Below are 143031 nucleotides of genomic sequence, written 5' to 3' on the forward strand. Positions count from 1 at the left end.
CAGTGGCACTGTGAGTTGTCAGGACAGGTGTTATCATACACATTTTATAGACTGAGGACCTCAAGAGCCAGAATAGTCACATGACTTGTCCAAAGTATATACTACTTGAGGACAGAAGAAGAGGGTGACAGAGGATGAAGTGGTTGGATGGCATCATCAACTCAATGGACATGAGTTTGAGTAAGCTCCAGGAGATAGTGAAGGACAGGGAAGCCTGGCGTGCTACAGTCCACGGGGTTGCAAAGGGTTAGACACGACTGAGGGTCTGAACAACAACTGGGACAGAGCTCACTTTCAGGTCAGCTCTCAGGTTGGCAGTGTCTCCTCTACACCATCCCATCTACCCCAGCAGCTCACACTAGATGAGGCACAGGATTAAGTGAGCAGAAAATGCATTTTAATTTTACTATAAATCCGCCTAATTTATTCTTTAAGCCCCTGCTCTCTCTTGGAAGGTGTCAGCAATGAGTCCAATCATTTTACTATCTCTCCGTCTTTGAAGGTGTGTCTAGGTTTGGGTTGGGACGTGGCAGGGTGCAGGGGTTAGTGCCAAGGTACTGGGGGATCTATTTGTTCCTCAAGTCAGCTCTTGGAGGAGGCGTCAATCCAGATGACTACAGTTCCTGCTAGTCTCCCTACTAATAAAGATGCATCTGCACCTCCTTCCTGTCCACACAGCCCATGCATGCCCAGCAGCTCCCTGCTACTTTGGGGTCACTCCAGGGTCTGGCAAGCTTTGTAAGCCCACGCCCCATAGCTGATATCTCCCCAGGCTTGTGCCTTTCTGAGGAAAGCGGGGAAGGGAGGAGGGATGGATCCACCAGGCCTTTGCTGTCTCACTTTTCATTCATCTCTCCTCCCACCCAGTGAAGGGAAGTATTTCTCATCTTCCAGAGAAACCCCAATCTCCCCAGGCCTTTTTCTTCTGAATCACTTTGGCTGCACGCCTGGTCCTCTCCAGTCCTCTGAGGCCTTTTATAACACAAAACATAACTCAGAGAAGATTTTCATTCTTATTTTTCTTTTTATGTTGTCACATCATTCTCTTACCTTGAGGCAATGAAACAAAGGGCCTGCTGTCCAAGGCATGGAGATGGGGACAGGGGAATACCAAGAAAGAAACCACTTCACTATCACATGTGTATCACGTGTAACTTCACCAGGTCCTTGTGAGGTGAAGTTCTGTGTCATTTTCCTGAAACTAACAGTGAGGGGAAGAGGCACTGATGAAAGTTGTTATATTTGGGAACTAGCAGGTTAAACCCCTTCCTGCCTGACTGGTCTTTAAATGTACCATTTCCCTTCCTCTACCTCATCCCCTATGAATCCACCCTCAAAAGATTGATCCAGCGATCTTGGTGATCAAGTCTTCACTTAAGAATTGAGGACCTGGTCTTCTCAGAGTAAGACCCACAGCTGGGTTGTCTATAGATGATTCTTTAGCCTTCTAAATGTGGCAAAGGTGATGTGTTTCTCTGTGTGTTTAAATGTTTATCATTTCACTTCCCCTACCTCAGTTATGAGCACGCACCCTAGAGTAAATCTGGCCTCCTCCCGGGAGGACATGTCATTGTACAGTATGTCCACAATGAGGAAGCTAAAGGAAGCATGAAGATGACCTAAGTGCAAGGATCACTTGTAAGAGCTGCAGAAGTCAGATCAACTGACAGGCAAAGAAATGCTGCCTGAAAGCAAAGCATCATTTAAAAAAAAAAAATCTGACTTGTACCAAATCTTATTTGCAAAGTGGATTTTAAAATCATTTCAAAACACACTAGGCTTTCAGAAGATGTTTGTTTTAGAGTACACTTGGCTTGTGGTCAAAAGCTGGAGTTTCGGTGATACATAGTAGCAATTGTAGTATAATTACTGGCTACAGAATACCAGGTGCCCAACCAAGCCTTTTCTACCCACTTAAGAGAGCCACGCCAAGTAAAAATGCCCTGCCAAGCCATACCCAGAAGTTCCAGAGCTCAGCCTTTGTCACGAAGAAACAATTAATTCACAGAGCAAAGCCATTATTGGGCACAACCAGGCGTTCTATTGTGAACACCTTTTGTTAATACATGTTGAGAATTTGAACTTTCTCACAGTTAAGAGGCCTGCTTGAGAGAGAATTTAAACCAAGCCAGGCACAAGGTTGTTTTCTTTTTTAGATTTGTGATTTTTGTGTCTATGGGATCAAGACAGTAGGGAAATGCTGGCTTTGGAGGCCAAAGTCTCCTCTAGCTGTGATTTGACCTCAGGATTAGTAATGTTCTCTATTCTTGTGTGAAGAGATTGCTTTAAGTCAAGAGAATGAACTCAAAAAAAAAAAAAAAAACAGATAAAACACAGGAGTGGTATAGGGAAGGAACATATTAAGAGGCCTAGGGATGCACTTCCTCATTATATGTAAGGAAGCTATTTCCTAGGTTCCTGAAGCTATAAAAAGCCAAGTGAATTTGCTTAAGTTAATAAATTTTATTTAATTATGATGATAATACCACAGCAAAATGTTTTATGTTTCCTCTCTTTTTATTGCTTCCTGTTAGTTATTGAGAGAAGAAATTCAGTGTAACTTTTTTTGTACTCTGATAATGATAAGACTATTTCATTTGTTTAGCATACACTTCCCAATGTCCACGTTTGTGTGCGCATATAACTAAATTGAATAGGTGGCTGCCTTATGTGGTTGCTACAAACACAGATGTAAGGCTAAAGGTGGGGCCCAGTTTTATTACAGCAAAACCCCATCATTGAAGCCCTTTGCTAGGCTTTGGAACTGATCGTTCTGTAGTGAGAGAAAAAGCAAAACCTTCAGTTCTCGGAATGACCTGAAAAACCTGTGGTATGAACCTTATTCTTCTTTCTGAACCCTGGGATGAGAATGAAGTTTTACATTCAGCTAAAGTGATCAGTCTGCTTTGGTTTGTTGGTGTCAGGTGTCCTGGAAGCAGGCTGGGTCTCCCGGGGTTCAGCTGACGGGCCTTGCATGCTTTTTCACCAGTAGTGGCAGAGGTGGAGATGGTGGAGCCATAGAGTGGACATCACTAGGAAGGGGGTGTGAGCCAGGGGCTGTCTGAACACCTCCCTGTCTTCTCTCTGCAATCCCTCAAGGTTGGTGCCTCTGCATTTCACACACAAGGAAACCAAGAAAAAGAGATAGTAAGTTATTACCTGAACCACATGGAATCCCTGTTTTTGCAGATCAAAAAAGGTCTACTATCAGCAACTTCATAAGATTCAGCCTAATACTTGCCTAGTTAGTAGGCTGTGATCCCAGAGTTTGAACTCCTACCTACCCCCCAAATTACAGCTGCATATCTGTATTTCAGATGGCAGAACGGGGCTCTGAGCAGATGCATTCAAAAATAGTCTATCAGTAGACTATCTCCTTTCTTCTCTGGTCTGTGGTCTCAACTACTGACTGTATTCTTGTCGTAGTGTGAAAGTTAACTGGAGACAGACAAGACAGGCCTGCCTGTGGCTATTGTTCTTACTGTGAAGCTGAAATCAGCCTGTCAGGCCAACTCTGTCAGGCCGGCGCCTCCAAACTACCTGCCTAAATATATCTTCCTCTCAGGATGGCACAGAGCCGGATATCCCATTTCCCAAGCTGAACTCCCACCATTAGAACCTCTCAGCTCTGACCATATGCCTTCCTCCTACAGCCATTGTCAGACTCTGCTCAACCTCTCCTGTTAACACACTAATGACTAGTTTATCTTCAGATTACATGAACTCAGGGCTTGGATCAAGTAACTTTTGTTTGGAACTGATGGGTAAGGTCAGGAGCCTGAGGGTGAATCATGGACTATTAGATGCAATGGAAACATTAGAAGCTGTATTGGCCAACCCCAGCCTTTTACAGCCATGGTAACTGATATACAGGTACCCACGCTTTGGTGGTCTTGATTGCAGAATGACCACATTTTGCCTCAGACTGAGGGGTTTCCTGGAGCGTGAGACTTGCTGTGCTTAAACAGGGCAAGTCCTGGACAAACCATGATGAGATGGGCCACTCTACTCACTTGGAAGCCCCAAACTCTTCAGCTTCTCTGGGCAAGTCAGATGTGCACAGGGCCTTACAGTGAGGGTCCCACAGTTGCCTGGTCCAGCTCAAAACCCCTGGGGTGGGGGGTAATGACAGCCAACACAAACTCACAGGACACAGTTTAGCCCAGGCTGGCTCCCCTGAATAGTCAGTGTCCTGCCTCCATGAGCTTGGACACCACATGGAAACAGTCCTGTGAGGTAAGGTGGTGTCTGCCTCATGACTGACTGAACTCTTAACCTCCTGGACCACTGCATTTGGGAAGTCCGGTCGGGTTGAGTCAGTCTCAGAAAATAAGGCTGCGGTCCAGTTTATCGACTTCATAGCGAGCGCCTCTGGGTCAGCCGCAGCCTCGCGGGGCACAGTGCGTGCAGGGAGAGGGCCACTAGGTTTCGTCTCTGCTCTGTGTGCTGGCTGGAGAGGGGGATGCAGAAGTGCTCGGGGACGGGAGACGGGTCAGCAGGGTGCCCCGTGCTGCCGCCACTTCCTCTTTCAGAAGTTTTGTCACTCAGAGGTTTTGAATCCTGCAATAAGCAGTTATTCTTGGCTAACTTTGGACTTTTTCCTTAAATGTCAAGCCCCTAATTTTTAAATATTTCTTGGTTTTACTTCTCCCGGCCTATTTTGCCCCCAGCCCTTGGTTGCTTGCTAGCTCTTTCCTTTACCAGGTCTCCTGCTTTCTATTCTGCTGGCACACAGCTCATGCCCTGCACCTGAGGATGTGAGTGAAAGTCGCTCAGTCCTGTCCGACGTTTTGTGACCCCATGTACTGTAGCCTGCCAGGCTCCTCAATCCATGGGATTCTCCAGGCAAGAATACTGGAGTGGGGTGCCATGACCTCCTCCAGGGGATCTTTCCCGCCCAGGGATCGAACCTGGACCTCCCACATTGCAGGCAGATTCTTTACTGTCAGAGCACCTTGCGGTGAGTGCATGTTAGACAAAGAGGAGAAGGAAAGGGGGACCCAAGGAAGGAGTAAGGCACAGATCCAAGTCAGGCAAAATTGTCAGATGGTCCAAGTTAGCGTCAACATTCTCTGTCCTGCAGGCGTTCCTTTAAGTTACTCCTGGATACCCACCTCCCCCCGATTCCTACAGACACCTGCTGAGATCTACTTTTTTTATGCCCCACTCTTGTTCTCCACTGCCACTAAAATGTCTTTCTTGGTGGCAAAGAACAGATTTACCGATGGGAAAAACTAGTCACTGTTAATGGAAGTTGAAGTCAGAGGCCAAGGCCACAAAAGTGACTCTTAACTATGACCTGTATAGTAAATACCCCTTTTGAGTTGTCTTAACACTCTTTAGTGTTAAGCCTTCCTCTTAATAAAGCATATTTAGAAAGCATATTTAGAAATATGCTTTGAGTGATTCTCAAAGCTTAGTGCTAGACCAGCAGCATTGACATCACTTGGGGACTGGTTATGCAAATTCTCAGGTCCACCCCAGCCATGTTAAAGTGAATTCTAGAAGTGGGGCTCAACAAACTGTGTTCAAGAGCTCTCAGGTGATTCCCGTGCAGGCTCAAGCTTAACAATCCCTGATAATGGTAAGGCCTTTTCCCAAATAAACAGGCAAAGTCCAGTTTAAAGTGGCCATGGGTCAATTCTGTGTGTGAAACACTCATTTATCCTTTTCTTTAAAATTCTGGGGCCTTTAGGCTGTTCCCAAGTAGATAGCCTGTTCCGCACACTCTCCTGGACTGGGCCTAAGCCGTGCCAGATGAGGGACAGACGTTCTTGGCAAGTGGGGCCACTCTTCTCTTTCTGTCCGTGGGCCTCTTGCCTGTCTTAAAAAATATTTGGCTTCCCGAGTGGCCCAGTTTGGAGAAGGCAATAGCACCCCACTCCAGTACTCTTGCCTGGAAAAATCCCATGGATGGAGGAGCCTGGTAGGCTGCAGTCCATGGGGTCGCTGAGAGTCGGACACGACTGAGTGACTTCACTTTCACTTTTCACTTTCATGCATTGGAGAAGGAAATGGCAACCCACTCCAGTGTTCTTGCCTGGAGAATCCCAGGGACAGGGGAGCCTGGTGGGCTGCCGTCTCTGGGGTCACACAGAGTCAGACACGACTGAAGCGACTTAGCAGCAGCAGCAGCAGCAGCAACACTTTAGTGAACTTGATGCCAGTGGAGGGATTTTGAAATTGGGGGAGAGGATGGGAAGCATTGTTGTTGCTTTTGTTGCTCAGTCGTGTCCGACTCTTTGCGACTCCATGGACTGTGGCCCACCCAGGCTCCTCTGTCATGGGATTCTCCAGGCAAGAATACTAGAGGAGGAGGGGACGCACAAGTGGAGGATTAGCTGTGATGAGAGTTGCCAGATTTAGTAGAGCAAAATACAGGGTGCCCAGCTGAGTCTGAATTTCACATAAACAGAGAATAATTTTTCAGTATAAGGACGTCCCTTGTGATATTTATGATATACTAAAAATTATTCACTGTTTATCTGAAATTCAAATTTAACTGGGTGCCTTGTCTAGTATCTGGCAACCATCTGAGCCACGAAGTCTCCTGAACATGCAGCCTGTGCAGTAGGAGGCCAGGATTGCTGCAGAGTTTGGGACAGTTTCCAAACGTCTGGCAGAAGGGAAGCAGCCTGTCAGAGAGGGCATCATGTGGCACAGTCAGGTGAGATTGCTGCCCCCAGTGCCAGGCCTGCTGATGTGTGGGGCATCTGAGGTAGGCCTGAACGGAATAGCCCTGGAGACTGGCCAAGGTGCCGGTAAAAAAAGGGCGTGTTCTGCTGGGTCCTTCCCAGAAGATACAGTGTCTGGTTCCGGTGCTGACAACTGACCCATCTGATCTCCATCACACTAGAATATTATTTTTAGAGCTGGGGAAGGAGTGACAAGGTTTTAAAAATAAGGTACTAGATATAGGGGGAAACTGTATTCAAGAAGCTCAATCCTAAAACTGAATGTGGAAAAAAAAAAAAAAGAGAGAGAAGCTCAATCAGTCCTGACGATGAAATGCAGACCCTGGGCTTGCTAACGTTAGATCTAGAAAAGGTTAGTACCAGCAGCTTTCCACGTAAAATTGCCTAAGACTGAGACCCCCACCCTTTTTGTTTTAGGCTGTGCCATGTGGCATGTGGGATCTTAGTTCCCTGACCAGGGATCAAACCCAGGCCCCCTCCATTGGGAGCTCAGAGTTTAACCACTGGTCCACCAGGGAAGTCCCCTTTAACTTTTTTTAATAAGCAAAGGTGATGCTACTAGCGTCCAGAAAATGGCTTTAGCCACCTAAAAACATCTTCAGTTAATGAAGAGAGAGGCTGTTTTGTTATCCACTGTTGGTTTCTGTACAGGATATACACTGTCTGATCTTCCAGACCTAACCTCAATCCTTCTCTACCCTGCTCTGTGGTCTCGGAGGCTGACCCTGAGGACTCCCTCCCCTTCTGTCTTCTTTTAGGACCAGCCAAGGGGAAGACATCAGCAGGAGATTGGAGGTTGAAGGATAGATGGTCAGAAGAATAGCTTTTTTGTAGTTAGGGTTTATTAAAATGCTCATGATTTCAACCACTTGATAAAAAGCACTTGAAATAAGAAGAGATGAATATTTCTTTAATATGATAGACTATATCTATGTCATTCCCAAGATAAGCATTCTGCTTTATAGGGAAATGGTAGAGGTAGGAATAAGACAGAAGTGCTTGCTACAACCATTATTAGTTAAAATTTTCCATAAGATACTGGCAATCATAGACAAAGTAAAGACTTCAAATATAAAAAACTGGGAAAGAAAAAAAAAATACTCGCTATGTGCAGATGATAAGATTTTATCTTGATAAGCCCAATAAAAACTATTATAAATAATAAGATAATTCAGTAAATTAGAAGGATGCAAAATTAATATATAAAAACCAACTGATCTCACATATACAAACAATAACCTATTAGAAGATAGAAGGATAAAGGACATTATTTAAAGTAGCAACAAAAAAGAGAAAATACCTAGAAATAAATTTAACAAATATGCACAAGACCTATATGTAGAAAACTTAAAAGGAAAAAAAGGGAGGGGGGACTCCAAAAAAAAGATTTGAACAAGTAGAAGATATAACTGGATAGGAAAATAAAAAATTGTTAAAGTGTTATTTACCTCAGAGCTACTTTAAAATTTTAACACAAGTCCACTAAAATGCCATTTTTTTTTTCTTTTTGAAGTTGACAAAATAATCTTCAAATTTATATTGGAGACAGGGGTAGAATAACCAGGAAAATTCTGAAAAGAAGAGAAATATGTACATCTGTGTGTGAGAAAAGGTCAGATATTAAAACACATTATAAAGCCTCAGTAATTAAAACACTGTGGGACTAGTCCATAAATGAATATACAGATGAGTGGAAAAGATGAGAGTGTTCGGCATGCATGCGTGCTAAGTTGCTTCAGTAGTGTCCGACCCTGTATGATGCTATGGACTGTAGCCCACCAGGCTCCTCTGTCCATGGGGATGGTCTAGGCAAGTATACTGGAGTGGGTTGCCATGACCTCCTCCAGTGGATCTTCCTGATCCAAAGATCAAATCCACGTCTCTTATGTCTCCTGCCTTGATAGGCGGGTTCTTTACCACTACTGCCACCTGGGAAGCCCCAAGAGTGTTCCAATACAGACCCAGACAGATAAAGGAATTAGCATATGATAAATCACCAGGAAAAAGAGCAACTGTTCAATAAACGGTATTGGTATAACTGAATAGTCATCTGTCATCAATAAAACTAGATCCACACTTCACACTGTACAATATAATACAAAGAAATCATATATTTCAGTGTAAAAAAAAATCATACTAAAATTACTAAAAGAAAACTATAAAAGAATTTCTTTATAACCTTGGAAGGTCTTTATAAATGTGACTCAAAATCCAGAAGCCATTTAAAAATTTATAAACTCAATTATGTAAAAATTTTTTAAAAATTCTGTGTGGATATATATATATATAGCACCATAATTAAACCAGGAAAAAGTATTTTCAAGTCATATTACAAAATACTAATATCCCTTATATACAGAGCACTACTAGAAATAAATAAGAACAAAAAAATTGACAACCTAATAGAAACATGGGGAATGGAAATCAATAAATAACTAAAGAGTTCTGGTACCAATTCCTCTGTGTGTGTGTGTGTGTCTGGTACCAATTCCTGTGTGTGTGTGTGTGTAGCGGGCAGATTCTTATATCAACAAACTGACTGTCCTACAATTCAGCTCACTTCTGACACTACCTGCCCAGAGGTAACATTAGATCCAGCTGGTTAAGGGTTTAATCCAAGATGGTCCATTTTCCACTTCAGAGATCAGTAGCAAGTCCAAGTTTTCACTTGTGCTTCAAAACCAGGGCTATAGATTGGAATTTCCAATGCTCCCCTCTTTGGATTTGATTCATTTGGTAGAGTAGCTTACAGAGTTCAGATAAATTGGATTACTTATTGGATTACTGGTTCACTGTAAAAGAAGATAACCCAGGAACAGCCAGATAGAAGAGATGCATAATGTAAAGTATGGGGAAAGATTGAGGAGCTTCCAAGCCCTCTCTAGGCTCACTACTCTCCCTAAATCTCCATGTATCACCAATCCCAAAAGATCTCTGAATCTCTTCTTTTTGTTTTGTACAGAGGGTTCATTACATGGACATGATTGACTAAATTATTTTCCATTGGAGATTGAACTCAATCTCCAGCCCCTTTCCCCTCCCAGGACATGGAGAAACAAGTTCCAGCCCTCTAATCACATCATTGGCTCCCCTGTCAACCAGCCCTCAATCTTACGTGCTTTCTAAAAGTTGTCTTGTTAACATAACATGATACACATTTACTGCTATCACCACTTAGAGTATTCCAAGGGTTTTAGGAGCTCTGTGCCAGAAAAACAAATATATATTTCTTATTATAAATCACAATACCATAACTCATAGAGAAATTCATAAATATATGAAAAGATATTCAAATTCTTACACAAGATAAATGCAAATTAAAGCTATGCTGATATATAATTTTTCACATATCAGATTTTCAAAAATCTAAGTCTGATTGTCTTTGTATGATTATAAATTGTAACAAGTCCATGGAGGTTAATTTGGCAAGATCAACCAGTCTTACAAGCACATATACCCTTTGACTCAACAATCCCTTCTAATCAAATATATTCTATGAATAGATTTGACACCTAAAATGATGTAGGTACAGGTTATTAATTGAAGCATTACTTGTAATATCAAGATTAGAAACAGTCCAATGACCATCAATACAATACCTGTTAAATAAATCATGATGCATTCATATCTTGAGTTGGCAAAAAATTTTGCTCAGTTTTCTTTCCATAAGATGTTATAGGAAAATCTGAATGAACTTTTTGACCACCCAGTATAAGGGCTTTCCAGGTGGTGCTAGTGGTAAAGAGCCCACCTGCCAATATAGGAGACTCAAGTTCAATCCCTGGGTCAGGAAGTTCTCCTGGAGAAGGAAATGGCAACCCACTCCAATATTTTTGCCTGGGAAATCCCATAGACAGAAGAGCCTGGCAGGCTACAATCTATGGGATCATAAACAGTCACTTAGTACTCAGTATACTAAGTGACTTCCTGGTAGTAGCTGGTAAAGAATCCACCTGCAATGTGGGAGACCCCGGTTCAGTTTCTGGGTCGGGAAGATCTCCTGGAGAAGGGATAGGCTACCTGCTCCAGTCTTCTTGGGCTTCCTTGGTGGTTCAGATGGTAAATAATCCACCTGCAATGTGGTAGACCTGGGTTCTATCTCTGGTTTGGGAAGATCCCCTGGAGGAGGGCATGGCCACTCACTCCAGAATTTTTGCCTGGAGAATCCCCATGGGCAGAGGAGCCTAGTGGGCTACAGTCCATGGGGTCACAAAGAGTTGGATACGACTGAGTGATTAAGCACACCATATTAATGGAAAATTATACAGCTATAAAAAGATAGAAATAAAAAAGAAAGATAATGAGGATGTGCTCTATATTGTACAGATACAGAAAAACCTCCAAGATATATTTAAGAAAAAATGCAAGATACAGAGCAGTATGCACGATCTGCTACATTTTGTGTGATAAAAAGAAAAAAATGCATTCAAGTATATGCTTATATATACATAAGCTACTGTGAAATAATATCCAAGAGACCAGTAACAGTAGATTGGGAGGAGAAAAGGGGAGGAGATCTAATGAATGGGAGATAGGAAAGGAAGAGACTTTCACATTTATGGTTTTTAAATATTTTAATTATGAGTATATATTACTTATTCAAATATTAATATGTAAATAAGCCTTTCCTGTGGTGACGCAGTGGTAAAAAACTTGCCTGCCAATGCAGGAGACACAAAAGACGTGGGTTTGATCCCTGGGTTGGGAAGATCCCCTGGAGGAGGGCATGGCAACCACTCCAGTTTTCTTGCCTGGGAAATCCCATGGACAGAGGAGCCTGGCTGGCTACTGTCCATGGTGTCACAGAGAGTCGGACATGACTAAAGCAACTGAGCATGCAGTGCTTGCTTAAAAATATCAAGCAATTCAGAAATACACAAGGTAGGAAGTAAACATTCCCCTACTCCTACACCTACCACTCAGAGAAAAACCAGTGCCAACAATTTAGTCATTGAGAAACAGGTAGGAAAGTTTTTTTAAAAGCATGTATTAAGCAAGGAAAGCATTATTGTTTGAGTCCCTGAAATCATGTAGTTGTGACAGTCTGGCTCTGCTTATAGCAAATATAAGTAGCTAAGATCAATACTCATCTCCTTTTCAGGCTCGTAGTGAGCCACTGGCCTTACATAGCGTATTCAATCCCATATGTAGAATTGAGGTTGGAAAATATTTCTGAATTAAGGGCAATGTAAAAGTGAATGGTAGAGATCATTAGCTATTGGACCAAGTGTTATGTGGTTTTGAAATTAAGACATTAATATTTCAGCAAATGAAAATGTTTATGCAGTCTTCAAATTCTTGGCAGTAGTAACAGAATTGAGCCAGCAAGGACTCCTAAGTTACAAACATAAAGAGTTGCAAAGAACACTAAGAATTATTCCTTATTTTCCACTGTCATTATTAAAAATTATTTATAATATTTTCTAACTGGAATCTGACATTCCCTTATAATAAAGCAAAGCTCATGTTACAGAGTCTCCTTCAAGGTCATGTTCGTTTGACTCAGAAAATTCCATGATGAGTAGAAAATGAATGTTACAAGTATGTAACAAAAAAATGTACAAAAATACAGCCTCCCTATGTCAACATAAATACCAAGGTCTTAGCCAAACCAGCAGCTGATATTTTTAATTCATGTGTTCCAATACAACACAACAAAATATTTTCTACAAAATACTCTTGTACAATGTACTCTCTTTCCTGTCATCTTCCTATAAAAGCAGTGCTTTGATGTTGGAATAAAATTTAGAAATCAATAAATCTATTCATGCAATCATTCATTCATTTAACAAATATTTATGAAGAGTCTCCCATATCAAGTGAAATAAAATACACTAGGGTTAACCAAAATAGCAAAGTCTCTAGCCCTTGAAGAGCTTAAGTCTAAGCCAACTCCTTTAGAAGAATCTCTAGGTCTTCCAAGTTTAGACCAGTTCTTTTTTATTATGCCCAAATATCAAACATTTATGAAAAGAACTTAATAGTTTATGTTTATAAATTGGCAGTGATCTATTATTACTTCAGTGTTTTTCACATCCTAATTTTTTGGTTTAGGGTTATCATTTCATCTTCACAAGTAACTTTAAATATATACATTATGCCAGTTAACTTCACAACAACCTTCATTTCACAGATGAGAAAAACGGATTCAGTAAGATAAATCAGCTTTCCCAGAATCACACAGCAAGTTAAGTAAGTGAACCCAGATCTATCTGTGCTTATATTGCCTCTGTCACAGTACCCAGGAGAATTTTTTAAATTCTAGAGAAAGCATTACAAGTACTAATGCTTTCAGAGCATATGACTGTTAAAACTCAACATTCATAAAACCAAGATATTGCATACAGTCCCATCACTTCATGGCAAATAGATGGAGAAACAATGGAAACAGTGACAGGCTATTTTCTTGGACTTTAAAACCACTGGGGATGTTGACTACAGCCATGAAATTAAAAGACACTTGCTCCTTGGAAGAAAAGCTATGATGAACCTAGACAGATTTAAAACAACAGAAACATCACTTTGCCTACAAATGTCCATATAGTCAAAGCTATGGTTTTTCCAGTCATGTATGGATGTGAAAATTGGACCATAAAGAAGGCTGAGCACTGAAGAATTGATGCTTTCGAGCTCGGGTGTTGGAGAAGACTCTTGAGAGTCACTTGGACAGCAAGGAGATCCAACCAGTCCATCCTAAAGGAGATCAGTCCCGGGTGTTCATTGGAAGGACTGATGCTGAAGCTGAAACTCCAGCACTTTGGCCACCTGATGTGAAGAGCTGACTCATTTGAAAAGACCCTGATGCTGGGAAAGACTGAGGGCAGGAGGAGAAGGGTGTAACAGAGGATGAGATGGTTGAATGGTATCACCAACTCAATGGACATGAGTTTGAGCAAAGTTCAGGAGATAATAAAGGACAGGGAATCCTGGTGTGCTGCTGTCCATGGGGTGGCAAAGAGTAAGCAACTGAACAACTAGAAATATATATATTAAATACACACACACACACATATACATATACCCACAATGGAATACTACTCAGCCACAAAAAAGAATGAAAATTTTGTCATTTGCAGCAACATGGATGGACTTGGATGGTATTATGCTAAGTGAAATAAGTCAGAGAAAGACAAATACTATATGCTATCACTAATATGTATAATCTGAGACATACAACAAACTAGTGAATATAACAAAAAAGGAAGCAGACTCACAGATATAGAGAACAAACTATGAGTTATCATTAGGGACAGGGAATGTGGAGGGGCTAAATAGGGGTAAGGGATTAGGTACAAACTGTTATGTAGAAAATAAGCTTCAAGGTATATTGTACAACACTATGGATATAGTCAATATTTTATAACTGTAATAGCTATATTTATGGACTGGTGCCTCAAAGGGCAAAGAATCTGCCTGCAATGCAGGAGACCCAGGTTCAATCCCTGGGTCAGGAAGATCCTCTGGAGAAGGGAATGGTGACCCACTCCAGTATTCTTACCTGGAGAATTCCATGGACAGAGGAGCCTGGAGGGCTACAGTCCATGGGGTTGCAAAGAGTTGGACAAACTGAATAACTAACAAACTCTTTCACTTATAGACTATAACCTTTAAAAATTGAGAATCACTATATTGTATACCTGTAACATATAATATTGTACATCAACTATACTTCAATTTTTTTAAAAAAAGTACACAATGTTACTTGATTTTTAAATTCTCTGATGCTTTATATATAATTTCTTGAGAAAAAGTACTCTATAATGATAAACACAATGTACTTCTGAGCGTCTGAGGACCATAAAATTACCCTGCATCATTGTTAGTTTTAGTTGTTATAATACTCAGCATTAAAATGATCAATGTTTAAATAAAGTTAGTCCTTTCCTATTATATTCCTTTACCTTGTTTTTGTTTGCTTGTTTGTTTGGCTGCACTGGGTCTTTGTTGTGATGTTCAGGCTTAGTTGTCCCACAACATATGGAATCTTAGTTCCCCCACCAGGGATTGAACTCACATGCCCTGCATCGGAAGGATTCTTAACCACTGGACCACTAGGGATATCTTCATATCCTTTTACCTTTTAATCCTTGAACTTTCCTATAACTTTATCTTTCATTTATTTGAACTGCTCTTCTCTCCATCTTATGAATGCCCATATGAAATATACTATGTCCTTAACGATCTTAAAATATTTTTATATTATATTATTATCACTACGAACAAAGCTAGTGAGGTGATAGAATTCCAGTTGAGCTATTCCAAATCCTGAAAAATGATGCTGTGAAAGTGCTGCACTCAATATGCCAGCAAATTTGGAAAACTCAGCAGTGGCCACAGGACTGGAAAAGGTCAGTTTTCATTCCAATCCCAAAGAAAGGCAATGCCAAAGAATGCTCAAACTACCGCACAATTGCACTCATCTCACACACTAGTAAAGTAATGCTCAAAATTCTCCAAGCCAGGCTTCAGCAATATGTGAACCGTAAACTTCCTGATGTTCAAGCTGGTTTTAGAAAAGGCAGAGGAACCAGAGATCAAATTGCCAACATCCGCTGGATCATGGAAAAAGCAAGAGAGTTCCAGAAAAACATCTATTTCTGGTTTATTGACTATGCCAAAGCCTTTGTCTGTATGGATCACAAGAAACTGTGGAAAATTCTGAAAGAGATGGGAATACCAGACCACCTGATCTGCCTCTTGAGAAATTTGTATGCAGGTCAGGAAGCAACAGTTAGAACTGGACATGGAACAACAGACTGGTTCCAAATAGGAAAAGGAGTACGTCAAGGCTGTATATTGTCACCCTGCTTATTTAACTTATAGGCAGAGTACATCATGAGAAACGCTGGGCTGGAAGAAGCACAATCCAGAATCAAGATTGCCGGGAGAAATATGAATAACCTCAGATATGCAGATGACACCACCCTTATGGCAGAAAGTGAAGAGGAACTAAAAAGCCTCTTGATGAAAGTGAAAGTGGAGAGTGAAAAAATTGGCTTAAAGCTCAACATTCAGAAAACGAAGATCATGGCATCCGGTCCCATCACTTCATGGGAAATAGATGGGGAAACAGTGGAAACAGTATTAGACTTTATTTTTCTGGGCTCCCAAATCACTGCAGATGGTGATTGCAGCCATGAAATTAAAAGATGCTTACTCCTTGGAAGGAAAGTTATGACCAACCTAGATAGCATATTCAAAAGCAGAGACATTCCTTTGCCAACAAAGGTTCGTCTAGTCAAGGCTATGGTTTTTCCTGTGGTCATGTATGGATGTGAGGGTTGGACTGTGAAGAAGGCTGAGCACCGAAGAATTGATGCTTTTGAACTGTGATGTTGGAGATGGCTCTTGAGAGTCCCTTGGACTGCAAGGAGATCCCACCAGTCCATTCTGAAGGAGATCAGCCCTGGGATTTCTTTGGAAGGAATGATGCTAAAGCTGAAACTCCAGTACTTTGGCTACCTCATGCGAAGAGTTGACTCATTGGAAAAGACTCTGATGCTGGGAGGGATTTGGGGCAGGAGGAGAAGGGGATGACAGAGGATGAGATGGCTGGATGGCATCACTGACTCAATGGACATGAGTCTGAGTGAACTCCGGGAGTTGGTGATGGACAGGGAGGCCTGGAGTGCTGCGATTCATGGGGTTGCAAAGAGTCAGACACGACTGAGCGACTGACCTGATCTGATCTGATTATTACATTTATTAAGAGGTATCTGACTTTTCTTCTGTTAGCCATGTTGATGTCAATCTCTTCATCATACCTACTCTCCTCAAATTAAGCTTTCTAAGAGATAACAGATTCACACTATAGTAAATGATTAATGCATAACTCACTCAGAACAGGGTATAGACTGTTGAAATCATAAAGCTGATCTGTAGGAAAAATGATAATTTTGATAAAGTCCAGTGATCAAATCTGACATTGATTGGCAGTTTGCTTTGAAGATCTTGGGCCATGAAATCTGAATTGTATTCCTTAGAGTAATATTCTTCAAATTCACCTATGAGCCACTAACAATCAAATACAGGTTTCTAGGGGCCCTTATAATTTCTTTTTTATATATTTATAGATTTAGATCAATAGTAGAGGGTTGATAAACAACAATCAAGAAAGAAAAACAAATACGTGGAAAATATTAAATTGAATTTCAATGTGAAAATTATGGCTAGGCTTTAATATATCCCAATAGCATAAAATTATGGTTCACCCTTCAAAGTTAAATGAGGTGCATGGCAAAAATTATAGGATAGCTCAGAGTTCCTATATTGTTAATTATTCACAAAGAATTGGTTGGTGTCTTGGGACTAGCTTGGCTTAGTGAAAAAAACAAAGGTTTTAGAATGAATTAAACCTAGGATTTCAGGGAATCCCCTGATAGGCCAGTGGTTAGGATTCCATGCTTCCAGTGCAGGAGACAGGGCTTCGATCCCTGATTGGGAAGCTAAGGTCCCTCACGCCTTGTGGAGTGGCCAAAAAAAAACAAACCAAAACAAACAAAAAAACTCCTAGGATTTCACCTGAACTCTGGTGTGGAACCTTAGCCAAGTTACTGAACTGTGTGTCTGGGCCAAGTTACTATACTAGATTGTGCTCAGATTTATCCCCTGTAAAATGGTTGTTGTAAAGATTAGAAATAAAACATGTGAGGTGTCTGGAAGCAGAGCCTCATACATAGTATGTGCTCAGTCAAGTCTCACATGGCGCACCTTGAACAGTACAGCCAATGATTTTTTTTATTAAATTGAATAGACTATTAGGAGATTAAATGTTGGTATTATATGACCTTCTTCCTGGAGTGGACAATTGAAATTGAAAGGACCTATTTTTTGCTGCTGACTGTACAGTAATTACTTCCCCAAGATACTAGAATGGGCACACTTTAACAAGAAATGTCTCTGTAATGTTCCTTTATGGAGAATTCTATAGTGTGCAGAAAAAACTTCCTCTATTTTATAAATCAGTATTTTCACAAAAAATCTATTTACTTGGTGTTTAGGACCCCATTTAAAAAAACAATAAAATTGCAGTGCCTTTTCTGAAGAGTAGTTAATAGATAATTTTAACCAATTTGATTAAAATTGTACCTGGTAACAACTAGGGTTTCAAAAGGAGAGGAAAAAAAGAGATAGATAATACTTGTTGCTTCTCAGTATGGTGCAGGAACCACAAGTGGGTCCATCAATGCATGGTGAGTGGAAGAAATTCAGAGGCACCAGCTGAAAGTAAAATCTTAGTATTCTGTAGTTTTTTTTTTTTAATAACCCAAATTTGCACTAAGGTGCATATTTTATATTTTCTGGATTTTATATGTCATGTAAATCAACAGTCAAGATATTTCTTTACCATAGCTCTTTGATTTACCTAACAGTAAAGTTTCTGATAATGAAGTATATTGTAGGGATACATCCCTTCCTTTCAGTCAACATATAAAAAACATTATATTACACATTAACATTGCTGTGCCATGAAAAGATAGTCATCATCTTTAGTCATTGGGAGATGTGAATTCAATGAAAAGTATATACATATGCACATATTTATTAATAATTACATGTGTCACATATACATGTGTGCATATATAAATACACTATATATTAAATATTAATTATAATATATATTAATAATATCAAGTAATCTTGGAAGGGATATGAAGGAACTAAAATTCTTATTAGGTTGCCAGTGGAAATGTAAAATGGTATAAACACTTAGGAAAAGGTCTAGTGTTTCTTATAAAAGTTAATCATGCTCCTACCATATGACCCAGCTATTCTACTCCTAAGTATCTACCCAAAAGAAATGAAATGTATATCTATACAAAGACTTACACATGCATGTTTCACAAGTTTAAAAATGCAAACAACCCAATATATTATCAACATGTGAGTGGATAAGCAAACAGAAGTATATCCTCACAATGAATATTACTCTACAATAAAAAGGAACTAGCTATGGATACATGCAACAACATATATGAACCTCAATTATGCAGAGCAAAGTAAGCTAGATTTAAAAAGAGTACATATTGGACAAGCCCACTGATAATATTCTAGAACATGCAAACTAATTAATAGATGCAGAAAGTAGATGACTGGTTGCCTACAGATGGGATGGGGGAACAGAGAGAAGCAGGAATTAAAGGAGACATGAGCAAATTTGGGGGGATAATACTTACATTCATTATTTTAATTGTGTTGATGGCTTCATATATATATATATATATATATATATCAAAACTTATCAAGTTGTATACTTGAAATTTATGCCACTTACATGTTGATTATACCTCAATAAAACTGTCTTACAAAAAAATCATTGTGTTGATTTTTCTTTTTTTTTTTTTTGCATTTCATCATTTATTTAATGTTTAAGCTCTTGCACTAGATTTTTACAAGCTGGTGAACACTGACAAATTATTTCTTCACAGTACTATTACCACATGTTCCTGGACAATATAAATAAATAGTTGAGCTAATGTTAATACACATCACCATTTTATCAATTACATAATAAAACAAATTGTAAAGTATCCAAATATTAAGTTACACAGCTCAAAAGGTATATAAAATATTAAATGTCTGTTTAATTCTTTAGCAGAAACCCACTTTTTTTTTGCAAGAGAGGCTGGGAATCACACTTCAAACAAAACCAAGTTGGTAAACAACTTCAGGTAAGTATGGAAAAAATTACAAGAATTTCAGAAATTTTGACTAAGAATTGTTTTAGTTACAATAACAAAGTATTTGTACCTTTTAAGAAATACTTACTAAATTAAAGTGCATATTCTACATGTTCTGCACAAGACAAAGGCAATGTTTTACTAAAAATACTTAATAGCCCCCTCCCATTCTGTTTTCAGGCCCTCCCTGGAAGCTGCACCCCAAAGTACAAACATTAAAATGAACTGTAAGGCTTTTGTCTGGAGACATTAAAGACATGTGCTTCTGTACAATGTAGATTTTCAAAATGGAGGCCTTCTACAACACAAAATGAGATTTATAGAAAGATATTAAATCATCACTGTAAGACTTGGTTAATTAAAAAGGGAGCAAATCTGATGTATACTGGTATGAGTATGGGAGATGTAAACATACTGTGAGCAAACCTCATAGGCCCTACTTTCTGTGTTTGAAATGATGCAAGGAATAAACCACTCAAGGTCCAGAGTGCTCATAGTTCCTGGGATTTGTTCTATATGATACTAAAAATATACAAGTATTGTGCTGGGTATTTTGGCACCTAGTCTTTCTAAATTTCTTACATATTGATAAGATTCTGGCATGGAAACAGATTTAAAGATATGACTCAATACTGCATGATTTCAGGAAGGGTCAACTGGTACAAATTATAAGCACATTTTAAATGCTGAACAGCATGAATTCTTTACTCGTATCCAGATAGGTTGATCATAACCTGAACAGAGTCTGCAATTCTGCCAGGCTTGTGGCCTGGTAAAACTGCTCTTCAACACTCCTATGGAAGCTTCATTATACTTATTCACCAAGCCAACAGGCTCTCTACTATATACAACAAATTCCATCCTGTCTCAGGTTCCACTTCTAAGCAATGGCATCACACACCCTGGTTTCACTGAATGCAACAGTTGTTTCTATGCCCAATGGAGTCTTTGAAGTGCAGCCGCATTTTAGGATGATACTTCTCCAAATTCAAAAGTTGCTTGCTGTTAAAAGCTCCTCGCCACTTTTGTCTTATGAACTGTACTGCATCTTCATATTTCATTCCACCTTCAGTTAGTGCTAGGGTGACTGGAGCTCTGCCAAGGCCTGCAACACAATGAACAGCAATACAACAACCACGGTCTTCACGAAACTTAGTTTTCACAGGACGTAACCAATCATCAACAATCTGGTTAGATGGTGGTGCGCCATCATCCAAAGGCCACCTGAGCACACGGATGCCTTCTTTCTCCACAAGGAGTAGTGGCACAAGTTGCTTCACATACTCTTACTATAGTGGAACTTCTTAAGTTCCTCTATAAATTTGTTTAAGGTCGCATTAGTTGGGTTATGTGTAAGAAGAAATCTCATGTGTATGTAACTTCTACAGGAGCTGGGAGTTCATTCGAGCCAAGTTAATTTAGTTAACTCAATAGGGATGTGAAACAATTTAAAAAATTGAATACAGAAATGATGCGAAGAAACTGAGTCACCTTCGATATACTCCACTGGAAATTCTCAGTGCTTTTGAGTATGAAATTGGGAGTAATGAATGAATGAACCTCTTAACAAGAAGCAGCAGTTCTTCAATCCAGTAATACTGAGCCAATAGAAAGGAAGAGTACTGAAGTCTACCCCATCCAGGTCAAAACTCTTGTAAAAAATGCTCTGTGGATTTCAACTCAACACTTCTGTGTCCAGGTTAACCAGTCTTCTGGGGGCTTCGTGGTGGAGCAGTAATGAATTTCTGCAGTTCACCTGTCTGCACAGAGGTCATGCTGTGCCTGGCAGTTATCTCCACTGCCCTTCAGAAACTTCATAAATGTGTGACCGAGAACACCACAGAACTGAGGAATATATCTGCTCATTGAAAACTGAGGCCTAATCATACAGCCGGTCCCGAGGCTGCGGCGGTGGCAGGGCAGGCACAGCAGGGCAGGGGTGGCGGCGGTCACCGAAGGGCAGCAGCGGAAGCACCTAAGTCCTGATTTTTCTTAAAAAGGAAGAATCAACCGTGACCTCTGCCATTAAGTTGGATAGACTACCCTTTTGTGGCATTCACCACTTACTGGCTATGGTCAATTGTAAAGTTTTATTACTGGACTATAAGGACTTTGAGAGTAGAATCCAAGTTTAACTCATCTTGGTCTTCCCTCTAACCCACAGCATGGTGCCCTTCATCAACTGTTATTTTTTAAATGAATGAATTATCTGGATAATGTTTGGCAAAACATCTCAGAAAACATTTTTTCCTGAGTTCCCTAATTAACCCTTGCCATTCTTTTAAACATCCATCAGACAGCAAATCTGCATGCTTAAAAACTTTAGAGCCAGAGTGACCTGCTCAGCTACTTGCTAACTGTTTGACCATAAATAAAATTAGCTAGCCTCACTAAGCCTCATTTTCCTCATTTCTAAAGAGGGTAGTAATATACCTATGGGCTTCTCAGGTGGCTCAGTGGTAAAGAATCCACCTGCGAATGCAGGAGATACACGTTGGATCCCTGGGTACAGAAGATCCTCTGGAGGAGGAAATGACAACCCACTTCAGTATTCTTGCTTGTAAAAGCCTGTGGACAAAGGAGCCTGGTGGGCTATAGTCCATGGGATTGAAGAGTCGGATAGGACTGAGCATGAGCACAATAATGCACCTATGTCATTGGTTTTCTGAAAGGATTAAATGAAACAATCCATATAAAGTGCATGGCCCACAGTGTAAATTCAAAAAGGCAAGTGAATTCATACATTTGCCATCATAGACTTTTGAAAGTTTATAAACTCCAAATTCTGAAATAATTTATTTTTCATCAGAAGAAAGAAAATGTAATGAACTAGTACCTGAATCTTTTGAGGAGAGATAGCTCTAAACTGACATTAAAGTTACCTGCATGTTAGGCTTTTTAAGAAGCATACAGCCAGAGAAATTTAATTTGTTGGACGAAGTAGAAGGGTACAATAGCTTGCAGTCTTGTCAGTACATTTTATACCTTGTTCTTAGACCTTTTCATTAAAACAGAAAAATTAAAACCTTGTCATTACACAGAGAAGATGAAGTTCCAAATAGCCCATTTAGTTTCTTCTTACACTTCACTTTGAGGTTCTTACATGTGGAAAGCCTGTTATCATATTTGTTTGCAAGCTTTCTCTCTAGTGAAAAATACTTTATCATTCAGCCTATGGGGAATTAATTAAACGAAATGTGGAAAAATGTAATCTTCAGGGACCTCTGCTGTGGGTACTCTCAGTAAATACAGCACAGCTAAGGGACTCTGCAGAGATCTGACCTAGAGTGGACGGAGTTCTGGGCTTTAGGTCCAGCCGGTTTGAAATAAAATAATTTTCTTGAGCCTTGAGCAATTCATTTCATTGTTTTGCAGTCTTTTGATTTATAATATGGGGACTAATCATATAGTCATGATTTATAGGGAATGTTTATAAAATATATGGAATAATTATTATTAATAAACTAGGTTATTAACCTCTTCCAAAAATAAGGTGCTGACATGTAAATAACATTTGTATCTGAGGCTTTAGTTCTGGTCCAGTGCTAGATATGCCTTCAGAAGTCCAAATCAATTCATCTTGGTGGAAGAACATAAATGTTCTTCTACTCCTGGCTCTGCCAAAAGCTAGTTCTGTGCTCACTGGTAAACACTTCACCCCCTCAATTTCTTCAAATGTAAAAGTAGAGAGCTGGATTAGATCAGGGAGGAAAAACACATGACATATACTGACATTCCTATCTGTCTGTGCCCCTGGCAGACATTGTTAGTCGATCACTGAAATTTTTCTACCCGAATTAGGAAGCTGCTTCTGAATTCCTCTCAGCAAAACATCCTAGGTAGTCACTACCCATCATTTAGAGTTAGCAACCAAAGTAAAACATACTTGCCATCTTTGAGACAGAGTATCTCTAAGGGTTCTTTTAATTCCAATATTACTCAAAGGTCAAAATGAGAGTCTGCACCAGAAAGAAGTATGTTGGCAAATCTTACTTCCCTTTTTCACATTCCAGCCTCTGAGTGTTAAAGACTTTACAAGGCCTGTCCATGAGGATATTCTGCTCTTACATTATTGCATTTTGCCTTTTATTTGTCCAAAATGAAAACAGGTTAGTGGATTTCCCCCAAATTCTGAAAATACATACTGTAAATCTTTAAACAATCCAGAACAGTACAAGGATGAAAGTGAGAAGTATCTGATATTCAAAATCCATTATTAATATTTGGTAACCAGTCTTGCAGTCATAGCTCTAGGCGTGTTTTCCTGTACTCTAATTTCCCCGTACAGCAACATTATGTATGAACAACTTTGCACATCACTTGGATCCTGCACTTCTCTATGTACTTTTAACATGCCATCTTTATCTGGGGGCTCCTATTCTGCAGAGCGAAACTTTGCAAATATAGCAGCAGATTGAAAGAGCAAAAGATCTTTAGACCCTTACTACAACTACACTTAAAGATGTGGTCAAATTCTCCAGGCTCCTCTCTAGTAAACACAGAATGGAAATATTTGTAAATCTTGTGGTTAAAATTCAATTTGAAATGAAATGGACCCAGTGTCTTGGGAGAAAAGCAAGGGTTCCTCCTTTACCTCTGTACCCCAACACAACTTTTTTTCCTGCTTATTACTATAAAAGTAATATATTTTTTAAGGAAAATGCAGGCAGGTGAAAATGAGAAAAAATAAAAAGCATTTGTAACCTAATCAGAATAATTGTGGTTAACATTTTGGAATGTGTATGTTTGTCTTTTTTTTCCTATGCATATATTTTTATGTTGGTATCAACATACATAATTCAAAAGCACTCTTTTAAACTTCCAGGTTTTTCTCTTCACACACTGCACTGCAGTTCCTGTAGGGTACTCATTCTATTATGAGCAGGAAACTACAAGAGTTAAAACTGGCTTTGGTAATATACAACTCTTTGTGTTAGTAGCTTGCACAGTGAGGTGTGCGCTCACCAAGGAACCAATGTTATGGGTGTGTTTTTAAACTAATACGCCTATTATTTTGAACACTACTGTACTGGAGTTTAGTTTATCCACTGGGCATGATGCTCCTGAAGTTCAAATTCCCTCAGCAGATACCCAGCAAGGATGTTACATAACTGGGATAAATGAGGTCATGTTAGGGCCAAAATCTCTGTATGCATTTATACCTCAATCTACTTAACGGATGGAATATGTGTTCCTTAAGTGTATTTGCATAAAGAGACTATCTCACCATCATCTGTCTAATGGTGTGATACTGATACATACTGTGATGAGGTGATTTACTTTGTATGCAGCAGTGAAGAGGGTGTAACATAGGAAAAATACCTTCTTCATTCACAGGGTTGTCAATTGCTCCTGAGGGTTTGAGACTCTTGTTAAACTGCAAAGTACCATCCCTATATGTGACGCCAATAATTGTTAACAAACAAAAAGCAGCCAGGAGAAAACTTGTCTTTGATATTCAATATATGCTGTTTGGTTATCTATTGCTGTGAAACAGACCCAAAATGTAGTGGCTAAAAACAATTTATTATAATCTCTCACAATTCTCTGGGCTGACTGGGCTCACCCAGGCAGTCTTCTGCTGGTCTTGCTTGGAGTCTCTCATATACGGTTGCAGTCAGATAGCAGCTGGGGCTGAGGTCTCCTGGGGTTCAACTGGGCGGCTAAATGAGCTAGTCTGGTTTCTTTACTCATATGTCTGGTGCCTTGGTTCACATAGCTGCTTCTTTCCACTTGAAGTCTCACCCCCCAGGGCTTTTCCCCACAGCCTCTCTTCCCACAAAGATAGTCAGACTTCTTACATGATGGCTGACTTCTAAGACTAAAATTCAAAGCTGTCAGGCCCTTTTAAAGCTTAGTGGAGACTTGGCATAGCGTCACTTCCGGCCTCCCGTAAGTTACAGCAAGTCTCCGGGCCAGCCTTGGTGCAATGTGGGGGACTACACAGGCACAGCAACGCGCGAGGAGGGGCAGTTCACTCAGTGCCATCTGGGCAAACTAGCTACTGGATCTGCTCCCACTGGAGGCTGTACAAATTTAGAATTTTAACAATAATGCCAAGGGAGTTTGGATACTTTCTTGGTGAAACATGGAGTACAATGAAAAGGAATAAGCAGAGGGAAGAAGCCTCAAGGTGATGGAGGACTTTGAAAACAGTAGGTACTTTCTTGGGTCTTGCAAATTTGGCAGATTAGATCACGGAGAAGGTGAAATAAATGGGTCATTGCATCACTGTTATCCAAACTTTGCATACTTGGAAGGCTTACCTGATGATGCTTGTTTTTTATGACAGTTCCGGAACTAAGTATTAAAACTTGGTCACGCATCTCAAGCGTACCTGGAGGGTTCTCTTTCTAAGGATGGCAAAGAATTCAGATATAAACAGAAACATACACAGGTTAGTAGAATGTGAGGCCAATTGAGGGGGAAAATAAAATAGCAAGGAGAGCTGATGGTAAAATAACTCCCATGGCAACAGGACAGGAGAGAAAAACTAGCATCCTGGAACTCCTCGGTGCACAGTATCTGTGCCTTCATGGCACTACATTTAAGTTTAGAGGGCAAGGCCTCGTTTCTCACATGGATATATCTTGCATCAGAGTTCTGCAAAGACCAGGAACCTCCTTGATGTAGGTGGTCCGAGACTGAGGTTTCCTCCTCTTGTGCTGAATCCCCATTTAATGCCAAACAGCTTTGTTTCCTTAATTTTTCTTAAACATGTTCAGACTCTTATCCTATTGTCCTCCTCCCTTTGAAAATATGTACTCTGCAGGTGCCTGAAATAATATACTCCCAGTAATTGCAGTTTTGCAAAAGTAAAGTTTATTTTATTCAGTCTAAACTCAACGGAAATTTGTTGCCCAACAAGGAAATACCAAATTTTATAAGCCGCTGGACAGCAGCCATCATGTCGTATATGACTTTGTTATCGCCTGCCTCCTGGGCTCTCTGTCTACCTTCTCCATGTACTAATTTTAATAAGTAACTTGAATTGTTAGCAATATACTCTGGTGCCATTCTTTGACGCAGAAATGTCATTTCATAATGTCTCTGCATATTCCATATCAGGTTCACTGTAAATCACTTCTCCTGAACTTTTTGTTAGTGCACAGATCATTTTGCGGGCTTCTCACTTAACAGCTGAAAGTTTAATTCAAATTGAAGAAACTTACTTCAGTTACAAGCAATTAATTTAGGCTTCACTTACCTTAAGAAATATTCGAACATATAAATCAACAGGTAAGTCCTGGGAGTGTCAAATTATGCAACCGAGAGAAAGTAAGTTCTTTGCAGCTTTGGGGGCGTTGGTCTGCTGTAGTCAGGCTTTTATGGTTTTCTTTCTCTTTTTTTGGCGTCAGGTTTTTGAATGAAATAGTAAAACCAGTGCCAGACACTGTCTACTCCACCTGGTTTTGCATAATTCGAAGAAGTCAGAAACTGAAAACCAGGTTTGTTAAAGAGCTAGAAAGAGTGCTGTTGCATAAGAGAAAACAAAACTAAATCATTTCTCTATTCTTTTTTAAATCATAAGATTTCACAATATTCCTGTTTTCAAGTACTTGAAGTTTGCTCTGGGCACTGACTACTTTTTAAATAACTGTTTTTAATGTGCAGTGAATAATACACATTCATTGTAGATTTAAAACATACTTAAAGTAACAAAGAGAAAAATAAAAATCATTCAAGGTCCTGCAACTATTAATATTACTAGTAATATTTTGAAGAACTTTTTTTTTTCCTATGTACACACTTTCACAGAACGGGTCCACACTACACAGTTTTATAACTTGTGTGTTTTTTTTTTTTTTTTTTTTTTGCGTTTTTGTTTTTAAAATCGTATCTTGAGTACATGAAAACTTCTAGAGGTTATGACACGTTTGTAATATCGAACGGGGTTAAAAATCGCCGTCTATGGTGTGGCGTGTGCACTCTGGTGGGAAGAGAATGCTCCGGGTGGGCAACATCGACCACTCTTCGATCCAAAGAGACTTCTCCGTTTGCCCTCGGCGACTGAAGCCTGGCGAGAGTGCAAGGCGTGGGAGTAAGTGGAGGGCGATCAGGGTGACTGGGAGCACGAGCTCCCCGCGCGGTCCACTTTTCCCCCAGGCCAGTCTCACTGGCTGAACCGGAGCGAAAGGGCAGCTCGCGGGGCGCTGGGCCCAGGTCCCGGCTTCCGGCCCCCACCCCCGGGGCTGGCGCCACTCTCGGGCGGTGGGGAGAGATAAAGCCGGGCAAGGTTCTGCAAATCCAAAGCAGGGAGGCGCAGCTCCGATACCATCGCCTTTGCCGAGTCTCCAAGCGTGTTTGTTTCAACTGTTTAAACTGTTTCAAAGCACCCGAACCCCAGCGACCTTCGGCAAACAACTCTTAATCCCGCGGGCGGGGAGCGATGGCTGCATTCGCCGGAAGGGCAAACTGAGAGTGGAGCCCGGGGAGCTACGGGGGCCCTCCTCCAGGCACTCTGCCAGCCCGCAGCCGCCCCTGAGACCCCCGCCCGCAACTCTTTCCCGACCCAGGACGGCCAGCTTCTTGCGTCAGCCCCGGCGAGGGTGGGGGATTTTCGGAAGCTCGGCCCGCGCGGCCGGCTGGGGAAGGAAGGGCCTGGGCTCTTGCCCCGCCCTCGGGGGGCGGGAGGCGGAGCGGGGCAAGAGCCCGGTCGGCGACTCCGGCCAAGTCAGGGAGAAGCGAGTTCCTAGGATCCCCCAGGAGCCGCCGCCGCCACCAGTACCGCCGTGTCCGCTCCAAGCCTCGGCAGCCGGAACAGGGCCGTCGTCGGGGAGCCTCAAAGCACCGTCCTCAGCTCAGCATGATGGACTTGGAGCTGCCGCCGCCGGGACTGCCGTCCCAGCAGGTGGTGCCAGGACGGGAGCAGGGGCGCGAGGGATCCGCGGCCCGGGAGGGACAGCCGCATCGGCCTCTTTCCCCGTCTGTGGCCGGAGCTCGGACTGCAGCGGCCGCGCGCGCACCAGAGCCGCCGCGCTTGAGCTGCGGCCGGGGGAGGGGAGTGGCGACCCCAAGGGTGGCGAGGGGTATGGGGGGCGCGGCCGAATGATGTGACTGACAACGCGCCCGCAGCCCCCGAGGGCTATAGGGTTGGGGGTGGGGGGCTACGCCAGAGCGCGTGGGGGCGAAGGGCGTCTCTAACCGCGTCCCGGGTCGCCGGAGCCGAGACGCTGGAGCCGCGGCCGGCCCCCTTTCCGAGTTTGAGCGGCAGGGAGGCAACCGGGTAGGAGAGGGCGGACGCTGGCGGTCTGAGCCGGCGCGGCCCGGCCCTTCCGGGGCTGCGCCGCTCCCCCGCCTCGGAGCCGGCAAAAATGTGCCTAGTCACGGGGCCGCTCTCGGGGGAACTGAGGTCTCCGGGCTGGGACCTGGAACCCCTCGTCTGCCGCTGCCCCTCTGCCCAAGACCTCCGAGGGCGCGATCCGCGGCGCTGTTACCCTGCTGAGGGTTCTCCTAGGCAGAGTGATCAATCAGTCCAGCCTTGCGATCGCCCTTAGGTCACTTGGCGAAAATGCCCAGCTCCCAGGGTGGGGGCAGGCGGAGGTCACCAAGCGCCCAGCGTATTCGGTTTCCCCGACGTACCGCGATCTAACCCTGCCCTGCGCGCTGCCTCGCCCGGAGGGAAAGGTTCGGACTCGTAGAACTCTGAGTCGGCCCCTAGCAATACGCCGGCAAGGGCGGGCGGGGCGGTGGACTCTGAAGTCCGACGCGGCTTCGCTCCCCCCACCTCCCCCCAGCTCCCCGCGGCTTCTCAATCCCGGAGCTGTGTCTCCCGGTGGCGCACGCCGCGAGCGTGGTCCCGGCGCCGTGACAGTGGCCGGTTGGCTGTCACGGCAGCCCTCAGTGGGCCCTTTCCTGCTTTGTAGCGTGCAAACCTTGCCGCGCCGAGGCCAAGGGACAAGTTGGAGCTGTTGATCTGTTGCGCAATTGTTATTTTCCCCAGGGCGGCTTTGTCTTTGGATTTAGCGTTTCGGAATTACAATTCCAAAATGTGTAAGGCAGGATATTCTGTTCTTTGCTGTCAAGGGTAAGAATTTCGAGTGTAGATTAGCATTTCTGTTGTTTTTAGGCTGTTACTAAATTTTGTGCTTTCATACATTGTTTCTCTTTTGCGTGCTTTATGTAGTTTTCCCTTTCTGTTTGAGAATTTGCCTCAATTGCTTTCCTAGTATGTTACTTCTTTTGAGAGGGCAGAGGGTGGGACAGCTGTGTCTCATAAAGCTTTGCTAACAAGTTCTGTAAATATCGCAAATGTGGAAACAAGTTTCTGTATATATTTTGTAGGGACTTTTTAAAGGAGATAATTTCCAATTTGTGTGTGTGAATGCGTTCTTTGGAAAAATATTTAGTTCAAGGAAATGTGTAACCTAATAGGAACGGTAAATATATTTAAGCTCTTAAACATCAAGCTTTAGACTAATCCTGAAGTAAGGTTTTGAGTTATTGACAATGTACTGATTGTGCCTTTTTTTCCCTTTGAAGCTGTTTGTCTTGAACTTTCCCCCAGTAATGAGTAAGATTGTATTCCTTCCTCCCCACGATATGAAGAAGTAAATTGTGCTTTCCGATTTAGCTGCTGTTCAATCCCTATAGCCATTTCTTTAATAATCTGTATGACCAAAGGATATATGATGCTAATAGACTTTAGTTTTCCTAGATTCAGGAATGTAGCCTAGAGTGTTATATTACTGAAGTTTTTTTTCTTTCTTAACTATATAATTTAACATTCTGTATACAAAGGTGGGTAAAACATCTTTACTGCTTTTTCTTTTAAATGTGTACTTTCCAATTATGTTTGTTAAGGTAACTCCCTTTCCACCCTTTGTAATCAGACCTCAGTTTGCATATGTGAAGACTATAAAAGAAAATGGAATAAAAGTTAGAGTTAATGTCGTGTCTGTAACTAAGATTCGTATTAAATCTTTGTAGTCCAGGAAGATTTGGACAGAGTCTTAAGTGGATTCTAACCTTTTGTCAAAGAAACACCAGGTGCGAGGTGGTACAGGGGTAAAAGTTCTCCCCCCTTTGTGCAGAGGAGGTGTTGATGAAGAGCAGTAGAGTTTTACATTCTGAATTTCCATTAGCTTCTGGAAGGAATCATCCATTACCCTTTTCAAAGCTGTCTTGGAGAAAGTATTTTTGCATATGAGGAATGAAGTTGATCTTGGACTAGATAAGGTAACTTTTAAAGAAAAATAGGGCATCCCTCTCATCTCCAGAAGGTTGAGCAAAGAACAACTTGACTTTTTAGATATTTGGAAAAAAACCTCTTGAGAGATTGTGAAAGATCGTAGGAGGATAAAAATGTAACTGAGTCTTCCTGCATTAAAAGTAGCTTGGGTCATTTTGGACTCTTTCTTGTCAACTTGGGTTTTTATAAACAGTGCTGGGAGGGGAAGCCCCAAAATCTAACTTTCTTTAGGATAACCGGGAAGAATTGAAAGCCAAATACATTATTTATTTTTATTTTTATTCAGGACGAATTATACTTACAGAGCTGCATGAGAAAAAGAAACCTTTGTGGGCTAGAAGCACTTTTTTTTCCCCTGGGAATTTCCTCTCTATTGGTGAAACACATTTAAAGGGGGGTTTGCGTAAATAATATTTCTTCTTTGATTTTTCCTTCATCTGGGGTTAACTTGTCAGTGCAAAATCTCGGATTCAGGAGGAGTTTGGCACTAAAATAATCGTAGATGAGTTATTGGACACTTGTGTGCCAGGCAGTATGATAATTGCTTCACATGTATAATTTCACAGTCACCCTGTAGGAAATACTGTCTCCAGTTTCTAGGTGAGGAAAGAGGCATAAAGCAGCCAGGGGCCTGGGTCCTGGTTAAAGTGACTTAACTATTGAGTGGCAGAGGTGGGATTCAAACCCTGGTAGAAGGACCCCACTTCCGAAGTGGACCAAGACTAGTTAACTTTAAACAGAAGGAAACTCTTACACTTGAAAAAATGGACAAATCAAGAAAAACTACAAGAAGGACAGGTAGGAATTTAAAAGATTAATCTTTGCAGCTTTTCCAGTTACCAAGAAATTGAATAACTGTTTGTGAGGGGTGAGGTCGACCTTGAATACAGTGAAAGTAAATACAACCAGTCATTGGACCTACCGCATGGGAAACTTTTAAAGAAGACTAAGAGGCCTACCGGGGTTTGATTTAGAGAGGCAGGACCATTTCTTAATTTAATAATAGTTTTTAAAATTTCTGATATTTCAGCAGTATCTGAGATTCTGCCTTACATTTTTCAGGGACCGTTTTTCACATCTCTTAGCTCCTGGTGGCTTTAATTTTATTTGCCTTGTCAGTTGGTACATTCTCCTGTTCCATTGTCTCTTTTTATTTGGAAATATTGGTTAAAAATAAGTTTGGTAATGAAGATGTTTGGTAGTGAGTATGGTGAAGAGTGGGACAGACAGGGTTAATCCTGGTTGAAGGAAAGTGGAGAGAATGGGGAGAATTTGAGTTGAACACAACTAGTGGAAACCTGTTGGTTCAAATTAAACACTCATCTCCTGTTTCGGCATTTCTGAATTGAAGCAGGCATAAGGGCTCAAACTGAAGCCTTCTTGGGGTTTTGTGACTAGTACATTTCAAAATTAAATACTTTATTTCTTAGTCCTTATCTTTAAACAGATTGTTCTCAGAATTATTATTGTCTTATTTGTCTGAATTAAGGATGCTGCAGGGTTTTTAGGATTCCGTGGATAATTTGCCTAAAAATTAATCTGACAACTCCCAGCACATTTAAAAGCCTGGCCCAGCCACTTCTGAAAGTTTGCTGGAATCTGTTGTTGCACAGCAGGGTTGTCGTTCTTTAGTTGCTAAGTTGTGTCCGACTTTGCGACCCCATGGACTGTAGCCCCGCGGGGTCCTCTCTCCATGGGATTTCCCAGGCAAGAATACTGAACTGGGTTGCCGTTTCCTTCTCCAGGGGATCTTCTTGAGTCAGGGATCGAACCCCTGTCTCTTGCATTGGCAGGTACATTCTTTACCACTGAGCCACCGGGGAAGCCCACATAGCAGGGTATAGGAGGATAAATGTACTAAAGGCAATATTCAACGAGCTTCCTTCACCAATGGCTATATGTTTAAGTTTACTGTAGAATGGAGAATAGAGTTTATGTTCTGATAATAAGATATCTGTGAGTTTTAAAAATGTAATTACCAGCTGCTTTTAAATATGCTCTAACAAACATTTATTAAAAGGGCTCTAAGATACAGACCAAGGCATCTTTCATTGATAATGGTATGTTTTCTGGAAATGAGAGCAAAAAATACATTCAAGTGTATAACATTCCCAAAAAGTATTAGAAAAATACAAGTGTTCTTATACTAACTTTCCTCCCCAAGACAAAGCAAGATTGCTAAACAAAATCGTATCTTGCCTAAAGTTGGGGTTTTCTCTGTGTCAGCCCCTGCCACAGTAAACACTTTTTAACTATCATTATGAAGAATTTTAGGAACATCGAGGATTGGAAGCACTTTTTAAAAACTGGAGTATAATTGCCTTACAGTGTTGTGTTAGTTTCTGCTGAACAGCAGTGCGAACCGGCTCTAAGTATACATACGTCCCCTCCCCCTGGGACCTCCCTCCCATCTCACCCCTAGGTCATCACAGAGCACCAGGCTGAGCGTCCTGGCATATGTCCTGGCATATAACACCTTCAGAGCCTTATACAATCTTTCTCTGCGTGTGAGCATCTAAGTTTATTTGGCCCAAACTGCAGTAGAAGTGAAGACAAAGCCAGGACATAAGAGATACTTAGAGTACCAAATCCATCCTTCAAAGACCTTATTGATTATGGAAAGTCACTATCATTCATCAGCAGCCTGTATTTTGCTTTTGCTGTTGTTATTGTCGTTTGGGTGTTTTGGAGCTCTGGATGGCTTGCAGGGATCTTCCCTGACCAGAGACTGAACCCAGGCCAGCAGCGAAAGCCCTGAATCCTAACCACTCAGGCCACCAGGGAATTCCCAACAGCCTGTATCCTGAAGGATTAAAAAAAATGCCCTGGCAGTGTTAATCAGTCATTCTTTTTCTCACAAACGTGGATAATTGAGACTCCCAGCCCTGTGAGATCGACAGCATACTGATGAGATCCAGCCTCTCCGTTGCTTTTCTTCAAATCAGAGAAGAAGAATTGGGTAAGAAAAGAAAACTGTCAGGTGATTTTGGCTTTGAAGCCTTCTTCCAAACTTAAGAGTTTATTTTCTGCATTAGGCAGTTCTCCTCAATCACTTTTTAAAATCTCCGATACCTGTCTTATACATGTATCTGTTCTTAACAGTTCGATTATAAGTTCCTTGAGAGCTGGGCAGAGAATTTACATTTGTCTCTTCTTTAAATAGATTTAGGAGATGTAAGCCGCATACAGCCCACCATTTAAAGTGGGCAGTGCGGTGACCGGGTGTATTCAGAGTGTCCCGCCATCAGCACAGTGAGTTTTAGAACATTCTCATCACTCCAGGGGGAAACCCCAGACCCGTCAGCAGCCACCCCCATTTCCCTTCAGCTCTCTTAGTTCCTAGTAACCACTCATTATACTCTTATCTCTATGGATTTGTCTCCTGGATATTTCATATAAATGGAATCATAGCCTGGGTGGTTCTGTGTGGCTGGCTTCTTTAACTTAACATGTTTACATAGTTTGACCATATTGTATCATATATCAGGACTTTGTACATTTTATTGCTGAATACTATTCCATTATATGGATACACTGCGTATTATTTGTCCCCTCCTCAGTTCATGGCCATTTGGGTTGTTTCTACTTGATAGATATTTTTGCTCCTGTTAGCAGTGGTTCTTAAAATGTGCTGTGTGTTAGAGTCGCCACCCATATTTCAAATACTGATGCCCAGGCCACATGACTCGTTAAATTAAAATCTCTGTGGGTGGGGCATCAGTATCTTTTTCAAACCTCTGAAGGAATTCCATCATGCAAGTAGATTGAGAACCAGTGTTCTGGAGGAGTTGGCACGGTGCTTGGTACCCGTGGAAGGTATGTCTGTAGGGATTTAGAAAATCTGGTTAGGATGTTGCTTAATTCATGAAAGGAAGTGTTTTTATGTTTGATCACTGACCTTCACAGCCTTGAGATTAATAACCTACATCTGAGAACTGCGTTTAAGGCACCTGGTGAATGTTTGAAATTCAGTAAATATAACTTGCGCTCTGTAATCCCTCATGGAGATTTGGGTGATAATTTTAGTAGAATTCCTCTGTTTGGTCAGGAGTGTGGTGACTGATAACCTGCAGTGTAGATTATTTGGGAGTCATGTAGAGAAGGCAGTGAGGACCAGTGCGAGGCTCTGGGGAGGATGGAGAGCCTGGAAGCTGGGGTGCGATACTGCCTCCCCCCACGAAGCTCCGAGCTCTGCATCCCTGGGCCTCCTTATCTTCCTCCAGTAAAAAACAAAACCTTCAATCTGGGACTCCCCTGGCAGTCCAGGGGCAAAGGCTCCAAGCTCCCAGTGCAGGGGGCCTGGGCTTAGTCCTCGGTCAGGGAGCTAGAGCTCACCTGCCACAACTAAGAACCTGCGTGGTACAGCTAGAAGATTCCTCTGTTTCAGAACTAAGACCCAGCGTGGCCCAATAAATATTTAAAAACAAAAACTTCAATCTACAAGGCCACTTTTAGCAACTCAGCTTTTTGATTCTCTGTATATGCTTTGTAAAGTCAACTTTATATTCTGACCCCAGTGGCTACCATTTGTACTTACCTGGATGGTTTCCGGTTTACACATTTGGAAACTAGGGCTAATTTCTGAATTGTTTGCGAGTTTGTGTGTGTGTGTGTGTGTTGTGCATCACACTCGAAGGTATGGTTCAGGACCTTCTGGAACTGTCTCAGCCCTGCCTTGTGGCAGCGTGGGAACAGGCCCAGCAGGGAGTGGGTGCTCCAAGCCGGCACCCATTTCTTTCAGACTTTAGGCTCCTCTTGTGTGCAGCCCAGATCCAGTCTTCCCCGGGCCATCACCCACTGGAGGGGTACATTTAGTCTTCCTTCGAGAGCTGTCTGCTTTTCTAACTCTAGTCATCAGTAGTTTGAAATTCTTTTAATATGTCCCTCTTATTATTGCTTTATGATTTAAAAAGCAGTACTATTCTTATTTTGTGCTGAATGATATACATATGTGTTTAAAGTATTGATACCTTAAAACAGAAGAATTTTGGCGTTAACACTTAGGCTATATGCAGTGCAGACTTGTATTTCAGTGAGTGATCCTTCCTATTAAATGCCCTTTCCCCCCTTTGCAGGACAGAGCCGATGTTCAGGGTGGGTAATGCCACTCCACCCCTCGTGTTTGTGTGGGAGGCATGGGCACTGTTGAGTGTGTATGGAGTGGCCTGCTGATAAACAGTATAGACATTTGCTTTACTTAAGATTTGACGGCCTTTTGTCTGCTTGGCTTCAGCACAGAATTGTAGTATCACCCCTGGAGGCAGAGCCCAGCCTATCCCCAGGGAATTCTGGATTGCAGAATTCCTGCAGAACTGCAGGGAGCAAGGGTAGATCCGGTTCTGTGGCCTCCTGTGAACAGAATAGGAAGAGGTGTGTCCCAGTGTCGGAGGGTCAGCTTAGGAACAGGTGCGTTTTGCTGCTTGGTTTTACAGTCCTAAAGCAAGGGAGTCTTGCTACTGTGGTTAGAGAGTACTGAAGAACCCTGAATGTTTTTGACCTAGCCCTCCCAAAATTATTTTAATCATTACAATCCTGGTAATGAAAACCACCAAAAATGAAAACTGTCATTTTTTTTTCTTGCACTAGGAAAAACTGTCGGTTTTTGAAGACGTCATTTTGTTCTTGGGGCTTATCAATGAGACATGATTAAAATGTCCATTGAGAAACCAGCTCCAGAGGACAAGAGCCGGGACAGTGAATTTCGTGCTAGCTGGGCTCCTCTCCCACCCCCAGCTTCTGTATTCTTCCTCCTTTGGCTCCCAAGCTGAGCCCAGGCCGAGAGTAAGAACCAAACTGTGGGATCAGGTTCTTTCTTTTCCTGCAGAGACAAAGGTTCACCGTGTGCTAGAAACTTCTTTACCAGGCTGCATGTTTGGGAGGATCCTTAGGGCAGTGGAGATCCCAGGTTACTTTTCACTTGGAAAAAAGGTTCTGGAAGTAAAGGGGAGAGGTTGGGAGGAAAATTGGTTTAAAAGATTCCTTGTAATGAACCCAGGAGGGATACGGCTCTTTGGTCTCTTCTGAAGCTCTTTGATTTGCTCTTCAGCGTGCACCTTGTGCTTGGGTCCCTCGTGAGAAAAGGGAAAAGCATTTGGGGTATTTACTTGTTCTGTGTTTACGCTCACTGTCTTTAGTTCTTTAAACAACCCTGTTGAGGTAGGTTTGTCGTTATTGAGAAAATTCTTTGGAGAGGCTAAGCAGCAGTCCAGAGCTTGGTTTAAGAACTAGAAAGCACAAATATTTCAAACAGAAGATTTTATATAAGAAATTAATTATATAGGTGAGCCAAGAAACCAGACAGCCAGCCTCAGGAAGCCACCTGCCAGTCCTGGGGCTGGAGGGGCAGAGAGAACAGGCGGAATTCAAGGAGCTGGGACCCTGGAGAGAGGGGCTATGCCTCCCATCCTCAGCTTCTCTCCTTCTCCCAGAGCCTTGGTGGATTGTAGCTGGGAAGGGAGCCTGGGGACGGAGCAGGGGCGGGATGGGGAAGGGATCTGGAGAGTGTTAGTCGGTCAGTCATGTCCAACTCTTTGTGACCCCATGGATCGTAGCCCAGCAGGCTCTTCTGTCCATGGAATTCTCCAGGCAAGAATACTGGAGTGGGTTGCCATTAGGCAAATGACCAAAGCAATCACATAGCTGGTAAGAATTGGAGCCAGGATGGGAACATTCTTTGCCATCAAAGTCCTTGGACTTCTCTCCAAATCATCTAGTGCTTTGCCTTTGGGGCACTTGTCATACCTGCTTAGGGGCAAGTGGCATGGGCATCCCATAGACCGCAGTGCCTTCTGTATTCTGACTTCCATAGCGCATTTGTGCTGTGTATTCCTTCTGGTGAGTGGAGCGCACCACGTGTGACCACAGAGTAACTAAAAAAAATGGAATTTTAGGAACTCCTCTCAAGAGCACACAGATGGAGGCTCCAGTCGGGAGTTCCCAGACTTGACAAGCATCCCACCGTTGCTGTTTCTGTGCCCCTCCCGCCATGAGGTGCCTCCAAGATGCCACAGTGGGATTGATTATATATACAAGTTTTTGGTGTTGCTGAAAGACTTGGGCCTCTGGGTCTTGAACTTGGGGGGAGGAGGTTCAGCAAAGAGGGAAAGTATCTAAGAACAGAGGGAACCTCGCATCTCTTCCTTTGCTCGGGATAAATGAAGCCTTTTCTCCCCAGAGAGGTGTGGGTGGATGTGGTCCCCTTTCCTCTGCCCTGTGGGACTCTGGGAAGCCTGCGGCCCACAGGGCGTGGCGCTTGCCCTGTGCTGGGGCTTCCAGAGTTCACTTGATAACCACATGTTGTGCCTTCAAGCCGCAGTGACGGTGTGGGTGCTGGCCAAGATGATAATGGAGACTGAGGGGACAGTCTTTGACCCTTCAAGTGACAATGCACTTGCAACGTTGTCAAGAGAACCCGCCTTTAGATGTTTGAAGACATTGGAATATAGGCAACTGGCAATTTCAGGAGGAAGAAAAGGAGAAAGAAAATGAACGTTTACTGACCAGCTGTTAGTACTGTACTAGGTCCTGGACACGGTCTCTCTTACCTGGTCTTGACGATAAATCTGTGTCAATGGCGGCTGTTAACCCCTTTTTTACAGACAAGGAAACCTATTCAAAGAGGTGAGGGAACTTGTCCAAGGCCATGCTACTCTGTCTGGCAGGACAGGGATTTAGCAAGTGTAATCACTGCCGTCCCTCCTTTCTTTCTTTCCTCCCGTGTCTCATGATTCTGGGTGTTTTGTTAGGTGCTAAAGCATGAGGGGCTGCTTAACAAAGATTCATTAGTTTTTTCTCAGGAAACCTCAGGATATTCCTTGTTCTTTGCAGGGAGGCCCACTGCCGCCTCAGATGGCAGGCTGTTCGCATCTCCTTTTCTGAGCTGGAAGGGGTTAGAGAGAATGCAGAAAGTGATGAAAGTTCTAGAAACCAGAGGGACCGAGTATATTTGATTTACTCAGTGTCTGTACCAGCTCCTTTAAAACAGAACAGTTTTATTTGAGCCATTGATGGTTACCACTGATATTTACCCTTTCTCCAGCCCATGGCTGCAGGGGACTGGTCCTAAAAGGTAAGCTAAACGTTTTTAAAAATTTCAAGGTGACATTAAAAGTCATATGCCATCTCTCTGGGTCTTGACTGTCTTTTCTGCCCAGTACTTTTTGAAGTAGTTTGGGAAGATAGTAAAGGAAGCTATAGAACAGCTGAAGAGGTTGAGCTATCGTGGTGATAGACTGATGGTTTAGAAACAAAGTCTAGAATAGGGAAGGAGGCAAGGTTGCCCACTTTCTTTTCCTTTTCCTGACCATCAGCTTGAGGGAAAACAGCTTAGTGTCCTCTAAGAAAATACACTTAATCTGCATTTATATTGAATTAATTGTTATATTATCCAAGTTACAAAATTCCTTAATGCATATTGGAGAATACTTTCGTATCTGTTCTCTCAAAATCAGTTTTATTGTTAACTTGAAGAAATGTGTTTTTCAGATTCTTGAGGCATAATATTTTTGTTTTTAATCAAGTACCCAAAGAATAATTTGACGTTGATTTTTCTGCAACTAGTAGCTGTGGTCATAGTGATGTTAAATATGAAACCTTTGTTAAGTAATTCTTTAACCCCAGACACCTTAGATACACAATGAAAATGCTGAATTCTAAGCCTAACTCTAACTTACTCATTCCACAAATATTTATTAGGTGGTAACACACCCTAGGGAACTTTCAGGGCATGAAGTTGTTGTAATCTTCCAAGATAATGTAGCAATATATTGTCCTCGTTGGAGGACATTTGCTTCTCAAACTGCCCCTCCTCCTCATTAATCAGTCCCTTTGTTCTTTGTACACCTGGATTTTAGGGCAGGGCATGTGTCAGTACTTAATGAGTATACATTAATCTCTCCTGATCCAGGTATGACCTCCTGTAGGGTAGGGATCATGTCACACTCATTTTTGTAACTGGTGGCTGGCACCATGCCCGGGGCTTATTTAATAGTAGTTGCTCAGCAAATGTGAGACCCATGTCTGTTACTGCCCTCTCGGAACTTGGTGTTTTTAATCTGTGGTAGATGAAAGGACAGAGGAGAAAATGGCGCTTCCAACTGAGATGCTCAGAGAGGACATCCTGGAGGAGGTAGCGGTATATCTAGTTTGTCTTTTGTTCTTTTTTTAAGCTGGTGAGATTTGTTTTGGTTCAAACTGCAGTTGGAAGCCGGAGGAAGCGTGCAGGCGTGAACCGGCCTGTGTCAGCGTGTTGGGTCAGTAGGGCTAAAAAGGCGAACGGGCCGAAGGGGGCCTTCGGCGCCCAAGTGTGGTGTTTCAAATGTATATGAGGCATCTGGAAATCACCGGAGGCTTTGGAAAGGGTAAGACACTTGAGCTGGATGTGGACAGGAAGTTTATTATGGCCTCTGCTGGGGCAGGTTAGGGGTGGAGAAATGCTGTTGCCTTGGCATCAGCCCAGTACTAAGGATCTGTAATTAATACTCCAGTTTGTGCCTCCTCTGTTAGCCTTTTAAGGAGAATTTTTTTAACCCCCCCATTTTAAAGGAGGGAGTAGAATTTTCTCTTAACATTAGCTCCATCATGAAACCATCTGTGCTCAAGTTTGCACACCCTGCAGTTCCTGGGTTTTAACAGAAACTCATTGCCAACATATCCATCACTGCCCTGAAGAAAGGAGAGGAAGGAGTCAGAAGGTGCCGGTCGCCTTTAGGATGGATTGTTTTCTTCCCTGGTAACACAGAGGGGAGTGTCTCTCTTCTTGCCCTTTCCCACGATCCACTTGCTCTCACCATCTTCATTCAGAGGGAAGAGCGTCATCCTTGCCTTCCAGCCCCAGGGATTAGCAGTATTCACCCAAGAATGAAAACATGGACAATATCCTGTCTTTTCTTTTCCATGGGCTTTGCTTCTGCGCCCCGCTGAGCTAAGAGAGGTGGGCATCTTGCAATGTTGGCGAAGGCAGCTGCAGTTTCTGGGGCTCTTCCACCACCAGCCAGGTGCTGTGTGCTTTCACATACTAATTTTGTCCTGTGGACTCCTTACCTCCGTACCCTGTGAGGTACGGAGCCTTATCCCTGATTTGTAGGGAGAGAACCAGGGTCCAGAGAGCTTGAGCGATAGTACAGTGGGATTGCCTCAGTTTCATCATCATTACATGTGGATGAACCTATGTACAGTGTAGAATTAAGTAAGATGAGAACTGGGCATGAGATCTGGCGCACAGGATACACATGGCAGCTCTGAGGATTGTTATCATAATTGTACACCTTCATCGGGGATGTTTGAGTGTATGGGATCTGAGATTTCCTTGGCCCAACTTGAAAAAAAAATCCCTCCCTGAATCCACGCCCCTTGTCATTCTTTGCTGTAGGTGTCTCATTCCCCTATGGCTTGTCCTGATCTCGCGTCAGGGCCTGATTGTTGGAGAGACAGAAGACCAGTCCGTGGCAAGGCCTTACGTGTGCCCTGGGACAGAGAGGGGCACATGCTGCCCTGTCTCCTCCGTGGGGCCCTCTAGCCTGTCCGTCGGATGTCCTGCTTATGTGGACTGATAAGCCATCTCTGTGAACTCCATCGCAGGTTGTAGAACTTCTTACCCTGGGGTTCTGAGCCTAGAAATGGAGCAGTGTCCACAGGCCAAGTTGTACAAACAGAAAGAGTTGGGGGGTAGGAGTGCATAAGTGGAAGGTTAAACCCAGCTGTGGGGCTTCCTGGCGGCTCAGTGGTAAAGAATCCCACTGTAATCCAGGAGGCTGGGCTTCAATCCCTGGATCAGGAAGATCCCCTGGAAGAGGGCGTGGCAACCCAGTCCAGTATTCTTGCCCGGAAAATCCCACTGACAGAGGAGCCTGGCAGGCTATAGACCAGAGGGTCACAAAGAGTTAGACACGACTTAGCAACAGAACAACAAACCCAGCTGTGAACTGAGCTGACCCCTGTGGCCTTGCCCTCTTCCCAGCCCCAACCCATCTTTTAGTCTTCAAAGATGAAAATACATCTTCATAGTAACTGCTGCCAAGTAACTCTTTAAAAAGGTGAAATGGTAAAGGGAAACACCTTCCCATGAGGGAGATAACACGGCTGAAAACTTTCACACCTACTGCCCTTCATTGTTGCTATGTGATGTGTAATCCTTTTTATGATACTTTTTATCATAAATAAAAGCTTGTTTGTGATATGTAAATAAGTTTGGAGCTCACCTTCTATTTTTCATATAGTGATTAGACCCAGAAGCCTCAAAATTACATGCTTCTTATGTTCATTTGGGCTTCCCTGATGGCTCAAGCGGGTAAAGAAACCGCCTGCCAAGCAGCAGATATGGGTTCGATCCCTGGGTCGGGAAGATCCCCTGGAGGAGAAAATGAAAACCCACTCCAGTATTCTTGCCTGGGAAATCGCATCCCATGGACAGGAGCCTGGTGGGCTACAGTCTAAAGGGTCTCAGTCTGACTCCGCTGAGCGGCTGAGCCCCGCCCATGCTCATTTGACCCGTGCAGCAGCAGTTGAATGTATTGGGAGCATTACTGCTTCACCCCTGACATGTCCCCTGTATTTTTAAGGGGCACTCACATACCTTTTCCCCACATGGAAAAGTTCTGTGAGGACAGGTGTTAGTCTGGGTTTTCTTACAGCCCAGAGCTCCCTGTACAGTTCGCCCCGGCACGACGGCTGTGTGCGGCCTCCTTGAAGAGGCCTTGTGTGTATGCTGAGTAAGGGCCTCCGTTCCGTGAGTGATCCTGTAGCAAAAACGGGGGGGTGGATCTCGCTGTGACGCGTTCTTAGAGGTGGGTCTTCAGTCAAGATCACTTAACCTCTCCATGCTTCAGTTTCCTTGCCCCAAAAGGAGATAATAATAATACCACCTTCCTTGCCAATTGGTTTGAGTGCAAGTGAGCTCATGGAGATGAGTGCTCGGAAAGTACCGAACAAGTAGAAAGTGCACGATAAATGCACTTACTGTTATTGGATTGTGTCACACTTGCCTTTGCCTAGCTTTAGAATACTGACACTGTGATCTTTCCTTCTCACATCCTAATGTGAAGGCTCACTAGGTAACCGATGTCCTTACGTGTTTATTTAGCAAGTTAACTGAAAAGATTTAAAGAAAGTTAAAGACTCCTGTACTGATTTTAAGAGAATGAAATGGGACATATATACTAATTATCATTTCCTTTTTAAGAGGCCCAAATTACTGCCTGGCCCTTGACAGCAACAGTGGGTTTTGTGCATGTTCAGATGTATACATTGGAAGCAGTTGAAATGGAATTTCCAAACGCAGGACTAATTCATGTCCTTGGCTGGAACAGATAGTGTTGCTGGCCAAAATCTTGGCTTTCTTTGTCCACCAAAGCCGATTAAAAAGTACGGAGAGAGAGTTTGGAGGAAATGGAAAGGCGGCTTTAATTCTCAGCCAGCAGAGAGGGGCACACAGTAGGTTCATGCCCCAAGAACTGCGCCCTCTCCGTGAGGAGTCCGGGGCCTTGTATAAGATGAGGCCTCGCGGTCAGGAGTCGGTGACGAGGAACAAAGGTGTATGACTTGTCAAATACAGTCAGGCTGGCGTCAGTAACCCAGTAATTGAGTCTGGCAGTTCAGTGGCTCTGCCTTCTTTCTGATAGGTAACTGCTAGGGGAAGGGTGTTCTAAGGGTAAACACCAGATGCAGGATGTATTTAGCATATAGAGTCAAAGGAAAATAGGTGCGGAAGTGTAGCTCCTGCAAAGTTAGGGGGAAGGAAAGCAAGCTTAGTTACAGACATGCAGAGTTAGGACCAGTTCAAACAAAACTAGAGATGAGCAGGCCTGCCCACTGGTCTCTTTATCTTCTTTGTTCTCTGGGAAAGGGAAATTAAAAAACTAACTCCTTTTTTTCCCCCTCTTTTTCACGGCAACAACAGTACTATTACCTAAACCCCTCATTTCTACCCATTCTTCTGGATGACCTTTGCAGTCATCTGGTAATCATGCGGCCTCTGGACCATAACGTTGCTCTTTAATCTCAAGGTGATCCGTGTAGTATTATGAGCTCTGTTAGTAACTCACAGATTTGCACTCTCAGATCGTTGAAGTAGCTTTTCGCAAACAGTGGTTAGCAATATAAATACTACCTAGCGTCCTTTGGAAGGGTTACTGTTCCCATTGTATTCTCAGGAAATAATCTGCAGTCCAGAGGAGTTTGGCTCATTAGAATTCGCCCGCTAAGAAATGTGGAGGGCCCACCCCGTAGGTGCCGGAGCCGAACTGCCACTTGCCGCTTGCCACTGGTCACTTTTGAGCACTTGAAATGGGACTTGTGTAACTGAGGGTGTGCATTTTTTAATTTTAATGAATTATGATTTAAAATTTAAAACAGAAGTAGGATAAGATATTTTTCTGTTGAATAAAACTATTTTGGTGGGACCACATTTCATGGGATCCTGTCATTTGATCTTTGTTATGTTCATTGAGTGCTTGGTCACTGCTCATTAGTAATTTACATTTTTTGATTACAAAGTAAAGTGATGTTTTGATATATTGGGTGAAATAAATAATATTGTTTAAATCAAATTAACTTTTTTCATTTTTTGTAAGGCTACTAAAATCGTATTGGGCTTCCCTGGTGACTCAGACAGTAAAGAATCCTCCTGCAGTTTAGGAAACCTGGGTTTGATCTTGGGTCGGGAAGATTCCCCTGGAGAAGGGAATGGTAACCCACTCCAGTATTCTTGCCTGGAGAATTTCATGGACAGAGGCGCCTAATGAGCTCTAGGCCACAGGGTCGCAGAGTCCGACGTGACTGAGTGACTAACACTTTCCCTTTTCTCTAAAATTATTTAAATCACACATATAGCTTGCATTAGATGTATACTGGAAAGTACTGCCTTAGAGCATCTACTACAAGTTCCTGAAATTAGCTTGTTCTAAAGTTCAAAAGTAGGTTCCAGGCTTACATTTTTGACTTTATGGAATCAGAGGTGTTTAGGTGAAGGAATCTTTGGACTCACCTAACCCAGCCCTGGCCTTCTGCAGGTGGAGAAACTGAGGTTCAAAGTTACTGTAGCATGGCATGCCCTGACCGTGGATGGATGTGGAACTTAATGTGCTTTAGAGCCTATTGCTTTGCATCCTGGGCTTCCTTGGCGTTGGAAACATGGTGGGCGTCAGGGCCGCAAAGAACTTCCACCAGTTCCAGATAGAAGGATTTTAAGAGCAATTATTTTAGGCAATGAGAGAATTTTTCTACTGTATCTCCTGTGGACAGGGTGATCGATTCCATGTTTGACATGTAAATTTTTGTTGGGCAGTATAATGATACATCCATGGGGAACAGTAGTAATAAGGTACAAATAATTCCCACACTTTGTGCAAGCACTTACTTTGGAAAACTCCATACATCTGGCTTTCATATTTTCATTTAAGGAGTTCTTTTCCCAAAACGAGAGACTTGAAACCAGACCCACAGCTTTTGTCCTTGAGAAAAAGACTGAGAGCTTGACTTCATGTGTTTATTATTTAGGTAGGTAGCCTGAGATCATTCGGTAAAAGTTTAGGCCCGTTTTATGGTATTGTTTGCTTATTGGTAAAACTGACTTAAGGAAGAAGCCACCAACAACTAAAATGCACAGCCTTAGAGCAAACCAGAACTTTTTGTCTATTTTGAGGAACCGAGGAGGAAAGGGAGGCATGAGTCACTAAATGGTGATTTAATTTATAGGTCTGTCCATCGGGTTTTGAGAGGGCTGCTTCCGCTATAGACGCAGTTGACAAGTCAGGTGACCTTTGGTATTTAACCCTTCTGAACCTATTTCTTCATCTCACTAATCTTCACACAGAGTAGTGTGAGGATTAATTGACACGGTCATGCAAGTGAAAGTGGTTTGTGCTCTGAAAGCATTACAAATGGAAGAGCTGCTGTCTTGAAGGGCTTCCTTTCTCCAAGAAGATGTAGAACTATTTCTGGGGTCACCCTTGGTCTTGGTGAGCCCGTGGACGAGTCAGTCAAGTTTGGAATGTGCATTTAGTGGACCCATGGCCTTGACCCTATGATTTGGGATTTCTCAGGCTTCCATGTTAATTTAAAGCACTTCTTGCTCTTGGTAGCAGAGATGCTCTGCCTGAAGTCAGGGTTAGAACTGGAAGCCCTTTAGTCTTATTGTGTTGAGTATGGGCATAGCTTTTAGATACCACCGAGGATTTAGAGATTAGGAGTAGGGAAAGGAAAGTTCTCTGCAGAAAAATGGAGGACAAACTTTGGTCAGATGACAAGGTTCTGTAGGCCAGGGTTCTATTTGGTTGCAGGATCAAATGCCACACAACAGTTGTGTACACTTCTGTTTTCAAAGTAATTCCTAGCATTTCAGAAATTTAAGGACTAGAAATTGCAATTGGAAAGTCTAGTTTGAAATCTAATTTCTGTGAATTGACCAGATGACCCTTCCTGGGTTCAGCTCAGTCAGATGAGACCTAGCGTCAGCTACCCATTTAGTATCTCTGGGCTTTGGGATACTCATTTATAAACTTGGTGTTTGGTCTGTGTTCTGCAAGATCACTGTCTTCTCTTCTTAGTTACTTGTGTGTTCAGTGTAATTTAATAGCCAACTTACATGTTTCTGAGACACTTCCCTAGACAGAATACCTTTTCCTGGCCTTCAAAGAGCTAGTAGATAAAGTCAGCATGCTTGGACTTGCTTTCTCTTTTATAGCTGATACTCCACTTAAAGTTGTTATAGAATATTGATGGTACTGCTTGTGCTGTGCACGGCGTCTTTGTATCTTATTTATTTTACACCACTCGTAGTTTGTACCTCTTACTCCTCTTCCCCTATCTTGCCCCTCCCTTCCAACCCTCTTTTCACTGGAAACCATTAGTTTGTTCCCTGTATCTGTGCTTTGTTATATTCAGTTGTATGTTTTATTTTTTTAGAGTTCATATAAAGATGAAAACAGAATTTGTCTTCCTCTACTTATTTCACCAAGCATAATACCTTGCAGGTCCATCCATGTTGTTGCAAATGGCAGGATTTTCTCGTTTTCGCTGAGTGGTATTCCATTGTGTATATTGACAGCATCTCTTCTGTGTCCGTTCATCTCATCGTGGACACATCAGTTGCTTCCATGTCTTGGCTGTTGTAAACAATGCTGTGGTGGACACTGGGGTGCATATCTTTCTTTTCAAATTATTTCAAATGGTTTTTGTTTCCTTCAGATGTATACCCAACTGTGGAATTGCTGGATCATATGGTAGTTCCATTTGTATTTGACTTGGTTTTTTCTTGGGAATTGACCTTGTCTGGTAGAAGGACTGAGGTTGCCAGTTTTGCTTGTTTCACCTGTCGGGACTCCCTAACCTCTACCTGTGTGTACTGTGGCCTTTATGTTTCTTGCCCCTGCAGATTGTTTTACCAGCTCCAAAGGCACCAACCAAGGTTCCCTTGGCTGGACATAGACTGGTGATTAAAGACATGTTTGCTGGACAACTATGTACAGTACATTCTCTTTAGTCTTAATTTTATGGTCTTAATTTAAAAATACTGAGAGGGCTGATTTTGAAATGAGTCTGAAATTAATATAGGAGACCTTATATCAATAATTACTATGTACTTATTGGGTGAGTACCATGTGCCAATGTGCTGCAAGGTGTGAAGGACACATGATTGGGGAAAATGGGCATTTCTCATTGTATAATAAATTAAAATGTATATACTCCTTGATCAGCAGTTCTGAGTATCTGTCTCATAGGTAATCCTCACACATTGTTGAAATGATTTATACACAAAGATAGCCATTGTAGCATCATTTGCCCAGCAAAAGATTAGAAATAATTTAAAAGCCCAGTGAGGGACTGATTAATTAGATTAAGTGTGGAATGTTATGATTATATCCTACTCGTGTGTGTGTCTGTGAAATGTGTCAGTCCCTCAGTCGTGTCCAACTCTTTGCAACCCATGGACTGTAGCCCACCAGGCTCCTCTATCTATGGAGTTCTCCAGGCAAGAATACTGAAGTGGGTAGCCATCCCCTTCACCAGGAGATCGTCCCAACCCAGGGATCGAACCTAGGTCTCCTTCATTGCGGGCAAATTCTTTACCACTAGCACCACCTGGGAAATATGTGCCTGTGGGTCTGTATTTAATAGAGTATCTTCCTAAGGACACAAAAAACTGATGCCAATGGTTGCCTTGGGAAAAGATAACTGGGAGATTACTTTTGTAGCTTTTAAATGTATCCTGTATACAGATGCCATCTATCAAAAAAGACATTGTCATGCCCTGAAGGAGTCTGCAGTTTAGTTGGGCCATTGTAACGAAGCCCAGATAAGATATACAGAGAAAGTACTGGGGGTGAGTATTGGCTTTATGGGAAGATTGGTTGAAATGCTAAGCTCTGCTTGTGCAGTTGACTAGATTTGCCTAGTTGTCAGGACTGGCGGGTCTGAGCATCAGTGGGCTGGCTTCCAGCCTTAGCATCCCACCGGCAGAGGGCACGGGGATGAAGCAGTTTGCAGCCTTTGTCCCGCGGTGGTGGGAAGTGCCCACAGGCTGGACATCAGATCTGGATTGGGGTTCTGGCTCTGCCACTTGCCCACTTGGGGCAGGGATGCTGGAGACCCAGAGCCTAATTGTACTCATCCATAGATGAAGATAAGCCACCTCCCTCATGCGGTGCCGTGACCACTCCTGCAAACCATGAAGTGTTTTGCAAACACTAGTGGAGATAGAAGCTTCAAGGAATCTGCTGACTGGCAAGCGGGGACCAGAGGTGCAAATTTAAAAATTAGAGAGAAGTGAAAATGTATGTTTTCCTCCCCTCTGCCAAATAACTGGGCAGGAGTCATAAAATTAGATGTTAAATTAGAAAAGTAGACCCACTAAATTAGAATAGTAGTTTTGGAATCCTTGACCTTTGATCTTGGGACAGTCATTTCACCCTTTAGACCACTTTCCCTGTTTGAAAATGAAAGGGGCTATGTGTGTCCTCTGGGCCCCTCCAGTCACCACGTCCCGTGACAGTGTGGCATTAGCAGTAATTCCCGTCTCATCTGCGATGAGTCATACTGACTGAAAAGTCCACATGCAAGGAGGAAGTCTCTTGAGAATTTTCCTTGTGCTGGAGAATCTGAGCTTCTGGGGAGAAACTGGGGGTGGGGGCGGGATTGCTGCCACGAAGAGGGGAGACCAGAAAGGCAGGGTGAATGGAGATGGGTTGTCTTCTCCACCTCCAAAACCTCCTTTGATTTCTAGTATTCATACAGACTAGACGTTTGGAGAACGCCAGCTTACCCCTCGCTTACGTGGGTGGGACGCCCATGTGCTGTGGCCGGTGAGCTTTGCGGCTCCTCTGTGAGGTCTCTGCAGCTTGGTCACGCTTCCTCTGTGCTGTCTTGGCCCCTACATGCTTCTCTCCTCAGGTCTCGAAACTGAGATCAGAGACTGTCCTCTGTTGACCTCTGTGTCCCCAGCACCTAGCATAGTTCCAGGTCCCTGAGAGGTGAGCTGTGTGTTTGTATTAGATGGGTTGCTGGATTAATGATCCATTTATGTACGCTAATCTTATTAATCTTCACTACCACTTTTATTATAACTATCACCATTCTGGTACAGTGACATTTTAGCCATTAGTAGCTTATTATTTTGAGAAATATTTCATACTGAATAAAGTTAACACTAAAAAATAATTAAACAGACCCCCCCCCCGCCCTTTGTCATGTTGTTTTAACAGGATGTACCAAAAAAAGCTAAGTATTTTAGATAGCCTCTGTACATTCCAATATATGCGTATCTAAGATTCATCACTGTCACTTCCACAGGCACGCAGGTCTTGAGCTGGCAGCAAGAAACAGGAGGCCTGAATTGCTGGCCCACTTCTTACCTTTTAAAGCTAACTGTAAGCAGTTAAACCTGAAAAGGAGCTTTAAGATTAAAATAAATAATTTGTTTACAAATGCAGAATCCAAAGAGGGTGAAGGATTATTAAGGGGGTTTAGAAGTGGCAGGAGCAGCTAAGAGTTCCAGGGGTTCGAGCATGCTGGGGCACTGCCCTCCCTCGTGGGGGCGGGGGGCAGGGGCAGGAGACTGAGCAAGCAGGGCTGTTTGACCCCAAGGTGGGTGATGACCTGGTTAGTTCACACTCGGTTAATGTCAGCGTGTGTTGAGTGAAGTTAGAGAGTTAGAGCCAGTGCTCCTGCAGGTTCTGTTGATAAGAAAGGGTGTGTGTGTTTTCCTATGGAATCATTCTAGTAGTGGTAACAGACCTATTCACAAAGTTACTTTTATGTGTAGAGTGCAGCATCCAGAGCTGAATACCTTCATGGCTTGTTCAAAAATGGAGGTGAAAAAAATGGGTCCTGAAATTTGCTTATCAAACAAAGCCACTCAACATAGTGACTTACCCTTGGATAAGCCATTTGAGGCCCAACAGCTACTGCTGCTGCTAAGTCACTTCAGCCATGTCCGACTCTGTGCGACCCCATAGACGGCAGCTCACGAGGCTCTCCCGTCCCTGGGATTCTCCAGGCAAGAACACTGGAGTGGGTTGCCATTTCCTTCTCTAATGCATGAAAGTGAAAAGTGAAAGTGAAGTCGCTCAGTCGTGTCCGACTCTTGGCGACCCCATGGACTGCAGCCCACCAGGCTCCTCTGCCAATGGGATTTTCCAGGCAAGAGTACTGGAGTGGGGTGCCATTGCCTTCTACGGAGGCCCAACAGCAGCGTCCTGCAAAAATACTACAAACGAGCAGAAATTAACTCTGCTGGCATCCAGGTTTGAAACTTCCCATAGAAAAATCAGATTCACTTTTGGAATGAGTAGCAGTGGGATCACCTGCTGTTTTGGAAAGTAACTGTCCTTTCTGGTTTCTTTTTGGCCAAACACATATATGCCTCTTAGGAAAATAAACAGTCCAAATTCTTACTCTGTTCACTTTCAGGCTTTGCTTTATCTTTGCATCATGCTTTGCAGTGTACAGACAAGTGTAATAGATGAAAGTTCCAGTAAACTGGCTGGATCATGTTTCTCAGATTGAGTCACTGCTGAGAAACGTGTGAGCAGGAAGCAGCACATGAAAATGTACACAGTAACAAGCTGGCCTGTGAGGAAATGGGACCATTTTCTAGCTGAAAGACACAAGGGTAGGAGGATGTGTCTGCAACCCAGGGAGTAGCAAATTTGTGATCTAGGATTTTAAGTCATTGAATAATTCATGTTTTGGTGTGTTTAAGATTTTTTTTTAATGCTGTTAAAAACTGCTAGTTATTGAAGACTGGGGAAATAATCCTTAGTAAGTTTAGAAGGAAAACTTGGATTGGGGGTAACTATTATTGCCTATTAGGGGTCTCTGCTGACATATAAACTGGTTGCAAGGCCAGTTATTTTTTTAAAATAGAGCTGTAGTTACACAGAAATTAACCCAGTGACATTTACACTTGACCTCAGTGTCTGTAAGGCCTCTTCCACCTGTAACATTCTATGATTCTGTATAAATGTGTTTTTTTTTTTGACCTTTGTTTTTAACCACCTACTTCACAATTATTGTAGCAATATGCTCAGAAATATGCAAGTCAGATCAGTAGAATCAGAAGTACCTGAATGTGGGCAGACTATAAATAACAACCAGTCATCTGCCTTCTCTAGAATTCTGAAAACTATTGACCTTGTCTTGTGTATCTTCTTGTAATGAAGCAGGAGAGAAGTAAATAGGAGATAAATATTATGAAATAGAATAGTCATCAGCGAGATGTATTTCACACACACACCTGCTTGGTGTCACTTTGCCTTAGTGGTAAGGAGCCCTGCTGCAGGCTAGAGCTTGTAAATCAAGGAGGTCGTTTATGTCATTTCATCAGTTCTTCAGGGTTTAAGCGTCCCCTCGCTTGCTTTTGTACCTTCCTATAAGCTGTTGATTTGACCTGTGTTCTTAAGGGACGGTAGGATGTGATTCATGTTCCACCCAGTTTTGCCCAAAAATATTTGTGCAGCTTCTATGGAAAAAAATATTAAACCGGATTTCGCTTTTAGGTTAATAATATAACTGTCTGGGCGTGATATAAAGACTGAAATGTCTGAAAGTAAAAGTATTACTGGATGTAATTTAGACTCTGAATGCTAGTTGTTAATATTTGGGTGGCGAGATCAATATCAGGAGAATAAACTTTAAAAGATTTACTGTTTTCTTAGTCGAAATATATGATTTTAAGAAGGAATCACCTGGGACATTGTCTTAACACTTATACCGTGCGACTGGAAGTGAGGATCAGTTTTTTATTGTTTACAGAATTATCCTTGCAATTTTTAAAAAACACTTTATTAGAGAAACTTATGTTTAGAAGGAAACCCCCCGTCACCTTCCCTTCATCCTCTGGACAAAACAGAGGATGGGAGAGGGAAGAGAGGGAAAGGCTTGGGGGTACTGGTTTCATTTATACAAGTGAATGTATGTGATAGAAACCATTTCATTTTAGATATTTTTCTAAAGCCTTAGCTTACTGAATTGCTTTAATTTAGGAGTTCATAATACCTTTGCTTTATCTTTTCTGATTTGGGGGGAATCATCTGAGCATGATAAAATGCTAGTTTATTCAGAGCACTAAAATTAGCTTGCAAAAGACATTATTCTGGGATTCTATATTCAAGGGCTTTCTTCTTTGTTTATCCTGAACAAAGATGTTTGTTTTAAAATGGTCCAAGTTAATAGTCCAATTTCAGATTTCCCATGAAACGAGTAACAGATTACCCAGATGGCACACGATGATATATATACATTTTCCAGTTATGACTATTTCCACTGGGCCAGATGGCGATTTAATGTGAACTGTCAAACATTTCTTAGTATTCATACATGGTCTTATTTTGTCGAAGCCAAGCTAGCAACATAACTCAGGGGTCACGAAAGAACAACAGCAACAATAATTCAGACACCAAGTGTGGCACATGAAGGCTCACACCCAGTACCGCACTGCCCTCAGGAACTCTTTGAAGTTTAAGGAGATGCCTGTTGAAAAGCCATACATTCCCCCTCCCTCCCCAGACCTTTCTTCTCTGCCCTGTTGCAGGGCAGCTGTGCTTCCTCAGTGCCTCAGGGTGAAGTGTGCAAGAGCAGTTTCATTCTTCCTTGGCCATTTTCCTTCCACCCTGTCCATTGGCATGCTCTTGTTTGTTACAGGAACCATGCCAACTATTTCCCCTTAGATAGTTTGAGAGCTCTGCAGAGAGATGGGTCCTTTGTGGAGTAAGCCACGTGCCCAGTCACAGGGCTCCTTCAAGACAGCTTACTACATACAGTCCTTGGGCTGTGGGGCTCCCTGCCAGTGAGGCGTGTGTGGACAAACTTCTGCTGTTCTTAAATATTTGAATATTTCGTACAACAAATGCCCACCGATTTTTTTCTTCTGAAACTCAGGTGAAAATCTGAGTAATACAATGTATGATATATCAAGGCTATGACAAGCAACCCTTTGTTGCTGCATTCTAAATTTGATCAGAACACTTGTTTTAGGAATTCATAGTGGTTAAAACTCAGCTTTTTTTTTCAAGCAGATGTTTTCTTTTAGAGAGCTCTCATGGCAAGAATAAACATACAAACTTAAAAAATACAGAGCAAAACCTCTGAGAACACTTTGAAACCTGTTTTGGTCTGTGGTAATCTCCATGAAGGCTGCCCAGCCTGCATTGAGCAATTTGATGTTGTCACTGGAAATGACATTTTGTGTTTTATGTTTCCTGTTTGTTGATAAAGGCTCTATTAAGGTGCCCTTGCCTAATTACGTTATGGGGAGTTTTAAAACACTGAATTGGTTTGGAGCTGTGCATTGAAGGGCAGTCATATCAGAAATTGAGTAGCAATTGAGAGGGTGTTACTTGGGTACATGAAAGTTTACATAAATGTGTGTGTTGTCTACATTTATTTACAACACCCATTGCACATGCCCAGCGGTCAGTTTCCGACCTTCTTTAAGAAGGAACTAAGTAGCTTCAAGACCGAGTGTTGTTTCAAGGCTTCCACTCCGATTAGGTCTGCAACTTCATTCTCCTCCTTTGGCCTGGTGTTTGGTGTCACTTATGGCAAGCAGAAGGACCCATCCCCGTTGGGAGGCATATCAGTACTTGCATATACTTTACTTTTATAGAGAAAGTTCCTCCATGTTTCATTTGATCCACCAAAATCTGTATTATAGGGGTAGGATGGAATAGTTATAATTTATAGCTTAACTATCTGAACCCACTCAAGACATCTCATCTGATGAGGAGAGCAGGGAAAGGGAAAGAAGAGTTGTATCAACTCTTGGTGTGATTACCACTGATAGTTTTAGAATAAATTAGAAATTTTCCTCCTGCCCATAGTTCTGGGTTCTAGGGATACTTTGGACTCATCATATTTGTGAGGTGTTTCCAAAATAAATTCTTCAGTGCTCTTTCTTTTGTGGGAAAGCCAAAACCGGGTACTGGTTTTTATCCTGGGATCTCCTATCAAGGAAGCCCGCAGGCCCAGGCAGGCTGAGGAGCATGAGGGAGGGGTGTGGTCCGTGGCCCCCGGGTGCAGAGGCAAGTGTTGGGGTTTCTCTGTTGTGAATCTTCTGAAGAGTTCAATGCGCTTTCCATGTTCTGTTTTTGAGAAGGGTAGGAAAACAGACCTCATTTGAAACTGTGTGAGTACGCAATTCTTTAATTTTTAGAACAAGCCTTTAGTAGGAGTGAACGTGCCAACCATCTCCTTACTTAGCACCTTGTTAGCTCCGGTTTGGAGAATGGCCCGGACAGGATACTCAGCTGTATTTAGATTTCCCCAAGACACGGCCCAGCCTAATTAGAATTTTAGTGTGGGTTTCTGTGTACCTCGGGCCTTTCTCTTTCACATGGCCTTTGTGTAGACATGTCCATTGAGGGCAAAACAATTTTTAAAATGTAAATTATTCTCATGTTTTAGTGGGGAGCCTCCTGAGAAAAGTCATGTATGACTGAATGCTCCACGATTTCTATTTTGTTGGTTGTGGCCAGGAACATAATCCAGGTGAAAAGAAAGAGTTAGTGGCTCAGTCGTGTCCAACTCTTTGCAACCCCGTGGACTGTAGCTCACCTGTCCATGGCATTCTGCAGGCAACACTGGGGTGGCTTGCCATTTCCTCCTGCAGAGGATCTTCCCGACTCAGAGATTGAACCCATGTCTCTTACATGTCCTCCATCAGCAGGTGGGTTCTTTACCACAAACACCACGTGGGAAGCCCCCAACCTCTGTTCTGGTACTTTCCAGTAGTATCTAAGCCTCAGTATACTTACCTGTAAAACAGGGATACATGTTTTCTTCATGTGGTTTTGAGACTTGGTTTGTATATATCTGAAGTACTTAAAACAATGCTTGGCACATATAGAAAGATCTTAATAGATGTTGCCTTAAAAAACAGGTATACCCTAGCCAGTTCTCAAGAGCTACAGATACTGCTTTAACTACAGCTGCTGCTGTGTGTGCTTTGTACTCTTAAGTTATACTGTTTAAAGCTAGGATAACGTATCTCATGGGTAGGATTTCATAGCTTTTAAGATTCGAACACCAACTTCCAATCAAGGCTAGAGGTGGCGCTACTCTCCAGCCAGCTGGGCTGCCTCTAGGTTGCGCATTCTGTGCTTGTACTCAGTTGGGTGAAATACCTGACTGCTCAGCTAAGGAACTACCACGCTGTTCCTGCCCTTTGGAGGCTGAAGATAATAGAGCTGTGAATGCACCAGGCAGCCCAGTGCTACTGGCCGTTGTCCGAACTGCAATACAAAGTTCGATGTTTGCACACTGAATCTACCGGCCTTCGGCCCCAATTCCCTTTCTCTGTCTTGATTTTTCCAACCTCCATCTCATTGTTTTAAATGTAAATGATCTGTTAAATAGAAATATTTAAATTTCCCATTCAGAATTTAACAAAAACTTAAATTTTAAATCAGAAAAAAAATTGTTTTTGACATTTATAGTTAGAAAATGTGGCCATGGACCTAAGCCTAGGCTTGTTATATAAATCAGAATAACCAATCCCTCATTATAAGATTGTCCCCTTATGTTAGAATGCATCACCTTCCATTGTTCCCTGGAGCCATGTTTTTTTGGCATGTGTTACAAAGAGGGGAAACAGTGGAAATAGTGTCAGACTTTATTTTTCTGGGCTCCAAAATCACTACAGATGGTGACTGCAGCCATGAAATTAAAAGACGCTTACTCCTTGGAAGGAAAGTTATGACCAACCTAGATAGCATATTGAAAAGCAGAGACATTACTTTGCCAACAAAGGTCCATCTAGTCAAGGCTATGGTTTTTCCTGTGGTCATGTATGGATGTGAGAGTTGGACTGTGAAGAAGACTGAGCGCCGAAGAATTGATGCTTTTGAACTGTGGTGTTGGAGAAGACTCTTGAGAGTCCCTTGGACTGCAAGGAGATCCAACCAGTCCATTCTGAAGGAGATCAGCCCTGGGATTTCTTTGGAAGGAAAGATGCTAAAGCTGAAACTCCAGTACTTTGGCCACCTCATGGAAAGAGTTGACTCACTGGAAAAGACTGATGCTGGGAGGGATTGGGGGCATGAGGAGAAGGGGACGACAGAGGATGAGATGGCTGGATGGCATCACTGACTCGCTGGACGTGAGTCTGAGTGAACGCCGGGAGTTGGTGATGGACAAGGAAGCCTGGCGTTCTGCAATTCATGGGGTTGCAAAGAGTCGGACACGACTGAGCGACCTGATCTGATCTGATTAAGAGGGTTATCTATCAGGAGTGAGCCTAGTGGGCACTACCCCTTTTGCAATTCTTCTGACAGCCTATTGCTTTAACACACATCACAAGATTAACAGTCCCTAGGACTTGACCTTACCAACGTGATCATACCTCAGGAGCTAAAACTCAGATCAAGAGTAAATTGTTTTTAGTAAGTAACCACGGAGACAAATGTAGCAAGAAATGCTAAGCAAAAGATAATCCACTGTAGGCAAAGACCAAAAGAAAAGTGGTTTCTCACAACTGCAAGATCGAAAGTTTAACTTGCAGTTTTTTTCCCCTCTGTAAACTGGCATTTGCTAAGCAAATTGAGGAGGAAATTCCACATATTCAGTCATGTTCTTCAGACTCCATTTGTCATGATAAACCACTGGCTCAGGGTGCTTGCTCTAATTTTTCTGTTCCATCAAACAAGTGTGGGGTTTCTTTTGATTCAAGAACATTAACATGCAACATCTGTTACTTTGCTTTTAGTGACCTCTACCATCACCCAATTCATTAATAATCCAAGTAGTAAATGGTAAGAATGGATAGCTATGTTTGAAGGTGATTTTTTTAAGAAAAATGAATACATGCAGACACTAGGTACAATTACTGTGCCCTTCCAGAACACTGGATTTATGTTCCCATTCAGATTTTATTTGTAATCTCCCTACCCCCTATTATCAGCAGTGGTCTAAATTATGTTACCTACTATTTTAAAACCATTTTAACCATGGTCTCTCTCCTTCCTTTTTTGTTTTAAACATAGGACATGGATTTGATTGACATACTTTGGAGGCAAGATATAGATCTCGGGGTAAGTCGAGAGGTATTTGACTTCAGTCAACGACAGAAGGAGCATGAGCTGGAAAAACAGAAAAAACTTGAAAAGGAAAGACAAGAACAACTCCAAAAGGAGCAAGAGAAAGCCTTTTTTGCTCAGTTACAACTAGATGAAGAGACCGGCGAATTCCTCCCCATTCAGCCAGCACAACACATACCATCAGAAACCAGTGGGTCTGCCAACTACTCCCAGGTACAGGGCGCACCCAGTTCTTGGGAAGGTGTGGGCCAGGACCCAAAGAACATGGACCCAGAGGTTAATCTGAGTTCGAGCTTTGTCTTTTACTTCAAGGCCTTATCAAAAGTCAACCTCCCAACCTCAGCCTCCTGATGAGTTCAATGCCTGACTGACCTCACCTCAGAGTGTAACAATTAGGACATATATATTACAGGGAAGAGCTCTTTATAAGCTATAAAAAACACTGTTATTGTATCAAGCAGCTGCAACAGCCCTGACAGTAGTAGAACTGTTGTAGTAGGATTACTCATGGTACTGGGACAAGTACTGCTTTAATATTGATTAATCAACACAACAATTATATGAATTACCATTATCCTATTTTACAGATGAGCAACTGCAGCTCAAAGAGGTTAAATAACCTGCCCAGAAACTGGGCAATAAATTGAAGGGGCCACGATTTGAAACCAGAGAGTCTGCTTTGATTCTGTGCTCTTTACTTAATTGACTTCTAGAGAGATATTTGATTAACTAGATTGTAAACATTTTATGAACACTGAACAATTTTTTTCTTCTTCTGTGTCTTTCCCTTTTGTGCAGGTAGCCCCCATTCCCAAAGCAGATGATTTGTACTTCGATGACTGCATGCAGCTTTTGGCAGAGACATTCCCGTTTGTAGATGACAATGAGGTATTAACATCTGGTTAACAGCAGATCTCCATAACTGTATCTAATATACCCTATATTGGTCCCGTTGGTGCAGTGGTCCCCAGCCTTTTTGGCACCAGGGACCAGTTTTGTGGAAGACAGTTTTTCCACGGACTGGTGAGGTGAGGACAGTTCCAAGATGATTTCAAGGGCATTACATTTATGTGCACTTATTTTCTCTTACTACATCAGTTCTACCTCAGATCATCAGGCATTAGGTCCCAAAGGTTGGGGACCCCTGCCTTGATGAATCTCTATTAAAAACATAAAACAGCATTTTAGGAGCAAAAATTTATCACGGAAACCTCAGCCTATAGGTAACAATTTGGAGGGAAAAAACCCAACCTTCCTCTGGCCATATAATGCAGAACCACAACAAATGTTTACTCCTGCATAGCCAGAAGCATGCATGCATCAGCAAAACCATGGAAGCAAATAACTCATTTGTTATAGGTACTTAGATTTCTTTGAGTAGAAAGCAAGCTAGGTAGTAAAACCAAGACTTGTTCAGTTAACAATTTTAATAATTTATTTTCTGAATCACTATACTAGGTGTTACATAGATACAAATTCAATTCTAAAGATTGTTCTTAAGCATTTTGAAATTTACCTTCAAATGCACAGGGTAAAGCAGTTAAGCTAAGGAATAAACTTGGAGTCAGTTGGGCAAGACAAAAAAGATTTGTTTGATCATATAGAACTAACAGTTATGACAAATAGGGAACTGCAGCCAATTCCAACTTCAGATGTTGTGATGGCCTTGGAGCGTACCCACCCACTGTTGGTGGCAGATTCATATACAAATGCCTTCTCAATTTTAGGTTTCTTCGGCTACGTTTCAATCACTTGTTCCTGATGTTCCCAGCCACATCGAGAGCCCCGTCTTCAGTGCTCCTCCTCAGGCCCAGTCACCTGAAACTCTGATAGTTCAGGTAGCCACTGCTGTTTTGGACGATATGCAGGCCATTGAGCAAGTTTGGGAGGAACTATTATCCATTCCAGAATTACAGGTAACGAAGATGTAGTATAATGAGTACCAAACATGCTATTTTATATTCAGTCCCTTTAAATTAGTCATCCCAGCTATTTATTATTTATATGCCACCTACTTATAGGAAGAATTGGAAGGTGCTTTTAAATTAGTCAGGATAGCCTGGGCACCATGCTTACTTCAGTGAACTTTTGTTAAATGGACTGGATGTCCTGAGGATAGATCAGGTTATATACGTTCTTATCTGGGAACTCTGAAAATGTTACATATGCTTACGCATTAACTATCCATTGGAAATGGGAATTATCTCTGAATTCTGGAGGAGCTTGGTGAGAAATCAGGGTGGGTGGGTGGGGAGAGAACCGTCAGATACGGATTATCAACTATTAAAAACAGCTCAACCTTGATTTACATAGTATGAACTTCTTTTCCACACAGTGTCTTAATATTCAAAATGACAAGCTGGCTGAGACTAGTACAGTTTCAAGTCCAGAAACCAAAGTGACAGAAATTGACAATTATCATTTCTATTCATCAATGCCCTCACTGGATAAAGAAGTAGGTAACTGCAGCCCACCTTTTCTCAACGCTTTTGAGGATTCCTTCAGCAGCATCCTCTCCACTGAAGACTCCAGCCAGTTGACAGTGAACTCATTAAATTCAAGTGCCACAGTAAATACAGATTTTGGTGATGAATTTTATTCTGCTTTTGTAGCAGAGCCCAGTACCAGCAACAGCATGCCCTCCTCTGCTACTTTAAGCCAGTCACTCTCTGAACTTCTAAACGGGCCCATTGATCTCTCTGATCTGTCACTTTGTAAAGCCTTCAATCAAAACCACCCTGAAAGCACAACAGCAGAATTCAATGATTCTGACTCTGGCATTTCACTGAACACAACAAGTCCAAGCATGGCATCACCAGACCACTCAGTGGAATCTTCTATCTATGGAGACACATTGCTTGGCTTCAGTGATTCTGAAATGGAAGAGATAGATAGTACCCCTGGAAACATCAAACAGAAGGGTCCCAAAACACAGTCAGCGTGGCCTTCTGGGGACCCAGTCCAACCTTTGTCATCATCACAGGGGAACAGCGCTGCAGCACGTGATTCCCAGTGTGAAAATGCACCAAAGAAAGAAGTGCCTGTAAGTCCTGGTCATCGAAAAACCCCATTCACTAAAGACAAACATTCAAACCGCTTGGAGGCTCACCTCACAAGAGATGAACTACGGGCAAAAGCTCTCCATATCCCATTCCCTGTAGAAAAGATCATTAACCTCCCAGTTGAGGACTTCAATGAAATGATGTCCAAGGAGCAATTCAACGAGGCTCAACTTGCATTAATTAGAGACATACGTAGGAGGGGTAAGAATAAAGTGGCTGCTCAGAATTGCAGAAAAAGAAAACTGGAAAATATAGTGGAACTGGAGCAAGATTTAGATCATTTAAAAGATGAAAAAGAAAAATTGCTCAAAGAAAGAGGAGAAAATGACAAAAGCCTCCATCTACTGAAAAAACAACTCAGCACCTTGTATCTTGAAGTCTTCAGCATGCTACGTGATGAAAATGGAAAGCCTTACTCTCCAAGTGAATACTCCTTGCAGCAAACAAGCGATGGCAATGTATTCCTTGTTCCCAAAAGTAAGAGGCCAGATATTAAGAAAAACTAGATTTTGACCTTTTCTGATCTAGTGATTTTGGGTTTTTTTGTACTGTTATACTAAAAAAGCTCCTACTGTGATGTGAAATGCAGAAATATACTTTATAAGTAATTCTATGCAAAATTATACTCAACTAATGTAGAAAATATAAAACTTTAAAAAGCATTAAAATAAGTTATCAGTATGCTGAATCAGTAGTTTCACTTTAACTTTGTAAACTTAAAATTTCTTAGAACACCATTTGGGCTAGTTTCTATATACTGTAAATACTACAAAAACTCCTTATTTATACTGTTCTTATCTCATTTGTTATGTTCATAGATTTATATGATACATCTGGCTAAAAAGCAAATTGTTGCAAAACTAACCACTATGTACTTTTTTTTATAAATACCGTATGAACAAAAAAAAAATGGCATTTTTTTATATTAAATTGTTTAGCTCTGGCAAAAGACAATTTAGTTGAAAAGCTGGTACTAATAAAGGACTATCAGGACTGTTCTAGTATTTCCTTGAAGTTCATTCACGACCTTACATGACAATATCTAGCATCACACTAAATTGGCGCTGGTGTATATCAGAAAGATTTTTCTATTCAAGTGTATTTCAACCAAGAAAAATGCTGTATATACCTCGACATGAAAAACTAGTTCTTTTATTCATATTTGAAGAACCATTCTATTAGCAACGAGTATTAGACACAGGAAGTTGTAGTCTGGGGGCCTGTTTGAGGAACTATATGGCTGAACGTGGAGTGGGAGAAAGGGGGTAGGTTGGTAAGATAGGACACAGCACAGATCCTTGTTAAGCCTTCATGAGCCTGGCTTTTGCCTACTAGAGAACTACTGGAGGGATTAAGCAGGAGTAACATCAGAGTTAAAGTCTCCTCTGCCTTGTATGTCTGTAATAGTCTCAAGAGCAAAGAAAGGTCGGAGCAGACCAATGGGGAGGCTCTGAAGTGCTCACATGGGACATGGTGTCTCCATCTGGGGTTACAGCAGTGAGAAGGCAGTGGATTCTGCACATTTCTAAGGTAGAGCTAAAAGGATTTTCCAACAGAATGGATGCAGGGTGAAGGAGACCCAAGTACTTGAACATCGGAAAGAACCGAGTTGCCTAGACACGGTTGAGACTGGCTAAGAGGTCTAGGTGGGAAAATCAGTTCACTGTGGGACACATTCTATGATTAAATACATAAATAGCAAGTACAAAATTAAAGCCCTTTAAAACTAGGAGAATCTGCAGGCCACCCACACAAACATTCACAGCACTCATCATTTCATCTAATCAAATGTCTGACTCATGTCATGTTTAAATTCAAGTGGGAAAATAGAAGTTATCTGAGGGTTAAGCATGTTTAGAGGTTATTCAGAGTCCTATCAATCTGTTGGGAGCAAGACAGGTCTACATGCCCTACAGCCCGGTTGCCTGGGCTGCTGCCATTTCCCAAGAATGACTTCCAGTGAGGCAAAGCACCCTGCTTACTTATCTGTAAATCAGGGATAAATATGCAGTGAATTACTCCAAAAAAACAAATATAGAGCCTAGCTAATAGCAAGCACTCTATAAATGATATTTTCTTTGGCCCTACATTAGCAAGAGAAAGGAACTGGTTGAATTACCTTATTAAGAATTTGACTCAGATGACGAAGGGAAAGTTCAGAGATGGAAAACGACTAAGGGTTAATCTAGGCATTCAAATGTAGACCCTGCTGGGGACTTCCCTGGCGGCCCAGATGGTAAAGAATCCACCTACAATGTGAGACACTCAGGGTTCAACCTCTGGGTCAGGAAGATCCCCTGGAGAAGGGACTGGCTACTCACTCCAGTACCCTTGCCTGGAAATACCTATAAACAGGAGCCTCATGGGGTGTAGTCCATGGGGTCACAAAAAAGTCGACACAACTTAGTGACTATGTGACCAAAAATTCCTTCCCACAATGGTATTGAGATAGATCCCATCTTGAATAAAGTACCCTTAAATAAAATATTGGCTGAGGGTGATGGCAACAATCTTATCAGCAGCCACCATCTGGAGCACCTGGAATTCACTTTAGCATATATTAACCCCCCACCCCCCCCCCACACACACACTGTCCCCCAACACAGGGGAGGAACACTCTACTAGAATGACAGCAGATAATTTCACTCCCATTCATTCTTTGAGTTAGTCCTATCTGGAAATACTTTAAGACAACCAATCACATCTCAGTACCTAAGAATTATTCTGAAGTACTATACATACTGCATTACACAAAACCAGAATTTTAAAATCTAACAAATTCTAAGTGACCCGTGACTAAAAGTAGATTTCATCTCGATCAAGATTTGAAATGTATTTATCACTAACTCCTCAAACTTTGTTATCCGATTGTTAAACCCTAAACTCAGCTCAAATTTTCAAAATGTGTACCAACGCCTTTCACATCAAGGTATAGCAAGCATTCTATTAGAAATAATTTCATGATAATCCATTTGTTGTATAGAACTCTTGCAAGATTTCTCCTGAAGCCTGTGGCGTGGCCCCTCTGCTGCTGCTGCTAAGTCGCATTCGACTCTGTGCAACCCCATGGACAGCAGCCCACCAGGCTCCCCCGTCCCTGGGATTCTCCAGGCAAGAACACTGGAGTGGGTTGCCATTTCCTTCTCCAATGCAGGAAAGTGAAAAGTCAAAGTGAAATCGCTCAGTCATATCCAACTCTTAGCAACCCCATGGACTGCAGCCTACCAGGCTCCCCATCCCTGGGATTCTCCAGGCGAGAACACTGGAGTGGGTTGCCATTTCCTTCTCCAATGCATGAAAAGTGAAAAGTCAAAGTTAAGTCGTTCAGTCGTATCTGACTCCTAGCGACCCCATGGACTGCAGCCTGCCAGGCTCTTCCGTCCATGGGATTTTCCAGGCAAGAGTACTGGAGTTGGGTGCCATCGCGTTCTCCGGGCGTGGCCCCTCAAAGTACCTTAAACTTACATACCCATTCTTTTAAGTCTCAGAACATACACAAAATATTCTCAAAGATATTACTAGGTCAATTCCAGCTTTTTAACACTCTTGAGAACTGGGGAAAATTTAGACAAGAACTTTGATTCTACATGGAGGGAAAAACCTCCCATTAGCATGAACTTTGTCCCCCTCTAAAAAAAATACTATCTTTAGGAACCATGAAACAGGTACAAGCTTTAGCTCTTTAAATCCTGTCAGATTTAACCTTCAGACTTACTAGATCACTAGACTACTGTTGCCAAGTTATCTCAAAATGCCACTTATCCACAACTTCAAGGTTAAACAGCACTAGGCTTATTTGATGCCTAGCGTACATACTGCTGAGTCAAACTAATTCTTAATAACCATTTTCAAAGTAAGATTTAATTCTACATAATTGATGCATATAAAAACATTCTAAGGGGACCGCTACCATCACCAAACTGCCAAAGGGAGCATGGCATATAAAGACTTGATCATGGTCACAAAACTATTTGAAAACTCCTGACTGTATATTTTCCAATACTTAATAAAGGGTGTTAAGACAACTGAGGTTAAATGCAAATAACCTGTCAAGAGTACTTTTGATGCAGTTAACTCGAAATTTTTAGCCGAATGGACTAATTCAACAATGTATTTTTTAAATGAAAATTACATGTATCCTACTTTTCAGATACAGCTAACATCCGATAGAATCTGTAATCCTTGTGATAAGCCCAAACTATTGTCTATATACATGGATGTGCTGAAATTTTACCATTTCTCCATAAGCTGTCCACATCCTTGTACATTAACATTATTCACATTACCAATAAACTTAAAACCAGTACAGATAAATCCGTTATTTCCCAAGCAGCTTTCAGTGTCGTGCCAGGCAAACAGATTAATGCACCCTTGCCCCTGACTGAAAAAGCAGTGAACAAAACTGGCATTTTACACCTACTACTTTACTCTTCCCCCAACCCTTGGGACTTCATACTCAGTCCGAAGTTCAATTAACCTAATGTATTACCTGGATCCCACTTTTAATTCTAGTACACGGGAGAGTCCAATTTGTCTTGACTCAACATTTTGCATTTTCATTCTGAGAAAATAGCTTACTTAACTACTCAAGCATTAAACTCAATTTATAACCTACAGCTTCACAGAATAGAAAGCCACTGCCATTATTCTAGGAAAGCAGGATTGAATAAAAGCAAAATGTATCAAAATCCTGTTAACAGCCAAAAATCCTCAAGACTGTGTCAATTCACAAAACATTTAACATGTTAATAGCTATCAATGCAAAGAGCCTAAAGTGTTATCTTTTCCCAACCCTTCAATGAAAAAAATGCTCAATTGCCTTTCTTGAAGTTGAGAAACCAAGTACTTTTGGCTTCCCTGGCAGTCCAGTGGTTAAGGATCTGCCTTGCAATGGGGGGAGGAGGGACATACAGGTTTGATCCCTGGTTAAGATCCCACATGCCAGAGAAACTAAGCCTCTGTGCCACAACTACTGAGCCCTTGAGAGCCTGTTTCTCAAGATTAGAAGCCCTCAGATCACTAGAGTAGCTAGCCCCACTTAGCGCAACTCAAGAACGCCCACTACAGAAGACTTGGCACAGCCAAAAATAAAAAACCCAAATACATGAGTACCTTATAACATTTGGAATCCCCTTTCCTCTGATTTGCTTATTCACGTAACTGCTTAACTAAAATTTTTCTCCAAGGAAAAGTCGATGCACTCCTCACCAATCACCTGAATTATCACTCAAAATCCTTAAGTGGCAGTAAAATTTCCCACACCTATCCCTCATGTGATGTTTACCACCTTTAACTGATAATGTGAAGGCTCATTCCAGGTTTCTAACATCCACCTATTCACCATTGAAATCACATGAACACTGTGAAGTGACAAAACCACACACACATTTCTAAAAATATTTTAATGAAAAAGTTCTTTCTGTAAACATTTCATTATACTACAAATAAAACATTTGAATCCATTACAGACCACCTCTTAAAGTCTTATAAATCAGAGTAAAACATTGATTGGAAAGAAATCTTGAATACTTGATATAGGCTAACAATCCTTACGTTCCCTGCACAGTAGCATGCTTACTCACTCCTGTGTGACAATTACTGGAATTCCGAGAGATACTGGCGTTAGAAATACTTCAAATTGTGACTTACATAATTAGAACTCTTAAAACAATTTTATTTCAACTGTTCAACAAATGGTCCTTTTTACCCAATTTTCTTTAGGACATGAGTGTAAATTGATTTTTTAAAAAAGAAATGTAGTGTGGGAGGCTATAACCTAGGAGTTTTGACGAAAGGTTTGCCTTGACCATCTCTTGTATAACTTTGTTTACCAGTGTTAAGAGCATCGTATTTTTCAGAAATGACAGTGGAACTACATTTAAATAAAATCACTTTATTTCATAAAATCGATGGACTGGAAAAGAACAATGTCTTGCCTTCAAAAAAGAAAATGTTTTATTATCTTAGGAAATTTGCGTCATTAAAAACCATGTTGTAAAAGAAAATTATTAAAAAGGCTATTTACCTTATTTAACACTTATTATATGTAGAAACTCAGCCCTGATTTAGTCAGAGACCCAACCAGCCATTCTCTGAAAATAAATCTGTGGCAAACTACTCTTGTTTATATATAAGAACTTGACTTATAATTTAGAAACTAGTTTTAACCATCTGTCCCCTTCCCCTAGTGTTATTTTAAAAAGTGAAGTAACACCAAATCTCAAATTTTAACGAGCCCTTTTGGGGCAGCAATAATAGCCCTTATGAACAATTAGCATCTGACTTTGTGTAGCAATGGAGTATTTTTTAACTATTCTTTGGGAAAGGTTGTCTTTTAGAAAGAAGCTTTAGTTCATGTACGGCCCCACTACTTCTGGTTAACAGGCCAACAACAAAACCAAAAGAGAACCAAAAGTTTATCCTATTAGTCCAAATTCCCTGAAGTCATATGCAAGAGAACTTACTTATGTATGAGGCCACTTGAATGAAGACCATTTTTAGATCTGTATGATCTGACAGTTTTGAAAGTTCATTCCAGATGTGTTTTTTTTCCCCTAGAATGAGGATTGGAAGTGTAACGCTTCTGTTACAAGTCATGCTTGTTACAAAAATTCTTTAAAAAAATCTGGTCACTCTTTTTTCAAAAACTGACTGTATCCTAAGGACACCAACAGTGAATTGTTTATATCTGACTCAAGATCAACACTCATGGTTTTTGCAGAGAAAATCTTAAAACTGTTTAAAATGTGCTGGATGTGATTCCTCAAGACAAAGCTTTCACCTTTACAAGTGTGCCTATGTATCTAATAGTTTTAAAATATGTACTGTAAATTTATGGGGAAACAAATGGTGTCATCAGGCTTTACTGTGAGCTACAAACCTTACCCAGCCAGAAACCTTCGTATTTAAGATGGTAGGAAAGACATTCCTCATTTAGGCAAGTAGGGTTCTCATTCAACCTGCAAATCAAAAAAATTACTCTTACCTTGCTTTACAAAAAATTACTCTTTAATTAGTGAAAAAATTCAAATTCAAACCTTACCTAATGCTTATTGCCCTTCCTCGCAGGTCTAAATGCTAGACCTAGTGACTGTGGCCAACTATCTCATTGGTGTTCCAAAAGGCGAAGAGCTCCTTCCTGCTAGACCTTCTTCGATATTTCAGTTGTAATAAGCAGATTTAACTAGCTTTTGGAAAGTTGCTCACTATCACCATAGTATTTTATGCCTTCACTTCTCTGTAGTTGAAGCTCTTGCTGCTGCCTTGTCATTCTTTATTTATGCTGACTTGTCCATACTCAAAATGCTGCTGAAGTCCTGTCTTAGTGAGTCTCGTTTGATCCACATCGTGCTTAAAAAGCACCTCTTAGGTCCTTTAAAGCTGGTTAAATCGCTCTCCTCATGGCTTAACTTTTCCACACTGTTCACAAGAGCTAAGCTAACAATACAACTTATAAACAGGTCACATACACAGATTTCACCTGCTTATAGGTTGCAAACATCAACTTAACTGACAGTATTTTCACTATTAAACTAGTTCCAGAACACAGAAAGTTTTGTTAACAGTACAATTAACCTCATATGTCATTAAAGGATACTGTCAAGGTTGTGTCAAAACAATTTCACAAACATAGAAACAGGAAATGTTAACCTCCCCCATTCCTTCAACCTTTATTATATGAATAAAAAAACCTTGAGACAATTTAGCTTAATTTTAATAAATGTTTCCCAAGCATTATTTTGACCAGGTACCCAGATTTAAGTTATGAACATTGACAGTGTCCATTTATATAACCACACTTTTAAGTTGTTAAAGACTTAACCATTTGCTGATAATTAGCCTATTTTCTACACTGCTTATTCACATATGTCCATTAACAAATGGAATGTTGTCTGTTACATTTATTGGTTTGTGAGTGTTTTCTGAAAAACTGCAGTGTCTGTGAAGACCAATTTCCATGCTGGCATGCATCCAAATATTAATGCACAGAGGCACAGAATTAGAGCAACGAGAGCATAGTCAAACACTAGCACGCCCCATCCCCCCTTTATTGCTTGTTTTGCTTAGTACTTCTTAAAACAAAAATAAGAAACTCGAATTCAACGTTCAACTGCCAAAGAAACAATAACAACAGGGCACATACTCAGGGCTTGAATGAAATTGTAAACACTAGCTGGCGCAGAACAGTAGACATTGATTTATATATATATATATATGTGTGACCTTGTTATCTAAAACTCTTCTCAACAAGGATCTTCCAAACAAATTGTAAACTCATACCAACATGATTTCGGTTCAAGCATACACATGAGTAACAGTGTGTTCTTTGGGATTTTAAGTGAGTACAAGCTGACTATTCAAATCTGAATTCAGGTCTTGGGGAAGTGAAAAGCTTTTTTGTACTAAGCAACTGTGCTGCAAGTCTACTGCAGTTAAGTATCTGAGATGATTTCCATCTAGACTATCCTTGGTTTTCACCCAGTAAAATGCAGAGGGTACAAACAGGAAAGCATGCCAGCCAGTTAAGGGTTCAACAATGCATGATTTTTATTCCCTTGCTCTGAGAGCTTGTATCAAAAAAATATATATTAAACCAAGGAAAATAACTGAAGATTTACGGGCCTCTTGTGCTTTAAAAAGGAAAAAAAGATAGCCACTAATTTGCTCAGATACAGCAGGCTTAGTGGTCTTGTATTTTCCACATTTTAAGAATGTTTCCTAAGGTAGGAGGAAAGGGGAAACATTCACTACCCCTTCCCAGAATTTAAACAGAGGGCAGTAGACATTCTTTACACCCAAATAAAACTATGGCAGCAGTTCACTTGTGACCAAGGCGAATGTAGAATGGAGATGTTCTAACACAGCTAGGACTCTCAGCAAAGCCAAGACACTAAAATCATGATTACATTTTGAAAGAAAATGCACAAAAACCAAATATAAATTTTGAGATTTTTCATTTGAAGGTAAATCTTAATGCTATTAAATTCACAAATATGCTAATTTAAATACCCAATTCTATTATCTAAAACACACATTGCAAACATACAAATATCTATTCTCTCCACATGTCAGAGCCATTCATTTCATGGTTTGGAAATGGGGAGAATAGATTCCCCTTAAACTGCAAGTCAGCAGGTGTTTCTTTACAGTTAACTTTAGCAAAATTCATACAAAATAGTAATTAACAATGATCTTCTTTACTTGTTAACTCACAAGGAAACACCTTCAAAACTGCATTTTGTTAAAGTTTCTGTACTAAAATGTAGAAAAACTGAACTACACAAATATTGAAAAGTTAAAAATTCCTTAATTTTTTATTCCTGGTACCACTACCACAATTTACAGGGCAATATACCTGATGTAATGAAAAGAAAAAGAAAAAGACAAAGCTACAACAGATAAAAGACCTCAGGAATGTACATCTAATTGACACTACATTGCATTAATCAATAGCTGCACTTTTTGCAAACTGTGGCTATGACAGTCCTGAACAAGAAGGGTTTCCTGTTTAAGCTGCAGTAACTTTTCTGACTATGGATCATCGTTCCTTCTGTGGCAGATTTTTACAGTTCCTCTAACGCATTTGGGACGACTGTCTCAAAGTAACCTGCAGCTTTCCTGACAACTCCTCGCTCTCTCTCCTGCTAAGAACTGTAGCCTGTTGAATAATACAGGATAAAAAAATTATTACACTCAGTGAACAATTCCACATATTCGTTTATCATCATTATAGAAACTTAAAAGATACCTACCCTTTTCTTCTGAGTTTTTAGAACCTTCTGCTACCATATCCACCACTTCCACCACCAGATCCATAACCACCTGGAAATACACATAAAAAGATTATAAAGAAATATACATACATTTTTAACTTCAATGACAATATAGGATTTTACTAGGAAAAAAAAAATTATTTACCACCATAGGGACTGCCCGAGCTTCTTCCACCAAAACTACCCCCTTTCATGGGTCCATAATTTGACTGCTGTTGTCCACTATAATTTCCAAAATCATTATAGTTTCCACCACCACCATAGTTACCTGAAATTACAAAGATTTTATTTGCGGCTGACCTACAGAAGTTATTTTCCTGTTTTTAATACATACATGCATTGCATTATCTTTCGACAATCACAGCACCATCCTGACACACACAATCCTTTGAGATTTCACAGAACTATCAAACTCTTTCCACCACAAAGATCTTAGACATACACAGCAGAGAAATAGAGTGAAAGTTGGCTAAAGAGACTAGACAGCTACCACAGTCTTCATATTAGATGCTACACTCTGGCAAATTCTCTTCAACACTCAACACCATAAAATCTGAGATTCACTGTAGCTGATACAGTGTAACTTCTAAGTCATTGATAAAAAGCATTTCAAATTGACTATTAGGAAAAACCTGTTGTTGATACAGCAATACAATTCAAAATTGAATACATTCATAATAAAGTTCTTTAAAGTATCATGGAGTATGGAGTAATGATGCAGACTAACTTAAGAGTCTGAAACACTGCTGACATATATTTTTAGTCACCTAAATCCTGATAACACCTATTCAACATGTCTGCATATTCAATTTATAGTTACCATCTATCCAGCTTAGAAGTGCCTAAAGTAAAAATCCGGGCAACAAACATTACTGTTAAATGTCCCATTTCAATATGGAGACCGTGTGAATACATTTTGCAAATTTACTAAATCGCAGCAATGTAAGAAAATGCAGTTAAACTTTCCACTATTTGAGTATATTCTATTGTAAAACGTGAAATTTGACCTGTTCTTAACATTTTTCTAAAATGCCTATAGTGCACTATAGAAACAATATTGAATACTTAAAACAAGTGAAAGTCTACCACCTCCAAAATTTCCTCCTTCATTGTAACCATCATATCCTCCACCACCGCCACCATATCCACCACCTTGGTTTCCATATCCTCCTGGTCCACCACCACCGTAACCTCCTCTACTACTATAACCAGGACCACCGCCATAGTTGCCACCTAGAAAAACAAATTGGGTTTTTAGACAAAAACAAATGTACAGTCAAGTTATAGAATGCCAGTTTACTGTGCTTTTAAGCCCCAGGAAAACAGGCCAATTAACATACTAAAACTTGGTGATACCTGGTTAATAGAGCAGCTACAATCTGGGCTATTAACCACTAACATGAAAGCGTAAATCTTTTGATATTAAAACACTGTTCCATTTTTTAAAAAAATCTAAGAAGAACAGTAAACAGTCTCCTCTGAGAAAAATAATTCCACCTCAGCTGTACAATAAATCTTATCCGCCAAAAAAACCAAGATAACATTAAATCTTAAGGGGAAAAAAGGTCTTGTCTTCTATAGTATTAATTTAGAAGCATACTTTATTTTATTTTATTTTAATTTATTTATTTTTTTAAATTTTATTTTATTTTTAGACTTTACATAACTGTATTAGTTTTGCCAAATATCAAAATGAATCCGCCACAGGTATACATGTGTTCCCCATCCTGAACCCTCCTCCCTCCCCATTCCATCCCTCTGGGTCGTCCCAGTGCACCAGCCCCAAGCATCCAGTATCGTGCATTGAACCTGGACTGGCAACTCATTTCATACATGATATTTTACATGTTTCAATGCCATTCTCCCGAAGAAGCATACTTTAATAGTCAAGTCACACAAAAATATAGAAAACATAGTCGAAAACCATTACAAAACTTACCATCCCCTCCAAATCCATTATATCCACCATCGCCTCCTCCATAGCTCCCTCTGCTGCCACCACCTCCACCACCATAGCCTCCTTAAAAAAAAGGTGTGAATTAAATGTATATTCAATTTACTAATAAATTTTAGGAAGACATGTTCTCAGAAGTAAGATAACGTCCTACCTCTTCCACCAAAGTTTCCACCACGGCCAAAGTTACCTCCACCACCTCCAAAGTTTCCTCCACGACCCATAAAGTTGCCAGATCCACCTCCACGACCTTGAACACAGGCAAGAAAGATCTTTAAGAAACTTACCATCATAACTTATGTCTATTTCGTATGCATATTTGACACTACTCACCTCTTTGTGATCCAGCAGATTGCATCTCTTGTTTAGAAAGGGCCTTTTTCACTTCACAATTATGCCCATTAATAGTGTGGTATTTCTGAACTAAAAATTTTTTTAATCAAACAAAGAAAAGTTATTTGATGTTTTTGGAAAAGCACGTTATCCTTTACTGCTAAACAACTTATTAAAACATCATCAAAATCGTAGTGACTTCTGAGTGGGGTTGAGTGGGATGTGAATCACATTTATTGATCCAGATGCTGGTTACACGTGTAGCCACTTCATGAAAAGTGAACCATACATTTTTCTATGCTATTTTATACACAATACAAACTTTTAAGCAATTTAGCAAGTTTAGAACAAAGCAAACAAACGATTTCTGCTTTCTCCTTCAAGCTCTTCCGTTCAAATGGCTACTTACCAACAATTTTATCAACTGTATCATGATCATCAAAAGTTACAAAAGCAAATCCTCTCTTTTTCCCACTCTGCCTGTCTTCCATAACTTCTATGGTTTCAATCTTGCCATACTTTTCAAAGTAGTCTCTCAAATTATATTCTTCTGTATCTTCTTTAATACCACCAACAAAAATTTTCTTCACTGTTAGATGGGCACCAGGCTTTACAGAATCCTACAAATAAAAAATATGTAAGTAAAAAAACCTCAAATTTTTACAATTTCACATCATACAACATGGTATTATTAAAATACCTCTCTAGAAACAGCTCTCTTTGGTTCCACTACACGCCCATCAACCTTGTGCGGTCGAGCACACATCGCTGCATCCACTTCTTCAACACAAGAGTAAGTCACAAAACCAAAGCCCCTGGAACGTTTTGTTTGGGGGTCTCTCATCACCTACAAAATAAAAATTTTAAAGCACTGAAACACACCTCCACGGGTCCTCTGCCCGCTTTTGAGAAACTTTACTATTTTAGTAACTCACCACACAATCTGTAAGTGTGCCCCATTTCTCAAAGTGTTCTCTTAAGCTGTCATCTGTAGTTTCAAAGCTCAGACCACCAATGAACAGCTTTCTCAACTGCTCTGGTTCCTTGGGATCATGACCCTGAGGAAAGAAACCGATACATTTTATTTTGTTTAGTAGTTAAATGCAAAGAAAAATCCACAAGACTTTTAATCCCCTACAAATAACAACAAATTTCTGTACCATTATCACTTTGTCCAGTTAAAACACTACAGTAGAATCATACATATCAATTGATTAAAGGAATCCAAACACCAAGAAAACCTATAACCAAACTCTGAAATGCCAACATCACTTCAAAACTAAACTGAAGCCCAAGAGAATTCCAGATTCAGAAGTCCCATAATTTTGAGCTAAAACAACAAATTCCTGAGGCTAGATTATTTTTGAAGTGGCTACTGAGAAACCACTTTCTAAGAAATTAGTGTTGTGAATTCAGTATTTTATCTATACCATTTCTCTTCCTAACTTCCCTCCTGACTCTACACCTCCCAAAGCATTTAATTTTAAACCACAAAATTGTGAAACACAACTTATGTTACGAGTGACAAACTTAAAGGGAAATTTACCACTTTCAAGCAAATAAAGATGTTGAAATAAATATTTCTCAATTAAAGAGGAAACCAGCATTCCCCCTCACCAAAAAACCTGTGGGGGAAAAAAGTCTACCACATGAAAATTTCCTTTTTGCACTCCTACCACATACCCAAAATATCAAAACCAATACTTTACTAGGTCACACAACACCTTTTGGACTTACATTAAGTACAGTATTCGATATAGTTTGACAAGGAGCCCAACAAAACAAAAATTTCAGATTTACAGAAAATCAACATATGGCCTGAATTGTTTTATACTTCAACTAGGTCTTTAATAAATTACACGAACAGCCACTTAATACACATATGCATTAAGATATCGTTCATCAAAAGTGCTTAAATACATTACATTCTAAGGTCTTCCTGTGTCTTCTAAAAGTAGAGACGCTAAGGCATTTAATATGAAGAGGTTGTCACATGCTAGGAAAAAATGTTAAACGATTAATAGCCTAAAGCATTAATTCACTTAATTTCATCTTTTCAATGCCCAGTTAAATGAATCTAATCGACGACAACGCAAAGCTGACATAAGAAAACAACTAGAACCCACATGGAATTTTCTCAAACAAATGAAAAATTCGACTCTGGTTGCAGGCCTGGAAAATAAATTTCCAAGGAACTACAACCAGAGCCTACCCATCAGAGAATAAAAAAAAAAAGATGAGAAAATTTTCAAATTCATATGTTAAAACCACACTCAAATTTCGAGATAGCGCGAAGTTACGTGTTAACACTAAGTACTTAAGCAAAAATGGCAGCTCAAAAAATACTTTAAAACAGTAAACTTCAGGAAAAAAAAATTCATGTTTTCAACCGAGTGCTGCAAAGTACAGAACAAGACATAAAATTCTCCATTGAGAGATTTCTAAGGCCTAGAAACGCGTCGGGAGAACATCACCGAGAGCACTAGGCCGCAAGCTTCGAGGCCATTTGCGGCATTCTCTGCTGGGCCGCCTCCTCCCTCTTCCTTCCAATCCCACGCTCTCTCCCGCGGTGGAGCCAGGCGGCGGCCATTGCGTGCCAATGCGCCATTTCGTAACGCGGCGGCGGATCAATGTCAGTGTGGCCGCCGCCCGCCTGCTCGCTCGCCCGGATGTGCCTGCTCGTCCCCTCCCCTCCCCCACCGCCTCCTCCCAACCGCTCTCGCCGAGGCGCGCCATGCCGCCCTCGGCCTCGCATCCGAGGCCGCGCGGCCAGCGGGCCAACTCCGCTCTCGAAGTCTCCCCAGCCACACCGCGCCTCCAAGGGACCATTCGTGCAGCCCAGGGAGCCGGCAAGGCTGGCAAGAAGCCCCGAGGAGGGCTCCGAGGCCCGCTCCCCTCCCCCTCCCAGCGCCCGTCTCCACGCAGAGCGCGGGACGGCCGACCCGGTCCACCCGGCCTCCCCGCTCCCACCGAGCCAGGCCCCCCATCTTGCCGGCCACTACCCAGCAACCCCCCGCTCTCCCCCTAATACCTCCTCCCCCCGGCGGCGGCGGCGACGGCCGGAGTCGGGCTGGGGGCGACCGGGCGGCGGTTTTACCTCCATTTTGAGACAGGACTCGCCTCTTCCAACTCGAGTTCAATATGGGACCGAGAGGAAGAGGCGGAGCCAGCCGTCACGTGACGCACTTTCCGCGCGCCGCCGGCCTGGTGGGGGGGGGCGAATTAGGAAGGGGCGTGGCCACCTGGGCGCGAAGAGGGACTATAAGAGTGGATTGGCGGGCAGAGGATGGAGGCGTGGCAGGCCCCGGGAGCGCGCTCGCCTCGCCAACTTCCAGTGCGGCACCGCCCTTGCCACTGTTCGCGCCTGGGCGGCTACGAGGGCGTCAGCTGGGGTTTGGCCAATGGCATGCGCCCACGTCGGGAGAACGCCTCGTGACCGCGCGTCACTGGAGAAAAAGGCCTGTTTCCCTTTCTTCTCGCGCCCCTTTCCCCTCCCCCACGTGGGCCTTTTAGGTCTCTATTACTGAATTCATTTCTTTCCCGTGCTTAACTAAAACCACGTTTTTCCCTCTTGTAATTTAGAGTTACAAGAAAGCCCTCCCCGCCTCTCGGCGTCTCCTCGCACGTTTCCAAGTGCCAAGGCCTGGTGTCCATGACTGCCACGCCCACTGTGCGGGCCCGCACTGAAAATCCCTGTCACACGAACACACGTGATTCACGGACATCTTGGAAAGGCTACAAAACGCGGTTGACACCGTGGAATTTCACCCTTAAATAGCAGAAGCAAGCCTGGTGGAGGGTGACTTCGCTGATGGTCTGGTAGTTAGGACTTTGTGCTTACACCGCAGGGGGCGGGGGACGGGGTCCATCCCTGGTTGGAGAACTAAGATTCCACCCACATGCCCAGCGATGAGACCGAAAGATTAAATAAATAAAGTGAAAATGAGGAGGAAAGCTTAAAAAAAAAAAAAAACTATTTTAAAAAAGAGTGTTAAAAAGAAGATGATATGTATGTGCCGTCTGTACCCCGCCAGGCTCCTCTGTCCATGGAATTCTCCTGGCAAGAATACTGGACTGGGTTGCCATTTCCTTTCCAGTTGGTCGAAGTCAGTTAATTAGGTACTCACTCATCTCAAGAAACTTGTTGGCATTATTTTCTTAAACTACTAGTTGCTGTGCAAAGAGCTGAGGCGCCAGATTTAAGTAATGATTTACAAGATTGCTAAAAGTAGGATTAGAAGATACACTCGGAGAATGATTTTTACCTAATTGTTTTCACTTGTGGACTATACAAACAAAATCAGAGAGTCGGTCTGATTCTTTCCTGGCCTACCAAATGACTAACTCATTTGCCCTCACTGAGCTCTAGTTTCAGTTTTGTGGGTGTTTTTTTTTTTTTTTTTTAATGAAAATGGGGATAAGATTTAGTGATCACCAACACCCATGACAGCTATAAATTAATAATCTGTGGACTCCTATTTAAGCAAAGGTGCTGATAAAATGACCAGGATTGACAGGTCTCCCTACCATACTAAGATATGCCATATATATTAATGTAGCAATGCATATGAACATCTCCTTTAGAAATGACCATGCCCTTCCTTAGAAAGATTAGAAATCTAATCAGTTATATTCTAAGTTGTTTTAAATGCAGTTTGTTAACCAATGGGGAATGACCAGCTTGGAGTTTGGGGGAAAATGGGGCACAAGTAATAACAATCTGTTGGTGTTTATGTAGCATTGCCCAAGTGGAACAGTGTATGATTTGGGAGACATGAACTAAATGTACTCTGTTCTGGGGCAGAAACCAGTCACTAGGCCTTAATGTAGCTTGGATGAAACAAACTTCCAAACCTCTGTGGGTTGCTCTGATTCTATTATCACAAGCAAATTATTACATATTCTGTTTATCAGGTACTCCTGGTAGCCAAAAGTAGTCCTTGAGATAATTGGAAAAGTTTTCTGTCCTTCTCTGATATTTGTGTCAGAAGTTTTCTCTATGTCTTTTATACTTTTTATAAAACTTGATTACACAAAAGCTCTGAGCAATCAAGCTTCGTCACTGGCCCCGGATTGAATTCTTCTCCTCTGGAGGCCAAGAATCCCAACCCCTTTTGTAGTTCAGCAGCAACCTTTCATATTGGGGGCTCATCTGGGATTCTTCAGGACAAGGTAAGGATGCATGGAGCTCTAGTTCTTTGTTCTCCTAGCAAACATGTTTTCTGCAGTACTTTACTAACTCTATAGTGTGCTTGTGTGAAATGAATGACTCGCCCTGTGCAAAGCGAGTGAGGAGCCCTGCTCTGTGGTTCTGCAGTGACCTCATACGGCTTATGGCAGAAACCCTGTCGGGGGTTTATACCAACCAATGGACTTCCCCGGTGGCTGAGATGGTAAAGCATCTGCCTACAGTGTGGGAGACCAGGATTCAATCCCTGGGTCAGGAAGAGCTCCTGGAGAAGGAAATGGCAACCTACTCCAGTACTCTGGCCTGGAAAATCCCATGAACGGAGGAACCTGGTAGGCTACAGTCCATGGGGTCGCAAAGAGTCAGACACTACTGAGTGACTTCACTTCACTTTCAGTTTATACCCTTAGTGTCTTGTTAATATATAAAAACTTTGTGAGTTTGAATACAAATAGTAAGATTATTCCATAAGACTATATATGAAATAGTCAAGAATAACTTGGTCAGTTCTGAGTATGCAGAAAAACTTGAAGTTAAAGACCTTAGGGAGATGGCATTCACACCTCAATACCTATAAGACATTGCAGGGGTTATCAAGAAGACTGACCCCTTTGCTTCACTTTGGCATATGTTTGCATGGTGTTTTCTAACCAATTTATTTCTAGTCAATAACTTGTTATTCTTTCTTTAAATTGTATTAAACTTTCGTATTAATTTGAGAAATGTTGGGTGATAAGTATTTCCATCCAAGAAAATGCTATCTATGTCAATCTGCTTATTCAGGTCTTTTGGCCTAGAGTAAACTGTGGATTTCTTCCAGTAGTTGTTCATCCAGATTCCGTGGTTTTTTAAGACATTAGCTATTTGTTACGCTTTTGTCTAAGTTTCCCCTCCAACTCCAGGGCCACGTGGTGTCTTGTACAAATATCCTTGTTGGAGTTCTTGACCCTGTTGCTGCTGCTGCTGCTGTCACTTCAGTCGTGTCTGACTCTGTGCGACCCCATAGACGGCAGCCCACCAGGCTCCCCCATCCCTGGGATTCTCCAGGCAAGAACACTGGAGTGGGTTGCCATTTCCTTCTCCAGTGCATGAAAGTGAAAAGTGAAAGGGAAGTCGCTCAGTCGTGTCTGACTCTAGCGACCCCATGGACTGCAGCCTTCTAGGCTCCTCCATCCATGGGATTTTCCAGGCAAGAGTACTGGAGTGGGGTGCCATTGACCCTGTTGGACAAACTCAAAACTTGGCTGCTTTCTGTCCTTGTAGCCCTGGTTGTCTTTGAAATGTCTTTGGGAGAGATAGGGTGTGTTTGGAGTAGGGATCAGGGGACAAGTGTCCTAGGGTTGGATGGGTTGGAAGACTGACTTTATAAATGATTTTTATCAAACTGCTCAATGTCTTTCATATCACAACACATAAAGAAAAATGCTAATTTTTTGTGTACAGCATTCGGTTACGTAAATGAAATTTAGAGGCATCTGAATGATGGTAAAAAAAAATTTATAACATTTTCTTTAAACTGAATAATGATAAAATAACAGTGTATTAGAGGATATATTAAACATTGAATTTGGGTAAAACTTTCAAATAAAAATTTTCCACATTTTTAAATAGCTGACTTGAATTTGTTTCTGTAAATATATTTTATATTATGTTTTATGGTTAAAATGGATTTATTAATTTACTGATCTAGACCTTTAGTGATAAACTCATATTCTGAATAGTAATTATAAGCGAGGGACTCTGATCACATAAAATACTTAAAATCATGTTACACAATTGTATAAAATGTACAATCGTAATTATATGTAAAGAAAAGCAACTCTTACAACTCTCGTTTTTCACTGACAAATATAATATTGCAATTTCATATGATAATACAAATGAATTTCAGCCCCAATAGTACATTTTTATATCTGAAACTCCAGTTTTCAGAATGTGCATGGGTTGTCAAGAGCTAGCCTGGGCACTATTTAAAGAGTGCACTGCTGCAAGGAGATATATGTTATATATGTTCAGATAGATATTAAAGACATTGCCTGGAGCTGAGCCTGTTAGAAACTATACTCTGCCAAGGCTCCTCTCTTATACCCTGACTGATTATCCCTGAGGCTGTGTGCTGTGCCCCATGAGTCTTCTGCATTGGCTCCAGGATCCCTGATTCATGAGGGGTGCTTGGCAGATAGATGCCAATGTGACAGGCATCTCCTTGGCCACATGCAAACAGCAGAACTGTAAATGTTGGTTGTTTCTTTGGCAAACACCTCAGACTGCTCTGCACAGGTGCCTGAGGAGACCCAAACAAGGCTGCCCATGGCCAGCTGTACTAGCCCACAGGGCTCCAGCAGCCCATGACCCGTCTCAACTGCCCCATTGTTCATTTCAGTTCAGTTCAGTCACTCAGTCGTGTCCAACTCTTTACGACCCCATGAATCACAGCACGCCAGGCCTCCCTGTCCATCACCAACTCACAGAGTTCACCCAGACTCATGTCCATCGAGTCAGTGATGCCATCCAGCCATCTTATCCTCTGTCGTCCCTTTCTCCTCCTGCCCCCAATCCCTCCCAGCATCAGAGTCTTTTCCAGTGAGTTAACTCTTCGCATGAGGTGGCCAAAGTACTGGAGTTTCAGCTTTAGCATCATTCCTTCCAAAGAAATCCCAGGGCTGATCTCCTTCAGAATGGACTGGTTGGATCTCCTTGCAGTCCAAGGGACTCTCAAGAGTCTTCTCCAACACCACAGTTCAAAAGCATCAGTTCTTCAGCACTCAGCCTTCTTCACAGTTCAACTCTCACATCCATTCATGACCACAGGAAAAACCATAGCCTTGATTAGACAAACCTTTGTTGGCAAAGTAATGTCTCTGCTTTTCAATATGCTATCTAGGTTGGTCATAACTTTCCTTCCAGGGAGTAAGTGTCTTTTAATTTCACGGCTGCAGTCACCATCTGCAGTGATTTTGGAGCCCTCAAAAATAAAGTCTGACACTGTTTCCACTGTTTCCCCATTTATTTCCCATGAAGTGATGGGACCGGATGCCATGATCTTCGTTTTCTGAATGTTGAGCTTTAAGCCAACTTTTTCACTTTCCACTTTCACTTTCATCAAGAGGCTTTTTAGTTCCTCTTCACTTTCTGCCATAAGGGTGGTGTCATCTGCATATCTGAGGTTATTGATATTTCTCCTGGCAATCTTGATTCCAGCTTGTGCTTCTTCCAGCCCAGCGTTTCTCATGATGTACTCTGCATAAAAGTGACACTCAACATAACTTAGTATATATATTCTTTTACATTTTCTTCTAGGCCTGTTTAAAGCTTTGAGCCATGTGCGTGCTCAGTTGTGTCGAACTGCTTGTGACCCCATAGACTGTAGCCCGTCAGGCTCCTCTGTCCAAGGAATTTTCCAGGCAAGAATATTGGACTTCTCCAGGGGATCTTCCTGACCCAAGCATCTCCTGCACTGACAGGTGGATTCTTTACCACCGAGTCACCAGGGAAGCCCTATGGCCATATATACACATTTACATATACCTAAAACTTTGATTAAGGGCCTTTTCTGGTGGTTCAGATTGTAAAGAATCTGCATGCAATGCAGGAGACCTAGGTTCGATCCCTGGGTTGGGAAAATCTCCTGAAGAAGGGAATGGCGACCCATTCCAGTATTCTTGCCTGGAGAATTCCATGTGTGCTACAGTCCATGGGGTCACAAAGAACTAGAGACAGCTGAGCAACTAACACTTTAACTTTCAAAGATTTGATTAGGCTTCCCAGGTGGCTCAGTGGTAAAGAATCCGCCTGCCAATGCAGGAGATGCAGGTTCTATCCCTGGGTCAGGAAGATCCCCTGAAGAAGGAAATGGGCTACCCACTCCAGTATTCTTACCTAGGAAATGCCCTGGACAGAGGAGCCTGGTAGGCTATGGATGCAAATGAGTTGGACATGACTTAGAGACTAAACAACAACATATATTGCCATATGGGCTTCCCAGGAGATGCTAGAGGTAAAGAACCAACCTGCCAATGCAGGAGACATAAGAGATGTGGGTCTGAGACCTGGGTTGGGAAGATCCTGTGGAGGAGGGCATGGCAACCCACTCCAGTATTCTTCGCTGGAGAATTCAATAGACAGGAGCCTTGTGGGCTGTGGCCCACAGGGTGGCGGAGAGTCAGACACAACTAAAGTGACTTAGCAAGCACACATATAGCCATATCTGTTTCATTTATAAAGAACATATAAAACTGTTCAGGTTGATCTGAAATTTCCTTTTTACCCCCTTCTTACTAAACCAGTCATTTATTGAACTCCTCTGTGCTAGGTACAGGAAATTCATCAGTCCCTCACATTACTGAACACTTACAAACGTACCTTGCACTGTTGGAAGCATCTTACATTCCTGAATGCATTTAATTGCTCTAGCAACCTTAGGTTTGTGCCCTATTATTGTCATTTTTTTAGGTGGGTATACTAGGACTTCGGCAGTTGAATAAATTGACCAGGGTCATATAGCCTCTACAACTAGGGAGCTGAGGTAGAATGTCATGTAATAGCTATATTTACATTTTATTGTTCTTGGAAGTAACAACATTTTGTTAAAAGATTTTCTGTCATCCATTTGTCACCTTCTCTACCTTTTTCATCATGTCTCCAGAGACTGGATGGCTCATGGTAAAAAATTCATTTATTTGTTGTTGAATAAGTAAGTGACTGAACAATGAATGAAATATTTTAGGTTCCCTGCAGTGCTCTGCAGAACCTACAGCATAATTTGTGGGCATAGTGCAAAATGAAAATGTAGAGCCTCTTGCTCAAAAATTATTAACAATTTTAAGATAGTGACATCTGAGCATTAAACCAAGTCAGGACCCCTCTGAACATAGCCTTGTATGACTCTGATGCTGGCCCTGATGCCTAGTGTAGTACTCTGTCTGAAGTAGGCTGTCAGTCTCTTTTGGATGATTTATTCATATTTCATTTTGTGATCTACCTCCACTTCCCCATCAGCCACTCTTCTTACGTGTTCATAATCTAATTTCTGCCCCAGGCTATGGAATTTCTTTCTCCAAAGTCACAAACGACTGTCTAGGTATGAAATTAATTTCCCTAGTATCAGTGTTCAGTTCAGTTGCTCAGTTGTGTCTGACTCTTTCTGACCCCATGGACTGCAGCACACCAGGCTTCTCTGTCCATCCCCAACTCCCGGAACTTGTTCAAACTCCTGTGCATAGAGTCAGTGATGCCATCCAACCATCTCATCCTCTGTCATCCCATTCTCCTCCTGCCTTCAATCTTTCCCAGCATCAGGGTCTTAGAAAAGATTTTTTTTTTCATTAGGAAATGAGTCAGTTTATTACATAATGTGGTCGAAGTATTGGATCTTCAGCTTCAGCATCAGTCCTTCCAATGAATATTCAGGACTGATTTCCTTTAGGAATGACTAGTTTGATCTTCTTGCAGTCCAAGGGACTCTAAAGAGTCTTCTCCAACACCACAATTCAAAAGCATCAATTCTTTGCTGCTCAGCCTTCTTTATGGTCCAACTCTCACAACCATATATGACTACTGGAAAAACCATAGCTTTGACTAGGTGGGCCTTTGTTGGCAAAGTAATGTCTCTGCTTTTTAATATGCTGTCTAGGTTGGTCACAGCTTTTCTTCCAGAGAGCAAGTATCTTTTAATTTCATGGCTACAGTCAACATTTTCAGTGATTTTGGAGCCCAAGAAAATAAAGTCTGTCTCGGTTTCCAGTGTTTTCCCATTTATTTGCCATGAAGTGAGCACAAGCGGCTGTGACGACCGGCACACTAAGCACGACTGAGAGGAGCTACCCCACGTCTGAGGTCGGGCAGAAGCCGGGAGGACCCCATGCCTGAAGGGCAGCGGCCAAGAGGAGCTACCCGCGTCCAAGGATCGTGGCTGCGTGGGCTCAGGAGGGTCTAGAGGAGCTATCCCACGTTGAAGGTCAGGAAGGGAGGTGGTGAGGAGATACCCCTCGTCCAAGGTAAGGAGCAGAGGCTGCGCTTTGCTGGAGTAGCTGTGAAGAGATACCCCACGCCCAAGGTAAGAGAAACCCAAGTAAGATGGTAGGTGTTGCAAGAGGGCATCAGTGGGCAGACACACTGAAACCATACTCACAGAAAACTAGTCAATCTAATCACACTAGGACCACAGCCTTGTCTAACTCAGTGAAACTAAGCCATGCCCATGGGGCAACCCAAGATGGGCAGGTCATGGTGGAGAGATCTGACAGAATATGGTCCACTGGAGAAGGGAATGCCAAACCACTTCAGTATTCTTGCCTTGAGAACCCCATGAACAGTACAAAAAGGCAAAATGATAGGATACTGAAAGAGGAACTCCCCAGGTCAGTAGGTGCCCAATATGCTACTGGAGATAAGTGGAGAAATAACTCCAGAAAGAATGAAGGGATGGGGCCAAAGCAAAAACAATGCCCAGCTGTGGATGTGACTGGTGATAGAAGCAAGGTCTGATGCTGTAAAGAGCAATATTGCATAGGAACCTGGAATGTCAGGTCCATGAATCAAGGCAAATTGGAAGTGGTCAAACAAGAGATGGCAAGAGTGAATGTCAACATTCTAGGAATCAGCGAGCTAAAATGGACTGGAATGGGTGAATTTAACTCAGATGACTATTATATCTACTACTGCAGGCAGGAATCCCTCAGAAGAAATGGAGTAGCCAACATGGTCAACAAAAGAGTCTGAAATGCAGTACTTGGATGCACTCTCAAAAATGACAGAATGATCTCTGTTCGTTTCCAAGGCAAACCATTCAATATCACAGTAATCCAAGTCTATGCCCCAACCAGTAACACTGAAGAAGCTGAAGTTGAACGGTTCTATGAAGACCTACAAGACCTTTTAGAACTAACACCCAAAAAAGATGTCCTTTTCATTATAGGGGACTGGAATGCAAAAGTAGGAAGTCGAGAAACTCCTGGAGTGACAGGCAAATTTGGCCTTGGAATACGGAATGAAGCAGGGCAAAGACTAATAGAGTTTTGCCAAGAAAATGCACTGATCATAACAAACACCCTCTTCCAACAACACAAGAGAAGACTCTACACATGGACATCACCAGATGGTCAACACCGAAATCAGATTGATTATATTCTTTGCAGCCAAAGATGGAGAAGCTCTATATAGTCAGCAAAAATAAGACCGGGAGCTGACTGTGGCTCAGATCATGAACTCCTTATTGCCAAATTCAGACCTAAATTGAAGAAAGTAGGGAAAACCACTAGACCATACAGGTATGACCTAAATCAAATCCCTTGTGATTCTACAGTGGAAGTGAGAAATAGGTTTAAGGGCCTAGATCTGATAGACAGAGTGCCTGATGAACTATGGAATGAGGTTTGTGACATTGTACAGGAGACAGGGATCAAGACCATCCCCATGGAAAAGAAATGCAAAAAAGCAAAATGGCTGTCTGGGGAGGCCTTACAAATAGCTGTGAAAAGAAGAGAAGCAAAAAGCAAAGGAGCAAAGGAAAGGTATAAGCATCTGAATGCAGAGTTCCAAAGAATAGCAAGAAGAGATAAGAAAGCCTTCCTCAGTGATCAATGCAAAGAAATAGAGGAAAACAACAGAATGGGAAAGACTAGAGATCTCTTCAAGAAAATTAGAGATACCAAGGGAACATTTTGTGCAAAGATGGGCTCAATAAAGGACAGAAATGGTATGGACCTAACAGAAGCAGAAGATATTAAGAAGAGGTGGCAAGAATACACAGAAGAACTGTACAAAAAAGATCTTCATGACCCAGATAATCATGATGGTGTGATTACTGACCTAGAGCCAGACATTCTGGAATGTGAAGTCAAGTGAGCCTTATAAAAGCATCACTATGAACAAAGCTAGTGGAAGTGATGGAATTCCAGTTGAGCTCTTTCAAATCCTGAAACATGATGCCATGAAAGTGCTGCACTCAATATGCCAGCAAATTTGGAAAACTCAGCCATGGCCACAGGACTGGAAAAGGTCAGTTTTCATTCCAATCCCAAAGAAAGGCAATGCCAAAGAATGCTCAAACTACCACACAATTGCATTCATCTCACACGCTAGTAAAGTAATGCTCAAAAATTCTCCAAGCCAGGCTTCAGCAATATGTGAACCGTGAACTTCCTGATGTTCAAGCTGGTTTTAGAAAAGGAAGAGGAACCAGAGATCAAATTGCCAACATCCGCTGGATCATGGAAAAAGCAAGAGAGTTCCAGAAAAACATCTATTTCTGGTTTACTGACTATGCCAAAGCCTTTGACTGTGTGGATCACAAGAAACTGTGGGAAATTCTGAAAGAGATAGGAATACCAGACCACCTGATCTGCCTCTTGAGAAATCTGTATGCAGGTCAGGAAGCAACAGTTAGAACTGGACATGGAACAACAGACTAGTTCCAAATAGGAAAAGGAGTACATCAAGGCTGTATATTGTCACCCTGCTCATTTAACTTCTATGCAGAGTACATCATGAGAAACGCTGGACTAGAAGAAACACAAGCTGGAATCAAGATTGCCAGGAGAAATATGAATAACCTCAGATATGCAGATGACACCACCCTTATGGCAGAAAGTGAAGAGGAACTAAAAAGCCTCTTGATGAAGGTGAAAGTGGAGAGTGAAAACGTTGGCTTAAAGCTCAACATTCAGAAAACGAAGATCATGGCATCGGGTCCCATCACTTCATGGGAAATAGATGGGGAAACAGTGGAAACAGTGTCAGACTTTATTTTTTGGGGCTCCAAAATCACTGCAGATGGTGACTGCAGCCATGATATTAAAAGACGCTTACTCCTTGGAAGGAAAGTTATGACCAACCTAGATAGCATATTGAAAAGCAGAGACATTACTTTGCCAACAAAGGTCCATCTAGTCAAGGCTATTGTTTTTCCAGTGGTCATATATGGATGTGATAGTTGGACTGTGAAGAAAGCTGAGTGCTGAAGAATTGATGCTTTTGAACTGTGGTGTTGGAGAAGACTCTTGAGAGTCCCTTGGACTGCAAGGAGATCCAACCAGTCCATCCTAAAGGAGATCAGTCCTGGGATTTCTTTGGAAGGAATGATGCTAAAGCTGAAACTCCAGTACTTTGGCCACCTCATGCGAAGAGTTTACTCATTGGAAAAGACTCTGATGCTGGGAGGGATTGGGGGCAAGAGGAGAAGGGGACGACAGAGGATGAGATGGCTGGATGGCATCACTGACTCAATGGGCGTGAGTCTGGGTGAACTCCGGGCATTGGTGATTTACAGGGAGGCCTGGCGTGCTGTGATTCATGGGGTCGCAAGAGTCAGACACGACTGAGCAACTGAACTGAACTGATGGGACCGGATGCCATGATCTTAGTTTTTTGAATGTTGAATTTTAAGCCAGCCTTTTTACTCTGCTCTTTCAATTTCATCAATAGGCTCTTTAGTTCCTTTTTGCTTTCTTCCTTAAGTGTGGTGTCATCTGCTTATCTGAGGTTATTGATATTTCTTCTGGCAATCTTGATTCTAGCTTGTCCTTCTTGAATCATACAATTGTACAGTGACTATGCTGTCTTTCAGACAAGTCCCAACTTGGAAATTTGAAAGGCTAAAATGATTTTTAAAAGTCTTTTATAAAAGACTTCCCTGTATTTCTCTTGTCACATCTTTTGGGATGGATATCTGTAATTTTGTCTGTGTAGCCTCTAATTTCCTTCTAGTAGTAGCATTCTGACTTTCTTATGGAACCACCTGCTTCTCATTCTTAGACTATATGGTTCAGGGGGAGCTGATTCCACTCTTGATCACAGGGGCAGCATTTGACTTATAACTAACCAATCAACATTGTGTCCTCTAGTTCAGTAATTGGTTTAAAATTGACAAGTGTCTTATTATTCATTGATTCATTTATTTACTCAACAAATATTTATTAAGCACCAGCCACATGCCTGGTAATGTTTTAGATAGCTAGGGCTACATCACTATGGGGGGGAAATGACAAAAGTTCTTTCCTTCATGGAACTTACCTTCAACTTGAGGGAGATAAATCAATAGGAAATATAGGATATTACAAAGTGTTAGATGATGTCATCGAGCAAAACAAAATAGGGAAGTTGGTAGGGAGTGATAGGAGAGGAAGGAGAAAATGTATTTAGATGGTCCAAGATGGCTAACTGAGAATGTTGATGTTTGAGCAAAGACTAGAAGGAGATGAGGGATTAAACACTGGATATTTGGGGGAACAGGGAATAAGGAATAAGGAAGAGAGTGCAGTAACCCTGAGGCAGATTCGCATCTGGAATATATGAGCAAGGAAGCCAGTTTGCTAGAGGCAGAGTGAGTGAAAGGTTAAGAGAATTGTAATAAGGTCAGAAGTAATAGGAGATGTGATCTTACAATTCTTTGCAAGAATTTTGGATTTCACTGTGACAGGAAAAACCCCTGGATAGTTTTGAGCCTTAAATTATTAGAGGATCATCCTGAACTCTTTGTCAGATAAATCACTTATCTCTGTTTCACTAAGGTCTGTTTCTGGGATTTAGTTTGTTCTTACATTTGGAACCAGAGAAGGCAATGGCACCCCACTCCAGTACTCTTGCCTGGAAAAATCCCATGGACGGAGGAGCCTGGTGGGCTGCAGTCCATGGGGTCGCTGAGAGTCGGACACGACTGAGTGACTTCACTTTCACTTTTCACTTTCATGCATTGGAGAAGGAAATGGCAACCCACTCCTGTGTTCTTGCCTGGAGAATCCCAGGGACGGGGGAACCTGGTGGGCTGCCATCTATGGGGTGGCACAGAGTCGGACACAACTGAAGTGACATAGCAATAGCAGTAGCAGTTCATTTGGAACATATTTCTCTGTTGCTTCATTTTCTGTGACTCTCTGTGTTGGTTTCTGTGTACTAGATAGAACAGTCACCTCTCCCACTCTTGAAGGAGTCATCTTGTTTAGGAAATGAATCTTATTGTTCAGCCTGCCTAGGTGATTATCCTTGGTGATAGTCCAGGTAGGCTACTTTGTTCTTAGTGGTTGGTGGTGGTTTAGTCATGTTAGTCATGTCCAACTTTTGAAATTCCATGGACTGTAGCCTGCCAGACTCCTCTATCCACGGGATTCTCCAGGTGAAAATACTGGAGTGGGTTGCCATTTCCTTCTCCAGAGGATCTTCCCAACCCAGGAATAGAACTTGGGTCTCCTGCATTGCAGGCAGATTCTTTACTGACTGAGCTGTGAGGGAAGTCCTTAGTGGTTGGGTGTGCCAAGACTTGTCAGTGTCCCAAAGGGGAGGGTCTCAGTCATCACCTAGATGCAGACTGATTGGACGGTGGACCAAAGGGCAGCAGCTCTTAAAGCTTATGTACATGAGCCTCTTTCAGGGAAAGTGTGGGGGAATGGGCATTTCTATTTATTCCTGCCCTGAGCCCTGGGAGGATAGTTGGTTAAGAACTGTTTGTTGCACTTTCCAGGATCACTCTAGTTGCTTGCTGAGAATGGATTTTAAGGGGTAAGAGTAGAAGTAGGGATAGTCTTAGAAGATTATTAGAGTAATTCAGTTTATTTTTGTATATTTATTTTTAAAATATTTATTTATTGGGCTGCACTGGATATTAGTTGTGGCACATGGAATCTTTTAGTTGCAGCACACGGAATCTTAGTTGCGACAGTCAGAATTTTCAGTTGCTACATTTGAACTCTTCGTTGAGGCTTTCGAACTCTTAGTTGGAGTATGTGGGATCTAGTTTTGACCAGGGCCCCTGCTTTGGGAGCATGATGTCTTAGCCAGTGGACTACAAGGGAAGTCCTGAGTAATTTGGTTTAGATATGATGGTATCTTATACTGGGGGATAGGTGAAAAGTTGAAGAGAAATTCAAGAAAATTAGAGATACTAAGGGAACATTTCATGCCAAGATGGGCTCAATAAAGGACAGAAATGATATGGACCTAACAGAAGCAGACGATATTAAGAAGAGGTGGCAAGAATACACAGAAGAACTGTACAAAAAAGATCTTCATGGCCCAGATAATCATGATGGTGTGATCACTCACCAGACATCCTGCACTGTGAAGTTAAGTGGGCCTTAGGAAGCATCGCTACGAACAAAGCTAGTGGAAGTGATGGATTTCCAGTTGAGCTCTTTCAAATCCTAAAAGATGACGCTGTGAAAGTGCTACACTCAATATGCCAGCAAATTTGGAAAACTCAGCAGTGGCCACAGGACTGGAATAGGTCAGTTTTCATTCCAATCCCAAAGAAGGGCAATGCCAAAGAATGCTCAAACTACCACACAATTGCATTCATCTCACACGCTAGTAAAGTAATGCTCAAAATTCTCCAAGCCAGGCTTCAGCAATATGTGAACCGTGAACTTCCTGATGTTCAAGCTGGTTTTAGAAAAGGAAGAGGAACCAGAGATCAAATTGCCAACATCCGCTGGATCATGGAAAAAGCAAGAGAGTTCCAGAAAAACATCTCTTTCTGCTTTCTTGACTATGCCAAAGCCTTTGACTGTGTGGATCACAAGAAACTGTGGGAAATTCTGAAAGAGATGGGAATACCAGACCACCTGACCTGCCTCTTGAGAAATCTGTATGCAGGTCAGGAAGCAACAGTTAGAACTGGACATGGAATAACAGACTGGTTCCAAATAGGAAAAGGAGTACGTCAAGGCTGTATATTGTCACCCTGCTTATTTAACTTCTATGCAGAGTACATCATGAGAAACGCTGGACTGGAAGAAGCACAAGCTGGAATCAAAAAGATTGCCGGGAGAAATATCAATAACCTCAGATATGCAGATGACACCACCCTTATGGCAGAAAGTGAAGAACTAAGAGGCTCTGGATGAAAGTGAAAGAGGAGAGTGAAAAAGTTGGCTTAAAGCTCAACATTCAGAAAACGAATATCATGGCATCTGGTCCCATCACTTCATGGCAAATAGATGTGGAAACAGTGACTGACTTTATTTTTTTTGGGCTCCCAAATCACTGCAGATGGTGATTGCAGCCATGAAATTAAAAGATGCTTACTCCTTGGAAGGAAAGTTATGACCAACCTAGATAGCATATTCAAAAGCAGAGACATTACTTTGTCAACAAAGTCCATCTAGTCAAGGCCATGGTTTTTCCAGTGGTCATGTATGGATGTGAGAATTGGACTATAACGAAAGCTGAGCACAGAAGAATTGATGCTTTTGAACTGTGGTGTTGGAGAAGACTCTTGAGAGTTCCTTAGACTGCAAGGAGATCCAACCAGTCCATCCTAAAGGAGATCAGTCCTGGGTGTTCATTGGAAGGACTGATGATGAAGCTGAAACTCCAATACTTTGGCCACCTGATGCAAAGAGGTGACTAGTTTGAAAAGACCCTGATGCTGGGAAAGATTGAGGGCAGGAGGAAAAGGGGACGACAGAGGATGAGATGGTTGGATGGCTTCACCAATTCAATGTTCATGAGTTTGGGTAAACTATGGGAGTTGGTGATGGACAGGGAGGCCTGGAGTGCTGCGGTTCAAGGTGTCACAAAGAGTTGGACACAACTGAGCAACTGAACTGAACTGATGAGAAATGGTTAAATTCCTGATATGTTTTGATGGTAGAGCCAACAAGATTTCCTGTCAGATTGAACATGCACGTAAGAGAAAGTAGTCAAGGGTGAGTTAATGAGTTAATACACTGAAAGATAGAAATAATGAGTCTAAAATCTGAATATTTAAACAGTTGGAGACTCTTTTTCAATGTGGCTGCTGAAATTAAGGGAGGAAGTCTGAAAGTCCGTAGTTTCTTTTTGCCTCATGTCACCATGAGGAAATTGCTAGCCCATGAATGCAGCCAAGTGTGGGGGAAGCAGAGCCAACAGATCACACCCACAAGACCAAGTCCTGATGACATTATTTACACTCCTTGATCCAGGTAGGCTCAAGCCAGGAGCTTGCCCAGAACATTTCAGTTATGAGAGCCCACGTTCTTTTTGTACTTAAACAGTTGGCTTGGGTTTCTGTTACTTGGGGCAGAAGAGCCCTGTCAACTACAAACTGGCACTTGCCCAGGGCATTTGTCTTCCTCCTCTGCAGAGATTGAACCCTGTGCTATTGCAGCTGTTGACCTTCAACATGCCCTGAGGAAGTTCAGGGTGGAGAATGGGGCACTCAGTGCCCCAGAGAAACTGATGGAACAGGTCTTTAGATGGGTAGATATTTTTAGGAACTGGTTCCATGATCCCAATCTTTGCATTGCTTCATATCTAGAAAAGCACTAAATCTCTTCACGATGACCTCAGCTCCTTGTGACTAGCAGAAAACCTCTTGTAAAGTAAGCACTTGATTGCATTGAATGCCCCCTTCACCAAAATCTTATATATTGACCTCCCCCCTCTACCTCTATGGAGCATTCTCTCAAAGCTCTCTGAGGTGCTGTCTCCTGGGCTGCAGTCCTCATTTTGCACCAAATAAAACTTAACTCGCAACTCTCACATTGTTCATCTTTTTAGTTGACAGCCCCAACTAATATACCCCAGGAATAGAGCGAGGATACATATCTTTCCAGTGAAAAGTGAAGCATGAAGACAATGAGGCTTTACTCCTCCTCAGAGGATAATGAACCTCACCCTCTGCCCCAGGTGCTAAAGTGCCTTGAGAAAGAAAGGGTGAGAGACCACCAGGGCCTACAGAAGCCTTTCTTAAGTCTACCTTTTCTTTTGAAGAGTTCTTTATTTTAGCCAAGACAAAGAACCTGAAACCTTGTGGGTAGAAGGACATAGGGTCATGTAGTTTTCGGAGCTGAAGGGAGAAAAGAGTAGCGGGACAATTCCCTTCCCAAGTCCGTCTGGTTATCTTAGAGATTCCCCAAGAAGTGTCTCAAATAAATCTGCCTTATATCTTCCTTACCATGGCACCTTGCCTAGCCTCTGCTGCCAGCCACCTCCATGAGAACGTCATCCACATAGCACTGCAGTCCTCTGAGGGGCCACCGCCAGCCCTGAGGGTGCACTCTGGGCTGTGGTTTGGTGGTGACAGGCTAGGAGAATGGCCCTCACCCCAACTCCATTATACCTGCACCAAGTTTCACAAAGACTTTCATGACCACAGCTAAAAACCTCAATATATAAAGCAAAGTACAAGCAATTTAGCAGGAAAAATAATATAAAGACAGACTCTGTTTAACAAAATCTTTAACTTTTAAATATTTTCTTAGTTATTTCCTCCCATTTAGTCTTCTAGATAAACATTAGAATCACTTTGTCTGCTTCCCAAAACAAATTCCCAAAAATGTGCTATAAAATTGTAAGTTTCAAGAAAATTAACCTCTTTGCAATAAGAAGCCTTTTCATCCAGAACATGGAACATGGATTATGTCGCAGTCGGGGACTTGAGCATGTTTATAGGAGGAGGCAGCAGAGCAGATAATTTGAAAATGTAAGAGAAAAGAAAATTGATGGGTAGAATGAGATCTTAGAGGTGGGAGCAGATGGGCTCTGGGACACAGAGGGAGGGCTTAGCCTAGACTACGGAGTCAGTTGTCCCACTCAAGGATGGATACAGTACGAAGTAAGACTGTAGGTAGAACTTCAGGACGTTGAAGTGTGGCCTCAGTTCTCTCCCTCACGAGTAAGAAGCAAGGTTATCTGCTGAGATAGTTAGGGTGGTGGAGTTGTTAGGGGAAGCATGCTGACAGAAACTGCCCACCCTGGCCAGGCACCGTAGCTACCATTCGCACAAGTTTTTTACGACAGGAGGTTCTGGTAAGGAACACAGAACTAATAAGCCAGCACCAACTGAAGAGTTCAGGAAAGAGTTCAGGAAAGGTCAAAAGTTGACACCACATGTCCAACCATCTCCCAGAATCCTTCTCACTGGCATCCATCTTGGCTGAGCAATGCATGCGCCACCAGGAAGGACTCTGAATCAGGATGATTGGCCAAAGACAACCCAGAAACTAATCCTATCACCATAAAACCTGAGACTGCGAGCCACGAGGCAGAGCAGTTCTCCTGGGTTCCCTTACCCTCTGCTCGCCGTCTGGATGCCCATTCCCAGTTTGTCAGCACATGTGTCTCCTTGGACAATTCATTTCTAAGTGTTAGATAAGAGCCCGCTTTGGGGCCCTGGGAGGGGTCTCCCTGCAACAGAGGGTAGTGAAATCTGTACAGATGTTGTGAAAGAACTTAGGACCTTCAGAAACCCAGTTTGAACTGGGGTGGCTTCAATCTCCTTAGCTGGATAATTTTTTCCAGTAGGTCTCAGTAGACTGTGACTAGGAACAAAGCAATCAGCCAGTCAATTTGGTTCAAGACTGAGGAGTGGAATAGGAGGCCTTGGGGAACAAGGGAGTTGAGAATATTGACTGAAGAGTGGTTGAGGTCAGAGGTAATGGAGACAAGATAAAAGAGGTGAAGACTGTGGCAGATTGGGAGAAAATTAAGCGATCAAATTAAAAAGAAGTGTGGAACTAACTGGTCAAGACAGCTAGAAGGATCAAAGGTTGTGATCAGGTGGGATATATATCAGAGGTGAAGGAGTCCTCTGTGATGACAAAGTCCATGGAAGTGGGCAGCTGAATTGGAGGGGAGATGCTGCCTTCTAGAGTGAGGGGGTTGGGGAAATGTGAAACTATAGTGTTAGGTTAGTTAGTTGGATAAGGACGTTGAATTTATCCCTGATGACAGCTGGGTTTAGAGTAGATAAGAAAACTGCCACATCTTCAATTAACCTAAGGAAGTGAGAAAACATCTTCTAGGCAAATGGAGGAACTAGGCAGATGGAGTGAGAGGAAGGAGATGGGAACCCCAGAAAGGAAATGGACTTAATTTTGATGGACAGGTTCCACAGCACAGTATTACTTTCATGCGACTGGGGGTGCCCCAGGTAACAGTTGGGATCTGGCTTTTCTCACTGTGATATCTTGGTAGCTATCACTGGCCAGCCCTCAGTTTTATCTTTATTTTTCCACCTTGCCAATACCATCACTACCCCCACCACCCTAATTCTGATTTATTTTAATTTTAACATCATGCAGCAATGTGGCTTCTATGTGGCTGAGAAAGGTCAGTGCACACACAGAATGAAAATAACACAAAGTATAAGACTAAAAAAAAAGAATTTGGTGGGAGTTGTCATCAGTATAGTAGGTCTTAGCTATCGTAAGAAAGTCATGAAAGAAATGAAATTAACTCCCAAATTGACTGACAGTGTTACCGAGTCCAAGCTTCTTGCTCTGCTCACTGCACGACAGGCCAATGAATCCGAGAGAGGAGGTGGTGAGGTAAGGAAAATGGCCTTATTCAGAAAGCCAGCTGACTGAAAAGATGGCAGGCTAACACCTCAAAATAACCATCTTATTGGGGCCTGGATGCCATGTCCTTTTATAGATCAGAGAGAAAGAAGCAACAAGGAACTGAAGTCAAAAGGAAGAACAGAGCAGGAGAGGCAGTGGGAAAGTAAAGTGAAAAGTTCTTCTGTCTTGCAAAACATCTGCAAGGGAATGGCCAGCTTTTGGAAACGGGTGTGTTACTGTCTTCTATTCACAGGTGGGCATGAGCTGAACAAAGGACTTAAGTTTACAGTCAAGCACTTTCACTTTTCACTTTCATGCATTGGAGAAGGAAATGGCAACCCACTCCAGTGTTCTTACCTGGAGAATCCCAGGGATGGGGGAGCCTAGTGGGCTGCCATCTATGGGATCGCACAGAGTCAGACACGACTGAAGCGACTTAGCAGCAGCAACAGCAGCAGAGGCGCAGGGTCACACAGGGCTGAGCGACTATCACTTTCACTTTCTTTCCTTTTCACTACAACAGACCTTTAATTTTTCTCAGGGCTACTTTTCCCTCAATCTTTTTATTATAGAAAAAAAAAAAAAACCCTAAAATACAGAGAAGTTGAAAGAATTTTACAGGATTCACCTTTATACCCAGCAACTAGGTTCCACAATTGGTAACCATTTGTCATTTATTATTTATGTATCTGTATGGAAATATATTGCAAATATCATGACACTTCTCCCTTAATTCACAAACAGGCAAAACATTCATATAGTAATTTCAGCCTCTCACTGCCAATACATTCTGAAAAGCTGTGGAGCTTTTGGTGAATCTTGGGCTCTGGTGTAAGGAAGAGAAGACCGCGTGGGTCAAGAAAAGCCTAGGCTGACTGACTTAAAGGACAATCACACTGGTCTACCTACACAGAGGCCACTTCCTCTCCTCTTCCCCAAATCTTTTCCACTTATTGGCTAAAATTCCGTTATAGAGTTTGCTTTGATTAATAAAATTCAAATGTACTTGAGAGAGAGTAAGCTCTTTAATAGGAGCATGACAAAAAAAGACATAATGCCAAATTGGGGGCAATTTATTTATTATTTTATTTTATTTTTTATTGAAGTATGGTTGATGACAATATTATATAAGTTACAGATGTGCAATATAGTGATTCACAATTTTTAAAGGTTATACTCCATTTAAGTATCAAAAGGATTCCCCATTGGCTCAGCAGTAAAAGAATCTGCCTGCAATTCAGGAGACTTGGGAGAAGCAGGTTCAATCCCTGGGTCAGGAAGATCCGCTGGAGGAGGGCATGGCAACCCACTCCAGTATTCTTGCTGGGAAAAGCCCATGGACTGAGGAGCCTGGTGGGCTTCAGTCTATAGGGTCACAAAGAGTCAGACATGACTGAGCTACTGAGCATCCTGCTACCTATCTCTGGCCCTGGCTACAGTCCTATCACTTATCACTTATGTCTTATCATTTGTCACTTACATGTGCTAAACATGTAAAAGGTAGAGCTGATTCAATTACCCTGAGTGGCAGTTATGAAATATCCTTCCTTGTAGATGCAAGGACGAATAATTTCATGTTGCTGTGAATATTGTAATGCTCAAGACACTGCTGATAGGATATTTAAATGACTCTCTCTGAATACTTAAAGAATAGAAAAGGCATTCAGGATTAGCAGTTGCTTTTCAATAGTTCCCAACCTCTTTACATTCTATTTGCTTAGGCCCACACTTAGATTTTAGAATGTGTTTACTTTATTTGTTGCTTTTAATTTCCTAATATTTCCCTTTCTTCTGGTTTATCTGGTCCTTCTACCATCATTGCCTTGGTTAATATCTTGGGATATAGTTGTCATTTGCTTACCATTGTAAAATGAAAAGATCTCCAGCCATATCAACAGACAAAATATATCACAGCCATGAGTGATTTCTGGCCTCCAAATGTGAATGAGGGCCCCCCAAACTGTGATCCAGTGGATGCTTCCACACACACCTCCCCCCCGCCCCGTCTGTGATTGCTGAGAAGCTGGGGAATGCACGAAGCCAGGTGAACAGGGAAACAGCATTGACTCCAGAGAGCTGCGGTGCATGTGAAAGGCATGAAGCCAGCGAGCCCGGAGCCTCGCATCTTCCCAAACACACAATGCTAAATTCCTTAACTTGACACCTGTTCTTTGCTGTTCAGACTGCCTGCTCCCCTTGTTGCAAACTTGTATATAGCCTGACTTCCTCTCCTGCCTCCTTGGAGCAGATTTTTCAGATGCTGTCTCCCGGACTCAGAGTCCTACACATTCACACCAAATAAAATAACTCTTACTTTCAGGTTGTGACTGTATTTTATAGTGGACACCATCATGAAACAAACTTTAGTTCTCCTAAATAAAGAGCTTTGGGTCTCCTGATTGAGATAAGTCTTTCCAGGAGACAAAAATATGAAGGAGATTAGATTCTTCTAATCCTACAACTATATAGAATTATATAAATCTTAGAGGAAAATACTTCATAAATTTACCAAGGGGGTGGGTTTGACAGGCTTAAATGTAATTCAGAGTTTCCCTCTCTCTCCTTTGCTGTATGGAGTAGCTGAAATGGTGCCTTTCTCAGCTCAGGTTCTCTTTCATCTCAGGGCTCTGCTCAAATAAAGTCCCTCTCTGTAAAAGGAATCTTGGTGTGAGTGACTAAGTCACTTCTCCTGCCTCCATGTTATTAAATATAAATGGAAGAAACCATGTATTAAGAAAAGTGCTTTTATTTGCAATTATTCAGCTAAGCAAACAAAACATGCTGGTTTCCACTGCAGCGTGTCTGAGACACATTCTTTAACCTCCAAAAGCATATATAAAAATCAGAAAACAAAAGAAGTGGTGTAGGAAGAGACAAATGAGGCTTTAGGCATGGGCATGACAGGAAATTATTAAAGAGATGGGAATACCAGACCACCTTACCTGCCTCCTGAGAAATCTGTATGCAGGTCAAGAGGCAACAGTTAGAACTCAACATGGAACAACAGACTGGTTCCAAATAGGAAAAGGAGTATGTCAAGGCTGTATATTGTCACCCTGCTTATTTAACTTATATGCACAGTATGTCATGTGAAATGCCAGGCTGGATGAAGCACAAGCTGGAATCAAGATTGCTGGGAGAAATAGCAGTAACCTCAGATAAGCAGATGACACCACCCTTATGGCAGAAAGTGAAGAAAAACTATAAAGAGCCTCTTGATGAAAGAGAGGAGAGTGAAAAAGTTAGCTTAAAACTCAACTTTCAGAAAACTTAGATCATGGCATCTAGTCCCATCACTTCATGGCAAATAGATGGGGAAACAGTGAAAGACTAATTTTGGGGGCTCCCAAATCACTGCAGATGGTGATTGCAGCCATGAAATTAAAAGACGCTTGCTCCTTAGAAGAAAAGCTATGACCAACCTAGACAACATAATACAAACAGAGACATTACTTTGCCAACAAAGGTCTGTCTAGTCAAAGCTAGGTTTTTTCCAGTGGTCATGTATGGATGTGAGAGTTGGACTATAAAGAAAGCTGAGCACTGAAGAATTGATGCTTTTGGACTGTGGTGTTGGAGAAGACTTTTGAGAGTCCCTTGGACAGCAAGGAAATCCAACTAGTTAATTCTAAAGGAAATCAATCCTAAATATTCATTGGAAGGACTGATGCTGAAGTCAAAATGCCAATATTTTGGCCACCTGATGGGAAAAACTGACTCATTTGTAAAGACCCTGATGCTGGGAAAGATTGAAGGTGGGAGGAGAAGGGGACGACAGAGGATGAGATGGTTGGATGGCATCACCAACTCAATGGACATGAGTTTGAGTAGGCTCTGTGCATTGGTGATGGACAGGGAGGCCTGGCGTGCTGCAGTCCATGGGGTCACAAAGAGTCAGACATGATTGAGCGACTGAACTGAACTGAACTGATGATGCTGTACTCCCTTAATGGACACTTTTATGGCATTTTTTTTATTTATTAGTTTATTTTTATTGTGGTAAAGTATATATAACACAAAATAGGGCATTTTAACTGTTTTCAAAACACAAGTCAGTGACATTACTTATGTTCACAATGTTGTGTACATCACTGCTCCATTTCCAAAAAGTTTCTATTACTGCAGGCAGAACTCTGTACCTACCAAACAATGACTCCCCCTTCCTTCTCCCCTCAGCCCTGGTAACCCCTAATCTATTTTTTGTCTGTGAATTTATCTGGTATTTTAAAAAGATGAACTTTGGTGACTATGTAGATTGGGAAATGGCTTAAGGAAGCACAAGAAGAATTAGCTCTTTTTCTTCAGGTAATTTAATGGGATATTTTAAAAACCCTTATTGTTACTTTCTCTTTTGCTTTTCTCAGGACATATGCTTTGCTCTGGAGAAGGCAATGGCAACCCACTCCAGTACTCTTGCCTGGGAAATCCCATGGACGGAGGAGCCTGGTAGGCTACAGTCCATGGGGTTGCGGAGAGTCGGACACGACTGAAGTGACTTAGCAGCAGCAGCAGCATTCTTTGTTCTACTTGGCAGAGGTGTTGATCTAGCTGGCAGAACTGAGAAGGTTTGAGATGGAAAGGACCCATAAAGAAAAAGCAACATGATACTTCTTAAAGCCTCTGAAAGCAAAAATAGTATTATGCTTGTCTGTAGATTTGCAAGCTGAAATTTTTATCTTAAGAGAGGATTTTTCCATATTTCTTTAATGTTCACCAAACCAGGAGGGACCAGCTCAAAGTTCTGGAGTATAGAGAGGATACTCTTCTGTTTGTATTAACAAATCCACAAGACCTGCTGCTCAGTACCAGAAAGAGGGGGAATAGTTAGGTTAAGGGTTGCCACAAGTTAACAAAAATACTTCAGATAATAGTAGACAAGGGAGAATTCTGTTCCTTTATCATATTCCCGGTGTCTTTTTAGTTCACAGGATTGTCAGTTCGAGTCTGGCACAACATTCCCTGAGACTTGAGACTTAGTCTGCTCTGTTTAGCTATTTCTATGCTTCACGTCAGAAAATAAATCTACATTGCAGCCAGCAGACAGGAAGAAAGGGGGGAAAGAAGGATACATCATTTTCCTTTCAGGATGCTTCCCATAAGTTTCACACACAATGTGTGTTCATATTCCATGGGCAAACCTTAGTCACATGGCCATAACTAACTGTGAGAGGGCCAGAAGATGGGAGCTCTGTCATTATGGAAAGAGGGACACTCAGGTATTGGGATAATTAGCACTTTCTACCACAGAAAGAGAGGTGTTTTGAAGAATTAGACTTTAAGATGGAGGGGAGTACTGAGTAGAAGGTCATGGCTGAGGGCTCTGGACAGCCCAAGGGCATTCCATGGTGGGTTACTGAATGTCAGGAGAAGGAAGGTTAGTTCTGAGTGTGTCAAGAGGCTGTAAATGGGTCTTGCTAGCTGAAAATGTAACAGAGGTATCCTTGATCTTATAATCTTGGCTAAGACTGGTCCTATCCTGTCTTTACCACGATATGTAAAATGGCTTCTTCCTTCAGAAAATGAGTCCCAGGAGGGAGCATGATGGATATCTCTTCATCATGCTGCCTGAAGAGCCTGGAGACAGGGATAAGGGGAGCAGGAAGGCCTTCAGCAGAACCTCTGATTCAGGACGTGAACCTGTGGCCTGCTGAGCGATCTGTCTCTTGGGAGCAGCAGCAGGTGAAGGTGTGTCCTTTGAGATGTGTTACTTCTGATGACTTCAGTTTCAGAGGAGACTGCTTTGCTCAGGCCTTCAATTTATGACACATGTGAGTCAGACTGTCCAGATTTGAACCTTAACACAACCCCTTACTATCTCTGTAACCTGGGATAGGTTACTTCATCACTCTTAACATGAAAAGAGAAAATAATAATATGCACCTGCCTCATACTCCATGATGACAGGATGTAAACAAGACCAGAAATAAATTTTGTGTTATAAAGTTCAATATGGTTGGTCCTACCAAATGGAGTTGTTTGCCTGTATCTTACAAAAAAAAAAAAAAAAAAAAAAACTTTTGGGATTCTATCTACTTTGTCCCTACAGCTTTGAGTAACATGTCTCTTATTATGTCCGATTTCTTACTAATAGTCTTGTTTTGTGTTTTTTTTCAAGGTTTTAAAATAAGGATTAAATTAATTAAAACATGATATAGAAAAAACTAAAAAAGTTAGTATATATTTATGACTCATAGGACAAAATGGAAAATGGCTGAAAAAAATGAAACTCTAAGGAGTCTGATTGGGAATAGAAAATAGGTGTTTACTGATTATTCATAGATGTTGATGTAGCATGATGTAGATGGTGATAACATATACAGTCCTTTCAAAAGTTAATTGATGAATAAATACACTTTCAGTTGTGTTATCAGTTCATACAAAGGAAACAATCTTAAAGCTATAGAAAATGATAGACAAATGGGATGAAAGCTGAGTCAATGAAGTATTTTTCAATTCAGTTCACTTCAGTCACTCAGTCGTGTCCGACTCTTTGCGACCCCATGAATCACAGCACGCCAGGCCTCCCTGTCCATCACCAACTCCCGGAGTTCACTCAGATCCACGTCCAGCGAGTCAGTGATGCCATCCAGCCATCTCATCCTCTGTCGTCCCCTTCTCCTCCTGCCCCCAATCCCTCCCAGCATCAGAGTCTTTTCCAGTGAGTCAACTCTTCACATGAGGTGGCCAAAGGACTGGAATTTCAGCTTTAGCATCATTCCTTCCAAAGAAATCCCAGGGCTGATCTCCTTCAGAATGGACTGGTTGGATCTCCTTGCAGTCCAAGGGACTCTCAAGAGTCTTCTCCAACACCACAGTTCAAAAGCATCAATTCTTCGGCACTCAGCCTTCTTCACAGTCCAACTCTCACATCCATACATGACCACAGGAAAAACCATAGCCTTGACTAGATGGACCTTTGTTGGCAAAGTAATGTCTCTGCTTTTGAATATGCTATCTAGGTTGGTCATAACTTTCCTTCCAAGGAGTAAGCATCTTTTAATTTCACGGCTGCAGTCACCATCTGCAGTGATTTTGGAGCCCAAAAAGTAAAGTCTGACACTGTTTCCACTGTTTCCCCATCTATTTCCCATGAAGTGATGCGACCAGATGCCATGATCTTCATTTTCTGAATGTTGAGCTTTAAGCCAACTTTTTCACTCTCCACTTTCACTTTCATCAAGAGGCTTTTGAGTTCCTCTTCACTTTCTGCCATAAGGATGGTGTCATCTGCATATCTGAGGTTATTGATATTTCTCCAGGCCATCTTGATTCCAGCTTGTGTTTCTTCCAGTCCAGCGTTTCTCATGATGTACTCTGCATAGAAGTTAAATAAACAGGGTGACAATATACAGCCTTGACGTACTCCTTTTCCTATTTGGAACCAGTCTGTTGTTCCATGTCCACTTCTAACTGTTGCTTCCTGACCTGCATACAGATTTCTCAAGAGGCAGGTCAGGTGCTCTGGTATTCCCATCTCTTTCAGAATTTTCCACAGTTTCCTGTGATCCACACAGTCAAAGGCTTTGGCATAGTCAATAAAGCAGAAATAGATGTTTTTCTGGAAATCTCTTGCTTTTTCCATGATCCAGCCGATGTTGGCAATTTGATCTCTGGTTCCTCTGCCTTTTCTAAAACCAGCTTGAACATCAGGAAGTATTTTTACAGTTGAGCAATATTAAATCTAAGTAATGTTATTCTGCTGTTTATATAACAAATCTATGCTTTTGGTTAGTCCATTGCAGCAATTGTGACAACCATAAAACTACAAGTAGATAACAAAGTGCATTTCAGATTCTTCTTGGGAGTAGATGTAAGAGAAAAAAGCAAGACCACTAAGAAGAAATCTGACACAGTAAAAGAGACAATGTAAAGAACTACTGGGACCAAGTAGAAGGAACCTTCCATTGTCTCTGTCTCTCTCGTTTGCTTTTTGCAAGATGCAGGCAGTCTCCATTGGGTAGGGCTAGGAGGAGCCTGGTAGGCTGCAGTCCATGGGATTACTGAGAGTCGGACACGACTGAGTGACTTCACTTTCATTTTTCACTTTCATGCATTGGAGAAGGAAATGGCAACTCACTCCAATGTTCTTGCCTGGAGAGTCCCAGGGACGGGGGAGCCTGCTGGGCTGCCGTCTATGAGGTCGCACAGATTCGGACACGACTGAAGCGACTTAGCAGCAGCAGCAGTAGCAGCAGCCATCTTGAACCTACAATGATACTACATCTTTGATCTTGTTTACATCCTGTAACTTATTCACAGAGTATGCTAAGTATATGCTGTGTGTTTACCTCAGGCTTATAAAACCAACTGTGAATTCTGTTCAGTCTAAATATTACCATGATCTTTTAAAGTTGTATTTAGAGTATTTTAAACACTATCTATTAGATATACTAATAAAGCCAAATCTGTTCAATGTTTATCTCAGATTTCTTCAATTTTTATTACTTTAATTATCTACATATTATAATTATGTTCCTATTGTACTTTTTCCGAACAGGTTAATTATGTTTTGGTAGGATGTCCCTTAAATCAGATAATATCATATGAATCATATGAAAAGAATAATTATAAATATTCTAACATATTGTGATTAAAATTTAAAGCAGTTTTTAATGAGTTCTGGAAATAAAATTTATTACTTCAGTAATATTATTTTAAGTTTGGATTTATATTAAGTATTAACCAATACTATTAGTTATAAGACAATTTAAAAAGCATAAAGTATTGTTTTAAAATAATAGAGCAATAAAAATATTTGGGAGTAAGGGAGGAGGGAAGGTTCAAATACACCTAAGCAGCCTAATTAAAAAAAATCATTTGGCATTAAATACCTCAAAATGTGCTAACATGTTCAGAACACTTCATTCCATGTATCTGAGGAAGAATTATCACAAATTTTGGTCCTCCAATTTGAATAATTGTGAAGTTTTCTCCTTTTGATTAAAAAATGACCTTGGTTTCTCAATCTTGAAATTACACATTCTTTAGTCTAGACCTTATAATAAGTAACAGAGACAAACTGGGCACATACTGGTATAAGAACTAAAGTTAGAATTGTATCAGGTAATTAATCTAACTCAAGTTTCTAAAATGTAAAAAACTGACTCTCCGACAATGAGTTTTGCCATTTACTGGCAGATAAAACAGTGTTCCATGGTATAGCTGATGGGGGTTAGTAATCACATCTCTCTGGTGGGTGCTCACTGCTCCACTGAATCAGACCCCCAGTCTCCCTGGGTCTCCAGTCTGCTTTCAGGAAGCACTTTGGGTTAATTAACACCAGGCTAGGTACTTATTCATTGTTCCCAGTAAACTTGCACCATAGAGCCTTGTAAACCAAGACCTTGGGTGGCCTATGAAGTCCTTTCCAGTCCTGCTGGACTGGTCCTGCTGGTCAGTCCTACTGACCTCCTGTCATAGATCAAGCCAGCCCTACAGAAAGTCACTGGGGTGTATTCCCAGTGATTTTAGCCTCAGCCTTACCCTTCTTGAGTTTTTTTGGCTTGTCTAATAATTAAATTGACACAAGACTGACTGATAGGAGGAAAAAATATTAATGTGTATGTATGGAGGTCTCATAGAAATAGGATCCCCAAAAAGTATAAAAACAGGCAGCTTTTAGACTTATTCAATAAAGAAGCAATAAATTTGTAAAGAATTGACAAGGCAAAGAGATGTGGGCTGAGTGTTTAATTAGTGAAGAATCCAAGTTTGCGCTTGGGGTAGTAAATTAGTAAAGAAGGTACAAGGTTTGTTTATACAGGCTTCTTGGCCTGAATTCCCTGTCTCTGGTGATAAGGATGTCTCTCTACCTCCAGATGCAGGGAGTGAACCTTTCACATGGGAGATTTATTATCTGTTTCAGAGGGTCAAGATGTCCTTCTGGTATTGGCTGTTGCTTAAGTAACTTTAATTCAAATAACCAGTATGGAGTTGTCCAGTGGTTAAGACTCTGTGCTCTCAATGCAGAGGGCCTAGGTTTGATCCCTGGTCAGGGAACTAGATCCCACACGCCACAGTTAAAGATCCCACATGCCACAATGAGGATCCTGCATGCCGAAAGTAAAAACCAAAATATATAAAATGCCAAAAATTAGTAACTCCAAAAATATAAAAACCCAGTATGCTACATTGGCATATTTTGGGGCAACCTGCTCTGAGCCTCAATCACCAGTCTCTGGTGTTTGACATAGCAACCTGAATGTTAATAATGTTATCGAAAGTCACTCAGTCGTGTCTGACTCTTTGTGAGCCATGGACTATATAGTCCATGGAATTCTCTAGGCCAGAATACTAGAGTAGATAGATTTTTCCCTTCTCCAGGGGACCTTCCCAACCCAGGGATCAAATCCAGGTCTCCTACATTACAGGCAGATTCTTTACCAGAAAATTTCTCTCTCGATATTTGATGATTTAAACAAATTTGCATTGGATTCACATGTAGCCAGGAGTGTATTACTTACTCTCTAGGGACCTCAGTTCTTTGGAGTTACTATAATTCACTTTGTAATAATGAAGTTCCATGTATATTCAAACTCACCCAAAAAGAACTGCCTGATTGGATTACAGAAAAGATTCTATACCTTAGGTATTTCAGTTAGTTCATTGTTGCTATGATATTTTTCTCCTCTATTATTTATGAAATTTTATTATAGCAGAAATTAGAATATTAGGTCTGGAAAAATATTAGATAAATTTCCAACTCCTATGTTAACTTATACCATATTTTGTTCTTCTGGTTATTGATAGAACATCCTACAGTGGTGACAAAAAAAGAACAGGAAAAATCAGGGACTACGTAAAATGAGGCACTTTTTGGAGAAGGAATGAAACTCAAGTGAGGCCTCATTTTATTGATTAAACGTTATTCATTTACACCATAATTATTAACCAAATATTTATACATGAAAGAGTTTTAATTTGTATTACTCAAATCATACTATTCACAGATCTGAAATAAGAAGATGGTTATGCTTATAGTTTCTATTGCAGCAAATAAAAGTTACTTTTAGGTGATTCTCTTACCTCCATAATTAGTTGAGCCTTGAATATACATAGATATTAAACATTTCATTGATTTTGAGTATCTTTATGTAGATAAATATGAAAAACTTGCTTAAGTCTTACTGTAATTTTTGAACATTCTTCATGGTCTTTGATAACAAGAAGCATATTTCTATAATATAATCCTTAATCCTGCAGTGCTCTGATGAACAAGACACCATCTCAGCTAAAAGGAATGTGTGTTCTGAAGTCCTCAAGCTAGGGTTCCATGTTAAATACTTCAGTTTTCTTCCTGTTTTAGTGATGGTACACCTTTGAGAACTGAAGAGAGTCTTTTAGCACAGTGATGGAAAGGACAGACACCAGGCTATTTTTAGTTGCCAAGAACATCATATTCTAGCCAACACATTTTTTTTACATGATAGTATGAGCCAAATCTGAGGGTGTTATTGAAGTATCCCTTAATGTGTGGAGAAAGATTGTTTTTAAAAAGTGTTCATGAAGTCAAATTCCTAAATAGTAAAAAAAAAATTAACAATAGATACCTAAAATTAAAAAAAAACTCTGCTCATTTCTTTGAGAACCTGTTAAATAATTAGAGTTAAGTAATTCTCAGATAAGAAAACCATCTCCCCAATTCCTGGCTCTCAGTCAATTTCAGCCTTAGACTCCATGCCATTTCCTGTACCATGAGCTTAAATTTCTAGGCAATAAAGATAACAAGGTAGGAACAGGTTGGTTTCTCATTTCTACCTATATTTAAAAGCTCAGAGGTGACTGGAAACTTATATAGCTTAAAAGCCGACAACCTAGATGGGTGGGATGGGGTGGGAGGTGAGAGGGAGGTTCAAGAGTAAGGGGATATGTGTATACCTAGGGCTGATTCATGTTGATAAATGGCATAAATCAACAGAACATTATAAAGCGATTATCCTCCAGTTAAAAATAAATTAAAAAAAGAAGAGCCTGCTGCTGCTGCTGCTGCTAAGTCACTTCAGTCGTGTCCGACTCTGCAACCCCATAGACGGCAGCCCACCAAGCCCTGCCATCCCTGGGATTCTCCAGGCAAGAACACTGGAGTGGGTTGCCATTTCCTCCTCCAATGCATGAAAGTGAAAAGTGAAAGTGAAGTCGCTCAGTCATGTCCGACTCTTAGCGACCCCATGTACTGCAGCCTACCAGGCTCCCCCATCCATGGTATTTTCCAGGCAAGAGTACTGGAGTGGGGTGCCATTGCCTTCTCCAAAGAAGAGCCTACTAGTTGCCAAAAGTCCTTGCATGCCTTATTTCAATTAATCCTTTTATTGGCCATAAGTAGGTTTATTATCTCCATTTTAGAGAGTAGATCTCTCTAGGTAGACCTACTAGAGAGTAGTTAGGTTGGAGAAGCTGAGTAATCTGCCTAAGATCATATGGCCAACAAGAGGAAGACAGGAAGAGAACAGTAGATCTGACTGGAAACAGTGTAGGCCGTGAAGCGTCTCGCTCTGTAGGCAGCTCACCCCAGTCTTTCTCCTTGGCCCTGCCACATGAACTGTACCGTAGTATTAGCTTAGGCAGCCCTGGACCTCTGTGCAGGAAGAAGGCAACTGCCATCCCGTGGAAGCTTTACGTTTTTGAAATAAAGGCCCTGACCAGCCCAGTATACTTCAAGCAAAATGTCATAAAACATTAAAGGTATAATAATATTGAATTCCTTCTTCTATTAGCAGATTTAGAGTGAAAATTCTCCATGTGGAGTTGGTTTAGCTCCTGCTGCAGGGTCATGTGGGCCACCTGGGTCACTAGGAGCCGCTTTCTCCTCCTCATAGAAGCCTTACTGGCTTTGTGTGTGTTGTGTGTGCTTTCAAAACTTTCTCCATTTGGTTCTCTCAATTAACAGGCAATTCATTTCTTAAGACTCAGAATCAGCTTTTGGTAAAGATATTTTTCCTCCAAAGTAGTGTGAAATTTAGATGCTAATTCTGTTTTACTCATCTAATTGGATGTGTGAGTTAAGGGGTATAAAATAAGCCACTAGCTACTTTCTCACAAGATACAATAAATCTCTCAAATTGAAAAGCAAAATCTCAAAAACTGTAGTCAAAATAGAGTACAATATTATATCATGCCAGAAGAATGAATTACTTCCAAGGGTTCCCCCTGAGAAATTAGGCTGGGAAATTGGCTAAATCCTCAAATTCTCTCTACTTCCTCATGTGCAAGAGAAACTAAACAGGTATTGTGCAATATACACTTTAAAGTGAAGCTATAATTATCACCAAGCCAACTTCTCAGCATGTAATTTCTTTTCATTTATTTATTTATAGTTGCACTGGATCATCGTTGCTGCATGTGGGCTTTCTCTAGTTGTAGTAAGTGGGGGCTACTCCTCATTTCTGTGCACAGGCTTTGCATTGTGGTGGCTTCTCTTGCTGCAGAGCACAGGTTTGAGGCAGTAGTAGGGCTTCAGTAGTTCAGCACTTGGGCTCAGTAATTGTGGCTCACAGGGCAGAGAGCACAGGCTCAGTATTTGTAGTACATGGGCTTCGTTGCTCTGTAGCATGTGGAATCTTCCTGGACCAGGGATTGAACCTATGTCCCCTGAGTTGGCAGGCAGATTCTTATCCACTGTACCACCAGGGAAGTCCTCACCATGTAATTTCTAACCATTCCTTACCACATAATTCTTCACACCATTCTGCTTTAATACTTCTTTGCTCAAAAGAATCTGCAGTATAAGACAGTGAAGGTCAATAATCAATTCCGTGGCTAGATTAAATGATAGGATAACAAAACAAAAATTGCTGCACAATACAGACTTTGATCTCTCCTCGGGAGTATGTGCAGTCATTCACCCCCAAATGCCAGTATGTCATCTGCAGTCAACCAGCAGCACTGACACTGCCCCTAGAAACTTATGGGAAGGCCTTCAGGCCTAAACAGATCAGGGCCTATTAACTGCCTTCAACTATTTACAGTAAGATTTGCAATTCTGTGATTTTTCTGGGAGCAACCCTCTTTCTGGGCCATGCTCTGGATAGATGTATTTATATATATCATATATTACATGGAAAACAGAGAAGCCAATTCGCACTGCTCACCCTTATATGGTGTAGCTGGCCAGAAGGTATGCCTGTTTATCTCAGACTATAATGTTATTTCTGCTTTATTGACTATGCCAAAGCCTTTGACTGTGTGGATCACAAGAAACTGTGGAAAATTCTGAAAGAGATGGGAATACCAGAGCACCTGACCTGCCTCTTGAGAAATCTGTATGCAGGTCAGGAAGCAACAGTTAGAAGTGGACATGGAACAACAGACTGGTTCCAAATAGGAAAAGGAGTACATCAAGGCTGTATATTGTCACCCTGCTTATTTAACATATACAGAGTACATCATGAGAAACGCTGGGCTGGAAGAAGCACAAGCTGGAATCAAGATTGGCCGGGAGAAATCTCAATAGCCTCAGATATGCAGATGACACCACCCTTATGGCAGAAAGTGAAGAGGAACTAAAAAGCCTCTTGAAAATTGGCTTAAAGCTCAACATTCAGAAAACAAAGATCATGGCATCGGGTCCCATCACTTCATGGGAAATAGATGGGGAAACAGTGGAAACAGTGTCAGACTTTATTTTCGGGGGCTCCCAAATCACTGCAGATGGTGATTGCAGCCGTGAAATTAAAAGATGCTTACTCCTTGGAAGAAAAGTTATGACCAACCTAGATAGCATATTCAAAAACAGAGACATTACTTTGCCAACAAAGGTCTGTCTAGTCAAGGCTATGGTTTTTCCTGTGGTCATGTATGGATGTGAGAGTTGGACTGTGAAGAAGGCTGAGTGCCGAAGAATTGATGCTTTTGAACTGTGGTGTTGGAGAAGACTCTTGAGAGTCCCTTGGACTGCAAGGAGATCCAGCCAGTCCATTCTAAAGGAGATCAGTCCTGGGTGTTCATTGGAAGGACTGATGCTAAAGCTGAAACTCCAATACTTTGGCCACCTCATGCAAAGAGTTGACTCATTGGAAAAGACTCTGATGCTGGGAGGGATTGGAGGCAGGAGGAGAAGGGGACGACAGAGGATAAGATGGCTGGATGGCATCACCAACTCGATGGACATGAGTCTGAGTGAACTCCAGGAGCTGGTGATGGACAGGGAGGCCTGGCGTGCTTCAATTCATGGGGTCGCAAAGAGTCGGACACAACTGAGTGAATGAACTGAACTGAACTGAATGTTATTCTGTTAAACTGAGCAAAGATCCTTTTGCTACACAAGCAAAATGATAGGTGGGGCATTTCATTTGATTACTGTAATTAACATATGTGCTTCTGAGAATGCAGGGAAAGACTTCTTAGAGAAAATGGAAGATGGTCTTCTTGTCCTCTGAACCTTATGATAGATTATGTCAGGGACATCTTAGGCACCTCCTCAGATTCCATCTGCCCCTGCAGAGCTCATTGCTTTGTCTTAGCCACGACCACAGTGACTGACTACTCACTGACTACTGCAGCAATCTGCTGCCCACGGCTGACCAGTCACTTGTCTATTATGCTGGCTCTTCCTGGCTGCTGCTAGGGTAATCATCTGGGGGTTTTGGCTCCTCTACCACTTTCCTACTTGGATGAAACACTAAAGAGTATGGTGTCTGGCTTCCCAAATAACTGCCAAAAAATCTGGATGGTGCAATGCAACAGGCTGGAGGTTAACTCACTCAGGATGAATTTTGATCAGTAGAAATAGGAGACTGTGGCAGGTCAATTGTTACCCTCCCTCCTTTTCATAACTGACTATCCCATGGCAAAATTTATCCACACAGCCTTCCTATGCATAACTTCCCATTTTTCTTGTCTTGCCTCTCTTTTTTCTCACTTTCACTGCCCTGGGTTTGTGTGTGTATGTGCTCAGTCACTTGGTCGTGTCCAACACTTTGTGACTCCATGGACTGTAGCCCACCAGGTTCCCCTGTTTATGGAATTTTCCAGGCAAGAATGCTGGAATGGGTTGCCATTTCCTCCTCCAGGGGATCTTCCCAACCCAGGGATAGAAGCTGTGTCTCCTCCCACCTCTCCTGCATTGACAGGCAGATTCTTTACTACTGAGCCACCTGGGAAGAACTCTTATCTGTCCTCTATCTTCATATATAGTTAGGTCAGGGAGATAATACACAAGTACTGACTTGTGTGGTGTAGATTAAAGTGCTGTGCCTTAGAGAAACAGGGAAATAATTAAAGGTTTCAAGTATCTAGGAAGGTTTCATGATAGAGATGAAACTCGAATAACATTTTGAAGAATGGATAATATCTGACTTGGTAGAGGGGAGACAGAGACCAGGAGGTGAGCATTTCAAGCATGCAGACTGCATATAGAACCTGCTATGCACTCACTATTCCTGTGTTCTTGGTAGCAGAATCCCTGGGGGGTTATGGGCTCCCTTAAACTCATCTCTGGAACCCAGGCTAATCTGTGATATACAAAGATTCATGATTTGACAATTTTCTTAATAACAACAAGAAGATACAAAATGACGTTGAATTTAAACTCCAAATCTGGGTCTTCAAACAGGTATAAATTCTGAAAAGGGCCAATTAAATTTTACTAATAAAAATAAACATTTTTGATGGAAAGATACTTTCTTGATAACCTTGATGCCAAAGAGTAAATAAATGAATACATATTAAACAGCATAGTCAGACTCATAGGATAGTTTACATAAAAGTGAAAACAGGTAGCAATTCACTTTAGAGTACTATTGAATCATATTCTGGGAATAAGTGAATTGAACTCTTTGACAAGACAGTCCAGTCTACTTGAACTAGACATTCAAGTATGTGTCCTATAAATTTTTGTTGATCTGGGAGTAAAATTCAAAATTCAATTCAATTGAATTGAGGACAGCTTATTAGTTGAGAACTCACAATTCAGCATAAAAAGCCCTACTTGAATTTAAATAATTGAATTCAGTATAATTATGATACTTAAAGACATTTTATGAAGGGAGGGAAAACAGAAAATTAAGAAAAATTCCTAAAGATTTTATGAAAACTTCTCCTTGTTAAGGAGACAGATTGTGTTCCTCGACTATCAGCTATCTCCTTTCTCTCTTTTCCTGAGTGTAACTAAAATTTCAAAAGTTCAGTGTATGAAGTATACGCTGATAAACTGAAATGATGAAGGAATTTGCTCCAAATATTGTAGGGAAAAGAAACTGGGTGAGGAGTAGACAGGAGGATCATGGGATAGCTGGTAGGTCATGAAGCTCCATTATTCTTTCTCTTTTGTATGTATTTGAAATTCTTATAGTGTAAAGTTCTTATAAAATCCAGTATATTTTTAGTAGATGACAAGTGATGAATCAGATCTAAATTTTCTTTGTCTTTTCCAAGGGGTTTATAAATATACATTCATTATTTTGTTTCATCTGAGTATATCCTATTATTAGGGGTGAGTAAGACCTGAGGAAGGATAGGTTTGGCAGGAGGAGTGATGGGACAGAGTTGTTTGGTGTAATGAAAATAAGCAACTTGGAAGACAGTTTACAGGAGTCAATAACTGACTTAAAGAGGTAGAAGTTGAAGTTTCTGCAATTGAGTAGATAACTGAAAAGTGTTGTATTTGTCATTCAGTCATGTCTGACTCGGAGAAGGCGATGGTACCCCACTCCAGTACTCTTGCCTGGAGAATCCCATGGACGGAGGAGCCTGGTAGGCTGCAGTCCATGGGGTCGCAAAGAGTCAGACACGACTGAGCGACTTCACTTTCACTTTTCACTTTTCACTTTCATGCATTGGAGAAGGAAATGGCAACCCACTGCAGTGTTCTTGCCTGGAGAATCCCAGGGACAGGGGAGCCTGGTGGGCTGCCGTCTCTGGGGTTGCACAGAGTCGGACACGACTGAAGCGACTTAGCAGCAGCGGAATGTCTGACTCTTTGCAACCCCGTAGATTGTAGCCCACCAGGCTTCTCTGTCCACAGAATTCTCCAGGCAAGGTTACCAGAGTGGCTTGCCATTCTCTTCTAAAGGGGATCTTCCTGACCCAGGAATCTAACCTGGGTCTCCCGCATTAGCAAGCAGATACTTTATGATAGCACCACTAATTCCTGAGAATGTAGAGATAAGATTGGGGTTAGGAGAGATCAAGAAAGATGTAAACAGCATGGTTTGGTTGGGTTGATTTTGAGGCCTCTAAAGGATATTCCACCCAAGGAACATGTTTCAAATATTTATCTCAAAATAAAATACCACAATCCTTTTTGATAGGAACCACACCTTAATATTTTCAGAGGTATCCTTCCTTTTAGTGGGTTTGTCTGCATAGCAGCCTTAGGAAGACTCAGGAACCTTTACTGAGAAAATGTTATGTTTTCAAGATTAAGAAGTTAGGCATTTAATTTACATTTAATCATAAAAACAAAAACTACCAAATCTTGATCCTCTTGGTATTAAGTAAAAAGACTGATTTACAACCATTTATTATCATTTCCTCCCAACTCAGTCAAATTGCTGTCTCCTTATTTTAGGTTGAGTAATTTGACCAAAGTCTAGGTACTAACCTTGGGCAAAGTCCAAGTTAAACCTGCATCTTTTTACTCCTTATCCCTTTTGCTTGATCTTAAAAAAAAATCTCCACAGCAGTTATAAAATAATAAAAACATATTCATGAAAGAACCAGTAGTATATTCCTGCAAATAGTGTTTTTCAGCTGAGCTCCATGTAACTGAGACCAGAACCATGCTCCCGCATTTTCCTATTGCACCTTCACCAAGTTCTTCCAGTAAGAGTATCCTCTCTGCTTATTTCCCTTCAGTTTATTCATTCATATCTTCTAGGCTAAACATATTTCATTAGAGTATTTAAGGGATAGTCTACCCACTCCAGTATTCTTGGGTTTCCCTGGTGGCTCAGCGGATAAAGAATCTGCCTGCAATGTGAGAGACCCTGGGTTTGATCCCTGGATTTGATCCCTGGGTTGGGAAGATCCCCTGGAGAATGGAATGGCTATCCACTCCAGTATTCTGGCCTGGAGAATTCCATGGACTAGATAGTCTATGGGTTCTCAAAGTGTAGGACACGACTGAGCGACTTTTAAGAGATCAAATTGCCAACATCCGCTGGATCATGGAAAAAGCAAGAGAGTTCCAGAAAAACATCTATTTCTGCTTTATTGACTATGCCAAAGCCTTTGATTGTGTGGATCACAATAAACTGTGGAAAATTCTGAAAGAGATGGGAATACCAGACCACCTGACCTGCCTCTTGAAAAATTTGTATGCAGGTCAGGAAGCAACAGTTAGAAGTGGACATGAAACAACAGACTGGTTCCAAATAGCAAAAGGAGTACATCAAGGATGTGTATTGTCACCCTGTTTATTTAACTTCTATGCAGAGTACATCATGAGAAACACTGGACTGGAAGAAACACAAGCTGGAATCAAGATTTCCGGGAGAAATATCAATAACCTCAGATATGCAGATGACACCACCCTTATGGCAGAAAGTGAAGAGGAACTAAAAAGCCTCTTGATGAAAGTGAAAGTGGAGAGTGAAAAAGTTGGCTTAAAGCTCAACATTCAGAAAACTAAGATCATGGCATCTGGTCCCATCACTTCATGGGAAATAGAAGGGGAAACAGTGGAAACAGTGTCAGACTTTATTTTTTTGGGCTCCAAAATCACTGCAGATGGTGATTGCAGCCATGAAATTAAAAGATGCTTACTCCTTGGAAAGAAAGTTATGACCAACCTAGATAGCATATTCAAAAGCAGAGACATTACTTTGCCAACAAAGGTCTGTCTAGTCAAGGCTATAGCTTTTCCTGTGGTCATGTATGGATGTGAGAGTTGGACTGTGAAGAAGGCTGGGCGCCGAAGAATTGATGCTTTTGAACTGTGGTGTTGGAGAAGACTCTTGAGGGTCCCTTGGACTGCAAGGAGATCCAGCCAGTCCATTCTGAAGAAGATCAGCCCTGGGATTTCTTTGGAAGTAATGATGCTAAACTGAAACTCCAGTCCTTTGGCCACCTCATGTGAAGAGTCGACTCATTGGAAAAGACTCTGATGCTGGGAGGGATTGGGGGCAGGAGGAGAAGGAGACGACAGAGGATGAGATGGCTGGATGGCATCACTGACTCGATGGGCATGAGTCTGGGTGAACTCCGGGAGTTGGTGATGGACAGGGAGGCCTGGCATGCTGCGATTCATGGGGTCGCAAAGAGTCAGACACTACTGAGCGACTGAACTGAACTGAACTGAACTGAGCAACTTTTACTTTCATATATGGTATTCAGTCCATCCCAGGACAAAATTCTAGTATTAACCAGACACCTTTTCAGCCTTTCTTACAGAAAAAGATTTGTGTGTGTGTGAATATTGGACTTGTTGCTGTTATTCATTGTTCAGTCACTAAGTCATGTCCAACTCTTTGCAATCCTATGGACTGCAGCATACCAGGTTTCCCTGTCCTTCACTATGTCCCAGAGTTTGGTCAAATTCATGTTCATTGAGTCAGTAATGCTATCTAAACATCTCATCCTTTGTTTCCCCTTTCTCCTCCTGCCCTCAATCTTTCCCAGTATTGGTGTCTTTTCCAATGAGTCAGCTCTTTGCATCAAGTAGCCAAAGTATTAGAACTTCAGCTTCAATATCAGTCTTTCCAATGAATATTCCGGGTTGATTTTTTTTAGGATTGACTGGTTTGATCTCCTTGCAATCCAAGGAGCTCTCCAGAGTCTTCTCTAGCATCACAATTTGAAAGCAACAATTCTTTGGCAGTCAACCTTCTTTATGGTCCAACTCTCACATCTGTACATGACTACTGGAAAAACCATAGCTTAGACTATATTGGACTTGTTATTATTAGGTAAAACATAAAAGGTGGACCTTTCAGATTAACTCCTCCCCTCCTTTTTTGTCTTTATCCAGTTTTCCATAGGCTACCTCACTCCTGACCAAATAGGATCACACCTAAAATATAGCTCTTTTTTCTGTCTTTTGCATTAATTTTGCTTTAGGTACTTCCCCTGAGACTGCTGGTTAAGGGTCTAATAAAACTTAAGGAGTATTAGACTCTTAGATTGTGACAATTCTGTTCTCAAACTTGCTGTGAGATCTTATCTTCTAATTGGCCAAATGAAAGAATATAATCAGAGACAGGTGGCTGGGAATCTGAATCAGGCTCCCAATTGACGTAGTTTCATGGGAAAGAGAGAGGGGAACATGACTCTTAAACTCATGTGCCCCAAAATAATCTTGGCCTAATTTGATGTCTTGGGCTCAGATCAATCATTAATAATGCTTCCCCTTCAGAGTTAGTTGGGGCAAAAACCAGAAAGGAAATTAGGAGAAAGGAGCAAAGACCTCAGCTTTCCTTTACCTGTAAAGAAACAGATTACAATAAGGTTTTGGTGAGAATGGAAGCTTATAGGTGAGACTGTCAGAAATAAAGTTGGAATGATAAGCCTGAATAGGACAATGTAAAGAGACTCTGCACAGAGGAGAAGCCCAAAGAACTGAATCTCTGGTAGAAAGGGGTGCTGAAACAGAGAAAATGGGGCCCCCAAAACAAGTGTTATCTATGATTTTATCTGGGGTAGTTTCTAAAACATTTATTATTTTTGGCTTAAATAATATATACTAATTTAAGACTTGCTTTACTCCATTGGTTTTTTAAAAGAATTTATTTATTATTATTATTATTTTTGCTGCGCTTGGTGTTTGTTAGACTTCCCAGGTGGTGCAATGGTAAAGAATCCGCCTGCCAAGCAAGAGATGTGGGTTCTATCCCTGAGTCAGGAAGATCCCCGGAGCATGAAGTGGCAACCCACTCCAGTGTTCTCGCCTGGAGAGTCCCATGGACAGAGAAACCTGGCGGGCTACAGTCCTTGGGGTCGCAAGAGTCAGACATGATTTAGCCACTAAACAGCAGCAGCAGGGGCCTCTCTCATGGTTTCTCTTGAAAGTCTTCAGCTCTTCACAAGCCCCTCTCCCCAAGCTCAATATACCTATCTTGATCCAGAGGACACATCTGCCTCCTTCCCCACAGTCCTTCCCTCACTCTCCCTGGGGCAGAGGGCACCGTCATTCCCAGTGGACTTTTGCTCAGAGTCTTAAATAAGTCCCTGTGGGTTTTATGCAAGGTATTTAAATATTGCCAGGAATGAGAACCGACTACCTAGCTGCCTGCCTCCACAAAAAACCAACCAACTAAAACACTAAAATTAGGGCAAAATGGGGCTCTTGGAAGGTAGAACTGACTTCCAGAGCTTCTGTACCTAGTAAGTGTCTAGTGCATAGTAGGGGCTCCTTAAACCTGTGTGGAATCCTGAGCAGGCTCAGCCTGTCAGCCAGGCTGCAGTCTGGGAAGGACAACCTTCTGGGCTCCTGTCTGTACTTCATTCTGGACTCTGTCCACCCTTTTTTTCTGTTGTTGTTCGGTCACTACGTTGTGTCCGATTCTTTGTGACCCCATGAACTGTGGCACAGCAGGCTTCCCTGCCCTTCACTATCTCCTGGAGTTTGCTCAAACTCATGTCCGTTGAGTCAGCGATGCCATCCAGCCATCTCATCCTCTGTTGTCCCCTTCTCCTCCTGCCTTCAGTCTTTCCCAGCATCAGTCTTTTCCAGTGAGTGGGTTCTTTGCATCAGGTGGCCAAAGTCTTGGAGCTTCAGCTTTAGCACCAGTCCCCCCAGTGAATATTTAAGGTTGATCTCCTTTAGGATTGACTGGTTTGATCTGCTTGCAGTCCAAGGGACTCTCAAGAGTCTTCTCTACACCACAAGCACCACAGTTTGAAAGCATCAATTCTTAAGTGCCCATTCTTCTTTATGGTCCACCTCTTCTTCTGTTGTTATCTTGATCTGCCCGAGGAAAAAGCTCTAAGTATTTCACTGCAGATTCCCAACATACATGAGGAAATATTTCTTGTCCTCTGATAAAAATGAAAAAAAAAAAAAAAAAAAAAAAAAGAAGGTGGCTAGAGAGAGCCATGAAAAGAAGAAGAAGAAGAAAAGAATGGTTATCTGCTAATAAGAAAGGAAACTCATGAAAGGAGAAAACATGGGTATTGCTAAGAAATGGCAACTGTGAGATTTCTTTTTTTTGGGGGGGCACGGGGCATGTGGGATCTTAAGTTCCCAACCAGGGATCAAATCTGAAATCCTTGCACTGGAAGGTCAGAGTAATCACTGGACTGGCCGGGAAGTCCCCAAAGAGGGATTCCTGATCAGTTCCCCCTTGATCCTTTATCCACAGGTGACTGTCACGCTCCCTGGCAGCATTCTCTATCAGAGCGTTTGTCAGTCAAGTGACTAGGCCTGACTGCTCTGACTTTCTGGGCTGTGTGAGACTGAAACACTAAAAGGAGAGTAATTTGCTTCTGGCCTTCTCTCTAGACTCCCCCAGATCAGAAGGCCTCTTCAGTCTAAGGCTGGGGGTGGTGGTGGTAAAGGATTGAACATGCTCTGGATTCTGTACAAATTCCTCCTTCAACCAGGCTGACTGGCTCCAAATTTATTGTAACTTTCCAAGTGAGATAGTGAAGGAGAGGGAGGGATGGGCGGGAGAGATGAAAGAGAATTTCAGAGAAAGAGATAAGGAAAAGGAGAAGGAGGGTAAGTGGATCTTAGATGTCTGTGTGCTTTGATTTTTATAATTTTCAGAGCAGATTTTTAAGAATTAACTTGTGTGCTCTCTTTAGAATTCCATATAACACCAAATCTGAGACAAAATGTATGTAAAATATACACTGGGAATGTCGTAGGATGAAGGTCAAAAGGTCATTTAAGTAGAGATGGGGAGTTGGCAGCTGGTGGTTACTAAATTCCTGTTGTGCATTTTCAAAGCTCCGTCATTGAATCACATGATAAGACTAGGAAAATAGGATTTCAAAGTATTGATAAGCAGCAATTTAGTAATCTTAGATAACCATCAAAATAGTTTCATCAAAAAATTTCCCTGTTACAAAGTTATCTTACTTTTAGTTTTCAGACTGGTACCCTTGGGGTATTGATGCGAAGGAGAATGAGAGCTGGGAGTGGTGCAGAGGTTCCCAAGGTGTAGAGGTGCTCACAGGAACAGATAAAGTGCATTTCTTCCCAAGTCTTCCTTCAGTGATGGCTGTGGTGAGCATTTGCCCTATAAAAAGCAGCAAATTTCCGAATCAGTTTTTCTTGAAGTGTTTCTTGTTAAATATTTACTAGCACACCCCTGTCACAGATCTGTTTATGTTATAAAAAGAGTGAATTATAGGAAATGTTTGTGTAAAACAGAGCTTTTGAAAAAGGTCTCATGGCCACAAAGAAGCTTGAAAACCAGGCCTCAGTTTTCTGAGTAACATACCTAGTGAATACTATAATTGGAAGACCTATGAATCATTTTACTATTTACTTGGGTATTTGTTTTAAGAGATGGCATTGATTTTCTTAGTCTCTAAAACTATAGCAGTTGAATTACATACCATTAGCTTTCTAATAAATCCACGTACAATGACAGTTTAAAGTACTTTACAATGTTTTAAGATACATCAAAGAAAAGAAAAACCCTTGGTTGTGGGCTTGGAGTTTAGTAAATTTAGGCTTTATTGGATTAGTCAGTTAAGTAATTACAGAACTGGATGTGTTCCAGAAAAATGCCATTCCTCTACACGTTATATGCCATGGAACAGTGTTAATATTTAAATTCTTGTTACATTTCTGATCCTTCAGATCAGATCAGATCAGTCGCTCAGTCGTGTCCGACTTTTTGCGACCCCATGAATCGCAGCACGCCAGGCCTCCCTGTCCATATTGGAATACCATGCTTATTTATCCCATGTTACTTTTGACTCCCTAACTTTTTTTCCATTTTCCTGCTTGCTAAAGTAGCTCCCTAAAATGGTACTTTGAGAACTAATATGGCCCATCATGTTATCACAAGTGTTGGTGATTTAAGTGTTAAATCACTCTCCCCAGGTCTCCACCCTCTCTCCTCTTGTGGCTCCTTTCTCAGGCTTTCTTAGGTCAAATGTCAGGTCATTTTTGGGGCTATTTTTACTTTGGTCTCTGGTCCCATGAGGCTAGCTGGCTCAAGGGATGAAAGAGGCCAAAACACAAGTTGGGCAGAAGAGGAGGGACAGAACTTCCTTTCGGTCTAAACCATGTTTTGGCCTGTTAACCAGAGAGCTCTGCACAGGGACTTTGAGCACATGGACCTTTGATTTTTCATTTCTCATTGCTTCTAAATATCTTTCCCAGGACCTGTGGGGAGAGTGGCTGGGCTGATGCAGGAGCTGGGTAATTTGGGTCTCCTGGTTAATGGTATGAATATCCATGGTCTCGGGTAATTTGGGTCTCCTGGTTAATGGCATGAATATCCATGGTCAGAAGAGCCTGGTGGGCTACAGTCTATGGAGTTGTAAAGAGCAACAGAGCGACTGAGCACACACACACAGACATCATTTTAATGGGAGCCTCCATGAGTGGCTGTCTGGTTTTCAACTGCAGTTACCTGCCCCTGCCTGTCCCTCAGCCAGGTTTGATGCAGGGCATCTAATGCTGAAGCTCCAATACTTTAGCCACCTGACGTAAAGAGCTGACTTATTGAAAAAGATCCTGATGCTGGGAAAGATTGAGGGCAGGAGGAGAAGGGGGCAATAGAGGATGAGATGGTTGGATGGTATTACTGATTCAATGGACATGAGTTTGAGGAAGCTCCAGAAGATAGTAAAGATAGGAAATCCTGACATGCTGCAGTCCATGCGGTTGCAGAGTCAGACACGACTTAACTACTAAACAACAACAACAACAAATCCAATGTTTACAAAGACACCCTTCAGTTCTGCTTTTTTGTTCTGGTACCAAAACCTACTAGAGCCTCTAACAGTGATGATTCCATTAGAGACATAGATTCTGACCATGTGTCTTAATATCCCAGGACTGAAAAGCAATTGTCATGCGAGTGTATGTTCCTCGGTTCTTTGTCTCGTCACAACAAAGATTTGGAGCAACGGACATAAAAGCCCTCGGCGCATCACAGCTCTTGGGTCTTAGACAAACCGTGTTACAGCTCTTAGGCAAATCAGTGTTACAGCTCCATTTTATTTAGAAGATAGCAGGAGAATCCAAGACTCGAAGAGAAGAGAGTGGAGGAGTGAGTGGGGAGGGAGAAAGAGAGAGAGAGCGCGCGCGAACGCATGCACGCGGGAGAGAGAGTCCTGGAGAAAGCGCTTTGGCTCCTCCTTTTATATGTTTTTTCATCCACCTGGGCCTGCCCTATGCAAACTGGGCTTAGCCAGGAGTGCTGTTTGTTTTGTTTGTTCTGCCTGAGGTCTTCACTCTGGTCCTCGGACCTTCCTCGTCTTTTAGCCACCGCCATTTTGGACTCCTTTTCCCTATTCTACCTACCTAACACAATCATAAGAATTATTTTGAGTGAAGGTGGTCAAAAGGTACAAACTTCTAGTTATAAAATAAGTAAGTCATGGAGATGAAATGTAATAGTGACTATAGTTAATAATACTGAACTGCATATTTGAAAATTGCTGAGAGTGTAGATCTGAAAAGTTCCTATCACGGGAAAACAAGTCTGAAACTATGTACAGTGATGAATGTTAACTAGATATTGCACTGATCATTTTCCAACATACACATAAATCAAATCATTGTATTTTATACCTGAAACTAATATAATGTTGTACGTTAATTATACCTCAAGAAAAATTTTTTGAAAGGGGAAAATAAATCAGTCCTTGTATCATACAAATAAGGCTCCCTTTCTTCCCTGAGAATGAATTCTTTCTTTGGGAGATTTTTCTGAATGTCACACAAATCCCTTCTCCTCCCCCTACTAATTTGCCAGACTTGTCTGGATGCGTTTGAATTTAAGTAGCAGACCCAGTCTGAGTCCATGGCCAGAGGCAAATCAGTCTGCAGCAAGGTCAGCTTGACAAACATGCCCAGGCATGCCTGAAACTCAGCAAATGCAATATTCACTATGTAAATAAAAGGAAGTAGGAAAAGAAGCAGAGGTCAAAGAAAGGCGAAGGAAAGCAGAGCATGACCCTGTGCCACTGTCTGCCTCAGGTTCCCTTTTGATTTGTATTTTGATGTTTCATTTGGAACAGAAATGGTGGTACACCCACTGGTCTGCCTTTCTTCTCTCTACCTTTTGAGCCATAAATACTTTGTGGGTCAGGCTCCCTCCTGGCCTAGGTGTGCGTGCCTGTGTGTGTACTTGGTCCCTCAGCCCTGTCTGATTCTTTGCGACCCTATAGACTGCAGCCCGCCAATCTTCTCCGTCCATGGAATTCTCCAGGCAACAATACCGGAGTGGGTTGCCAGGCCCTCCTCCAGGGGATCTTCCCCACCCAAGGAGCAAACTCTCGTCTCTTATGTCTCCTGCATTGGCAGGAGCACCAATAATGCAAGGAGTGGTGACCAAAAGTGAACGTAGATATGAGACTAAAATGACAACAACAGAAAACTTGTCACTTTGCTTTGAACTGAGTGCATTGTGAAAAGAACAAGGCTCTTTGTGCAGTGCGATATATATAGTTCTGCTGGGACCACTTTCACAGTGTCTCTTCAGTGCCATCTTGGGAGCTGGATCAGTGCACCATTAAAGATGGCAGCACCAACTCCTGCTGCCAGCTCCAGCTCAGACAGTGGGAAAACAACGCCCCCAAGCTAAAATTGATCACCTTTATTGATTTTTCTTTAGTTCTGCTCTTTGTAAGAAACAATGAATGTGTAGCCAAACTCACTATCCCTATATGTTGTACTTCTGGGACTGTTAGTGAGATATCTCAACAGATAATATAAATTTGATTTGTGTGTGTGTGTGTGTGTGTGTGTGTGTCTTTTTTAAAGTAGCCAAATAAGCAAGTGCATGGAAGTAATTAAAATAGTGTCATTTCAAATCTTGTTGAAGGTTATAATGAGGACTGTTATTTTAGAGTCTCTTAGAAACAGAGGGGGAGGGAAAAAACCCCTCTCCAACAAAAAACTAAATTCAGGTGGCCTCAGTCTCTCATTGGGCTTCCCAGGTAGCACAGTGGTAAAGAATCTGCCAATGCAGGAGACATGAGACACAGGTTCGATTCCTGGTTTGGGAAGATCCCCTGGAGTAGAAAATGGCAACCCACTCAAGTATTCTTGCCTGGGAAATCCCATGGACAGAGGAGCTGGTAGGCTAGCATGCATGGGATTGCCAAGTGGGACACGACTGAGAGACTGAGCACACACACAATCTCTCATCATCCATATTGATCTATATTCTAGTTATGTCTTCACTTTTATAAAAAATGGTGATAGAGGTGTGCAGAGCAATCCTATCATCGGCCTTCACTTACAAAAGGAGTTTCGAGAGGTGTAAGCAGAGCGGCAACACCCTGTGTCCTCTTGTGTAGTGAAACAGTCCATTTTGGGCTGAACCTCATCCAGCCTTTCCCCTTCCCTTGCAGCTCTTGGGTCAGCTGTGAGGCCAGGTTCTGTCCAGAGCAACCTCAGTGGAAGGAAGTCTGCTTCCAGGAGCTTCTGCTTCCTGCCTCTTGGAATCCTAGAAACTGAGTTCAGGGCCACACCCATATGAGCAGCAAGACAGAGGAGCTCGGGTCCCTAAAACTGTGGATTACTGCATCAGTTCTGGCCCTCACACCCAGATGTTTCTGAGAGAAAGAAATTTGGTTTGTGGCTTAATACCACACAGGCTTATTTCTTGATCGCATCACCTTGTCCAGTGCTGGTCAGCAGGAGGAACCTACTCATTGTGGTAACCAGAGACCCAGGCTGAAGCATTCCATCTCAATCAGTGCTTCCACCGTGGCTGAGACAGGCAAAGGGAGTGTATATAGTAAATTGTACACTTTTTCATGCAGCCATGAAATTAAAAGATGCTTACTCCTTGGAAGAAAAGTTATGACCAACCTAGATAGCATATTCAAAAGCAGAGACATTACTTTGCCAACAAAGGTCCATCTAGTCAAGGCTATGGTTTTTCCACTGGTCATGTATGGATGTGAGAGTTGGACTGTGAAGAAAGCTTAGCACTGAAGAATTGATGCTTTTGAACTGTGGTGTTGGAGAAGACTCTTGAGAGTCCCTTGGACTGCAAGGAGATCCAACCAGTCCATTCTGAAGGAGATTAGCCCTGGGTGTTCTTTGGAAGGAATGATGCTAAAGCTGAAACTCCAGTATTTTGGCCACCTCATGCGAAGAGTTGACTCATTGGAAAAGACTCTGATGCTGGGAGGGATTGGGGGCAGGAGGAGAAGGGGACAACAGAGGATGAGATGGCTGGATGGCATCACCTACTCGATGGACGTGAGTCTGATTGAACTCTGGGAGTTGGTGATGGACAGGGAGGCCTGGCGTGCTGCAATTCATGGGGTCGCAAAGAGTCGGACACGACTGAGCGACTGAACTGAACTGAACTGAAAGCTTTCATCGGAAAACAACACACACATCATTTTTTTGTCTAATGCAAGTCATGTTACCATACCTAATCTCAGAGGGTACGAAGTACCAGCCTATTGTGTGCCCCAAAGGGAGAAGAACCAGAGTATGTGAACTGTCCTAATGCCTACTGCAATTTCTATTTTGTTCAAGCCGTTATTATTTGGGGTTTTTAGTTACATTCAACTTTTCTGAATCCCAACTGATATGGGAATGATCACATCAATAAGAGATTGTTGCTGAAGATCCCTCTTGGACTCTGCAGGATTTGCAGGGTCATTTTCTCCCTGTGGTTTTCTGGGAGAAACACCTCCTCCTCCCATCTCATTTATAGTCATCCTTGAATTGTTAAGAAATGGCACCCCACTCCAGTACTCTTGCCTGGAAAATCCCATGGATGGAGGAGCCTGGTGGGCTGCAGTCCATGGGGTCACAAAGAGTCTGACACGACTGAGCGACTTCACTATCACTTTTCACTTTCCTGCATTGGAGAAGGAAATGGCAACCCACTGCAGTGTTGTTGCCTGGAGAATCCCAGGGACGGGGGAGCCTGGTGGGCTGCCGTCATGGGGACGCACAGAGTCGGACACGACTGAAGTGACTCAGCAACAGCAGCACACTGATGACAAATCTCTAAGAACCCCACTCCCACAGTTTACGTTGTCATCCCTAGATCCTTCTTGGTTAGAAAACATTTCCAATTTTTTTTGAAAATACAGCTCTATTCTTGCTCAATTCTGCCTTTTTCCTATATTCAAACCTAACTCCTGGAGTTCTACATCTTTCCCAGTTGCTCTATGTATGTTCTTCCCTCCCTCAACTTGGTAATCATTTTCACTTGACCCTCCTACACCTTCCAAATACATAGACAAATGGGCTGTTTATAGCTATTGTCTTTATTCTCTCCCTGCTCACCTTTTCTGACCCCCCCCATAATAAGGCTTCTGTTTGCTTCATTCCACTGAAACTGTTCTAAAAAGTCACTGATGGCTTTTTTGTCTAAAAAAAAGAAGTGTTTGTCTAAAACTCTGGAATTCCCTGGAAACATGCTTTCATATATTTTATACAGTGAGATAATAGTCATAGAGAAAAACAATCATTGGTTTAGTAAAACACAATAGAACCACATTAGCATTTGAGAGGTTTAGTAATGTGTTCTGTTCTGCTGTAAGTAAAATCATATGTCTATCTTATCTTTCCCTGTCCCAAAACACAGAAACCATTTGTAGCTGAAGGCTGACATGAAATACTTTTTTCTTTAGATCAGTCCTATTCTGCAACATATACATTAGTTCTGTAATTCAGAGTGTTTATTTACTATATGTAGCTGTCACCTAGAAACAGGCCTACTTCATTAAAAAAAAAATCAAGTTAGTTGTAGGGATAAAAATTCTATAGACTATTGACAGAGGAAGTCTTTTTTTTTTTTGGTTACTGGAGAGCTAGCCTGTACACAGAATGGACTACACATGCTCTTTTGCAGTCTCATTCTTTAGCAGGAAAGCAGAGCTGTACCAGTTTTGAATATGAAGGACAAAAACCAGCTCTAGAGATACCAAGCAATAGTCTAGGTATAGTTATGGGTTTAACACACTCATTTAATTTCATTGGAAAAAATAATGAAACCGGTGAAAAGTATTTATGGAACCGGAGGAGAGCATATTTTGCTGGTTTTACTTTATGTTTGAAGTTTTGGGTATAGCTCTACCCATAAATACTGAAATGCCTAGCATAAAGAACACAGCCTGGGGCATACCCCATAAAACTTACAGTGCAATTAAATGAGCAGTTTCCACTGGAAATAAAATTGGTATGTTGAGTGGAATATGAATTAAACTGTGCATCGAACTCAGGCCTGCACTGGGCTTTTGAGAGGAACCTTCTGGTTTCAGTAGCAACCGATGCAGTCCATCTATAGGTCAAGGCCAGTAAGTAACAAAAGATAACTGTAGTTAGCATGAAGGCCAGGGCATTTCAAATTATGGTTAATAAAGTTCCCTTGTCATTATGCCTCTTGGATGGGCCCAGCAACGTGATACTAGTGACAAAGGATTAAATCTGACCCTCCATTACACTGTAGACACACTGAGTTCTTCCACTGTGTTTGTTATACAGAATTAAAAGAAAATATTTATTTATTTATTTGGCTGTGCCAGGTTTTAGCTGTGGCATGTGGGATCTAGTTCCCTGACCAGGGATCAAATCCCAGCTCCCGGCATTGGGAAGGTGGAGTCTTCGCCACTGAACCAGAACAGAAGTCCCATGCCATACAGAATTTCTGACATGTCCCTCAAAGTTTATTTTCACCTTCTGAATGTTCCCTTCTGCATCAAAGTCAGCCAGGTGTCCTCTGAAAAACATTCATGAAGATTTCAACTGGAAAACAGAGACGTCATTAGCACAAATATCTGTTGGTGTTGGAGACCACATTCTGTCCTGTTTCATTTCTGGGACCTTAGTGGGAGACTAAAGGTCAATGATTCACTGGTATCTTAAGGGAAAACTCAGCTCAGGAAAGGATTTATGTCTGTGGCCCTGTGAGGTGCCATGTGTATATGTTTGATTTGGGGAAGGACTCGCTTAAAAGTACAGAGTGAGTGATTGATAGTTGCTCATTCATGTCCAACTCTTTGCCACCCCATGGACTGTAGCCTACCAGGCTTCTCTGTCCAGATAATTCTCCAGGCAAGAATACTGGGGTGGGTTGCCATTCCCTTCTTTAGGGAATCTTCCTGACCCAGGAATCTGAACCCAGGTCTCCTGCACTGTAGGCAGATTCTTTACCATCTGAGCTATCAGGGAAGCCCTGAATGAATATTATCTACGTGAAATGTTTACAAGTCAAACTATATATCTTTTTGAAATTGCATCATTTCACTGTAGTTTTGTCTGAATTCAACTTCTCTTGCCAAAATCAGTGGTGTCTGTCATTTTTCTAATTGCAAAAATGAATATATATATGAATATGAAACATTCCAAATGAAAAAAATATTTTCCAAGGCAGCGTATATTTTGAATTTTCCAAGTACTTATCCCACCCAGAGCTACATCTCAGCGTGTGTTATTTGCATATCTATAGTTTCTGTCCTGAACCAAACAAATATACTGTTTCCCGTACTTTTGTCCAGGGGCTGGTTTTCCTAAAATGAGCAATTGTGTGTGTTTAGATGGCTGATCAGTTCCTCCCCACAGATCTGCAGCCATGGAAGTGTCTGGAAGCACAGGATGAGGTAACTGAAAGCTGGTCTCTTGGAGCCAGGAAGTGGAAATTTGAAGCTAGTTACAAGAAAGGAAGATGCAGGAGTTAATTAGGAGCTAAAGCTGTAAAGTCCCTTTCTGTGTGTGACCCTGATGTATTAGACATTTCTCTTTTAGAATAAAGGCATAGTAAAAGAAAAAAAAAGCCACTTTATTTAGATTAACAGAGCATTATATAACCGGAAAATTTTACAGTTTTATGTATATAGTGAATAGTTTGTGAAGGAAAAGAAGACTTCCCCTCTGTTTATTGTTTGTATATGGGGGGAAATAAAGCAACCCACCAATTGTTTAATGAGGCATCTTTCTTTTTTGAAGACAATAGCTTGGAGGCATAAAATTGGGTTATTTTAATCGGAATCGCAGCTCCTATGCTACTGCTTTTCACAGTTAAAATCATTTCCTATTTTCCTGGGAAAGCTCTGGTCAGTTTGAAAACGTCTTTGTTAATTAGCAAGCTATGACGCACTGCATCTATATATCTTTAGAGCTCTGGCGCCAGCTAGTGGTAGAAGAGGGGAGACGCGTGGTTGGCTCCCAAATTGGAGAAGGCGGCTGTCATCTTGTTGTCTCACCTTAACCACCGTTCTTCCGCATTCCCTAGCCGCCCGCCCCGCCCCCCGCCCCCGCCGCCCGTCAGTATAACAGGGGATCATTGCAATGTGGCCAGAGAGGGGCAGACCAGACTACAGATGAAAGGAGAGGAAAGTGGTGAGCAGGGGCCCAGAGAGGAAAAGCTAGATTAATGCAATCGTTTTTCCAAAGGATTTGAGAAGCGATCATTTATTTGAAGTGCTCTTGCCAGGTTGATGCAGCAGCTCAGTCTTTTGACACTGGATGTTTAGCCTTTTGTTTTTCGTTTGTATGTATATATGAGTATATAATTAGAACTCGTAATAACTATGGAGTATCACCACAAACACAGAACTGAGGACAGACACGTTGTAAGTCTAAATTTGTGTTCATTTTTAAGTAGCAAATGTTTCTACTGTGAATAGGCTCTGCTACCTTCATACTGGTACAACTCAAAGATGAAAAACTCTCAAATGGTTAATAAAGCAGAAACCTCTTAAGGTGATATTTGTAGCTGGTACACTGTGAAGAAAATATAAAAATTCCAGGCAAAAGACACTTTATTTGGGTTGCATGAAGTAAATTTAGTCTTGATGCCCAGTCTCCTCTTCAATTGAAATAGGTTCTGATGATTTGCAAGAAAACTGAAAACATGCAGTATTTATTTTAAGAACAAAGAATCTTTGGCAGGCCATTTTTCTCATTTAATTAAGCCGTAACTGATCTTACTAGGGTTATGGAGGGTCTTTAAATGCTAATAAATAAAGTCTAAAGCTGAGACATTTCTTTCATTAAATAGTAGAAGCTGTTTATAACTCTATGATTGCTAAAATCAATTACTAGTACTAATATTCAATGTGAAATTTACTATGAAAACAAGTTGAAGCTTTGGAAGAACTTTCCTGTTTAGATGTCATTTGTATGTCTGTATCTGTATCAGTTATAGATAATAATCTGACCTGCAATTTTTTGTGATAATATTTTTGGAAGGCAGATACAATTTAGAGGAAGTTTCAGGCAGGAAGAATTGTCAGTCTTACCTGGGAGTTTAATTTGTGTTACCCTGCTTTTGGGGAGATATACTTAAAATCTTCTCTATGTGAGATAGATGGTAAAATAGCTGGTCATGGTTTTGCTCTGTGAAATTTACATAAGCTACTATATTAAGCTTATTTTACACTTTTGCTAAAAGCTGCATATTTCATATTAAAAATTCACCTAACCTTGTTAGTCAAGTTAAAGTGTAGATGTATTCTCTTTGATTTTAAGCATCTTGTAACTTTTAGTGAATAATAAGACCCTGGTTAAAAATCTTAAAATCTTGAGTTTATCTGGTCTCCTTTGTGTCTCTTTTATCTTTTTCTTGAGATGGAAGTTGAGTTTATATAATTGAATAAGAGTTTCAAATCAGTGGGCTTCCCTGGTGGCTCAGCTGGTAAAGAATCCGCCTGCAATGCGGGAGACCTGGGTTTGATCCCTGAGTTGGGAAGATTGCCTGGAGAAGGGAATAGCTACCCACTCCAGTATTCTGGCCTGGAGAATTCCATGCACTGCATAGCCCATGGGGTTGTAAAGAATTGGACACGACTGAGTGCCTTTCACTTCACATCAGTACCTGAAAAGGATTTGTAAAAGAAAATTAACATAAACAAGGCTCTTTTAATGATAGGTGGCTATCATTACCCCGGTGGCTCAGTGGTAAAAAATCTACCTGCAATTCAGGAGACACAGGAGACCCAGGTTCGGTCCCTAGGTTATAAAGGTCCTCTGCAGGAGGGCATGGCAACCCACTCCAGTATTCTTGCCTGGAGAATCTCATGCACTTGTGTACAGAGGAGTCTGGAGGGCTGCGTTCCATAGAGTTGCAAAGAGTTGGACACGACTGAGCAGCAGAGCAGCTTTCAATGACAGTAGATTAATTGAAACTGAAAAGAATGATAGAATTTAATTGTCATAAAATGTTGAGAGTTACAACAAGATAAAATAGTTTATGTGCTCTTAAAACGTCTTCATAGTATGTGAGTATGTATGTACTTATTTTAAATGCTGAGTTTGTGATTAGGTCTATCTTAAAAACTGTTAATGGTTGCCTTAAAATATTTTGATGCTTACTATAATCCTTATGTAACCTCCCATATGGTGCCAAGTAAAAGCTTTGAAATGTCATTCCATCATAATTTGAAATTTATTCATACAGATTTTAAGATTTAGCATTTGAATTTAATTTCTTACTACTTTTTGATATTATAAAAGTAGAAATTAACTCTATATTGCAAAATGAATGCATTTGAAGAAAGGAAGGAAAACATACCTGGGTGTACATATATATATATATATATATATTTTTTTTTTTTTTTTCCTCTTTAGAGATTTCTCTGATGACTCTGTAATCATATCAACAAATAGCCAGTTCACTCAATTTGGTTCCTCCTTTCATTTTGAAATAGTCTACAAAATTTTTACCAAAGTAATACATGCTGGATATCATTTTTAGTCATTGGTGTCCCTGAATGTGACAAAATGAAAACACATTTACAAGTAAGTGCACTCACACCTCATTTGGATATTCATATTTGAAAAGACTAGGTGTACTAAAATGCATATTTATGAATAGTTAAATGTTGGTTTGGCCTCCAGATTACATGGTTGCTGAACAGCACAAACTCCCCTCACAGAGCAACACTGGAGCGCTCTACAGACCTCCCTGTTAGGAGATTCTGGCACAGTAAGGGGGACACATCTGCCAGCAAAGTGCTATACAGATGGTTCTCCTCATTAGCCTACAGAACTCCAAGCAGCCATCACGGAGGAGGCTTGGGATCTCTCTTGGAAAAGATGATAAGCTAGCCTCCTGTTCAATGTCATTATGGTTTCCCCAAAATACTCTCCTTCGTATGCCCTGTTGGGCTTGAGCTGGTCTACGCGTCTCACTTGCAGAGATTTGAGATTGTGGCACTGTGGCCAATTCTCCAAAGGGCATTATACAATTTTCAGATTTGACAAAGCTCCACACAGCAAGTCAGATCTGGAATACTCCTTCATCTAAATGCAGTGGCAAGACAGTCTTGCTGCTCCCCAGAAGCTCATCAGAGTAGCTTTTGGAATTCCAGGCAATGCTCACCTTCATGTACCTGCTTACTTATTACACTCAATGCATCAACAGTCTCTTTTCTTCTCTTCCCCTCGACCCACTGACTTATTGACATAATGGCATTTTAATTTTGTTTTGTTTACTCTTTGTTTATGAATCAACCTTAAAATCAGGGCACCAAGCTCTGGCATCCGGAAATGTTAGTTAAGTTTAGCAGTAGAAACAGCAGGGGGAGCCCACAGTGTTTTATGCTCTGCAGTTTCTCTGGCTGGATTATTATTATAATAATTATTATAGTTGTTGTCTTACATTTATAACAGAGATGTTTACAGTCCATATGCATTTATAACATAGTTAGAATACAGACAATCTCCATGTGCTGGACTATTACAATTTTAAGTCCCAGAGGGTTCAATTTTATTCTTTAATTATATGGAATTATTAGGATACTGCTAGGAATAATTGATTGGAGTAGGCAATTGCACCTCACTCCAGTACTCTTGCCTGGAAAATCCCATGGACAGAGGAGCCTGGTGGGCTGCAGTCCATGGGGTCGCTAGGAGTCGGACACGACTGAGCGACTTCACTTTCACTTTTCACTTTCATGCATTGGAGAAGGAAATGGCAACCCACTCCAGTGTTCTTGCCTGGAGAATCCCAGGGATAGGGGAGCCTGCTGGGATGCCTTCTATGGGGTTGCACAGAGTCGGACACGACTGAAGCGACTTAGCAGCAGCAGCAGGAATAATTGATAGGCAAGAATTTGACAGTGAGAGTTTTATTTTCTCTCTGTAATCCAGGGAAAAATTTTTTAGAATTCTTTTATTTCTTGAAAAATGAAATCAGTTAAAATCTTTATGTAGTCTCCGTGGCTCTTCTCTGGCCTTTACAGCCTCCCCCCACCACCCAAAATAAAGCATAGAAGTTAAAATATACCATCCGACATATATTTGAGATTGTGATGGTGAGAACACACAATCAATGTGTGTTCTAATATGACTCAGATTTAATTTTCACTTCAGTTCAGTTCAGTTCAGGAAGTTAATAAAATGCAAAGCCCAGTGGCCTTTAATATTGTTTTCTTATGCTTGATGAGGTCCTTGGGTAAGTGGGTTTTCACTATATAAAATAATTCACAATATCTGAATGACTTTTTACTCTGTAAACAGCCATTGTAATGTCTCTGGGCATACATTTTATATATTGTAGCCCATTCTAGATTATTCTGCTCTATTGGAGGGGAAGGAACTCAAGACTAATGCTCTCATATTTGAATTGGTGATTTTGCCCATACTGTCAGAAAAATCACCTCTTAATGTGAGGCTATAATTATGCTAAGAAGTGTTTTCTAAATTTAAACAATGTCTATTGAATAATTTTTGAATTTCATAAGAAATAGCTTAAGCATCAACTTGACATTTTCAAGGGTATGGAATATTGGTACAACACATACAATCCCTTGTAAATGAAGAAAGAATTAATTTTTTTTTTTTTTTGGTAACACAGTAGAAGGCTTAACATTTTGTGATGGGAGTTCCCTAGCAGTCCAGTGGTTAGGACTTGCTTCTTTGGCTTGCCGGGGCCAGAGTTCAATCCCTGGTTGGGAACTAAGATCCTGCAAGATGCCCAGTGTGTGACCAACAACAACAACAAAAATCTATGACGGATTGACAATTCTGTGGATCGCATTTCTGGTTCCCCCTGCATTGAAATTAAAATATACAACCTCAGAGTGATAAGAAGACTTTAGGAAGGAGTAGTATTTGAGCAAAGCTTTGAAGTTGGAAGAACTTTATGGGGTTAGTGGTAGGGCTATAGTAGTGATGAGAGAGAAAAGTACTTCAGGCAGAAAGAAGAGCATAAACAAAGGGGCCCTGGTTAGACCAGGACATAGGAACTTTGGGTAACTAAGGGGAGTGGGAGGCTCTCTATCAAGTTGTAATGTCTAGCTAAGTAGTTAGGGTTTTATTCTGGAGGCAGAGGGAGCCAAGGAGGGTTTTAGAGAGAGACATAATAGGAATAATATTCCAGGAAGATTAATTTGATGACAGGGTACAGGATCCTTGAAGATTTAATCAAATTGATTTAGCATCAGCATTAGAAAGCAAAATAAAGAACGTAAAAGCCACTGTTCACATAATTTTAGAATATGATTTAAAGTGTTTTTATGTCATCTCCCTTGACTAATATAGTCAATGCTAAAGTCTAGGAGAACAAATTTGAGTAGAGCTGTGGAAGAGATTTTTTGTTCCTTCAATATTAATAATAAACATTGTGCATTTGGGGAGCCTATTTTATTGTCCCAAATGCTAACATATTATTTTGTTTTGTTCTTCCATCAACCTGGTAAGGTTAACAGATACTTATAAAAATAACAGGCTTATAAGCCCCTCCCTATACCTCCATGATTTCCTTTTGATTGCATATGTAACTATAGATTTATAGATTAGACTGAATCTTATAGCTATTTCAGTTTTTCTGTCAGGAGTTCAGAGTATTGTTCTATGGATATTTATTTTAAGTAAGCTTGGAGTTTCATTTTGTAGGCATCTTACACTTTTTGTAGGCGTCTTACAGTATTACGGTTGATTCAATTATATATCCTCAAAGGAAACACACTTTTTGGAGGAAAATAGATGTGTCATCCAGTTACATGTAAGTGTTTTCAGTACTGTCTTTCCTTTTTCTAAAAAAATGGTAATTTATAGACATACTACATTAATATCAATATTAACAGTATATTTTACTTTGTCCAGAAAGGTAAGGTACAATAAGAAGAAAGAAGCTAAAGGGAATCCTAATTACAGACAGAGAAGAGATGGACGGAGGGGCCTGGTGGGCTGCAGTCCATGGGGTCGCTAAGAGTCGGGCACGACTGAGCGACTTCACTTTCACTTTTCACTTTCATGCACTGGAGAAGGAAATGGCAACCCAGTCCAGTGTTCTTGCCTGGAGAATCCCAGGGACGGGGGAGCCTGGTGGGCTGCCGTCTATGGGGTCGCACAGAGTCGGACACGACTGAAACGACTTAGCAGCAGCAGCAGCAACAGATTTTAAGACTTAAAAGAACTGATATAAAACATAGTTTATATCAATAAATTAAAGGGCTGCATACTATACTTTTAAGGGCTTCCCAGGTGGCACCTAGTGGTCAAGAACCCGCCTACTAATGCAGGAGATATACGAGAAGCTGGTTTGATCCCTGGGTCAGGAAGATCCCCTGAAGGAGGGCTTGACAACCCACTCCAGTATTCTTGCCTAGAGAATCCTGTGGACAGAGGGGCCTGGGAGTGTACAGTCCATAGGGTTGCAAAGAGTCGGACACCACTGAAGTGACTTAGCATGCACATACTATACTTTTAAAAGTATCTGAGTATGTTTGAGGGTGAGGAGGAAAGCCCAATAAGACAATCATTTTCTTCGAGACCATTTGACAAAATGGGAATTTAGAATAACTAGCTGTGCTTACTATTCAAACTCTTTTAATGCGATACATATGTTTATCCGTTGAACCAATAGTACCACAATTCAGGTGACACATTATTTCTGGTTTATACAGCTGTAATTGTCATCTTTGACGTCTATGTCCATGTGTACTTCCATCTAACTTTATAAAATCATATAGGGCTCTTTGGACCCTGTATTTGGCATTATCACAATTTTCCCTTGGCTCAGACAAGGCAGGTTGATTATCATTAAAGTGTTATTTATTTCTATTTTATTAAGCCCTTTTTACATTCGTGTTACAGGTTAATTTATACTTTTATTTCATGCACTACTTGGCTTTACTGATTAATATGCCCCATGGCATTCAATAAAGTCAGGCTGTGGAGGAAATAAGAGTGGTATTAATTTCTAACATTGCTATAAATTTGCCTTAATAAAACTAGCTCAATATCATTACAGAAGTAATACAATGGATACTTTAAATTGTTAACAAAGATGCAACTAAACAATTTTCCTTCCTGAGTTTAACATAATCCTGCTGCCTTTCCCTTCAAGTGTTGAAAGGAAACCTGCCATATATTTTTTCCCTCTGTAAAAGGTAATCTAATCATTGGCATAATACTACAGTACACAGCTCTCCATTTGACTTATTCTAACGCCTCATTCAGACTTTTAGGTTACAAATGGTGCAAATTAACACAGGCCCACAGGACCCTGGGGTGAAAAAAACCTTTATTCTTGTAATAATTTTCATAAAGATTAAACTCTGTCTCCAGCGTTACTTATTTGTCCTTCTTTAGTGTATTAGTGCTCAATGCCAATAATGAACATTATTACTATGAAATCTGATAATATGGAGGGATAGTGAAAATCTGTGTGCTAGATTAATTTTTTGTCAGTTTACCCACCACTCCCACCCTAACAGCTCAATTAAATAAGGTTAGAATTAGGATTTATAGGAACTTATAAAGACAAGGACACACTGCCACCCACTGATTTTTGGATCACAAAATTTTGATGACAAAGAATGTACTCCATTATTAAGTAATCAAATTCATGTATTGCAAGAGAACACTTATTCTCTACCTGTTATTTATTAGATTGCAGCCAAACTGGCCAAAAAATTATTACAAATGGGAAATTTGCCCTTATCTCTCTTATGTAGAAATAATAAGTATACTTTGTTTACCCTGAAGTTCCCTCTTTTTTAGCTTTTCAATAATATCTTTTTATTCTAAGCATAAATCTAATTTGTGTATTTGAAAGAGAATTTTTTTTTAAGTAAAAAACAACTTTAAAAAACTCTTCTTTGCATAAAAATATCAGGAACTATGTTCATTCAACAGATATTTATGAATCAGCCTCTGTGCCAGGTACTGATCTCGTCCTGGGATGGAACTGGAAGATGGGCCTTTTGTCTCCTTACAGTGTAGGCTTACTCTTTCATTTGCGTTAATATAGTGGTGAAATTTCACACATTAGTAAGGAAGATGTTTGGGGACAGGAAAAATTCTTTTGGGGGGCTGTATTTGTTTTTTAAATGAATGAGGAATGCCTAGATTCCTTAAATCCCTGTCAATCACAACAAGCATCTTTGCCCATGAAACAGTTCAAAAAGCAGTGGAAGACTGAATCATCCTTACACCCACATTCTGCTCAGGGCTTATTTCTTGATTTTTACTAAATCAACTTAATGGAGTGATTTTTTTCCTCCTACTCAACTCAAATGAATCCAGGTCTAGTAGATAGGTGGGTTTGATGTTACCATGCTTTCTCTTACTCATCTTTTGGTTAAAATCACATTTTTAGGTAATTCACATTAAAAAAGATGTGCCTTTCATGTTGATATATTTATGCAACCTTCTGCTTTATGGAAAAATAAAAAGTACATCTTTGCTCTTTCTGTTACCTAGTCAACACAGATCCTCTTTGCTCATAAAAATGAGACTTTAAAAAGAAGCATTTCTGAATCACTGCTTAAATCAGTTGTTAGTAAAAAGTTATTTTCAAGGGAATAATCTACATCCTGGATCCTGAGGGTGCTGATTCAAAAGTGAAATAACAAGTCTGGAGACCTGGGAATGTCCCATCTTAGAAAGTTAGTTGAAGGAAGTAGAGAACCATTTGTTTCCAGAGACCAATTTATAACCTAAGCCTGGAAAATCAGGAACTTCCACTGGGTTCACGTCTTCAAGTAACCATTTACTCACAATCATGCTGACACTTTGAACTGACTCATTCCATGGAGACAGTAGCCACACTAGCTAGCCTCTGTTAGCTCCAGGAAATCCGTTTGTCAGCTACTTTGGAAATGAGAGTTGGGAATGTTTGATCGAAGTTCCTTAATTTTGATGTATCTAGCTGGATTTCTTGAAGTGGACAGACACAATCTTGTTTATTGTATTTCAGGATGGGTTTGACAATGCCTTTGATTGACCGGTAGCTGCTCAACACACAACGGACTAAGCACACACATACCCCCACACACATGAGCGCGCGTGTGCGCGCGCGCGCACACACACACTCTCAGTCAATAGGCTACACTAAAACTAAAGTTTTAATCAAATAGGGAGATTTTTTCTAGATAACAAAGGGAAAATCAGGCCTGATGGTAGAATGAGTGAGTTACGCAGTGAATTGAATCAGAATATAAGGTTATGTATTTTTAACTAATAGGTAATTAAAATGTATTGTTTATGACACCTCAGGACTTTGAATCCAGGTACAATACATTACTTGGAATCCTCCCAACTATCTAATCCAAAGTCATTGCAAATAAAATACAAATTAAATAATGCCTAAACTGCTTCCAACTTAAAATCTTGATCTATAAGTAAGTCTAAAAACTTTAACAAGTCTGTAAAAATGTGTCTTAGGGGCTTCCCTGATGGCTCAGTGGTAAAGAATCCGCCTGCCAGTGCAGGAACTGCTGCTGCTAAGTCGCTTCAGTCATGTCTGACTGTGTGACCCCATAGATGGCAGCCCACCAGGCTCCCCCGTCCCTGGGATTCTCCAGGCAAGAACGCTGGAGTGGGTTGCCATTTCCTTCTCCAATGCATGAAAGTGAAAAGTGAAAGTGAAGTCGCTCAGTCGTGCCCGACTCTTCACAACCCCATGGACTGCAGCCTACGAGGCTCCTCCGTCCATGGGATTTTCCAGGCAAGAGTACTGGAGTGGGGTGCCGGAGACACAGGTTCAATTCCTGGTCTGAAAGATCCCCTGGAGAAGGAAATGGTAACCCACTCTCCAGTATTCTTGCCTGGGAAATCCCATGGGCAGAGGAGCCTGACGGGCTACAGGCTTACCAGGCTAGGGTCACAAAGAGTCAGATATGTCTAAAGCAACTAAACAACAACAAACATTTCTTTAATAAGTCATTCTTTGCAGAGTTTTCTGGGGTATGATGCTTTCCAGAATGGATCACCTGCAAAAAGATGATAGTTTGGGAGATATTGGTATAAAAAATAGATATTTTCAATATAAAGCAAATAGAACTTGTTTGACTGGTGAGAACCAGAGAATATTGAGGAAACTTTTAAATTTCTGAAGATTTAGTCTGTTTAAATCTTGATCAGAACTAAGCAAAATATATGCAAATATGAGGTAAAGGGTACCAAGATATTTCCTCTCCAGCATTTATTGTTTAAACAACTACTTAAAGAGTTACTACCCTTTGAGGATTAGGATATTTTCTTTTTGAAGGGGAACATTGTACTCTATAGTAAGACTTGTACTGTCTTTTGTGCCATTATTAATACATTTCCTGTTTAAGGAAATGACTTTTTTTTTTAACATGATAGTTTAAACTTCAGAATAAATGCTATTGACTTTTAAAATGTCTTATCTTACCAATGTCATTCTGGGCATGAAGAATAAAGTGTGGAAAATGCTTGTCATAATAATCTTATTGTCAAGAGATTCTCCTTCTTGAATAATGTGGCTTATGTTTGGTGTTTTCTTTTTTTGAGGGCAATTAAGAGAGGGAAAGTAAGTTTTGTAGCTAAAAGAAACAGACCCTTTACTTTTAGAGCAATGATATTTAAAAACACAAAAATATTTATATTATAAATTAAAGATGAGCAATGTCTTCTAAAGACCTTTCCTCACATTTACAAAGACCGTACGGGTGTCCTCATATAGTTCTAATTAGTTCTATTTCCTTTCACTACTTTTTTTCTGCTCTTCTTGCACTCTTCAAAACCATAATATTAAATTTAATAAAATTTGAATTGCATTAGTAAGCACAGAAAATAGGAATATCAAAGGTTAATTTCTGCAGTGTCAGATTTTTCAAGTTATATACTGAAAGCATGGTTTACCAGTGAATGTCATGAATGATTAATGTGTATTTAGTAAAAGATGTGGATTCCACTGTCAAATGCTACTGTCAAACATTTACTGACTGGGATCTACTTATATTTTCAGTTAATGTATTCTAGTTCAGTTATTTTTCAGTTATAAAATAAGCAAGGTAGTTCAACAGTTAAAGTATATAATACAATTGTATGTTTTAGCTTTTATCTATATATATTATATATTTTAAAAATCTATTTCTCTCATTATTGAGGCCATAATCTTAAAAACAAGGTAAGCCTTAGTTTTGAAAAGTACAGAACATTATAATTAATGATAAATTATAGAGTGTCTTAATTGTGCATAATAATAATAGCTGATATTTATTGTATACTAATTTGTGCTAGGCAGTATGCTAAGTGCTTTAGGTATATTAGTTCATTTAGCCTCACAAGAAAGCCACCGGTTAGTTACTTTTACCTTCATTTAATAGGTGAGGAAACAAACTTGGGGTTGAGTGACTTATTCAAGCTCCCACAGCTGTTAGTGGTAGAGCTGGGCTTGAAACCCACGGTTGTCCAGTTAGATACACAGAGTATATTGAACAGAGAGAGAGGTTTAACTTACCTGCAAATTTTTTGATTAGTTAATATGATGTTAAAAATATAATAATTATGATAAGCCAAGAAATGTTAGAAGGCAGAGTTTGAGGGACAAGTGTATGACACATAACACTTTTCCCCTTCGGAAGGAGTGAGACAGAGTAGAAGAGATTGCAATGGTAGTCCTGTAGAACTGTGAAGGAACCTTCACTTATTTGCCCAATTCATTAGTTCACTTACATAGCTGTTTGTTGTTCCCTGTGTTGGGTGGTGGTGTGCAAAGGTGAGTAAGCAATAATGCCTACCTTTAAGGAGTTTACAGTCTTCTGAGGACATAGACCATCACACAAATGGTGCGGCGGTTTAAGAACTGTCAGGGATTATACAGATTACAAAGGAAGGTAAGTAATCTAGAAAGGGGTGGGTGGTTTGTGGGAAGGAAACTTGTCCTGAATTTTGAAGATGTTTGTGGGGCAGGCAAAATGGTGAAGTGTGAGGCAGGAGGGTAGGTCCTTCCAGGCAGAGAGAGCAGGTAATATAAAGACTGCCTGTGTGCTCAGTCGTGTCTGACTCTTTGCGACCCCATGGACTGTAAACCGCCTCTGTCCATGGAATTCTTCAGGCAAGAATACTGGAGTGGGTTGCTATTTCTTTCTCCAAAAGGTTCTTAACCCAACTCAGGGATTGAACCCAGGTCTGCCGCTTTGCAGGCAGATTCTTTACTGTCTGAGCCACCAGGGAAGCCTAATGTAAAAGGCAAGATAGTCCGAATGACTTTGGGTAGGTTAGCAGGGCAATGGATGAGCCTGAAGACAGACATACAGACCAGGTCCTCCAGGGCTTGGGATCCTGGAGGTCCATATGAAGGCCCTGGAGAAGAAGCATAGTAGGATTTATACGTTAGGACACCAGTCTGGCTAAAGCTTGGGGAAAGATCTGGGGAGGCGTCACACTAGAGAGGACAAGTTAGTAGGTGGTTGGAGGATGGGAGAGAAATGACTCCTGATGCTGGGCGTTGGGAAGAAGGTGATATCTCAGGGTATTGAAGAAACCAAGAGAAGAATTTCAAGGAGCAAGGAAAAGTCAACAGTGTCAAACAATGTAGAGAAAACTGTTCATTGGGTTAAGTAACTGGAAGGTAGGTCCCTGGTGATTTGCTAGAGCAGTCTTGGTGAGTGGTTCAGGAAGAAGCTAGTGGGGCTAAGTGACCACGGATGAGTGGGAAGTTCAATGAACTTTCTGAACTTTATCCTTTTCTACTCCCTGTGCTGATTTCTTCCTTTGCTTCCAATCCAGGGAAAGAAAAAAAAAAAAAAAACCTTCCTGGGCAATTATTGAAAACCAGTATATTGTGTAAGCCTTCCAATGACTTGCCCTATGGTGGAAGTATGGTCTTCATTTTGTAGGCAGAGAGTGGAGGATGTGAGAGGTTTGTTCATCAGCCCAAGGCCCACAGTTGGCAAGTAGGAAGGCTCCAGGCCAAGTTCGGGTCTCATTCCAGAGCTGACACTCTAGCCACTGCATTTGTCTAGAATTTAGCGTCTTTGTACTTGGCCTCGTCCCAAGTCTGCTTGCACTCATAGAGTTAATAAACTCATTCTCACAAAAGCACAAATGATGGATAAAGCCTAATATGTTCTTTTTTTTTAATGCATTTTTGGAATGATCATTGGATATGCTGATTTTATATTTTTATTGTATAATTTTAATGTTACATTTAATATGTTATGTTGTAGGAAATGTACAAACAGGAGAGGGAACAAAACATGACTGTATAATTTGATTAAGTATTGCCAAACCTCCAGAAATTTCTCAGTCTCCCTCCCTATCTCATTACCCACCTCCCAGAGACAACCCCTAGCTTGACTTTTGTGACATTATTTCCTGGTGTTTCTCCATAGTTTTCTCATCTAAGTTATGTATCCCTAAACAACATAGTTTAGTTTGAACTGTTTTGGCACTTTAGGTAAATGAAATTATGTGTGTTCTTCTGTATCTTGCTTCAGTTGCTCAAAATCATAAGATTCATCCATGTTGTGTGTGGCATTATTGCATTTATTTTCAATGCTGAATAATATTTCATTGTATGAATTTACCATGTTATTTGTCTATTTTATTGTTTAGGGATATGTGAGTTCTTTCTAGTTTTGAGCGATTAAGACCAATGTTGTCCTTTTTAAAATTAAATTGAAGGCGAGAAACTCTAAGAATGCTTTTAAACATTTAAAAATATTTTAGGAGGTTGGGAGCCCTTTCCAATCTTCTGGAACTGAAACCCCACAGGTGGTTCCTGTGAGGTTCCTGATCTGCTTACTCATGAGGCCAAGCTTGAGGACTATGAGGGGGCGTTTCTAAATTAAAATGTTTGAAGAGGTCAGGTGAACTGAAAAAACAAAGAAACAGTTGTTACCAGATCTCCCATTTCCCCTAGCTCTTCCACTTCATTGTTGCGATCTTAGCTAAAGGCAGTCAGCTTACATATTTTCCTACATCAGTCCTTTGATCAGCAAAGTAATTTCTTTTCCTTCCTCTGTACAGATCTTTTAATTATAGCAAGCTCGTTCTTTGAAGAACAAACATGGTAAAAAAAAAAAAAATGAACAACTTGAATAATTTTTAGTGACCATCTAAAATAACTGATTTTAGTTGACTATCTGGAATAACTGATTTTGCATAATTATTTAATTTTTGTAAAATGAATCATCGAAATATAATACAACTGGTAATAAGATCACAGTGTATTGTATACTTAATAACATAGACAAATAACAAAATAACAATATAGACAAAGTATGATAGTGATTCAGAGTACAGGCTCTGAGACAGACTGAGATCAGATTCTAGGTTTATTCCCTATGTCAGCTGGGTGAATTTCTCAACTTTTCAGACTCAGCTATCCTGAGCTGATAAGGACAGGATAAATAAGCTGATAAGAACAGGATAAAGAAGCTGATAAATAAGGACAGGAGCGGTATTTATTTCACAGGGCTGTTGTGAGCATCCAATAAGAAAATGTGTAAGTACTTAGCACAGTGTCTACTTAAGCAATGTTCAATAAATGTTAGATTCTGTTGATACATTTAACCCATCAAAAAGGGCAGAATAACCAGAAGATTTATGAGCAGATCTTGCCAGATAGTCATCTACTTATGTCATAGCAATTATTCAACACTGAATAGGCTCTTCTACTGTGCTAGAGGCTGTGGGTTACACAAAAGAACGGTTTGTGGAGATAAGCATTAGGAAATCAGAGACAAGTGGCAACCCTAAATAAAATACACTTGAAAACATGAAGTAGGAAGTGATTATGGATCAGTCAGGAGTACAACTTTCCAGGCCTTGTATTTTGAAGCTGATATTACACTGAGTAGTAGACGTAACTTTGCCAAAGAGAAAGCTGAAGTTCCTTCATCCAGAAAATATGTGAGTGCAAAGAACAGAGAAGGAGTAAGACTACTTTTCTGAGGTATTAGTAATATGTAATGTTGGGTGAAGAAGGGAAAAATACTTGGTGAAATATTTTATAAGCAGCAGCTTTAAGATTCAGGTATATATTTGTTGTTGTTTAGTCGCTAAGTCATGTCCCACTCTTTGTAACCCCATGGACTGTAGCCCACCAGGCTCCTCTGTCCATGGGATTTCCCAGGCAAGAATACTGGAGTGGGTTGCCATTCCCTTCTTCAGGGGATCTTCCCGAC

General features: G+C 41.3%; 2 protein-coding genes and 1 pseudogene across 11 annotated transcripts; 1 reads left to right on the top strand and 2 right to left on the bottom strand.

The window, feature by feature from the left end:
• Positions 1 to 19962: 19962 nt before the first annotated feature.
• LOC129646232 (protein tyrosine phosphatase type IVA 1-like) lies at positions 19963 to 20852 on the bottom strand (annotated as a pseudogene).
• Positions 20853 to 28033: 7181 nt separating this feature from the next.
• NFE2L2 (NFE2 like bZIP transcription factor 2) lies at positions 28034 to 61151 on the top strand. Of its 4 annotated transcripts, none has more exons than XM_055572124.1 (5): positions 28034 to 28226; positions 57038 to 57304; positions 57890 to 57979; positions 58819 to 59007; positions 59427 to 61151. In XM_055572124.1, exons 1-5 carry the CDS (start codon positions 28182 to 28184, stop codon positions 60657 to 60659), a joined length of 1824 nt encoding a protein of 607 aa, XP_055428099.1. In that variant the 5' UTR covers positions 28034 to 28181; the 3' UTR covers positions 60660 to 61151. The 4 variants fall into 4 exon arrangements, with proteins under 4 accessions (XP_055428099.1, XP_055428101.1, XP_055428100.1 ...); XM_055572126.1 differs by lacking the exon at positions 28034 to 28226 and adding an exon at positions 28616 to 29002; XM_055572125.1 differs by lacking the exon at positions 28034 to 28226 and adding an exon at positions 29012 to 29402.
• Positions 61152 to 67139: 5988 nt separating this feature from the next.
• On the bottom strand, positions 67140 to 75429 carry HNRNPA3 (heterogeneous nuclear ribonucleoprotein A3). 7 transcript variants are annotated; one of them, XM_055572130.1, is made up of 11 exons: positions 75245 to 75429; positions 73149 to 73271; positions 72914 to 73060; positions 72623 to 72833; positions 72214 to 72303; positions 72035 to 72130; positions 71866 to 71943; positions 71016 to 71159; positions 70072 to 70194; positions 69906 to 69975; positions 67140 to 69811 (listed from the first exon to the last, which is right to left on the bottom strand). In XM_055572130.1, the coding sequence occupies exons 1-10, from the start codon at positions 75314 to 75316 to the stop codon at positions 69923 to 69925; spliced, it is 1137 nt and encodes a 378-aa protein (XP_055428105.1). In that variant the 5' UTR covers positions 75317 to 75429; the 3' UTR covers positions 67140 to 69811; positions 69906 to 69922. The 7 variants fall into 7 exon arrangements, with proteins under 7 accessions (XP_055428105.1, XP_055428104.1, XP_055428106.1 ...); XM_055572129.1 differs by having other exon boundaries at positions 71866 to 71946; positions 75245 to 75428; XM_055572131.1 differs by having other exon boundaries at positions 71866 to 71946; positions 75311 to 75423.
• Positions 75430 to 143031: the final 67602 nt, after the last annotated feature.

This window comes from Bubalus kerabau, chromosome 3 (genome assembly GCF_029407905.1).
Source record: "Bubalus kerabau isolate K-KA32 ecotype Philippines breed swamp buffalo chromosome 3, PCC_UOA_SB_1v2, whole genome shotgun sequence".
NCBI lineage: Eukaryota > Metazoa > Chordata > Mammalia > Artiodactyla > Bovidae > Bubalus > Bubalus kerabau.

Coding starts and splice junctions, on each gene's coding strand:
- HNRNPA3 (XM_055572129.1), bottom strand. CDS start 75,316: ATGGAGGTAAAACCGCCGCCCGGTCGCCCCCAGCCCGACTCCGGCCGT. Junction 72,131..72,213: donor ATCTGCTGGATCACAAAGAG/GTGAGTAGTGTC, acceptor CCTGTGTTCAAG/GTCGTGGAGGTGGATCTGGC. Junction 71,160..71,865: donor TAATGGATTTGGAGGGGATG/GTAAGTTTTGTA, acceptor TTGTTTTTCTAG/GTGGCAACTATGGCGGTGGT.
- NFE2L2 (XM_055572124.1), top strand. CDS start 28,182: ATGATGGACTTGGAGCTGCCGCCGCCGGGACTGCCGTCCCAGCAG. Junction 57,305..57,889: donor GGTCTGCCAACTACTCCCAG/GTACAGGGCGCA, acceptor CCTTTTGTGCAG/GTAGCCCCCATTCCCAAAGC. Junction 57,980..58,818: donor CGTTTGTAGATGACAATGAG/GTATTAACATCT, acceptor TCTCAATTTTAG/GTTTCTTCGGCTACGTTTCA.